At 45.7% G+C, this 143084-nt stretch overlaps 4 protein-coding genes and 1 long non-coding RNA gene across 7 annotated transcripts; 4 read left to right on the forward strand and 1 right to left on the reverse strand.

The window, feature by feature from the left end:
- The first annotated feature begins 11570 nt into the window (after positions 1 to 11570).
- LOC115634901 (cell surface glycoprotein CD200 receptor 1-A-like) lies at positions 11571 to 19619 on the forward strand. The gene is made up of 6 exons (XM_030532908.1): positions 11571 to 11801; positions 13475 to 13789; positions 15650 to 15889; positions 16923 to 17025; positions 18068 to 18119; positions 19522 to 19619. The coding sequence occupies exons 1-5, from the start codon at positions 11714 to 11716 to the stop codon at positions 18078 to 18080; spliced, it is 759 nt and encodes a 252-aa protein (XP_030388768.1). The 5' UTR covers positions 11571 to 11713; the 3' UTR covers positions 18081 to 18119; positions 19522 to 19619.
- A 16379-nt stretch (positions 19620 to 35998) lies between these two features.
- Positions 35999 to 40691, forward strand: TAF13 (TATA-box binding protein associated factor 13). 2 transcript variants are annotated; one of them, XM_030532932.1, is made up of 4 exons: positions 35999 to 36081; positions 37555 to 37603; positions 38627 to 38724; positions 39946 to 40691. In XM_030532932.1, exons 1-4 carry the CDS (start codon positions 36055 to 36057, stop codon positions 40114 to 40116), a joined length of 345 nt encoding a protein of 114 aa, XP_030388792.1. In that variant the 5' UTR covers positions 35999 to 36054; the 3' UTR covers positions 40117 to 40691. The 2 variants fall into 2 exon arrangements, with proteins under 2 accessions (XP_030388792.1, XP_030388783.1); XM_030532923.1 differs by having other exon boundaries at positions 36013 to 36081; positions 37555 to 37633.
- A 985-nt stretch (positions 40692 to 41676) lies between these two features.
- NEPRO (nucleolus and neural progenitor protein) lies at positions 41677 to 55495 on the reverse strand. Of its 2 annotated transcripts, none has more exons than XM_030532885.1 (9): positions 55388 to 55495; positions 54351 to 54505; positions 53349 to 53425; positions 48749 to 48880; positions 48315 to 48392; positions 46312 to 46667; positions 45536 to 45597; positions 44831 to 45060; positions 41677 to 44131 (listed from the first exon to the last, which is right to left on the reverse strand). In XM_030532885.1, the coding sequence occupies exons 1-9, from the start codon at positions 55485 to 55487 to the stop codon at positions 43711 to 43713; spliced, it is 1611 nt and encodes a 536-aa protein (XP_030388745.1). In that variant the 5' UTR covers positions 55488 to 55495; the 3' UTR covers positions 41677 to 43710. The 2 variants fall into 2 exon arrangements, with proteins under 2 accessions (XP_030388745.1, XP_030388755.1); XM_030532895.1 differs by lacking the exon at positions 55388 to 55495 and adding an exon at positions 55208 to 55282.
- LOC115634914 lies at positions 51401 to 55123 on the forward strand. Its single transcript, XR_003996471.1, has 3 exons — positions 51401 to 52403; positions 53080 to 53082; positions 55112 to 55123. It is a non-coding gene; the product is annotated as an uncharacterized LOC115634914 (long non-coding RNA).
- A 2125-nt stretch (positions 55496 to 57620) lies between the features above and the next one.
- LOC115644366 (protein spire homolog 1-like) lies at positions 57621 to 80865 on the forward strand. Its single transcript, XM_030548600.1, has 16 exons — positions 57621 to 57876; positions 60294 to 60325; positions 61199 to 61363; positions 62985 to 63110; positions 63417 to 63485; positions 67227 to 67394; positions 69859 to 69927; positions 70477 to 70606; positions 71028 to 71167; positions 72763 to 72835; positions 73431 to 73579; positions 76216 to 76344; positions 77527 to 77591; positions 78443 to 78470; positions 79046 to 79188; positions 80647 to 80865. Exons 1-16 carry the CDS (start codon positions 57621 to 57623, stop codon positions 80831 to 80833), a joined length of 1929 nt encoding a protein of 642 aa, XP_030404460.1. The 3' UTR covers positions 80834 to 80865.
- The last annotated feature ends 62219 nt before the right edge of the window (positions 80866 to 143084 follow it).

Here is a 143084-nt window from a genome sequence, read left to right on the forward strand (position 1 = left end):
ATTCAGGAGGTTTTATTATGCACTATTGTGGGTTAGTGCACAGCCATGTCATCATTATAAAGGTTCAACTAGCCAATCAGAACATGGTTTTGGACCACCAGTGTTTCCAGCCAGACTTCCAATAATAAGGATAAGGCTGATCCTACAGTTTATCCATTTCAAACCAGTGAATGAGAAACAAGCTAGAGGTAGGCCTGTACTGAGTTTTTGGTACAACACAGATGTACCTGCACCAGTGTAAGTCTCTAGTACAAATGCACTGCCCCAGTGCAAAATGTGATTTGGACCAGCAGGCTTTCTTAGGTTTCAGATTAAAAACTCCAATACAGATAAAGGTCATAGTTAAGGCTATGAGTCTTTCACGGATTCCATGACTTTCTGGGACATACGTGAATTCTGCAGCTGCAGTGGCTGCTACTGCTGACCCCAGGGCTGCCTGAGCTTATTGGTCACAAGGCCATCCACTTCTAAAGGCCCCTCCTCCAGCCTAGAGGGAGGGACCACTGGACCCGGGTTCCAAATGAGTACTTGGGATAACTAATGAAAAACAGGGTCAGGAGTGATGGTCAGAGGTTCAAAATGAGGAATCCAGATGGGGACACCGAACAGAGGACCACAGACAGCGCCCACTGATCCTCAAAAGTGTCCAGCAAGCTAGTGGACCCTACCCAGTGAAACTCTGCCCAGAAGTGTGAGACTAGGGAGGACCAGAAATAGGCCTCACAGTCACAGAGCACCCCCTGGTCCAGCATCCTCCTCCTGGTGTTATAGATGGTGACCTTGGCCAGGGCCAGGAGGAGGTTGATGAGGAGGTCTCATGACTTTGTGGGGCCCCGGATAGGGTATGAAAATGAACAGGTGTAGGGAAAAGTGCAGCCAGAACCTCAGCAAGAGATTCTGGAGGAGCTGGAATAGGGCCTTCAACCTGGCGCATTCAGGGTAGGCGTGCGTCAGACTCTCCCTCATGCTGCAGAAGGGGCAGGCCTTGAGAATGGGGGTGAACCGCACCACATACACGCCTGTGCTCACGGCTCTGTGAAGGAGCCGCCAACTGATGTCCCCAGTGGGCCATGGGACCAAGGGGAATAGAGGCTGGCCCACCAGGTCTCCTCACCAGGGTGTTGGAGTGGGACACGAGAGTGAGGAAATGCACCATGTGGTGCACGAGTGTGTACAGTTGATCCCTAGGTGCAGTTCAAAAGTTGACAGGGCTGCCTGAGCAGCTGGGGCAGCCCTGGGGCCAGCCCCACTGGCCGCTGCTCCGGCAGCCCCCGGCAATTGATCCTCGGCACTGCCCTGGAGCAGCAGTGGTGCCCCAGGCTGCCTCTGCCTGGAGAAGCAGCAGCAGGGCCCTGGTCCGCCTTCTGGGCTGGACCAGTGGTGGCGGGGCCACGGGCTGCCCCCTACCTGGAGCAGCAGCGCCAGAGCCACACTTCTTTCTAAGTGGCGGCAATGGGGACCCGAGCCTCCCCCTGCCCAGAGTGGCATCAGGAAGGACCCAGGCTGTCCCCTGCCCAGAGCAGTAGCAGTGGTGCCTCGAGCCACCCCACCTCCCTCCAAGCAGCAGCAGTGGTGCCCAGGCTGCCCACACCCAGGAGCAGCAGCAGGGCCCTAGGCCCCCACCCCCTCCCCAGGAACAGCAGCTACCACTGCCCCCAGCACCTAAGATTTAGTTAGGAGTATTTTTAGTAAAAGTTACAGACTTGTCACTGGCCATGATTTTTGCTTATTGGCTGTGACCTGCCCCTGACTTTAACTAAAAATACCCGTGCCTAAATCCTAGCCTTAGTCATAGTTAACAACCCCGTAATAAAGGAAACTGGAATTACTTGCTCTGATCACTAGGTGGCAATAAAGGGGCAGTCAGTTAAAGAGCGTTTTTTAGAAACACTCACTATAAACTACAGACAAAAACTATGTTAAAAGAACATTACATTTGCAAAGTTAACCACTCACACGTAAAGAAATACCAGCTGTGCACTGCTTGTGCAACCTTACTTTGCATATGCGCTTACCTGGTGCATATGCATTATGATACAGTCTTTAATTATCATTATTTTGTCTGTCTCAGAGTATTATACTGACCCCATCACTGCAGTAACTGAGCACCTTCCATGTAAAATCAATAGGAGTAGCAAAGCCCCTCACTGACTTCATACATTCTCTGGTGCTTCTGGGATCATAACTCTGCTGGGCCAGATTTTTCAGAGTATTTACTGTTATATATTCAGGCTCTGCTCCCACTGACTGCACTTGCAGCTGTGATTGCCCAGTGCTCTGCAAATTAGACCCCAGACTCTCATGTCAGGCACACAGAAAATGAGGAACACACAATTAGTGACCACCTGTGGAAAGTTCAGTTTCAGTGACTTGCCCAGCATCACATAGGATGCCTGTGGCAGAGGCAAAGATAGAATCTGGGTCTCCAGGGCAGTGTTCATCTGCTTTAACCATGAGATCCTTTTTCTCTTGCTGCAAACCTCTACTTCATTGGGTACACACCTTCCAATTTTTGCAACAAATGAGGCAAGGTTCCTTCAGGCAACAGTCTCCTGTACTACACAGCCCTGATTCTTCCCCAAAGCAAGTCCATGCTGTGCACTGAATGAAGCAGGGGTTCTGTATGAAAAAAATAGTATGTGACCATGCAATTAAAGACATGATCATAATGTATATGCACAAGGGGGCCAAATTAAGGTTGCATAGACAACCTTCATTCTGGCATTCCTGCCTCTTCTCCATCTCTGGCTCCTTGATCCAGTCCCATTTTCCTTGCCTGCCCTGTTCCAGTCTCCACTCTTCAGGCTTCTCATCCCAGTCCCAGTCTCCTTGCTCATCTAGGCCTAGTTTCTCCCTCTGGCAATGGTGCCAGTTAGGCAGGGGTTGGGTCTAGGATCTGGCCAGTTCCTGTGTCTGATTTCTAGTATCAGGCACTGGTGCTCCTCAATCTCTCCAATTCTCTGTCTATGGTTCAAAATATCTAAGGGTATGTCTACATCTAAAATTTTGCAGCGCTGGTTGTTACAGCTGTATTAGTACAACTGTATAGGGCCAGCGCTGCAGAGTGGCCACACTTACAGCAACCAGCGCTGCAAGTGGTGTTAGATGTGGCCACACTGCAGCGCTGTTGGGCGGCTTCAAGGGGGGTTCGGGGAACGCGAGAGCAAACCGGGGAAGGAGACCAGCTTCGCCGCGGTTTGCTCTCGCGTTCCCCGAACCCCCCTGCAAACCGCAGGGAAGGAGACCTGCTTGCTCGGGGGTTTGGGGAACGCGAGAGCAAACCGCAGGGAAGGAGACCTGCTTGCTCGGGGGTTCGGGGAACGCGAGAGCAAACCGCAGGGAAGGAGACCTGCTTGCACGGAGGTTCGGGGAACGCGAGAGCAAACCGGGGAAGGAGACCAGCTTTGCCGCAGTTTGCTCTCACGTTCCCCGAACCCCTCTGCAAACCGCAGGGAAGGAGACCTGCTTGCATGGGGGTTCGGGGAACGCGAGAGCAAACCGGGAAAGGAGACCAGCTTCGCCGCGGTTTGCTCTCACGTTCCCCGAACCCCCCTGCAAACCGCAGGGAAGGAGACCTGCTTGCTCGGGGGTTCAGGGAACGCGAGAGCAAACCGCGGGGAAGGAGACCTGCTTGCACGGGGGTTCGGGGAACGCGAGAGCAAACAGGGAAAGGAGACCAGCTTCGCCGCGGTTTGCTCTCGCGTTCCCCGAACCCCCCTGCAAACCGGGGAAGGAGACCTGCTTGATTATCAGACGCTTCCTCAGGTATGCTGGGATACCTGCTTATTCCACGGAGGTCAAGAAAAGCGCTGGTATGTGTCTACACTTGATTACCAGCGCTGGATCACCAGCGCTGGATCCTCTACACCCGAGACAAAACGGGAGTACAGCCAGCGCTGCAAACAGGGAGTTGCAGCGCTGGTGATGCCCTGCAGATGTGTACACCTCCTAAGTTGCAGCGCTGTAACCCCCTCACCAGCGCTGCAACTTTGTGATGTAGACAAGCCCTTAGTCTCCTGTGGGCTGTAATACCTTGGTTTAATTTTGGTGCAGGGTTTAGTGTGCAAGGGCTCGGTGGTGTGGGTGGCCCGTGACATGCAGGTCAGACTAAATGATCTGGCGTCCCCTTCTTGCCTTGAATTCTGTGACTCCATAACCTTGATTTTACGCCACTTACCCTCATCTAATCCTCTGAGCTCCTAGTCCCTGTGTGGTTCTGTGAACAGATCCTCTCTGCTTCCTGGATCCCCGGTGAGTCATAAATAAGTAACTGGGTTGGGCTGTTCATCTGCAATGGGCACTGGAATAGAAAATAAATGGAGTTAGAAACCATTGTGATGCCTCATACAACCCTGAAACACCAGGGAAGTAGATAAAAATAACAATTTCCGTTCACTTGTGAATTCCAGCAATTACTAGGCAGCCCAGTTCCTTTCTGTATAAGATAATCAGGACATAGAGTTGGAGCTCATAGTTAGAATTCTCACACAACAGCAGTAAAAGGAGAGGGGTGTGGGTGCAAGATAATGAGACGATCGGGTGTAAAGGAGCTGGGGTGTCCTCGCAAATTGAGTGACACAAATTACTTACTTTATAGAAAAACAGAATCTCAGAAAATCTCTCTCTGCTGAGAATCCCAGCAAAGGAAATTGTTCAAACATTAGAGGCAAGGCTAATGTGTTCGCACTGGAGTTCTTTCCACAGATGATATTGGAAGGCCTGCTCTGTAGCTGCAGAGGCTTTGTTAGCTATATTGAATGTAGAGGAAAAAATAGCTTTGACCAATATCTTAATTACTAGAGCGGCTGTCTGGGGAACACGTCTATGGGAAGTTTTGACCTGCAGTCCCAGGGTAGTAGTCTGCATTGAACCACACAGTGGGGGAGGAGGGGAGTTTTCTGTTGCTCTTTCTGCCTTACTTGGCTGTTTTGTTATCAACATTATTCCTTGCTAGCTGCCTGTGTCATGTTTTGCAGAGTCACTCTACCAATTTAGATGGGCGAACCAACGTTGAGTCCCTGGCTGCTGCCACTTTGGGAAGATTCATCCTGGGATCTGACCTTTGCAGCTCAGCCCATCTCCTAATACAGATGTACAAATTCTGTTTGTGAAAAGTCTGTTAAAAGCAAGCTCCTAACCACAGACAATTTAAGCTGAAGTTTCATTCAGGCCTGGTCCACACTATGCAGTTAAATCGATTTTAACAGCGTTAAATCGATTTAACGCTGTACCCGTCCACACTACAATGCACTGTATATCGATTTAAAGGGCTCTTTAAATTGATTTCTGTACTCCTCCCTGACGAGAGGAGTAACGCTAATATCGATATTAACATATCGATTTAGGGTTAGTGTAGCCGCAAATCGAAGTTATTGGCCTCCGGGCGGTATCTCACAGTGCACCACTGGCTGCTCTGGACAGGAATCTGAACTCTAATGCACTGGCCAGGTATACAGGAAAAGCCCTGCGAACTTTTGAATTTCATTTCCTGTTTGGCCAGCGTGGAGCTCTCATCAGCACAGGTAACAATGCAGTCTCCTGAGAATAGAAAAAGAGCACCAGCATGGACTGCACGAGAGGTACTGGATCTGATCGCTATATGGGGAGAGGATTCAGTGCTAACAGAACTCCGTTCCAAAAGACGAAATGAAAAAATATTTGAAAAAATTTCCAAGGCTATGATGGGAAAAGGCCACACCAGGGACTCAGTGCAGTGCAGAGTGAAAGTGAAGGAGCTCAGACAAGCCTACCAGAAAACCAAAGCAGCAAAGGGAAGATCAGGGTCAGGGCCAAAAACATGCCACTTCTACTCTGAGCTGCATGCAATTTTAGGGGGCTGTGCCACCACTACCCCCCCCCTTGTCCGTGGATTCCAAGGTGGGGGTTATAATCTCAATCATGGATGAGGATTCAGCGGAGGGGGAAAATGAGGAGGAGGAAGAAGAGGAAGAGCTTGCAGAGAGCACACAGCACTCCATTCTCCCCAACAGCCAGGAGCTTTTTGTGACCCAGACGGAATTACCCTCCCAGCCCTCCCAAGCCACTAGCCCAGACAGTGAAGCCATGGAAGTGACCTCTGGTGAGTGTACCTTTGTAAATATAAAACATGGTTTAAAAGCAAGTGTTTTTTAATGATTGATTTGCCATGAGGGCTTGGCATGCATTAGCAGGCAGTAGAGTTACTGGAAAAGTTTGTTAATATGTCTGGGGATGGAGCGGAAATCCTCCAGGGACATCTCCATGAAGCGCTCCTGGAGGTACTCCAAAAGCCTTTGCAGAAGGTTTCTGGGCAAGGCAGCCTTGTTCCGTCCACCATGGTAGGACACTTTGCCATGCCATGCATGTAGCAAGTAATCGTGTATCATTGCATGACAAAGCCTAGCTGTGTATGGTCCTGGTGATTGCAGGCATTCAAGAAACATCCGTTCTTTATCTTGCTCTGTTATCCTCAGCAGAGTGATATCGTTCATGGTAACCTGGCTGAAATTAAGGAATTTAAGTAAGGGGACAGAGAGATGGGGAAGGGGAGGAAGGATAGCGCTGAGCTTTTTAGCGTTTGGCCAGTAGGAATCTTCCCAGCTACCAGCCACGTGGTGGGAGTGGGGGGGAGGAGAAAGGGGGGCCATTAGCAGTGATCTTCCATGATACCAGCCATGCGGTGGGGGGAGAGGTGAAGCAATTCTAGAGAATTGGTTTAGGGAAGGGGAGGGGTTGGCATCTGCTGCTCCTTGTTAACAGGAAAGAAGCAGCAAAGGTAGAAGCTATGCCTTACCATGACAGCATGCAAGCTGAATTGTGATGCCCGGACCTGTGTCTGTGTTGATGTGTAACACCAGAGCCGCAGGCACTCAATACTAAAAGAATCCAAATGCAACCTTGTAGTGAAATCATATGTGCTATGTAAGGTGAATAGCATTGTTCACTGTGAAGAGTATAACCATTGTTCTGTAAAATGTATCTTTCATAATCCTTCTCTCACTATTTTCCCCCACTCATGCAGCTGCACATTTTTCAAGCCTCCCTGCTCCATCCCAAAGGCTAGCTCAGATAAGGCGGAGGAAGAAGAGGACACGAGATGAAATGTTCTCAGAAATCATGGAAGTAACCTGCAATGAAAGAGCTCATCTGAGGGAGTGGAAGGACGTGGTAGCAAAGTACAGGAAAGAGGCCAGTGAACGTGAGGACAGGAGGGACAAATGTGAGGATAGGAGGGACGAACGTGAGGATAGGAGAGACGCTCGAGATGAGAGGTGTAGGCAGGAAGATCAGCAGTGGCGGGATGCAACGCTGGAGCTGCTGCATGATCAAACTGACATCCTCCGACATCTAGTGGATCTTCAGGAGGATCAGCGGGGTCACAGAGTGCCGCTGCAGCCCATGTTTAACCACCCTCAGTACTCACCATGTTCCATGTCTTCCTCACCAAGACGTGTAAGAACGCGTGGGGGAAGGCTTTGTGCAGCAGCCCACTCCACCCCCGTGGACAGTCCAACCAAAAGGCTGTCATTACATTGAAATGTGCTTAATGGCCATTTCCTTCCCTCCTATCCTCCTCCTAAACCACTCCTGGGATACCTTGTTATTTCTCTGCCTCTTTTTATAATTACATGCTTTTTAAACGAAGGGAGAGGGTGGGTTGCTTACAGGGAATGACTTTTAATAAAGAATACATGCTTTTTAAACGATAGTGATTTTATTTCCATAAGCAAGCTGTAATCGAAGGGGGAGGGTGGGTTGCTTACAGGAGGAGTCAATAAAGGGGGGGAGGTTCATGAAGGGGAAACAAACACAGCAGTCACACCATACCCTGGCCCGTGATGAAACTCGTTTTCAAGGCTTCTTTGATGCGCACCGCTTCCTGGTGAGCTCTTCTAATGGCCCTGGTGTCTGGCTGCGCGTAATCAGCAGCTAGGTGATTTGTCTCAGCCTCCCACCCCACCAGAAAGGTCTCCCCCTTACTTTCACAGAGATTGTGGAGCACACAGCAAGCAGCAGTAACAAAGGGGACATTGGTTTGGCTGAGGTCTGAGTGGGTGAATAACGTTCGCCAGCAGGCTTTTAAACGGCCAAATGCACATTCTACCACCATCCTGCACTTGCTCAGCCTGTAGTTGAACAGCTCCTGACCACTGTCCAGGCTGCCTGTGTATGGCTTCATGAGCCATGGCATCAAGGGGTAGGCTGGGTCACCCAGGATAACTATAGGCATTTCAACATCCCCAACTGTTATTTTCTGGTCCGGGAAGTAAGTCCCTTGCTGCAGCCGTTTAAACAGAACAGTGCTTCTGAAGACGCAAGCATCATGAACCTTTCCTGGCCATCCCACGTGGATATTGGTGAAACGTCCCTTGTGATCCACCACTGCTTGCAGCACCATTGAAAAGTACCCCTTGCGGTTTATGTACTGGGTGCCCTGGTGCTCCGGTGCCAAGATAGGGATATGGGTTCCATCTATAGCCCCCCCTCCCCAGTTAGGGAATCCCATTGCAGCAAAGCCATCCACTATGACCTGCACGTTTCCCAGAGTCACAACCTTTCGTAGCAGCAGCTTAATGATTGCTTTGGCTACTTGCAACACAGCAGCCCCCACAGTAGATTTTCCCACTCCAAATTGATTCCTGACTGACCGGTAGCTGTCTGGCGTTGCAAGCTTCCAGAGGGCTATTGCCACTTGCTTCTCCACTGTGTGGGCTGCTCTCATCTTGGTATTATGGCATTTCAGGGCAGGAGAAAGCAAGTTACAAAGTTCAAAGAAAGTGCTCTTACGCATGCGAAAGTTTCGCAGCCACTGCGAATCATCCCACACCTGCAAACTATGCTGTCCCACCAGTCTGTGCTTGTTTCCCGGGCCCAAAATTGGCGTTCAATGGGTAGAACCTCCCCCATTACCAGCAGGAGCTCCAAAGCGCGGGGGCCCGCGGTTAGGGAGAAATCAGTGTCCATGTCCTCATCACTCTCGTCGCCGCGCTGCCATAGCTACCTCCTCCTCGCCTGCCTTTGCAGTTTATGGTTCACCATAGACTGCACGAGAATGCGCCAGGTGTTTACAACGTCCATGATTGCGCTATTGATCTGAGCAGGGTCCATGCTTGCTGTGCTATGGCGTTTGCTTTCAGTTCACCCAGGAAAAAAGGGGCGAAATGGTTGTCTGCTGCTTTCAGGAAGGGAGGGGTGAGGCTGTACCCAGAACCACCGCGACAATGATTTTAGCCCCATCAGGCACTGGGATATCAACCCAGAATTCCAAGGGGCAGGGGAGGCTGCGGGAACTGTGGGATAGCTATGGAATAGATACCCACAGTGCAACATTCCGGAAATAGACGCTAGCCTCGGACTATGGACGCACACCACCAAATTAATGTGCCTAGTGTGGACGCGTGCAATCGACTTTATAATATCTGTTTTATAAAACCGGTTTAAGTTAATTCGAAATTACCCTGTAGTGTAGACGTACCCTCAGTGGGGAAGGCAGGGGGAGGACAGATGCCTTACTGAGATGGTTTGTCTGTAAAGCGACTTTTTGAGAGGAGAAACTGCAGTTGCAGCTGCTGATACACACAATGGAGGAGGGAATGAAGATTTTGTTCAAAACCATGGTCGGTATTTATAGTGTTTCTGGACATGAATTCAGTTGCTATTTGCAGGGCTTAACTGACAAGAATCAAACTGTAGTCAAGGGAAAAAATTCAGAAAAGCAATCCAAAAATAGATCCTCTTGCCTCAGCAAAATGCAGCTCAGGGTATTTCCAGGACTTCAGCAGCATCTCATACCAGGCAAAAATTTCAACATAGTCATCTCAGACAGCAGCTGCAACACAGGGTGAAACACAGGACTGGGAAGCAAGAATTCCAGCTCTGTCACCAACTCCTTTTGTAGCCTTGGGCCAGTCTCACCCTCTGTGTTTCAGTGTCCCCATTTGTAAAGCAGGACGTAACAATCCCTCACTTCTCGGACACCCTCTTGCAGCAGCTTTGTTCCCAGGTTGTAGGAGTACCCGGCCCTCCAGGTAGGCCCCCTCTTTTGTCCCACCCCTTTTGAGGTTTCACTGTCTGTAACAATGTTCTTCACCACCATCAATACTTAAATAGTGACCCCCTCCAAATTCTCCCCCCCATGAAGATTTACTTTCTCCTCAGACTCTCACCAGAGTGGTGCCAAACAAGCGCTCCCACCGCTTACTCTCAGTCCCACTGGTTTGAGAACTCCTTCTTCCTTCCAGATTCCCTTTTACCTCTGACCTCTTAGCAAGTCAGTGACCCCTGGGATTTCTTTCCCTCATGTTCTTACTCCCTTCCCTAGCTTGCTCCCAAGCTACTTCCAGGCTCCAGCAGCTTGTTCTCTTTCTCCATTCTGGATCTGCTCTATAGGAGAGGATGCAGAGCCTTCTTACCACCACATCTTCCCACCAAATTTGTACCCAGTCACTTGGGGCTTCAGTCCCAGACTTGGGGGTTCATCCCCAGTCTGGGACTGAAGCCTTCTCACAGTTCTCTTCCCCAAGCCCTGGATTCCTGCCCAACCCTCTCTTCTCTAGGTATGTTCCAGTACAAGCTATCAAAAAGTTTTCTCTTGAGAGATTCCCCATTCTCATTTTTAATAGCACCAAAGACAATCCCCATCCTCTTAATCTGGTCCAGCAAGGGAACACCTTTCCTTAAAGGGGACAGCCACCCTGCGACATGGGGATAATAGACTTCTTTACCTCAATTCGATCCTATCTACATAGCACTTTAAAGATATAAAGCATTAAATGTTACTACTCTGATCATCAATATTTGATCATAAATTCTGACTGGTGCAAGAAAACAGCCAAACTCACATAGATACCAGAATTTCATAGAATATCAGGGTTAGAAGGGGACCACAGGAGGTCATCTAGTCCAACCTCCTGCTCAGAGCTGGACTAATCACCAGACAGATTTTTGCCCTGATCCCAGAATGGCCCTCTTAACCATTGAACTCACAACCCTGGGTTTAGCAGGCCAATGCTCAAACCACTGAGCTAGTTGTACCATCTTGTCTTTTTCCTTTCCCTAACTCCTATCCTACGCTTCCTGCAGTGGTCTCAGTGTTGCCAACACTGAGTCTCATGCTGTTTGTAGTTTTTCTTAAAGCCCCAGCTCCTGGAATCATGGGATTGTGTGAGATCTCAGCTTTAATCTAAAAAAAGTAAGTTTCTAGCTCTCATGGCTGTTTCAGAGAAAAGGTTGAATACGTGAATCCTAAAGACTCAAAGAGCAGAAAACAAATAAAAAGAACTCTACATGAATTATTTTTAAAATCTCATGATTTGAAGGTAAATCTCATAATGTTGGGGAGTTAATTCATGATTTTTGAGTGCTTTGGTTTGGCAACACTATGTTCTCTACATATGCTTCATTTTTACTCCATTCCGAGCTCTGCTGTGGAGTTTATCTTCACACATCAGCACTGCGAGGAGAGCCAATGAATGGAAGGTGCAGCTGCTCAATCTGTTTCCTCAATGTTCGCTTTGGCTTTCAGCGCAGGAAGCCTAGTGCTATAAAAAGGCACCTCCATGTACAAGGAGCTAATCAGTCAGGAGCAGGCAGAGTTGGGGTGGAGGAGAGGTGGGTAAGTGGAAGAGGGAACAGAGACATGGGCTAACAAGGATACACTGTCACAGAGAGAAACCCCCCAAGTCTGCAGCTGGGCTTACAACAGGATGGATGGAGCAAGTGAGCTGTGTGAGTGATGAAAGCAAAAGCTGACATGAATTGTGTTGGGAAGACTTTTTGTGCCTTCGTTCTGCTCACTGTCACTGTGGCCATGGTACCAATGGGTAAGTTGGACTTCTCTTTGGGACCAAGCAGCTGCTATGGATAGAGGCAAGGGGAATGTGCTAGGATATTTCCTTCACTTAAATGCTGGACCTATCAGTGCTGCTTTCATTAAATGACACAGTTGATTATGTACTGTTACTGGCATCTTAGACCTGCTCTTCATCCACTACATCGGCCTCCCATATTTAAGCCCTCCTGCAGATGTCCTGACTTTTTCTTTAAAACGGGCAAATTGTCCCATATTTTTTGTCTCTACACCCCCCTGTCCTCCATCAGTAGTGGTGGGTCCTGCTGCTGGCCAGATCCCTGCTTGCCAGCTGCCAACCCACCAGCAGTGAGTGGGGGGTCCACTGGCTGACTATGGGAGTGGGTGTGCAAGGCTGGCAATGGGGCAAAGCTGCAGCAAGCGGGGCCAGCAGCTCCCCAAGCTGGTCTGTCAGCGCAGTCCTCACTGTGTGCAGGCTCTCGCCAGCAGGGCCCCCGCCCCCGTCTCTTTTCTGGCCAGCACTGGCTGCACGCTGCAGTAACTCTAAAAGGAGATGCGGGGAGGGGAGTTCCCTGTTTGTTCTCAGAATCGCAGCACAAATTTGCTCAGCTTAGCAGTCATAGGATTTTTCTAACTACCCAGCTCCACAAATTTCACCTGGGATCTGAAAATGCAGCTGAATTATTTGTTCCTCTTCCTCCACCATTGATAGTAAAGACTATTTCACTGGAACTTAACTGTCAATGCTCGGTGAGGCAGAATAGACCCAGCTTGCTCTCCGGTGTCTGTATGGGCTTTGCAGGCCTAACAGGAGTAGAAACTAATTCTTGTCAGAGAAGTGAGCAGATATATATCAAATACAAACATTCAAATTTGGTTCTCAATAACATCAATGTAAATCTGGCATAACGCCACTAAAATCAAAGCACCTAATTCAGATTTACTCCACTGTAGCAGGGCAGAATTTAGCCTCGGGCAGGTAAAGGAAGAAAGATATGTTGACTAGAAACTATTTTCAAAGTTGGACTGTTTTTCCAGGATAACTGCATCCACACCTTAAGGCTTACACTAGCACAGCTATAATGGTAAAAAATAATCACACCACTGTCTGACATAGCTACCTCAATGTAAGTTTTATTTGTAGACCAATCCTTAGCATACAGCTCCTGCAAGGATTTTATGATTCTGCTGAGTTCCAGGATGGTAGCTTCACTCCCATTCTGGATGGAGCAGCAGGAAGTGGCTCAGAAATGTCTAACTGCTAATGTTACTCCTCCCTATCATTCATTTTCCTCACATTGCTGCCAAAGCAAGAAGGAAAAAAAAAGGAAGTTACCCCAGGAGCTCCTCCAGTATGGCTGTGCCTGCATCTCAGTCAGCTCCACTCCGCAATAATGTCTGTATACTGAAACTCGTCAGTGATTGCAGTAGGTAAGAGGTTTTGTGGAGTACGGGAGCAGAGAGGTTAATCCTATGGACTGGTGGCAAAACCAAATGTCAGGTTATCGGTCACCGTTTAAAGCTATGGATACAAGGAGATGGGTCTAGTATCTGCAGAGGTGGGATCTCACTTTGGAATGTTATATAATACTAGAGATGTTACCCCCAGTGAAACAGGGCTCTAACGCTATGACGACATTCTGGGCGACCTTTTGAAGTGTCCTTCTCTTCCCACATCTTTTCTAGAAAACATCAGAGTGTCTAAAATAGCTGGTTCCAGCGTTAATCTGACCTGTGGTGTCATTTCAAGGGGGGATCTGGTAGTAGTGACATGGAAGATAAGACCAAGGACTGGAAATCACTGCGCACTGGCATACAGAACTGATCAGAACAAGACAGACAGAACAAACTGCAGTGAGAGAATGGATTGGAAATCTAGCCCTGAAACTGATAGTGCGCTTCAGATACGGCAAGTGACACTCACGGATGAGGGATGTTATATCTGTGAAGCGGTAACTAGTGCTGAAAATTTGCGTCGTACCTACACTCTGACTGTATTAGGTAAGTAACAGTTGCTGATGTTCTTAATTGTCTACACGATCAGATTCATGCCTGACACATAAACCTCTCCTCCTCTTAGAATGCTGAGAATAAAGGCTCAGAGAATCCAAAAACTAAGGAGTTCAGGGTGTCTGCTGGGTTAATCCCCTTATGTGAATTCATTCTGGCCTCTCCTCGCATCCAGCTTCTTTACATTCTGGTCCTGTTTTCCCTCCACAAACCTTTCTCCTGGTTTCTATGGCTGGACAGGTTGGCCATGAGCTATTTTTCTACATGATGTTAACATCAATCTTTGGCTATTTGGTAGAGGGGCTTCCGTACAAACACCCCCAGCCCAAGCCATCCCCCAATGAAACTGCTTTTCAAAGGTTAATTTGGGCCCAGATCCTGAAAAGTATTTAGACTCTCAACTTCCACCGATTTCAATGACTGTTAGGAGTCTGAATACCTTTGAGGATCTGGCCCTTAGTGTTTGTGAGAAATTCCAGCATGACAGTTCTGGAGACTGAAATCCTCTCTCCACAGAACATGTATAGCAAACAAGTCAATGCCCCTTAAACCCTACTTAGTGAGGCCACTTTTAGGAATAACGATGGTTCAGTCCCCCCGTGTTCAATTGTTCTTTGGTTTCTCTTCTGAGACTAGATGCCCATTGGTGAGTCTGATAGCACCAGGACTGAGGTCAGCTCAGTTCACCTACAGCGGATAGTAATGACTTTCAATTACTGCAAACCTGATCTGGTTTAGAACTGATGAGCTATGAGTAAAAGGCTAATGGAGCCTATTACCAACCCCCTGGGACATCCAGTTCTTCCTATGCTACCCCTGTAACATTTCTGCCTCAAGCATAAAGAGGCTATTTGCTAGGAACATCATTAGTGCATTATCTTGTGCATAGCAAAGAAGGATGACTGTGGTGACCCATCTGACACGAGGGCAGTAACTAGATCAGAATACCGAAAGTTGCCCAGATAATTTTGGGAAGATTACATTAAATGATATAACCATAAGAATTTACTACTGCAAAATCAGCTAAAACAGAGGGGAAGAGAGAGACAAAGATACACCAAGGATAAGAAATATACACATACCCCTGTGTTAACTAGTACTGGAGATCAGCAGCAGATGACACAAAATGTAGATCAGGATCCAGAGCTGAACTTTGTGGATATGGAGTTTTGGATTCAGGCCCATTGCTACACACCATCCCTGAGAAAAGTGAATGAGTGGGTGAGATTGTTAAGAGTCATGACAATGAGACAATGCAGGGGAATGTGGGTGATAGACGAGTTCTTGGTTCCAGCCATTCACTTTGTGGGGTGGAGCTGGGAAGCTTGGCCAATCAAAACAGTTGAAGGAAAGGGCCTACGGAATGCACCTTTGCTTATTGTGGCTCCCGGCCTTCCTCCTCTCTGCTGTTTTCCCTAGTTCCCACTTCAGCCCTCAATATTATCTGGTTCTGACGTGATACAGGTTCTTTTCTTAGTTTTTATTCTAACTCGACAGCAGAGCATGTATGAGAGCTTATATGTCTCAAACTGAACCAGGATAAATTGCCATGTGAGGAGAGGGTACTTCATTTCCCCAAAGCCGTGTCTTGGGGTATTATCTATAGTAGTCCAAATGGTACACCGAAGGTTTCCACTCACCCTCTCATCCAAGGGATACCCCTATTTCAAGAGCTGTAAGGACTCCGCATTATCTATTTTGTCATAGCAGGTGTTTGCTATTTATTGCAATACTGTCTTCAATCCCATTCTCCTCTTTCTGCGATGTTCTTCTTGTATAGGAATGATGAAAGTTACCATCCCATGTGCTGCAAACTAACTTCAACTCTTTCCCCTTTCTCCTGTCCTGCAGTCTCTCCTGAAGTGACCTTGACCTGTTACAGTAATGGGACTGCTGTGTGCAAGGCAGCTGCAGGGAAACCAGCTGCACAGATCTCTTGGGACCCAAATGGAGATCCCAGGACTGAGCTTGAAAATCACACAGATGGGATAGTGACTGTGCTCAGTATATACAGCCCCAGAGAGACCAGTATAACCTGCCTGGTGTCTCATCCGGCTTGGAACACAAGCCAATCCAAGGAATGCCCATCAGGTAACAGAACACATCTCTTCTCTCTATTTAGTTTTCATTCATAGCTGATAAACTATGTGCTCCTCTGTTCACCAGCTCCAACAAATATTAGTGAGACGGGAGAGAGTGTGGCAGGTACCTTGTGAATTCAGCTGACCATTCCAGGTTGCTTCAGAAAATATCAAGAGAGGGAAATCTATAAAGGCTGTAGAAATACTCTCTACAATTTAAGACTGAAGTGGGCCCTTTTTCTTATCTCCTTTCTATACAAATGTCTAACCTATGGGACTGGGTCAGTTAGGGGACTGTTCAATGGCTATGGAGCCTTTCACAGTGACATCACCAGGGCACATTTGGCCCAGCTTGATAAAGACCAAGAGTCAGTGACTTATGTGATATCATGACTTGGGCCATGAAGACTCAACTATCCTACTCCCTCTCTGGAGGTGCTCCCTCTGGGTCAGGATTGTGGTACTTTATTGGGTGTGGGAAGGCATTGATGGGACCTGAGTCACATTTGTCAGTTGCTTGTATGGACAAGATGTTCAACTGAAAGAGAAGCATAAACAAAATTTTTTGGGGATGCAAATACAAATCCTGCCACCAGGATTGTGAAAGGAAGAGGGGAGGAGAGCACATTCTAGAAAGAGCACCTGAACAGTTAATGTCCGTTATCTGGACTATTTTATTTATTTTCCTTGCTCTTTTGCTCTGAAGTCATATAGGAGATAGCCTGAATGGTGAGATATGAAGAGTCCTTCAGAGCATCATGATCTAGTAGTTATAGTGCATGATTGGCCATTAGGAGATATGGTTCCATTTCCAGATTGAAATCTCCAGGCATGACCTTGGACAAGCTATTTAACCTCTTTGCCTCAGTTTCCCCTTCTGTCAAGTGAGGATACTATTTATTTTACAGGCAGGCTATGAGGTATAATTAATGTTTAAAGCACCTTGTGAGCCTCAGGTGGACACAATAAAGGAATTGATCAGTGAGGAAATAACTGAAATGGTGATTCTCCCTATTTAGAAAATCATGATTCTCTCTTATTAGACAATGGAAACATGTTTCTTCGACATTTCTCCATCTGTGCTGGTCTCCTGGGCATCTTCTTCATTCTGGTTTTCGTTTTCTTTTGTAAGCTCCACTGTGGCAGGTATGTATGATATGTCACTAAGGAATCAGTTTGTCTAGAGTTGAGAGGAAACTTAAGGTGTTATTTGATATCAGATCAGATGACATCCAAGCAGCTCTGATTCTGTCACATTCACACTGGATGTGGCATGATGTGGCACAAAGAGGCACAATGTATCTAAGTGAATGATACACTGGTGGACGAGGTGGCAATGGGACACAAGATGCCATCTCCTGACTCCAGGGAAGCTTCTTGTCAGTACGGAGAGCTGGCAAAGTTGTTCTCTACATACTACAGAATCTCTCAATTTGCTTCTTTGAGCCAGCTCCTTGGGGGATCAGTTTCCCTACCAAACAGATGTCACCCAGTTCTGGAGGACGGAGCACGACTGTCCTGTCAGAAGGTTAATAAAGCTGAATCAAGCAGCAGAATCTTTATTCGTTTGTTGCGGGAGGGACGCTGCTGGCTGGAGCTGCACTTCAGTTCCATCAGACCTTGCTTAAATGAGTCAGAGGGATGCAGTTCCAGGGTAAAGCAGCAGGGAGCATTGTATTTAAATATACACAATTTGTAACTGGGACGTTCTTTCCTGGTGTTGGTGGTATTCCAGGAGAACCCCTCACTCAGCTCCTCTCCCCCCTAGTCCAAGCTCCAACTGCTTAGCCTCATGTCCTCCTCCTCCTCCCTCAGAAGGGGATTAGTTCATGTAGAGTAAAGCTTACTCAGGGCAAAGCTCTGATCCCTCCAGAGGACCTTGTCTCCGCTATTCTGCTCCCCCAATGGGCTTGGGGCTCCCACAGGCAGGAGTAAAGATTTCACAAATGTAGTCAGGAGATCAAAACATCAGAGTCAAGAGCCACCCAGTGAAGGATCTAAGAGATGACATTTAGCCTCCTTCTTGATGACTTGAGGAAGAAGGGGTTCATTAGTTGTGGATTACAGACTCTCTCAATAGCAGGGTCCTCGTGCTCCAAGATGTGTGGTCTTAGTGGCCCAGCCTAACACTGAAGGTAGAATTTGTTATACTTTTTTCTGTCCTTTTTTCCTCTTTTCCCCTCAACAGAATTTGTTATTAACCCAAAATCCCTGAGACTGCTCCCACACACAACGTGCAGGTAAGGAAGATGATGTAAGTCAGATGTCATTAAATCCGAGATGTGCTGCCAAAGTAACTGGGAACAGTTTTATATATTAAGGGAAGCTGTCATATTTTGGCTATCCCTGCTTTTTGCAGGTGCAATTGTTCCACAAACTGTTGCTTGACAAAAGCAGGACAGAGTCCATCTGCACTCCGAATACCAAGATTCGGACTTGTAACATGTGCCTGTAGTGCACTGCCACAGTCAAGACTCAAACTCAAAAAGCAGCAGCTCTGACAATTCCCCCTGATCATGCCAGGAAGAGCTGTGCTGAGTATAACTGTGATATAGCTAGTGGCTGGGGGAGGGGGTTGTTTTGAAATTTTTTCTTATTGCTCTAAATGAGAAGTAACTTTGTTTTTTAATTTACAAAAGGAAAGCTGTCATGTAACAAAATGAACTGTGAATCTGAAAAAGGCAAAAAATTCTAAATGGCCAGATCTGTAATTTACATCCCTTTAAGGCGCCGTTATGGCTAGAGCAGTGTCAAGAGTCCTTAGCGAAACTGAGAGTCAGACCCACACTTTAACAATAGTTAGCTCTGATGTGATCAAATCATGTTACAGTAGAGGTGAGCTGACTAAGGACAGGAGAGGTTAGACAGGTCAGTGCTTAGAGTGCTAGCCATGGGGTCTAGTGAACTGATATCAATTCCTTTGTCTACCACACACTTCCTGTGGTGACTTTGAGCAAGTCACTTAGGCCCAGAATTGTAAAGGTATTGAGGCATTTCTGCCCTCAGCGGTGCAACATCTAACTGATTGAGGAGCCCAAGTCTCATTTTCAAAAGGCATTCGGGCATTTAGGAGCCTATATACGATTGATTGTTTTTGCTGCCACATCAGGAAATACTCATTAGCACAGATTGGAACTTAATCTTATTTTGCAGCTTTAGCCTGGTTTATTATTATTTATTACTGGTTTGCAATAGAACCTCTAGGCACCAACTGAGATCAGGGCCCCAATTTGCTCAGTATTGTACAAAGACATAGTGAGAGGCTGTCCCCAAAGATCTTATAGTCCAAATAGGTAAGAGAGACAGAGCATTGATGAGAAAACAGAGGTGAAGTAAACGTCTCCAGTTCACTCAGCAGGTCAGTAACAGAACCAGGCATCGATCCCAGTTTTGAGCCCCACTCCATTGTGCTAGGCACTAGACCATGCTGCCCTTGATAGCTCTATCTGTAAGGCAGACCTGCCATCAACTGTTTCCATAGCATCAGCCTGTGATCATTCAGATATCCGCGGAGCCCTGCGTTTCTGACATTTAGGGGAGGGGAAACATGTTGCTCTGTTCAGACTTTCAGAGTCTGGAAAGAACTTTATTTCCAAACGAATCCAGTCCTGGTGCTCACAGTTATGGCCTTTGATTTACTAGGATAGTAATGAGCAGCAGGAATTTGAGCCCTACGCCAGCTATTTGCAGAAGGAAAATGTGATCTACAACACAGTGTATGAAGTAACAGTGAGTGAAGACCTCCAACTAGGGCTCCAGTCAGCAACATGAGAATCCACCTGGGCCCAACTCACCACCTGTGTTAAGAAGGGGAACAGGTTGCAAGGAAGATTAATGATACTTGATTCCTTCCAGAAGAGGATCTCCATCATCAAACACTTTCCTCATGGGATTCTGGGAAGCAAGGATCTGCATAGCCACTGGGTGCCTCCAAACATATCTGCTTGCTGATCAATTCCTCTCATTTCCTCTTTCCCTTTTTGTCTCCCCATCTCCCCATCCTGGGAACTGAGTAGCACTGTGAAGGACGGAGTGACCTGCTGCCACTGGTTTCACCATGGACAGCTCTTGTGCTCACAGGTCCCCACCGGCTGTCCTGACTTTAGCAATCCAAAAATCTGACATTCGCTTTTAGGCATTAGTTCTGGGCCCCTTTGGGAGGGGGAGCAGAGTGAAACAGCCACTGACCAACTGCAAGTCTACTGTAATAGTAAGGGCATTGGTTCAATAGAGGATAAATCAGCTGGGATGGGAGATAGATTTTAATCAACAGAGTATCTTCTTATCCATCCAATCCTGAGAAGCAGCACTATCTGTTGAGGAGGTCCATTGGATAGGAAGATGATTCACAGACATGCTGAATAACTGGTCACATCTCCCATTGAACACAAAATGTTTTCTATAGTTTGTACTTACAAGTCATTCTCAGGAGTTTTCCGCTAGTGGAATCTCCTCCTTCAGGGAGCACAGGCATTAACATACTCCATTACTCGGTTTCTAACAGTGGCCAATGCCAAATGTTTCAGGAAAAGAAGCAAAACATCGATAATGCGTCTACTGAGATTGTGCAATAATGGACCAAGCCAGGGTAATTTCTTCCTGTCCTCAGCTGGTACTTGGTTTGTCTTGAAACATAAGGCTTGCTGGCCCTTGTAATATTTATTTTAGCTAATGTTAATTGCAGAGGGTGGTTTCAATTATATGCTGAGACCTGACCTTGAATCTTATTAAGCTATTTTGTCTAAATATAATTGCAATACAAGGTTAATTTACTTCATATAAGAGGAGTTTATCCTTATGGACAGAGATAAAAAGGACAAGGCAGTTGTCCTGTCTACCAGTGTTTCTTAACCTTATTGGGTGGGTGAGCCCTTATTTGATGTCAAAAAATGTCATGACCTCTTTACTGTACTATAAATGTAAGTAAAAAATGTATTAATGCTAAGCCTGTATGATCTGTTTGTGTGTACTTATTGAGAAGTTGACAGAGGTCACCTGACCTTGAAGGGTAGGGGTGTGCAGGCCAGGGATGGGGATAGAGGGGGAGGAGGAGGAAGAGGAGGAAAGAGAGAAGATTTTCTTTGCTTTGGACTGTAATACAATTTTCAACCATTTGTGATCCCCCGATAGCCTTTTGTGACCCTCCTGGTTGAGAGAAACATGGCTCTCTATTGGTCTCCTTTCCAAGCTGCTGTAAACAGCCCTAGACTCAAACCTTTCCTCCTGTGGAAGAGCTACCCCACTCCTCAATCTCCTAAACACACCTGTTGTACTTCTCCATTTCTGATATGTCCTTTTTGCATGGAGGTGACCAGAGCTGGACACTGAATTCACAGTGAGGGAGTATCTTGGACTTGGAATTTCCCAGGAACCTAAAGGAGTTTAGCACCCAACTCCCAATGGATTGGGACATGGCCACCAAACTCCTCTAGGCTTCATTGAAAGTCCAAGTCATCATGGAAGTGATGCTGTCATAATGATCTGTTGCTGTCTTAATATAGCCAGAGATTCATTCTCTTTTTGCCCGCCACTGGGTGTTGAGCCGTCACCCTCACTGCATTGTCAACAAGAGCAATTTTTTCCCCTTGTTGTCCAGCAGTGTATAGCAGATTGCTTCTTTCAATGTAAACTACCTTGCATGTGTCTATATTGGATTCCACCTGCAAGCCTGTTGCCAAGTTACCTAGTTTTATTAGGCCTTTCTGGAATTATTCATACACCTTCATGTTCTTGACTACATCAATTTAATTTTTTCCAGACCCAGTCTCTTGCTGCTATTAAACAGACTGGTTTTTCTCACAGAGTATTGCAGACTGTTTTTTCTCACATATCTCAGAAGGTAAACAACTAATTGAAAAAGTGACTGATTGAACAGATGTTCTTTGCGTCAGCACTTCTGATGGCTCAACAGTATCTGCAATATCTAAATTTTCAGTTAAAAAACAAACACTAAATCAAATGACATTATTCTTGCCCTTCTCATATATCCCACAGATTGCTCTCCCATCAAATCTAGTATTCCACCCGAAGGTAAAGTCGACGGGAGAGCATCTCCTGTCAACCCAGCATGGTGTAGACACTGCAGTAAGTTGACCTAAGCTACGTCGACTCCAGCTACGTTATTGACATAGCTGGAATTGTGTAACTTATGTCGACTTAACCCCGTAGTGTAGACCTGCCCTAAGAGTTATGTTTACCCAGGAAGGAAAGAGAAGTAACTCTATATGATATGTTCTGTTATAACTAGAGAGATTGAATGTTAAGTACTCACATAAACAGCCCATGCAATCTAGACTAAGAATGATTCACAGAAAGTATTTGGCAAAGAATTTTGAATGGTGAATTAATTTAAGACAAACCTTTACTTCCAAGGCCCTTCATGGCCTATTTCTCATTTGCTATTGAGAGGTCAACTCTTGCCTCCACTTGGCCCATGATGCCAGTCTCCATCATCAGAGCCAGTGCCAGGATATTTTGCAACATAGGCAAAACTTCCACCTTGCGTCCACCTCCCCCGTCAGCATCACTTATTAAAAACTTGCAAAAATGAATACTATATAATGTGGCATTGTTCATTAGAATATATACACGTTTGGTTTGAAAATGTATTAATTTAATTATAGACTCAGACTCTAGGACTGGAAGGGACCTCGAGAGGTCATCGAGTCCAGTCCCCTGCCCTCATGGCAGGACCAAATACTGTCTAGACCATCCCTAATAGACATTTATCTAACCTACTCTTAAATATCTCCAGAGATGGAGATTCCACAACTTCCCTAGGCAATCTATTCCAGTGTTTAACTACCCTGACAGTTAGGAACTTTTTCCTAATGTCCAACCTAAATCTCCCTTGCTGCAGTTTAAGCCCATTGCTTCTTGTTCTATCATTGGAGGCTAAGGTGAACAAGTTTTCTCCCTCCTCCTGATGACACCCTTTTAGATACCTGAAAACTGCTATCATGTCCCCTCTCAGTCTTCTCTTTTCCAAACTAAACAAACCCAATTCCTTCAGCCTTCCTTCATAGGTCATGTTCTCAAGACCTTTAATCATTCTTGTTGCTCTTCTCTGGACCCTCTCCAATTTCTCCACATCTTTCTTGAAATGCGGTGAAATTATGTAGTCTACATATTTAATGAAAATAAATGAATAACCTGACAGAGCTGACATTGTTATTGTTTTCACTTTGCACAACATAGCATGGATCTTAAAATAAACCACAATACATTGTCACAGAGTTACATGTTATAATTTAGAATTTATTTTTCCACGGGGAAGGGAAGCACACTGGGTTCAGTAAGTGGGGGTTCGGGTTTGGCTGGGGAGGGGAAGGGAAGCAGACCAGATTCAGTCAGTGATGGTTTGAGTTTGGCCTGGAGGAGAAGGAAGCAGACTGGGTTTGGGCCAGTGGGGGACTGGGTTTGTCTGGGGAGCAGAAGGGAAGCAGACCAAGTCTGGTGGGATTGGGTTAGGTGGGGAAGGGAAGTAGACCAGGTTCGGTCAGTGGGGATTCAGGTTTGGCTGGGGAGGGAAAGAGAAGCAGACTAGGTTTGGGTGTGGAGGGGGGTGGCGGGCAGGGTAGGATTCAAAGAGCCGTAAGGTGAACTGGGCACTCTCCTCTCCAGTCCCTTGCATGCAGCAGCAGCGGGCCAAGTGCACTTGCAACAGGGCAATGGGAGAATGTAGCCTGCTTTGCCTTCACGAGTCCATCCTGCGCCCGGGCTGGGGAGTTGAATGCTGGGCTCTCACTCCAGCAGGTGGGCATGGGGGAGGCAGGACTGTGAAGGCAGAGAGTGCATGACAGTCACGCCAAAGCAGGGTCAGGAGGGTAGAAAGCTGGGGCGCAGGAAGGTGGGTTAAAGGGGCTTAGCCACCCCTCTATGCAAGAGAGCCTGCAGAGCTACCAGCTGCGGCCTCCCTCCCTTCTCTCCCCAGGGAGCAGAGCCTCTGCCCTGGAAAACCTGCAGCCCACTCTCTGAGGAGCATGCCACGTGCCAACCGGCCCTGCTTGCACGACACTGACAGCACAGCTCAGCCCCAGCTGGGGGGTCTTAAATTTCCCGCTGCAAGCTGCTCCACTCTCCTTCTGTCTGCTGCTGTGCAATCTACGAGACAGAGGAGCTAGTACTGTAATAATGTACCTACTAACACAGCAATCTGTACAATTATCGATTCACAATCAAAGGACTTCCCTGGTTTTCTAAATGGCAGGAGACAGGAGTCGGGGAGCAATTCACTGGGAGCATGGTTCTCATCACGTCCTCCTCCCTATAGTCTGCGATCTAATCAAAGGACTTCTCTGGCTTTCTAAATGGCAGGAGTTGGAGGGCAATTCATTGGGGGTGTGGTTCTTATCTACGCACCCCTACAGTCTGCGATCTGCAGCCTGCAGCTTGATTGCTATCTGGTCCTATTTTTAAGCAACGCTTTTTCGGGTGCACCCTAGGCAGCTGCCTAGTTTGCCTAGTGCTTTCACCGGCCCTGTCCATCATCCACTTGTTAAATTTTCAAACAAGAACCTTCCTGCGTTCTCTCCTGCTGCCCCTCACACTTGGGAGAAACTACCCATAAACATCTGCAAAACGAACTCATTATCCTCCTTCAAAGCCACCCTGAAAAGTCCCTTTTGCCTTGATGCCTATTAAAAACTTGACAACAGTGAGGCAGCTGGTATGCAGAGATAACTGCCTATCATCCTGACCAGTATTGTCTCATTTTCCTGTCATGCCCCCTCTGTCGGACCATAGCCATCTGTTATCTTGTCTTATACTGAGATTATAGGCTCTTTGGGGAAGGGATAGTCTTTTTGTTCTGTGTTTGTACAGCATCTAGCGCACTGGGTCCTGATCTGTTCCTAGGGCTCTTTGGCACCACAGTAATACAAATAAATAATAATAAGATTCTCACACATAATTCACAAACAGAACAAGAGGTTAACTTTGTCGAGTACGTTATTCAGTACAACTTATTCCATTTGCTCCAGTAGAGAATGGCCTTTCTGAACCTGATCTCCCTTGCCTAAAAGGTTCCTTGCTATCCAATGAAAATAAACACTGCTGCACTACAAACTGAGACTCCGCAGTGGCCTCTGTCTAGCATGCATTGTGCATGGATCCAAGATCATTTCATACACTTTGGAAAGCTATGTTTTTCAGACACAAAAAGCAATGTTCAGCCAGAATGACTGAGCAGGGCAACTCATTCCATAGCACCTTGCTGATGCCAACAAGGTGTCCCATCTGCCTGTGAAGAGTTTATCCCTCTTGTTCTGTGTATCAGTCACACTCTCCCCACTTTGTATTCTCACTGACTTCCTGGTCACCGTGGAGCTCATATCATCTTAAATGCCCAGGCAGCTGAGAGACATGAGCCTACAAGGGAAGACCAGCAGGGAAGGGGAAAGAACCAGTTCAAGTGCCCACAATAAACTTCTAGGTCTTCTGTGAGCAGAAAAGGTGCACCAGATACTGAGCTGATGCGGAAAAAGTGGCTGAACCTCAAGATCCAGAAGTCTGGAGCTGTGCCCAAAGTCAGCCCAGAAAAGGAAGGAGAAGATGTGTGCCTAGTCCTCCCAGTGTGTGTATATAAACCCCGGTGCCTGATTATAAGCAGGTTAGTCCCAGCAGTGCAAGTAGGGCATACCACCAGCAAGATATTTATAGCTGGTACGGTGTACCAGAACAACATGTCGGCACCTCCTTTCTCTGGCGCAGCTGTACTGCACCACCCCCAGCCCTTCCACGCAGGGTCTCATCCATCTGTACAGCAGCCTCACCAGAGGACAGGGCTGGACTGAGGATGGTACAGCCACCTGGTGGTCCCACATTCTGCTCCTTTCCCTGCTGCGGTTCCTGGGAGAGACTGTTGCTGTACATTTACAGACAGAGGAGACCCTGCGTGGAAGGACTGGAGCAGTAGAGCCGTGTCGGAGGAGCTGCGGGCATGGGACTATCCAGCAGTCCCACATTCTGCTCCTTTCGCCAGCGCAGTGGGAGGAGGACAGAGCCCCCCTCCATGGATCACGGGGAGGGGAGGGGATGAGGAGAGCATTGGGACCCTGGGATGTAAGAAATGGATTCCACTTGCAGCACTGGTACAGGCAGAACTAGAAACCAGAACGGCCTCCAGGGAAACCAGGGAAGATCCCATTTGAAACTTCAGAGGATTCAAATGTACAAAAAGTTTCAGAAAAAGTGTAAGCCCCCTCTTCCCATCACTCCTCTCAAAAAACCTTTAGCCCTCTTTATAAACCAGAAAGAAGCAGAAAGAAGAATATGAGCACAATTTTAAAAAGAAAATCCTTTGCAGGTCTCCTTTAAGAGTATGTTTTCTTTTGTAATTTGGCTTTAACTTTAAAATGAAAATACTACAGTCTACACTTATATAGCGGGTTTCATCCTGAAGGATTCCAAATGAAAATACTAGAGTCTTACACTTATACTACAATGCAGTCATCTCTGAGGCTGAATACAGCAGCTGTACAAAACTGCTCAGCAATTCAACCGTTTTATGACAGAAAGTGAAGACGTGAGGGAAACGTAACCTCTATTAAACAACAGCACTTCCTGCAGCACACTGGGTTTTCTTTCAAGGTCTCCCATCCAAATGCTGATCAGGTCCAGCCCTGCGTTAGTATGGAAGATGAGCTCACATGCTGATGCTAATGAGGTAAATGAGGCTGAGCTGCTAACTTTCCCAAGGTTGAAAGTCTACAAGCACTGCCACGTGTATGCAATGAGCATGGAAAGGCTCTTCAAAACAGAAATAAAAGCAACATACTGACCAGGGAATTCTGTTGTAGGGAGTCAGTATTTGCTACATCAAAGCCCTGGTCTACACTATGCGTTTAAACCGATTTTAGCAGTGTTAAACCAATTTAACGCTGTACCCGTCCACACTACGAGGCCTTTATATCGATATAAAGGGCTCTTTAAACCGATTTCTGTACTGCTTCCCGACGAGAGGAGTAGCGCTAAAATCGGTATTACCATATTGGATTAGGGTTAGTGTGGCCGCAAATTGACGGTATTGGCCTCCGGGCGGTATCGCACAGTGCACCACTGTGAGCGCTCTGGACAGCAATCTGAACTCGGATGCAGTGGCCAGGTAAACAGGAAAAGCCCCGCGAAATTTTGATTTTCATTTCCTGTTTGCCCAGCGTGGAGCTCTGATCAGCATGGGTGGCAATGCAGTCCCAAATCCAAAAAGAGATCCAGCATGGACCGTACGGGAGATACTGGATCTGATCGCTGTATGGGGAAACAAATCTGTTCTATCAGAGCTCCGTTACAGAAGACGAAATGCCAAAGCGTTTGAAAAAAAAAATCTCCAGGCTACACAGTGCTGTGTGACAAGTGTAATGGGAAGCCAGAGACTGAAATGGACGCTCAGGGAGGGAGGGAGGGGGTACTGAGGACTCCAGCTATCCCACAGTCCCCAGCAGTCTCTGAAAATATTTGCATTCTTGGCTGAGCTCCCAATGCCTGTAGATTCAAACACATTGTCCGGCGTGGTTCAGGGAATAGATCAATTTACTCCCCCTCTCCTCCACATGTGAAAGAAAAGGGAAAGAAATCGTTTCTTGACTTCTTTCAATGTCACCCTATGTCTACTGAATGCTGCTGGTAGACGCGATGCTGCAGCAGTGAAAAGCAGTATCCGCTCCTCTCCCCTACCCGGTGGCAGACGGTGCAGTAGGACTGGTAACCGTCCTTCTTATCAACCCGTGAGTGCTCCTGGCTGGCTTCAGGTGAGGCTGGCCGGGGGCGCCTGGTTGAAAATAGGAATGATTCTCAGTCATTGCCAGTAGATGGGACAGAACGGCTGGTAACCGTCCTCATCATAGAAACTGGGGGCTGAGCTCCATCAGCCCCCTCCCTTTCCTGTGTAAAGAAAAGATTCTGTCCTGCCTGGACTGTCACAGCAGCGGCATGCTGAGTTCCTCTCCCCTGCACCGCTTAATGTCCTGCCTGGACTGTCATAGCACCGGGAGGCTGCCTCTCCCTCATTTTATCTCACTAACAAGTCACTATTTGTTATTCCTGCATTCTTTATAACTTCATGATGCAAATGGGGGGGACACTGCCATGGTAGCCCAGGAAGGTTGGGGGAGGAGGGAAGCAACGGGTGGGGTTGTTGCAGAGGCATCCCCTGTGAATGGCATGTAGCTCATCATTTCTGCGGGATCTGACACGGAGCAGCTGTGCTCTCTGATATACTGGTTCTCTAGTACACTTGCCCCATATTCTAGGCAGGACTGACTCTATTTTTAGAAACCATAAAGGAGGGATTGACTCGGGGAGTCATTCCCAGTTTTGCCATTGCACCCCCGGCCGATCTCAACCAGGGGCACCCATGATAGCAGCAGACAGCACAGGAGGACAGATAACCGTCATCTCATTGCCAATTTACACCAGCAGCAGACGGTACAGAACAACTGATAACCGTCTCTGCTATCATGCAAAAGCAAATGAATGCTGCTGTGTAGCGCTGGAGTATCGCCTCTGTCCGCGGCGTCCAGTACACATATGGTGACTATAAAAAAAAAAAAAAAAAAGCTGAACAGGCTCCATGGTTGCTGTGCTATGGCGTCTGCCAGGGCAATCCAGGGAAAAAGGGGCGCGAAATGATTGTCTGCCGTTGCTTTCCCGGAGGAAGGAATAACTGACGACATTTACCCAGAACTACCCGCGACAATGATTTTTGCCCCATCAGCCACTGGGCTCTCAACCCAGAATTCTAAGGGGCGGGGGAGACTGCGGGAACTATGGGATAGCTACAGAATAGCTACCCACAGTGCAACGCTCCGCAAATCGACACTAGCCTCGGACCATGGATGCACACCACCGAATTAATGTGCTTAGTGTGGCCGCGTGCACTCGACTTTATACAATCTGATTTATAAAACCGGTTTATGTAAAATCGGAATAATCCCGTAGTGTAGACGTACCCAAAGTCTTCAATTATTTGGCTCCAGTTACAGCAAAATATTATTTTGCCTTATAAAATCTTCATTGTGTACCTTGGAATGGGAAAACCACAAGATCACGTACAGATCTTCTATTTGAGGAGGAGATAGAGCTAATATCTTGGCTTAAGAAGCTGCAATAAAGAAGATGAACTGGAATAGGAAGAGTTTTTAAAGAGCAATCCAGAAAGAAATCTCTTCCCCCTTTGCCCCCTTCCCTCCCCACAAAAAATAAATTAAATTTTTTTTTAAAATCAAGAAATGGACACCAGCCATATTGGGGCTGAAGGGAAGAGAGAACATTTGCAACATTTTCCATTGTCGCTTTTCAATTTACAATCAGATTCTATTGGCTTCAGTCATCCCATTAAGGGTGCAAATCTCAAATCACATACAGTACAGTGCTTAATTTCTTTTAATGGTAGAGGATCGTATTCCCCTGTATCATGGCAAGGGATTAAAATAAACCATGCCAGGTAAGAGGTGAATGTGAAACCAGATGTTGGTGGCAAACTCTTTTTTTTTTTCCTTCAGATTTCCATCCAAAACATTCCTACTTTGGTAGTCCAGCCAGAGGACTTTGAAATCATAGTAAATATGCTGTTCAGTTCTGACCTCTGCAGGACAGTAGAACAAATGTAAGACTTGCTAATAGCAGCTGTTCTTAGGAAAATTGTTTTGCCTTTTGGGTTGTCATCAGCCCCTAGATGGGCTGTGCAAATAGATTCCGTCTGGGAGCTTTTGCTATTATTTTGCTGATATCTGCTTTTTAATTATGTGAAATTTTGTTGTGGGGGAACAAGGTGATCTGGGGTTTTGATGATCTTCCTTTCAGCAGACTGAAGGTATGGCTCAAAGGGACTGGTAACAGGAGACAGTGCTCTTCACCCTAACCGTGTGCCTTAAAGGCACCCATCAATTGGAACTGATTGATGGTTGCTGGTTATTTTATTATTATTTTTAATCATGTTTATTATGGTAATGCTTAGGGACCATCCCAGAATGAGGCCCTACTGTGCTAACAATCTAAATAGACACGACAGACACAAGGGAGGAGGGAGAAGTAGAACATAATTACCATTTGATGGCAGCTTGGTGGCTATGCAAAGCTAGAGGGATTTTAGCCTGTGTATGAAAACCTGGGAAAGCCAAGGCACCTTGTGCCTTAAGAATCTGCCAGCCTGTTTACCACTCAGGGTGAGAATTTGCTAGTGTGTTAAGATCAGTTTGCGGGTTTTGTTTATTTACGAAGGTAATCTGCTTTGATCTATTTGCTATCATTTATAACTGGGTGGCCAACCTGTGGATCCAGAGTTCAGAAGTTAATATGCAGCTCCTTGTACAGGAACCTACTCTGGGGCTAGAGCTACAGGTGCCAACTTTCTAATGTGCCGGGGGGGTGCTCACTGCTCAGCCTCTGGCTCTGTCACAGGCCCTGTCCTCACTCCATCCCTTCCCACCCCCTCCCCTGAGCCTGCCATGCCCTCACTTCTCTCCTAACCCCAGAGCCTCCTGCATGACACAAAACAGCTGATTGGGAGATGAGGGGAGGAAGGGGGAGGCACTGATTGGCGCGGCTGCTGATGGGTGGGGGGCTCTGGGAGTGGAGCTGGTGTGCTGATGTGAAGGCTGCTGATATATTACTGTGGCTCTTTGGAAATGTTCTTTGGTAAATTCTGGCTCCTTCTCAGGCTCAGGTTGGCCACCCCTGACTTATAATCTATCTTTTGTAGTTAATAAACTTGTATTTTTTTTCATCTAACGCCAGTGTGTGGAAATTATAACTTGGAGCAGAAAGTTGTTGCATCTCTCTCTCCACATTAAGGGAGGAGCAAATTTTATGATCTTACGCTGTACAGTGGCTCCCTGTGCAGCACAAGACGGTATAATTTTGGGTTTACACTCCAGAGGGGGTACGTACCTTAGCAACTGGGAAGTGCCTTAACTGAGCCTTCCCATGCAGAGTTGATTTCAGCATCTGTGTGTGAAACTGCAGCTGGGTGTGTCCCTATCTGTGTGTATGCTGGTGACAGAGCAAGCTTGGAGAGCTTGGCAACTTATCACAACCCCACATTTTGAAAGGGAGCCCAGGCAAGAGGGTCAGGCAGGCTCAGTGATACCCCAGTTCCAAGTGGCACCCAAGGGGCTTGGAGTGTGGGGGGGAGAAGAGGGGGAAACCTGTCACAAGTACAACCTATCTGGAATCACTGAGAAATGACAAAACCCTCTGTGTCATTTAACAGGTATATCACCAATTCTGGAAGAAATCCACAGTGGGATTAGTCAGGCATAGGTACATTGAAAAGAGAACTCAAGTAGCTTAGATGCAAGGCATTGATTGTGTGAAAAAGCAAATCTACTCTTCAGAATATTTCCCTGCAATATCAGAAACCTAAACATCACAGCATTACGCTAGTGCATGAGAACCAGAAAGTAAAATAGAGCCATCTAGTTTCACTGTCTATGGCAAAAGATAGAACAGAAGTGGTGAAAGTAAGTTATTTCAGCTTTCATAGTTTTGGCGTTACCAGTAATAAAGATATGCTTTAGTCCAACAAATTATTGAGCTCAATACAGGAGTAGCTGGGTGAAATTTTATCACCTGTGTTACACAGGAAGTTGAACTAGATAACCTAATGCTCACTTCTGGCCTTAAAAACGAAGTATCTAACTCTGAAGTCATACAGGGAAACAAATGTTTTAAGCTATGATATTTAGCCTGAAGATGCCCTTGTACCAGCTTCAAGCATTTTCCAGTGTCTCTTGAACACTGCAGCCTAGCAATAGCTAAAACCTACAACAGCAAATGGAGTCAATTCAAATGCTTAAAAGGGGAAGAAAATGTTGAGGTTGAAATACTAGATGACAGCAGGATACCCCTAAGGGAACAAAGTAAAAAACAACCAGAGGCTGAGCAGAGTCAGACAGTCATGGAGTCTGAGAGTTGCAGTGACCTGGTGGCAATGCCTTAATTGAAAGGAATTGGCACCTTGTATACCAACATGGCACCTGGGTTCCATTGCAGGGTTTGACATGAGAACCACTGTCTTGTTCAGACACCAGAGCCTAGATTCAACAGTGGGGACCTTCAAAAAAAGATAAAGTGTTACCATTTTTTTGTTGTTTTCAGAATGTTTTTATCCAAATCTTTATCTTGATTCTGTCCCTTTGAGCATAAGGGTGCCCACTTTATACAATCTCTGATCAGCTCTGGTACATACCCAAGTTCTTTAAAGATTTTTGGGATCTCCTCTTCAATTTTAGAATCAGGAAGTTCATAAGAAGGGCACAAAAAGACATATATAAAAGCAAAAATCCTGAAAAAGTTCTTAGTAGATGGAGTTTGGAGAGATTTCATATAGCCATTCTCCACAAGAAACTAAGAAAGGCAGAAGACACAAAGATTAATACAGACTAGTAATCAGATATTGACCAAGGTGAGGTCAACCTCAGCATTTATCTTGAGGAACATTACATTTTCTTTTCTCCTAAAAGAAATCAATACATACATTGATCAATACATTTTGAATGTGTTTTAAACTGAAAATACCAAGAATCTCTCTCATTACAGCCACACATTTTGGGAAGAATCCAACATTCAGATGGGGGAGATAGAGAGGCTCAGAAAAAATATATTCATGTCGGAGGAGCGAGTGAACAAACTGAGATTTGTATATGCTCTCTGTTAAGTCTACAACAATGATAATTGTAGCATTGTTGTCCTCAGAAGGTAAACTCCTCATTGAAAAAGTGACTGATTCAACAGAAGTTCTTTGTGCCAGCACTTCTGATGGCTCAACAATATCTGCAATATCTCAATTTTCAGTTAAAAAGCAAACACTAAATCATATGGCATTATTCTTGCCCTTCTAGGTGCTAGCCTTCCAAATGTGACCCAATCCCATGCTGCTTTACTAAGCTGCAGGAGAGAGATGCAAACTGGCCCTATTCATCTCTACAGTGTTTATTCTCAGGTCTAATTATAGCAATTTTAATATCAACTGTTCATTTTAGCTGAAAAACTCAGCTATTTTGGGATTGCAGGCATAACCTCATTAGAGCACCACCACTTTCCTCCCCAATCTGAAACCTGCTTATCACATGGTTTTTCCACCCAATCACAAGCTATCCCAGTTTTATCTTCTGTGTATCACATGTACAATCCTAATGCTACAAAAGAACCAATCTATTCCCAAAGATGACAGCATCCCATGTTTGCATTTAGAATACAACATCATTATGAGTAAATGCAGCAGACACTGATGGCACAGTGGGTGGGAACCCAGGTACACCTCGCAGAGCTGTTGGATGCACTGCTGGATGTAAGCCTTGTCATGAAGTGGCCTGGGATCCTTTAACTTTTCTGTACCAGCAAAAAAGCCCCATGGAGTCTTTCGCAACACTCCAGAACCACTTGTCCTGAAACCAAACAGAGAAGTTTAAACTGTTTTGGATCACGTGCTGTGTGCTTTTACATTTACAGAACACCCAGAATCACACTGGATAGGATATCAAAGTGTACAAGAACTATAAAATCCTCATGCTTCAAAGCATAAACCAACCATCCAATGAATGCAGTTAAGAAAAAAATGCCCCACAGGCAGGTTATTCCACAGCTGTCCATTACAGGGATTCATACATATTCCTCTGGAGCATCTCAGACCTGCTACAGTGATCTCATACAGGATAGCAATCTTCCTATGCACTTACATGATTCTCATTAACATAGCATTTGTGCACAATTCCTATGTGCCTACTCTCTAATCGACTGAAAAAATCTAATTAAAAAAAAGAGCCTTTGAAGAAAGAAAACAAATGTTTTAGGTCTTCTTTATACGTCAAAACAGCAAAAAAGGATAGTGTTCTGTTAAGTCAAGTCACTGTGGTGTTCTTGTTTCCATGAACCTGCCTACACAAGTGGAATTTACAGGAGGTACTACCAGTGCCACTCATTTGAAATGATGTTAGCTTTAGGCCAGGTCTACACTACAAATTTACATCAGTATCACTAAGACACTCAGAGGTGTTATTAGATGTGAACTAGACATCCAGGTGCCCTTTATCATAACAGTGAATCTCTTCACACCAAGGCCACAACAAATAACCACAACCCCCCTCCTCTCAGTTACATCTGCATAAGTGTGCTTAGAGACCAGCAGGACGTACGTTGCTTCAGGTGTATGTGGACCAGCTCTGCTTGCGCCCTGAACTCTAATGGGCAGCAGGCCAGCTATTGCTACCACTGGGAGATGAGCTCCATTTCATCTTGTTTAAGCTGCAAGACAAAGGACTGTCAGCCAAAAAATGCACAAAAGGAAAACTGGAAATATTGATTTTGCAGGCCAGACAGAACAGTTATTGGAAACCCAGCCAGAGCATGAAGCCAGGCCATAAATTGGGGGGGGGGGAGCAGCTCAGAAGGGACTAAAAATGTCCCCCATATTAATGGGTCTCAGACAAGACTCTTTTCTTAGTTTGGCTCATGAGAATGACTTCCCTGACTGGGCCCAGTTTTGCTTTAATTTGTTTAAATATTTTATGGAGTCCCTGACACAGAAACATGGTCCATTACATCCACCTACTGCCCCTTTAAATCAAGCCCCAAAACATCTCACATCCCTTGGCCCTTTACTCTAATAAAAGCAGAATTCATGTGTAAAAGTTCTAACAGGGTTGTAGGGGACCATTCCTAAAGCCAGATCCCCCGCTCCCCCAGTCACGTGGCAGAGAAGAAAAGTTCCTCTGGTCCCCTCTACTCCTCAGCAGGTGCCTGCTTCCCTTCTACCACCAAGCTTACAGCAAAGCACACAAGTCACAGCATTCCTTCCCCAGAGAAGCATACACCTGGTCAGTGGTTCCCAAACTGAGGTTTGTGAAATGTTACAGGGGGTTCTCTGGAAAAAATTCCCTAATGGCAGATAGAGCTGTTCCTAGGGACCCTGGGCAGCACATGGCCAGCAGCCCAGAGACCCTGGACTTCCAAGATCTAAGCAGATCAAAGCAAACATCTCTATCACACTGAGATTTAAACATAAGACTCCTTATAAGAAATGGAAAGGGAGGTGGAGTTTTTTGCTGTTTTAAAAATGAAATAGGCAGTTAGTATTATTTTTAAAATTATTATGAAGAACAAGTTTAAGCTTTGTTGTAATGTGCGTTGTTCACCTAGACTGCTCAAGACCTGAATGCTTGTGTAGGAGGAACTCTTTGAGTTGGCTTCTTAAATAGCTTCATGCTGTTTCACATCTGTTACTCCTTGATGAAATATAGGTGCCTTGTTTTATAACAGGCTTATTCAAAGTGATACAAGCTATAAAAGTGAGATCTTGGAAGAGTATTGCCATTTTCATAATGTAATACAAATACTGTAAGGATAAATAATAAATAGTGTGTAATAAGCATGTCATAACAAATTTTATGTTTCCAAGATCACTGCTTTGATAATTTATACTCAGGTAAAGGAGAAAACCCCTGGCAATATTCACTTTTAGGAGGCTCACAGGACTTGACATTTTAGGGAAAGGTCACAGGTTGTTAACGTTTGGGAACCACTGACCTGGGCAGGTAGCCCCAAGCCCCCTAGCACAGGATGGGCTAGGAGCCAGCTCGCACTGCAAGCCCTTCATGCAGTCGAGAGGCAGAGTTAAGTCTCCATATCCCCCTCCCCTGCCCTTAAAGAGAGCAGAAGCAAAGCTCCAAGGACCGGCTGTCTAGCCCGTGCCCCAGCCGAAGGGCTGCTCCGGGGGAGCCCCTGAGCGGGGCGGGTCCCTCCCTAGAGCTGCTGGTGCCCATGGCAGAATGTGTGCGCGCGTGTGCCTGTCCCCTCCAGCCTCTGGGCACCACGCACTCCTGGGGCACCAGCGCGGCGACCAGGGCTCGGGGGCAGGCGAGGTGGAACAGGGCGGGGCTGCTGAACACAGCCGGGCAGCAGGGCGCTGGCTCCTTCTTCCTCCCCGCATGGGGCGCGGGGGGGGGAAGGGGGGGTCAGCCTGGGCTCGCCGCGCGGTTCCTTCCCCGCCCGCCTCAGGCAAGAACAGCAGCGACACCTGAGAGGGGGGCGGGTCTAGCCAGAGCGGGTAGCGCGAGGGAAGGGGCGGAGCATGTGAAGCAGCGGGGGCGGGGCTGGACCAGGTGCCGTACAACAAGATGGCGCCGCCCGCAGCCTAAGCGGGACTGGGAGAGGAAGCGGAAGTGAGGTGCTGCGGTGACTATGGCGGACGAGGAGGAGGACCCGCCGGTGGGTGAAGCTGCTCGGCCTGGGGGACCCGGTGCCGGGAAGTGGGGAAATGGTCCGGCCTGAGAGCCGCCGAGGAGCTGAACCAGCCCCGCCCCCTTTAGCCGCCGCGCCCGAGCTGCAGGGGAGTCACAGGCGGGGCCGGGCTTTCCTGGGGTGCCAGTGGGAGACCGGCTCCCGCTGCCGCCGCGTCTGGCGGGGACCCAGAGAGACCGTCTGCAGGAGCGCCGGGAGCATTTTAACCCGGGGCCTTTTCCTGCTGCTTCGCTTGTACCGGCCGGTCCCTGCCGCCACCCAGCTCATTACCCCCCCCCCCAAACACACAATGTGACTAATCGCTGGCTTAGCAGGTCACCTCCATTGCCCTGCCCAGGGAGGGCTTCTGAGCAGGGAGCTGGAACAATATGTACTGGGGGGGGAGGGGGTGTTGAGAGACATTGAACCAAACTGTAAACCCTGGATAGGATGGGAACCACTTCAAGCCTGGGGTGTGCGGCACCCCTAGTTCTAGCACCTCCGCTAGGGAAGGTTTATGGTCCTGTTTCAGCTTTTGACATAGTCTGTTTTCTGCCACGAACTAGAAGCTCCTTTCCAGGCTAACTGTTGTGAGCACAAAGATTGAGAGTGAAGGTGGCTGAGGTAAATCGGTATTGCTAACTCCAGATGTTCAAAAATCATGGGTTAGGCTTACCAAAAAGCATGAGATTATGTAAAAATACTAGGTTTGGTGTTCTTTTTATTTGCCTTTTGCTTTTTTGAACCTTTAAGATGCACTGGGATCACATTTTGAAGTTTTCTCCATAGCCACAAGAGCTAGAAACTTTATTTTTTCTTTAGGAATGAAGGCTGAAATTATCACACATCCATTTGACTCCAGGAGCTGGCGTTTAAGGAAAACAATCCTCATGAGAGTCATGACACAATTATGAGTTGGCAACACTGGTTCTTGGACCAGCTTCTCTTGGTGAAAGAGACAAGCTTTTGAGTTTCACAGAGCTTTTCTTCTGCAGCACGGGAGATTTAGGTTGGACATTAGGAAAAAGTTCCTAACTGTCAGGGTAGTTAAACACTGGAATAGATTGCCTAGGGAAGTTGTGGAATCTCCATCTCTGGAGATATTTAAGAGTAGGTTAGATAGATGTCTTTTAGGGATGGTCTAGACAGTGTTTGGTCCTGCCATGAGGGCAGGGGACTGGACTCAATGACCTCTCGAGGTCCCTTCCAGTCCTAGAGTCTATGAGTCTATGAGGTCTTAAGTACAAATAGTTCACATGCTCAAATGGAATTCATAATTACAGACATATTCCCCACACTGTAACACTGGGGTGGCTCGGGGCTCTGTGGGTGTGGAGTAGCTTGGGAGACCCTTGTGGGGGGGGGGGGGGTGGAGGGAAGGGGCTTGGGCTGTGTGACCACCTGGGCCTGTCTGCTATGTTGCTGTGTCTGATTTCCTCTCTGTTGTCTGCCTCACCCTAGTTTGAAGAGGACACTGAGGAAGCCGGAGGAGGCCCAGATGGTGGGCAGGGTAAGAGGAAGAGGCTGTTCTCCAAAGAGTGTGAGTCAACATGTATCTGTCTGTCTGTCTGGGTCTGTAAGTACCCCCACCCTAGGCTCTCTGAGAACTGCATTTGTGACATACCAGGGCATCCTTTTTTCCTCTGGGGATTATAGTCCATTCAGTGAGGATGTAGCTGTAAATCAAAATAAGCCAGGCAAGGTGACAATCCTCAGGATCTCTGTGGGAGTCTTGTTATGTAACTTGTAATACATCTCAGTGTAACTGTGAAGAAGGCAACAGGCTGTACTGCTGCCTAATTAAAGATTCACAATTTGGATTGTGTAGTCCCAGCATCCGTAGCATACCACAGGGAATAGGATCCCTCAACATGTTCACTTTGGAGACAGGTACCTAATGTTAAGTCCTGGTGACTGATCTAGGATGCTGAAAAGCATTGTCAGCTGAAAAATGAAGCCCTTTGAACCTCTTCAGAAATCATTTTCATCACTGTTATAGGAACTGTTCTTGGGAAGCATAGGAACAGCCACCCTAGATAACACCCAGGTCCATCTAATCCAGTATCCTGATCCTAGAGCTTGCTGTCAAGCATAGTTCTGGTAGTACTACATGTACTGTATGTATTTCAAATGATTGTTACTAATATAGTTTCTGTTGACAACCCATTGTTATTAGGGATGTAAAAGGTTAACCAGTTAGCCGGTAAGCATTAAGCTTACCCGTTAACCAACCTTAACCATTGGGCCGGGCCCAGAGAGCCGTAGCAGCAACCTCAGTTAACCAGTTAAACCATATAATTTAAATTGTTTAACCAGTTAACTTTTTAAACCGATATTTACATCCTTAATTGTTATCTACCTATATAGTCCCATCCACATGGCATCTGCATGCCATTCTTACCACAGTTCTATCATGTTTGGCTTGCACAGACTTGTAGGCTTGAGTTTGAGGAACTTAGTGTATGTGCTAAGTGTGCTGCATAGCTGTAACAAGGGAGCTCTTTCAGTCATACCATGTTTTCTGTTTCCCCAGTAAGATGTATGATGTATGGGTTTGGAGATGACCAGAATCCCTACACAGAGTCAGTGGATATTCTTGAAGACCTGGTGATAGAGTTCATCACAGAGATGGTAGGTTCTATTAAGAAATCTGCTAAATTTGTTTCTGGACTCTAATGGCTAGAGAGAGCAATCTATTTAAAAACAAATAACTGTTAGTTGGACAGCGGTCAGAAAAGCCCTTTCTAAAAAAAATGATCAGTGGAAGGGAATGGGTTAGTTTTCTAAAGACTCTAAAAGTAGGCTTCTTTTTATTTTTCCTTAAGATCTAAAATTAAAAAAAAAACTTACAGAAGTTTCAGCTATTAATAAAGGTCTTGAACTATTCCAGTAACTGAATGATTAAACATCTGATTTGCATCCCAGCAGTCACTAACCCTTCATCCTTCCAAGGTTGATGATCTCTTGCATTCAACAGTGGGTGTATAGCATTTTTAGATGATACTTTTAAAGGAGGAAGAAAAATACCCTGCATGCTCTGTGTGGAGATTGGATCCCATTTCTGTTGTTAGAGAAGATTTGCCTTGTTGCTTTTAGCCAGGGATTCATGAACTCCATTTTTTAACAGAGCTCTGTGTTTCCTCTTCCTGGGGTACAGGAGTCTTATATACTGTACTACCTAATTTCTTCTCACTAACTGCAACTCCCAGTGCTCATCTCTGTACATCATTTTGCAGGTTAGGCCTGTCCTCCGGTGCACTAGCTACTACTCTGATTTTGATGTCATCAGCAAGTTAGACGACAGTTCACTATATACACACGCACACAACACTCAATGAAGGCACAAACCATCAGTGCAGGGTGCAGACATAGGCTTAGCTTGTGAATTTTATATATTAGGTTTGTGACTTTTTTCATGACAAAGCACCTTAAAATGAAGCGCTTATATGTGAGTTGCCAGGAAATAAGATTTCCAGATTTTATTTGTTTGAGTTTTGGAGTGGGGTGCATATTGACTGGCACGATAGATCCTGGTCCATGAACCTTGTTCATAGCTGCTGTGGTATTGCAAATAGTAAATAACTGGTAGGAAACATTGCTGCTTAAAAGACTGGTTTTTACTAGTGTGAAAGGTAGTTCATGGACCACTTAGGCTCTCCTGACCATAGTTTTTCTAGGATGGTGGCTTTCAATCTCTGAAACTATTGGTTTCCTCTTCAAAAGTGCAAAGCCCAGCTTGTTAGAACTAAAGTGCCAGAGTACCATCTAAAAATAGTGTGTAAAGGTAACTTAAAAGGCAAAGAGGAGCATAAATTTCAGTGAAATCATTTACTACTATTTTTTTTTTAACAGACACACAAGGCAATGTCAATTGGACGGCAGGGTCGTGTACAGGTTGAGGATATTGTATTTTTGATCCGCAAGGACCCACGGAAGTTTGCTAGAGTAAAAGACCTGTTGACTATGAATGAAGAACTGAAACGAGCCAGGAAGGCTTTTGATGAAGCAAACTATGGATCTTGATGCTTTTGTATTGTGCAAAGATGGTAAACATTATGGCTACATGTTATCCCTATACATTTTTTGAGTATTTTTTTTCAGTACTGAGAAATTAACCCCTACTGGTTTGGTTTTGTGGTGTGTGGTTTGTTTTTTTTGATGGATCTCTGTGCTGGAGTGTGTAAAGCTGCATTTACTGGTTAGAATTGCCAGACAAGCCTGTAAATGTATCTTAATGTTTTGTATATTCTTATAATGCTCTTTTATGCTATTTTAAGAAAAGGCGGGGAGTTCAAACTAGAAGTGCTCTAGAAGTTCGTGCTTGTTTGTAGCAACTCTGGTTTTGAGCTATGGCAGCCTGTCATGTACCAGATGACTTGAAAGCTAAATGTGCACAGTTTCTCATTAGATTCAGATACCCTTCATCTGATCCACCTTAAGTGGATTTCAAAGGAATAATTGAAAAGTTAGTGCCTGAATATCACTGTGTTTGGAGAGGTTTATACAGTGTAGTTAGCCCAGATATTGAAACTCTTGCTTTTCTCTGTCTTCTCTTTATAAGGGGGTATTTATGAACAATAAAATGTTTCAACAGTTCATTCACTTCTCTTGCTTTGAGTCTGTGGTGATAAATATTTTCAGGCATGTGAGAATATTTCCACATAAGGAACAAGAATTTATTTGCACTAAAATGCTGCGTGTCCTGGAGTCTTAGGCCCACAATGGGGTCTTAATCTTATATATAATTTTTTTCATATAAATAGCATCAGTCTTTAGACTTACTGTAATGTGCCTTAATTTGAATACTTATACAGCACCACACCCAGTGGTGTTAAAATAAATATACAGTGTGTCTATGCTGAAGTGTTTACAGAGAAGTGAGGTAGGATACTTAAAGGTAGCCCAGAGGATGGAAGATCAAAGGTACCCCATCTTATATCTTCTTTCTTGTGGGCACTATTGTAAAGATTGGTTTGAAGAAGGCATGGCACTTAGATTTTTTGTATTATAGTGCTTAGCAGCACCAGTTGTGGACCAGCAGCCCATTGTAGGTGCTGTATAATAGGAGAGTATATTCCATACGCCCAACATTCTTCTAAGTGAAAACACATCACTGGGGCATTGTGATAAAGGCAAAATTTCAGTGGCATCATGGGAACTGCTGTACCAGGTAACCTCCTCTGTTTACACTGCTGTGATGCCTACAGGAAACTAACCAGAGAAAGTAATTAAACACAATGTAGAACTTGAAATGAGATTGCATCCTCCCCCCTCCTCTGGTGCTTAAGGTCTGGTCCTAGGAACACACATGTAACTAGAAACAGTAGTCCCATTGAATTCAATAACACTACTCCTGTACAGCAGTGCTACAGAAAGACCATAAACTAAAATTCTTCTCAGCATGGACCATGGCTTTATATATTTGTACATACACACATGCAAAATTTAGAGCTCCGGGGTAATAATGAAGTTAAATATTTCATAACTGATTCGTGCTATTCTTGCACCTTCCTCTGAAGCAGCTAGTGCTGGTCCCTGATAGAGAGAGGCTGCTAGACTAGACAAACCACAGGTCAGCTCATGTATTCTCCATCCTTATTTTCAGTTACTTGTCTCTCTCCCAGAAAATAGCTTGCTGGGCTTAAAGCTGCTTCTGGCTAGGCCAAGTCCAGCAGTGTTATAGAATGTTTTACTGAAAAGCTTCTTTGTACCTGTATTTGGCACTGTAATAACTCCAAGGAAGTGAGTTAGTGTCCTCTGATGGATGAAGGCAGAACATTTTTTTAAATCTTGTAATGCTACAGCTAGATTACTTCAGTGCATTATAGTTGGCTGCTACCCTTAAAGTAGCCTCAGCTACATGGTGTGCAAGCTGAAGCATCAGTTCACCTCTTCCCCCCAGTCTGAGCTGTTTTATGCACATGATCAGCACTTCAGATAGGCAAATATCTTTCAGAACTGGGATTATCACTTATTCTAGATTGTGCCTCCAGCCCTGACCACTAGACTTACTGTGTGGATCACTCCTCTAAGTGGGGCTTAAACTTCACAGCACCAGCAGGAATCCATGTTCACTACATGATCTAGATTTCAAATCTGGCCAAGCACTAGAATTTGGATAGCTTAAAGCAGCGGCTGTCAACCTTTCCAGACTGCTGTACCCCTTTCAGGAGTTTGATTTGCCATGAGTACCCCCAAGTTTCACCTCACTTAAACTGCTTGCTTACAAAATCAGAAAAAAAATATGAGTGTCATAGCACACAGACTGAAAAACTGTATTTTCTCATAAAAATAAACAAATATTGTGCTTACATTTCAGTGTATAATATACAGAGCAGTATAAAGTTCTGCATAAAATTTTAGTTTGGACAGACACTGCTAGTGCTTTTTATGCAGCCTGTTAAAAACTAAGCAGATATCTAGATGAGGTGATGTACCATCCAGAAGACCTGTATACACCAAGGGGTACACATACCCCTGGTTGAGAACCATTGGCTGAAGGCAACACTGTAGTACCTAGCTTGTGCGCTCCCATACACTTCAGGCATCAGAATGACAAGACTGCTGTCCAGGCTCTAGGATCATGACAATACAAAGACATTTTGGCTTCTGTATGAGCAGCAACTATTAAAGGGGTGACTGAATGTGTACGTATATAGTCTTGGCTTGTTTGAAGAAACACAAATACATAGAAAGTATTTTAAATCTTCACTCAGGGCAAGGCAGGTGTTCCTTTGATAGCCAGAAGCAGGTGGCCCAGCTCTTTCCACATGCTAGAGGAGTATTGTCCTCTAGTTGGTTTCTAACATGGTGTTTTATACTACATTTTGTGATTGCAGCACTTATACCACAGGTCTCATCATCATGCAGTAGGACTAGAGCCCTTGTACTTTTCCTGATGAAGAGATAAAAAATGCCCAAATAAATCACTGTTCCCTTAGCAAAGCCCTCTCACCCATGACAATTTATTGAACTGTCCATTTGAGATATCTCCTCTAAAATAACATTTTACAAAGAAACATTTAGTAGGACTACCATCTTCCCTGTAGTGCAGCCTCAGTAGCCCCCCCGTTATTGTGGGGAAATGAAATATGTGGATTACAGAGACTAACACTTTAACAATGTTTCTAATAGCTTCCTTTAGGAGACTCTAACCCATCTTCTAAAGGCAGTTATAAAAAGCTAGACTGGAGTTCTACAGCAGTGGTCCCCAAACTTTTCACAGTTGTGCCCTGCCTTAGACCTCTCTGTGCACCCCTCCCCCCATTGGCCAGGAGCAGGGCTGTAGCTCCCAGGGTGAGTGGAGAGAGAGACATGGGTAAGGGGGCCGCAGCTGGATGCAGGTCTCCAGCCAGGGTTGGGAACAGAGCTATAGCCAGGAGCTGAGGTTTGGGGTGGGGCCAAGACTAGGGCTGGGACAGGTGCAGAGTCAAGGCTGCACATGGGGCCAGAGCAGAGGGATTGGAGCGAGGTTGGGTGGGGCTCCTTCCCCACTCCCCATGGAGGCTGACTTGGGCCCCACTGTGCCCCCCCCAATGTTCCTCCATGCCCACCCTTGGGGGGGTGCCCCACAGTTTGGGGACCTCTGTGCTACAGTGACTCATCACCACACCAGTGTTATACACCCATTGCTGCAAAAATGTCATCAATATCATCGTTCTCACTAGTCCCTTTCACTGTAGGCCCAGGGTTTCTTTCCAATGCCACAGGTTCAGAGGTCCCCACTTTGTCTTGTTCTCCAACATGCCTGGTAGCGCTACAGTCTCCTGCTTTTCTTAGGTGAAGTGAATGCTCACACTGCTGAGAAGGTAAGAGGGACACAGCACTAGGCATACTCTCTTCAAAAAGGCTGGAAGTGTTTTGTTGAACAAACTCTGGAGTCTTCTTTGAGACTGATTTTGACCTTCTGGACAGTTTGATCTTCCTTTGCTGCCAGGAACTTGCTCTGCGGTACTGCTTTGGACAATGTTCCTTTCGCAAGCCAGAGAGAAGGTATTTGCAGATAGATGCTTTAACACAGCCCAGTTTTTTCTGTAAGCTTTAAGGTGAAAGGGAAAAAAAAACAAAGCAATTCTTCAGTGAGAGGGAAAAAGACAAAATGGTTTCTGCTCTGGCAAAATTCAACCCTCAGCTTTGGGAGACTTGGACATGTCCTTTCTTCCCTCACAACCCAGACATATAGAAGCATCTTGAGAATCATAAGCCCAGGCTTGCAAAAAAAAAAAAAATCACCATCCCAGGTAGAAAGAGTATTCGCCCACCCTTAAATCTTACTGCAGTGTAGAAAGTATTCACTCACTCATTTAAAAAAGCCTCGCTCCAAAGGAGTGAACAGGATGATGCGTTCATAGAGTAATACACCTCCCCTCAAATGTATTTCTAGATCTGTGAACATTCCAAAGGCTTTTCTACACAGGAACTTGCAGCTGTTTCATTAAATTGGTTTAATTAAGCAACTGCACACTGGTGGACTCTTACTTTGGTTTAAGAATAGCTTATTTCTGTCATCTTAAACCTGTTCCTAATTGATTTAAGATGAGCCAAAAACCCCACTCATTCCAGAACAACAGCGTCCACACAAGGTAATGTAGCTATGCTAGTACAAAAGTTTTAATTTAACGCTTTGGCAATATCAACATAACTTTCCTACATAGGTAAGACCTAAATAGTTAGATATATTAAAGAACTGCAAAGTGTTGTCCCTGAAAACCCCAAATCCTTGTTAAATTACACCTGCCTGCAGCCTTGAGCCTCCACATGCTGCAGCCGTTTGCTTTTCAAAAGTTTTGTTCCCAGAAAGAAAGCTTCTGACTTGAGCTTTTTGCTTTTGCAGCAGACAATGGCTGTTTTGAGTGCTTCAGACAGTTCTCCGAAAGAGCAGGCTTCTCTAAACCGCAACACAAGGGATTTGGCATGCTGAGATCTCACTGCTTTTGCTTCAGAAAGTGTTAGCCTGAAGTCTACATCCTGAAATAAAGATGAAGGAAGAAATTAGTGTTTTAAAAAAAATCAGTGTCCTACTGATCCTCAACAAGAGATAAGCTCAGATGCTTAGTGTTAAAGAAACGTCATCATTTACTGCACCGGGAGGCAGTGGTCTGGTTGTTAAGAGGAAGAACTGTAGTTTTCATGAACTTAAGTCCCAGTTCCCATCTCTAGCACCAACCGTGAAATGGAGACTGATACCCACATTTGTAAAGCACTCAGATCCGCAAGCAAAAGACAAAATTACATTGTCTACACACAGCCTCTATGCCAGTTTGAGGACCTAAGATAAGGTAAGCCAGGGAAAGAGCCCTGGAAGCCACTAGCTTCAAAGTACCAGGGACAGGCAGCACAAAGGGGAGAGAATATTTTCCATCACAAACACACAGAAAAAGCTTTTGGAGCCCTGATGTCCTCTTTAAAAGATAAAATGTGTGATAATTTTAGCCATACAAACCTCTTGGACTCTGAGTTTCCGTTGCCTACATAAGGTCTTGATGTCAAATCCCAACTCCTTCCCTGGGGGGAGAGAGAAAGAAAAGACTGTCATTTAAAAATGGGAAGAGTTAGTTCATTTTGGTAAGAGTTGTTTCCGTAACTGCACAGTTTCACCCCAGTTCAGCCGTTCAGTCTGCTGCACAGCCATACAGGAGACATCAGGTCATAAGCTGCTTACTAACAACTGGCTCACACCAGGGCTCAGCATTGCCAGTTGGCAATGCAAAGAGGGGCGAGTGGTTAAAGAACAGAACTAGGAATCAGAAGATCTAGGTTCTGCTATATGGGGACTTGGCCAGTTTACTTAGCTTCACTGTCCCCTTATTTATAAAATGGGGAGGAGGAATGAAAAGAATGAGCTGCTGAGAGGCTTACATTGTTCATTTTGTACTGTACCGCACCATGGAAGTGGAAAGCATTACTTAACACTCTTCCCCACCCCACCCCAAGTCTTCACACACTTCCAGAAAAACAGTAACAAAACTGCAAAGCTTTACATTTCAGAAGATGACGTGAAAGACAAGGGTAGGCCAAAGCACACCTTCTTACCACTCTTCTGTTAGAGATCCCAGCATGTACCTGGCCCAGAGAAGCTAAAGATGAAGCATTTAATGCTGGGACCTGTGGTATCCCTGAGCCACAGGATTTACTCCATTTTATGCAGGTAGAACCTAAGGATTAGGGGCACGTTGCTAACATGGCCCTCCCCACCAACGTTACATCAGAACTCTTTACCTCGGTTAGCTCTCTTCACCAGAACCGGCTTTCCAATATCGATGGGGTGCTGGATGTTGGTCATCTTCTTGCTGCACCTTGTGGGAGCTGCTGGGCCTCTCTCTTTACTGCACCTGGATGCTACTGCAGGCCCTGCAAACAGCTTGTTCAGCCATCCAGTTGCCTTTTTTGTTGCAAGTACTTTAGGTCTTTTCTTAATCTCCAAATAAAGGGGTCCCAGAAACTCAGTGATTTCAGAAGGGAAGGTAAACCCCTTAATATAAGGCATCTGCTGGGTCCTGGACACCTCCTGTAGCAACCCAGACAACACCCCATATAAAGAAATGAGGCTTTGTAATACACACCTATAGAGAATCCTGGGAAGATAAACACATGGGCATGAGCCAGCTGCAGACACAAGCTGTTTAACTTGAACTCACTAAGCAAGTACACTAATCCCGTAACTGCCTCTTCCTCCCCTTTTCTCCTAAAGTCCCTTCCCTCCCCTGCCCCCCACACTTCCGGGTCCTGACTTCATGCTTGCCAACCACCTACCCTTGCATGTGTTTCAGAACTGGTTCTTCCCTAAAAATAGCCTAACCTCCCAATGTAAATGGCTTCCTCAATGCTGGTTTCTGGCCTAAGGGAGGGTTACCAGTTTTGGTTGGATCTATTCCTAGAGGTTTCATCATGATATAATCTTTAATTGAAGATTCATCTTTAACTCCTGGAGACTCCAGAACAATCCTGGAGGGTTGGCAACCCTACGCACGGAGCAACAGGACAAGACTTGCTCCACTCTTAAGTTTCCATCCAATACCCATCCTCCAGAAACCTCTTTTCTTCCCTAGCACTATATCTAGTGGATCTTCCATAAACCCTGAGAATTAGCAGGTTCCCAAGTAACATCCAGCCAAGCCCATTTAATGGGAATTCTTTCATGCACCAAACCATTTTGCATCAATTCAATGCAGTTGGGCCTACTTATTTGATATTATACACTTTTCAATGGAAACTGGAAAAAAATGTCCTGTTCCAAACAGCACTTGTACAATGTATTATATATGGAGCTATGCCATGCAAGAGGGTCTACATTTTTTCAGTCTAGTTGCCCACTTTGTGCACAAAGCAATGATGTGAAGAGACTGGAACAATGATTTCACTGAAAGAATCAGGAGCATTGAGGACAGACTTCATTCTATCCATTTCATTTTCAGCATGAGGCAGGTCAGACTGGTTACTGGAAAATCCCAGATGCTAAAAAATGTTGTGGCAATTTGACACTGTATCTATAGGGTGAAATGAACTTGTCTGAAGAAAATATATGCTTTGCAGTTTATGTAAAGTGCAGGTTCTGTTAGCAGTTGTGGAAACACCTTGAAGGAAGGGAGATAATTGGAAAAACTGGACCTGGAAGGTAACTGACAAGATAGGAGGAAAAGTCCTTAAAGAAGACACCCAAGTTACCAAGAGTGGTTCAAACTAGTTCAATCAAAAAGACATTTTCAGTCACGTAGAGTCTGATAACAAAAGGTATAACAGGCTGAGGGTTCACTCTGAGTACCTGCCCTGTGCAGCTGGAACCAGTCAACATGGGTTTGAGCACCCCAGGCCTAGTCCTGTTGTAAGTATCCGATTCATACTTATAATTGCATCTTACTATATAGGTGTGGTTATTGCTTAGACATTTAAGACACATTTGGAGCAGCTGTATAAATATAATTTGGCCTTTGGATTTAATAGAGAATTTTATGTTTAAATTAGTGTAATGGTAATACTCTGTATTAATAATAATAATGAATAATTCCAACCACCCTGACTGTGGTATAGTTAATGTTAGAGAAATTTGCTAAGTGCCAAGAACACACACTTCACATCTACTACAGCATCCTACAGGATATCCAGTAAGAGAACACTCACTAACCAGAAAGGCCAGAGTACACCATCTGCTGGTGAAAGTACCCAAGGAAAAGACAGACAGACAGACAAAAAACAGTAAAGATTAGTTTTCAAAATGTACAAACCATAATCTGCTCAACAATCCTGAAACCACAGTGTTCAAGAGGATGTATTCTTCCAAACACAGATGCTTAACAGACAGGCTGGAAATTAAGCTGCTTAAGGTTAGACAACAACATAACAATGTACAACAGAACGCAGTGAGCAAAGAGACTTTCCTTAAAAAAAAAAAAAAAACCTCAAGGAGCAATATCCTTGGCAACTGTTTAGGCTAGGGATACCCAAACACTGGGTTTCTCGGGGCTGCAATGGCAAACCTAACACCACAAATAGATGCATGCAACTTGAAGCTGCTTTAATAGATTAAAAAAATTGCTTGGCTGAGTCCAGCAGCAATTACAAGCCTACAGTAGATCCAGTTTTGTTCTCGTCATGAAGCTGAATGGGGGAGGGCGGCAAGTGATATTTAAGAAAATCATTCTGTAGAGAAAAAGGATACACAAATGCTTTGCAGCAACACTCCAGTAAGCGCAGCAAGAGCTTGCAGCCTCCCAAGATCTTCACCGCCACCACTTCCGTCACAGGCTGGCTGGGAACTAAGCACTTCCCTGCATTTTCAGATTTACTTTTCCTACATTATCAGAAAGGTAAGGAGATAGTGATTACGCTTAGCATTTGTATTTCCTTCTGAAGTTTTTAGCAGCTTGGAGGTAATGCTTACTGAGGCCTGGTGTACATTACAAAGTTAGGCGCCTTTGTGCACATGTCTATTCTCAAATCCATCTCCCACCTATGTAAGCACCTTGTTATGGCAACGCAGTAACACCCCCTCCCCAAGTGGCATTGGGCCATGGTCGCTGTACCAAGCAAGGTTGATGCAGCACAAGTGCAGACACTGCATTACTTATGTTAATCCTAACAGTCTTCCAGCAACTGTCCCACAATGCCTGACACCGACCATTCTGGTCACAATTATGAACTCCACTGCCTAGGGATCACAGAGAGTGGAAGGCCCCCTCCCCTTTAAAGCCTCCTGATTGCCCCAGTTGGTAAGTGCACCTAGCAGCTCCCCATTGTTGTGTGCAACTGCTCAGCTGGACATGACGGCTACACACTCCAGACATGCGCCAGCTCAGATTACATAGGAGATTTTAGATCTCCTGGGCTTGTAGGGAGAAGAGGCTGTGCAGATACAGCTACAGACTAGCTGTAGAAAAATGGACATCTATGAGCAGATTGCATGGGGGATGCAGAAGGGGTACAACATGGACAAGCAGCAGTGCCACATGAAAGCGAAGGAACTACATCAGGCATATCAGATGGTCATAAAGGCCAATAGTCAATCTGGTGCTGAACTGCAGACATGCCACCTTTACGAAGAACTGCATGCCATACTTGGCGGAGACCCCATCACCACAATGGATACCTCCAAGAAGCCCGAGCCACAGGCCCCTGGCATGATCAGCAAGGATGATAGGAAGTGGAAGAGAAGTAGGATGAGGGACAAGTGACCAAGGGTCCAGCTTTGCTGAGCATCAGGACCTGTTTAAGACTCCACTGCAGTTCAGGCAGTTGAGCATGGGAAAGTCTGATGCAGAGGAGGGAACCTCAGGTATGTGTAACTGTATTTCCCATTACATTGATGTACTGACAGTGCCCCCAGCTTAACAGGACACAGCTACTGACTTTTCATTAGTTTACTCATACTAGAAGAGGCAGCAGAAGAATGAAGAGAGGTAGCGAAGTTATCTGCTTTTCATTGCTCTGTAAAGTTAGGCAAAGGGGTGAAGGGAGGCACAAAGAGCAATTTGTTTATGTACACAGGGATGGCCCTGGAATCCTCCTGAAAGATCTCAAGGAACTTTCATGGAGATACTCTGCAATCCTCTCCCACAGGTTTCTAGGGATGGCAGCCTTATTTCTTCCTCCGTGGTAGGACACTTTCTCACACCACTCAGTGATAACTTTGGCAGGCACTATTGCAGTATACAGGTAGCAGCATACAGGCCTGGGCAGCTTCAGGACACTAGCAGCAGCTGTGCTCTCTGTGCCTTTGTTACCCTGAGAAGTGAGATTTTCAGCTAAAATCACCACCCCCTGTGGGAAATGGTCCCAGTATTCAGTGCTGTTGCCCTTTACTCACAGTGTCATGCAAATGAGCAATTCCCTCACCCCTGGCAGGCCACCCTCACTATAGCTGGTGCTGGGAGTGGCACCCTGCACAAGCATGCCGAAGCAGATGTGTCAATGAGAGTGTCTTGTTTAATTGTTTAGGAGAGCAAAGGATGGGAGTGCTGAACGTCAACTTTCACTTTCCATTGTGACTATCCTGACAATGGAACCTCTATGTGTTTTGTGCTGCTGCCTTGAGGAGTTCCTGTTCCACATCCACTGAATGCCTGAGTCAGATAAGGAGGAGAAAGAAGAGGACTTGGGGTGACATGTTCAATGAAATCCTGCAAGCCAGTGCTGCAACAAACCATGAGCCCAGGGCTTGGAGGGTGGACACTGAAGACAGCCTGGAGAAGGAAAGAGTAGACAGGACAAAGGCCCAGGAGTCCCAGCAGGAAAAAGAGAGAGAGATGCAGGACGTAATAGGGTTTCTATGGCAACACACACAGATTGCTGCAGACTCTTCTGGACATACAGGCTCAACAGTCACGGGCTTGTCTCCCTTTGCAATCCATGGGGAACTCCATTGCAGCACTTCCTTACACTTCCCCCCCCACACACACACACACATTCCACATGGCATCTTGGGCCACATTCCTATCATTCCACCTCAGAGGATATTAAGGACAACCAGAGCATCAAATACAGCAGCTGTGGCTTTCACAGGTCACTGTATGTGTAGGTAAAATGGCCATGCATGTTCTTTCCTGGCTATTAGCCAGGATGGGTAAGGAATGGTGTCCCTAGCCTCTGTTTGTCAGAGGGTGGAGATGGATGGCAGGAGAGAGATCACTTGATCACTGCCTGTTAGGTTCACTCCCTCTGGGGCACCTGGCATTGGCCACTGTCAGTAGACAGGATACTGGGCTAGATGGACCTTTGGTCTGACCCGGTACGGCCATTCTTATGTTTCCCCTAGTTAAGGTCTGTTTCATTAGTTTTTAATGTATTTGCTTTTAAATTGCAGATTTTTCTTTGCACTTTTTGTTAATGAATAAAATTCTATTATTTGGAAAATAATTCATCTTTATCAGATCACAACATATGCTGAAGAGTGTCTAGCAGTTCTGAAAGCACCCATTTGTTTCCTGTACAGTGTAACCTACAGTTAGATCAGTGACCTACACTGTAATGATCATAAATGTACAGCAAGCAGCACAAAATTAACAGTTGCACTGGCAGTGTGATATTCATAGATGTACACCAACCACCACACAATTCCTAACAGACCCCAAACAGCAGGGCCAGAGAGAGCACAGTCCCCCACAACACATTCCTGTAACTTACTGTAGATGTGCCCTATCAAAGCCTCCCTGAGCCATACAGCTTCACATTGAGCAATTTTAACAGCCTTTGTGTCTGGCTGTTCAAACTCAGCAGACAGCCACTCCACCCCACACCACTCGCAAACTTGCCCTCTTTGCTTCACAGATATTATGCAGGTCACAGCAGATGCTTGTAACCGCTGGGATGGTTTTTTCCACTGAGATCCAATCTTGTACGTGAGCAATACCAGCATCCCTTCAATCTACCAAAAGCACATTCAACTGTCTTTCTGCCTCTTACTGAGCGGATACTTGCATCTCTCTTTGCTGCTGCTGATGTGACCGGTGTACAGCTTCGTAAGCCAGAGGAGTAATATGTAGGCTGGATCCCAGGATCACTACTGGCATTTTAACATCACCAATGGTAATCCACCGGTCAGGAAAGAAAGTGCCTGCTCATGGCTTTCTGAACAGTCCTGTGTTCTTAAAGATGTGAGTGTCATGCACCTTCCGTGACCAGGCAACTGATGTTGGTGAAGCATCCCTGGTGATCCACCAATGCTTGCATAACCTCTGAAAAGCAGCCCTTTCTGTGGCAAGGTGCTCTAGTGCCAAAATAGGGAGATGCATTCTGTCTATTGCTCCACTGCAGTTCAGGAATCCCACTGACGCAAATCCATCCACTATGCCCTGCATGTTGCTGAGAGTCACAGTCCTGTGTAGCATGAGATGATTAATGACCCTGCATGCTTGCATGACAATAGCCCACTGGCTGGTGGCAATTCAGCCTTGCAAGTTTCCACAGTGCTTCTCCACTGTAAGTGCAGCTCTCATCCCTGTGCTGGAACGATGGGACGAGCTCAGCACATGGATCCAAAAAGGTGGCCTTTCACATCCAAAAGTTCTGCAGCCACTGCTCATCATCCCAAACTTGCATTTCGATGAGATCCCAACAGTCAGTACTCCTTTCTCAGGCCCAGAAGTGGCTCTTCACCATCTGCAGCTGCTCTGTGAATGACACTAGCAAGAACCAATTCAAGGTTGTTATGTCCCACAGCAGTCTGTCATCCAATAAATTATCATGTTCCTCACTGATTTGGTTCTTCATATGGCTCTGCAAATACTGAAGGATCTTGTGTCTGTCCTGTGCCTGCAACACTTATGACAATAGCGCAGAGCTGTGCAGGCTCCATGCTTCTGTCAGAGACAGGGGACAGTGAAGATGGCTGTACAGTTTCATGTTTGTTTGTTTTTTTAAGACAAGAAAATTATGGGATATAGATGACATTTTGTGATGGAGATAGTTGCACACTGAAAAGTTGAGCCCTTGCTCCCAGGCACGCCTGCATAACTCATTTCTGCCCCACCATGCATTGTCAAAACTTCCCAAGAGACAGTGAGCTTGACAGTGGCAGGTTGCACACTGGGATACTTACCATGGTGCACTGCACTGTGCATCAACACAAACACTCCTGATAAGTTTTATGCAAAGAGCCGATGCTAGGAACCACGTATGCACATGCACAAGCAATATACTATCTATGGCAGCTTTATGCCAACATAACTTGTGTCATCCAAACTTTGTAGTGTAGACATGGCCTAAGACAATGAATCATGTAGCAAGATAACGGGTGATAAGATATTCAGTTTCAAGCAACTTACTTGGGACACAATTCCGTCAGATCTTGAATGGAGCCCATCAAGTTCATCTGATTTAAACGCTTTAAGCATTGTTCTACCTGAAAAGAGAACAAACACCTTGGGTAGATATTTTCAGAAAAACAAGTTTTTTAGCCTAAGAGTCATCTGTTAAATAAGACAACATCTCCCCTTCTTGGTTTGCCAGGGGCAGCAGGTGGACCTTCTGGGTCTCATACATTGGTACATTCAAATATCTGAATAATGATCGTGGGATCTCTCTCTGAGATTATTGTGACAGGAATTTACACTGAGGCAGAGATTGTTGATTAATGCTAACTCTAGGCTCCATCTTGCTATTTTGAGGATTCAATTAAGTTTTCAAAAATAAAAATGCAAATGACTTCAGGAGGAGGCAGTGTGTCAAGTGAATAGATAGAAAGTCAGAAAGCCTGGGTTGTAATCTCAATTGTGCTACAGCAATGAGCAGCATACTTATTATATTTAGATAGAATACACCAATTTTTTTTAAACTGATGATATTCAGCAAATATATTCAGCTTCACTTTTTAAAGCTGCTTTGAAAAAAACAGTTCCTTCCCAAGAAGAGTTTGTAGAAGTTGTATTTCACAGGCAATTTGTGGATTATTTTCCCCCACCCATTATAAATTAAACACAAATATTTGTATTTCTATTATTCATGAATTGTAAGAAGCATCTAATTACATTTATTAGGGTCTTAACTTGAACAGAAAGGGTCTATATTGTTCTTACGGAAATAAGTGGCAGAATTCTCATTGATTACAAAGGAGCAAGACTTGGTTCAAAAACCAGTGGAACTTACAATGTCTTAAAGCCAAGCAAAGAGTGTTATGAAACTACCAAAACCCACACTTTTGGGATGAAAACAAGCCTGCCAAATTTCTTCCCCAAAAGAAATTTTGAGAAAAGTGCAGTGGACTTATAACTGAGATTTAGAAGGCTCATTTCAACCATAATTATTTCATGAAGTTTCTTCTTGCTGACCTGTTTCAGAGACAAATAGGTTTTATGGTGAGCCATTCTGTTGTGGAAACCATAAAGGATCGCATGTAAAACTTTTCCTTCTGCATCCACAGCTTTACTCTTCAGCAACATGCTGACCTTGTAACATTCTTTAACAACAGCTGGAAGGCATCTCACTGAGGAAAAAATGAAGATATTAATTATTTATTCCATACAAGATAAATCATATTATCCTATAAATTATAACAACCCATGTCCCGAAGCACATGGACCAAAGAAATATACTTGATAAAAGCTAGGAACTACCCATCTTGGTTTCATATACATTTGAACAAATACCAGTTTGTTACTCTTGCCTGCAATACATTCAGTACAGTCCTTACTTATGATATATAACACATGGGAGTTTCATTATAACAGAATTTTTAAGTCATTTACTTCTCCCCACTTTTTGTGTTTTCCATTTCACTTAGCTTGGACAGTGCAACTCAACTAGTTTAGGCGGCATCACTAGAGCTAGTCCAATAAATTTGGATTTGTGTTCCTAAAACTGCAAGGAAATAGAAATAAAACTGCCAAGTAGTGAGTTGAGAGAGTGCGGTGTTTTTTAAAAAAATCATGATCACGTCTAGCAGTTTTAGTCCCAGAGATCTAACGGTTTGTGGTTTAAATACAGAACAAAACCTGACTAGATCAGACCCTTTAAAAAAACATTCCCAGATCCTTGACAATCCCAGTCTCACACACGCTTCATGCGGTATGCGACAGGCCGTGTTTCAGAGTCACAGATGATCTGAGAGTCAGGCACTGCTGCCTCAAGTCTGCAGACGGCAAGGGCAAGAGCTAATGGCCCTGCACGTAGAGGGATCATCACGTACCCTGCAGAGCCTGCCCGGTGAGTTCTCCCAGCCTCCCGCTGCAGCCCCCGCCGACTCCAGAATCCTCCCCGTGCAGCCCCACGCGCGCCCCTGCCAGCTCCCCGCACGGTCCCAGCGGGCGGTGGTAGCTGCTGGGGCTTCCCAGTGCCCCCTCCCCAGCGCTGCCCTTTGCTCGGCTACCTGCCGGGTGTTGGGCCGGCAGGGCCACCGTAGCGCTGCTCGCAGGCCGCGGCACGCGCCACCGGTTCCACGCCGCCTCCCCCTGCACAGGCGCCGCCATCTTGCCAGAGTGAGAAGCGGGCGGGACTCGCAGAGTGAAGATGGGGGCGGAGCTACACGAGCAGGAGGCGGGGCTTGGCGGAACCAAACCAGTGCGGGGGGTGTAGAGACGGGGAAGCGGAACCAAATGGTCTGGGCGGAGGAAGGTGCTTGGGCAGCGCAGACTCCCCTGGGCGGGGCCTGGCGCGAGCTCCCCCCCTCCCGGGCTCCTGGGGCGGGGCTGAGGCTCGTGGCGCGTGTGCCGGGCGCTGCTAGGGTCCGGAGCGCGCCCCGCCGCTCGGGTTGTGCCTCCGGCCCCAGCTCCTGGAGGCGGGCGGCGGGCGGAGGCGCGGAGCTGGCCCCCAGGCAGGAAGAGTCTCGCCCGCCTGGCTGCAAAGTCCAGCCTGAGAGCGAGACCCCGGGGTAGCCTTGAGGCTACAAAGGTGAAGAACCCACCCGGCCTTAGTTAGTTGTTATGATGAGCTCATGATTTGTAAGCCAGTCTCATGATTTTTCAGGGGCCTGTACTTCGTGAGCTTTGAATGTCTAGGGCTGGCTGTGCTGCTGCAGCCGCTGAGCTCACCCCAAGGTGCATCCACGTGGCAGGGATCTTGGGCAGTGTGGCCAGTGACCTGCCTTTCAGGGAATCGTGCCTGTCCCAAGACAGGTCACTGCCATTCCCATCACAAGTGAAAGCGGCACCAGACGTTGCCTGAACAACAGAGGCAAAACTTGTGGACATATAATCACTATGACTGCTGCAATGATCAGCGCCCCCCACAATATACCTTTCAAGAGCTGGGGGGGGGGTCCTACTGGTGTCTATCAGCATATTGTGGCAGGCATCCAGTGAACTAAATGCCCCAACAACTATGTGGGTAAAATGAGATGATCACTACACTGAACTCACACAGGGAAATGATAAAAGACAAAAACACCACATGATCTGTCCACAGGCATCCAGCCACTCTTCACCAAAGTGAGGCAAAACCTGGGGGCCCTGTCTCATCGCTAAAGAGGTGGGGGTGGGGGGCTGGAATAAACTATACTGGCAAAGGCACAGATTTTCCAAAGTAAGCTGGGTCCATACTAGGAGTGTTTTTCAGTATAGCTATACCATTAAAGCACTGCTAGTGTAAGCATCTGGCCTCACTGTTAGGTAATCAGGAAGCATCAATGCTGAACAAAAGGAAAATCCTTCTTCCACCTCCAGCTAGAAACTATCCCTTCCTCCCAATGAGGATCTGGTCAGAGTGATCCATGTATCCATTACCTCCAAATTGGGTAATTGCAACTCACTGTTTCTGGGGCTGAAGGTGGATAAAATGCAAAAGCTCCAGCTTATACAGAATGTGGTTGCTTGGTTGCCCCATGGGACAGGCCTCTGAGAAAACACCACCCTCCTTGCTGTCCACTGATCCAGAGGTCTTTCAGCATCATTAATTACCAGGTGCCTCCTTCCCACTAAGTATGTATATTGCATAGTACAGTGGTCCCCAAACTTTTCCATGGGGCAGGTGCCAGACAACTAGCCGCCAAGGATCGTGGCTGCCAGACAAGCAGATGCTGAAATGCCGCCGTGAAGCGGCAATGTCAAGAGGCATCGCTGCTGAAATGCTGCTGAAATTCGGCGTGATGTCAGCGGTAGAACTTCTTGACATTGCCACTTCTTGGCGGCATTTCGGCGGCTGCTTGTCCGGCAGCCAGTAGGCGGGTGCATATGGATGCCCCGGTGGGTGCCAGGGCACCCATGGGCACCATGTTGAGGACCCCGGGTACAGTAGATTATTACCACCCCCACTGATGATGATTTTGTATTTTTTCATGCTTAATCTAATTTGTTGAGCCCATGAGCCACATTTGTTCTAATTACAAACCTGTTGAAATCAATGGAGTTATGCCAGACATTAATTTTTTCATGCTTCTAATCTGTCAAGGTCCCTTTTAATTTTTTCTCAGTCTTCATTCACTGGTGCTTGTATAAATAGAGAGCAGATGTTGAAAGTAATGGTGTCCCTTTAAGGTGCTGTAGCCTAAAGTTGCTCTGAATGGTCCCACCTGAAGATGAGACAAGGCAGAATGGATAAAAGACTGGTAGACGCACCTATGGCTGTCTGAGGAGTGGATGTAGAACAGCTTAGCTGAAACCAAGCACATGGGGAATGGTGAAAGTAAAAAACTGGATTATTCAAGCTGTGAATGGAGGAATGTCACTAAGGTTTCTTTGGGAGAGTTTCTGAGATGTTTTGACCAGCCAATAAGTGAGGAGCAGGCCTGGGCCCTTTGCTTTCAGTGTTGCCATAAAATGAAGCAGTTGGCTCAAGGCCCCTACCCTGTGGTGATTAAAGGTCTGGGAAGCATCCTTATCCATTCTGATGGTGCTGTTTCCTTCATGGTGTATCCTAAGTCTGGTAAGAACAAAGGCACCGGTGGATTGGGCTCTTAGACAAAAGTCTTCTCTTTCTGATAATGCTATGGGTTTCTTTACTGTGCCTATGAGAATGTACAGCCATGTGATTCTGTCTCTGAAATGCTTTCCATAGTGAATCCCATGAATCATGCTACAAATAAAAAATTAACTTGTGGTATTGCCTGATATTTCTTTGAACCCAATGTCTGTGCTCCTAATGTGAAGAGCTATATTCTCCAAGCCAGTTAGTCTCTACAGAGAATAGAGAAGAAAGGGATACTAAGTGGGTGTCTAACTGTAGTATTTCTAATAGTTAGAGTATCTGACTAGGAGTCAACGTTTCTGGGTTCTAGTTCTGCATCTGCTGCTCTTTGCCTTCCTCTCCCCCCCTCATTATCTGTTGAATCACTTGGTTTGGGGAATAATTTGGATAAATACCTGAGATAAGGGACTCTAGTTCCTGGAAATTGATTGTCTTCACCTATGTGGGTGCACACACGCACAAATTATTTGTGTTTTAAACTGAAGCTTTGGTGACTTGAGAACTGCTTAATCATATTGATGTACTCCCTAGCCTGCTTGCTTTCTGCTGCTAAACTTTCTCTGGAAGTAGCAGTTGTACTGGTATGTGACTGTCAGCTGTGGGTGGTGAGAGAAGAGGGACAAGTGGCTGATGAAGACTTAGTTCATTTTGTGGCAGTATTTGGAGCAAAGATGAATCCCACGCCTATATTTCTTTTTGCTGACACCTCTAGGGATTCTGTGTCTGTTGCTAGCTCGTCCACCTGGAGAGGAAAGATGGACAATAAATATACCTTCCTTTACCAGAGGTCAAACATTGGTGCAAAGACAGAGCTATATTTAGGCATGTTCTCTTCCCAGCATACCACCACACACGCTACTGAGTACAGAAGGAAAGGAGAATTATTCTTTCTCTGGGTTAACAAACATCCACTAGTAGATCATCGCCACCATGCCTCGCTCAAGATGGAAGATGTACCAGACATCTTCTCTAGTGACCTCAGATAGTCCTATTTGGTTTATCTCCTCTGGAAAGGGGAGGATTGCTGTGATCCAAGGCTTCTGGAGGTCTCCACCATGACACTGCACCTCATATTCTTCATAGTGATATTATTATGATTACGATGCATTTTATGCAAGATTAGTCATGTGAGATGTCATTGGAAAAATTATGATTTGCTGAACATGATTATCCTATTGGTACGCATTATCACTTTTGTATCTGAAGTTATGAATGTTGACTGTGTATCTGTATTTCAAATGTAGTTACACCTGGGTGATGCCCTCTAGGCAAGATGCTTTTAGTTTAGATAGCTGACTGGGAAAGGTCTATTCAGGATAATGAGCCATTAGGGAAAACAATAGGCCTTAAGAGAAGCTTATCTCCCACCTAATGAGCCTTCCTGAGAACGCTCCAGACAGCTTCTAAGTAATGGCTGCTATGACTCCACAAGCTCATTACACCAGGTCACAAGTTTCTGGACTTCATCTTGGGATGTCATTGTTTTTCCACAAACTGAGTTTGGGGCCAAAGGGTTCCCATCATATGCTAAAGCTATATAGGGAAGGGAGTGACCTCATGAGTGTTTTTTCATTCCTCAATAAGAACACTCCTGAAAACACCTGAGGAACAAAGACTGAACTGGGGGAAGTGCTAGACACAGGCTAAAGGGATTTCTAGCCTGTGTATGAAAACCTGGGGATTCTAAGCTGCAAAGCATTGTTAAGGCACAAGCTAAAATCTGCAGTGTGCTTGTATCATCTGTCAGGGTGACAAGATTTGAATTCATCTATCTTTCTAGTATGTTAAGATTAGATTGTTTTTGTTTATTTACTGGGTAATCTGCCTTGATCTGTTTGCTATCACTTATAAGCATTTTAAAATGTATCTTTTGTAGTTAATAAACTTGGTTTTGCTTTATCTAAACCAGTGAGTTGGAGTGAAGTGCTTGGAAATCTTAGCTCAGAAAGGCTGTTGCGTTTCCTCTCCACATTGAGGGGCAGGTGAACTGGATAATTTCATACTGGCTGGGGTTTGGACCAGGACAGTACCACTCTAGGGTGTTAAGATGGAAAGCTGGGAATTATTTTGGCTGTAGCCTTTCTATTGTTGCTTCATGCTGTGGCTGGTCAGAGAGCCTGCATGTAACTGCAGCTGGGTGTGTCCCTACCTGGGTGAATGCTGTGGAAGTGCAGGACTGGGAGTGGTCTGCTGCTTGTTACAGCATCGCAGTGAGAGGGACCCCAGGCTGGTGGGTCAGAGGCTCAGTGGCACCCCAGTCACATCCACCACCAGCAAAAAAACAAATGCTGCCTCTAATTACCCTCTCTAGTATGGACTTAAGTCTGTAGGGATTGGTAAACTGTTTGATCTTTTTTCACTTGTTTCCCTTTCAGATGTTAACAAGACTCCTCAACTGGAGGAGCAGGTAAGACTCTGGAGGTCAGATGACATTTAAGAGCCTGTGATTTTGAGTCTGGCAAATGCACAGATATAAGCCTGCATTGGTAAAAGGACTAGCTAAAGCAGGGGTTCTCAAACTGGGATTTTGGACTCTTCAGGGGGTCATGAGATTATTGCATGGGGGGGGTCAGAAGCTGTCCGCCTCCACCCCAAACCCTGCTTTGCATCCAACATTTAAATTAATAACCCTTTTTTATATATTTAAGGGAGGGGGTGGCACTCAGAGACTTGCTATGTGAAAGGGATCGCCAGTACAAAAGTTTGAGAACTACCAAGCTAAAGGAATCTCGGCAGTCTTGCTCTTCAGAGACGCAGCAGGTTCATAAGATTCCATGGTCATCTAATATTCATGGCACTCCTGCTGTCCCAGTGGCTTGCCTAGGGTGTCTCCTGCATGGGAGTGGAAGTTGAGGTGAAGTTCCAGGGCTAAATTAAAAAATGACGCAAATCGACTGGGCATAAGATAGACACTGAAGGGGTGGGGGAAGTTGAGTTGTGGCAGGAAGTGCTGTCAACAGTGGCTAACAGAGAAAGCAGGCTGTTCTCCCTGCTGCCACAGTTCACTTAAACAATGTTATCTAGCCATATTTGGGTTTACAACTGAATTAGGCCCCAGTCTCTTATCCCCAGTTGATCCAGAAGCATCTCAGTAGCTGCTTGAATGACCGGGGTAGGATTATGTTGTGTGTCCAAAGAGGCAGATGGCCTTGAATGTGGGGAAGGGTGCTGGCATGATTGGGAGGGGTAGAAATCTTGGGATTCCATTTGGGAACTTTATCTCCACAATACCAAATTACTTCTACATTAATCTGAAAGACCATTTCTTTGGCATCTGTAGCTGACAGAGCATCTGGGAATGGTGATCTATAAAGCCCTGGATTGGGGGATTGACAACCATCTGGAGCGAGAGCTGAGTGAACCACTGGAAAAGCTGATCTCCCTCCTCCTGAAATTAGACACTGAGGCAACAAAACCAGCCATCACTTTCCAGGATGTCCTCAAGGTTTTTCCCCCTTCTTATTTTGACTATACAACCATGTCAATTTTTCTAATGTATCTGCACTTACCACACTACCTGACTGCTCCAGTGCATTCTGGGAAAATCTGGTCTTTGCCCCACCAGTGTATGTGAGTTGGTGCACTCCGAAAGATCCTACTGCACAGTGATGGGAGGAAGGAAGAAGGGACAAACTAATTTCACAGGCATTGGTCAGGCTATGCACACATGGCCCACTGCTTGCAGGAAACCCCATGCCAGCCTAGGCCACTGTCAAGGATCCCACACAGGTGGCACAGTTACTAATTGTAGTGAGGATGAGAAAACACACCATGCGTTAGGTCTTAACAACTTACAAACTCAATTAATATCTGTAGCACGGCTAGGCCCTTAATCTCCAGTTCTCTCCTCTGTGTCTGTCTCCTGTGCAAGTACCTGCCTTGAACTTAAGCTCATAGAAACATGCCTGCAGGCAGCACGTTTGTGGTTCCCACTCTTCCCCCTCTCCCCCCCCGCCTGATTTTCCTAGTCACCTACAGAGATTCAGCATATTTGGATAGGGTCCAGATAAGCCCCAGGTAGTAAAAAGGAAGTTATAGACACATCAGTAAGAAAGCATGATGTTAATGCACCTGTCCTGCCTTCAGGAGAGACTTCTGCAGATAAAAGGAGAATCGGTGCTTGCAGCATTCTGTCTGTTCTTGGCCTGGCAGCTGAATGTAAGTGCAGGCAGTTAGGAGAGACTAGTGCACAGTCAAGCAACCTTTCCCATATCCCAAGGGATAATGGGACCTTCTACTCAAAAGCAGCACTGAAGCTAAAGGAAAGGCTTCATCTAATCCTAATAGCTATCCTCTTTTTTCAGGCCTCTGGTCTCCAGCGGGCAAGACTCTTATGATATAGCTTTGCAAACTCACCTCTAGGCTAGACTAACCTTTTTACTAGAAGCCCTCCCCATATGGGCAGGTATTTTTGTATCTGTAGAACTTAAGCAGTGTGCAGGCACTAAGAAAAGCTTTATCCAAAGCAGCACATGCTTTCTGGTCAGTACTCTCGCTTCAATGTGCTGTCCAGACACTGAGCCTCTCAACCCCTCTTCCATTTTACACATGGGGAAACAGGCACATAGAAACATGATTTGGCCAAGCCTTACAGCAGGTTCCTGAAAGAGTTGGGATTTGAGTTCTAATGATTCCTACTTTGTGCCTAGTCCATTAGACTGTTCTCAATGATGTTTTCTTGTTCCAATCTCTGGTCAAATGACTGGTGTGCTCAATGCACAAAGCAGCCAAAAATTCAGTCGGACAGGGTTATTTTTAGATTTAAGAAAAACAGAATAAAAACAAGTCTTCATGAGCGTACACAGTGGTTTTCTCTAACATGCTGTCTCTGCCATGTCTCAGAAAAAGGCAGCGTCACCTCTCTAGTCCTCTTCCCTTTGCCCTCCTAGCAGAAGGGAAGCTCTTCTGAGCTATAACATGCAAGGGACACCTGGAAAGGTGATCCTAATCTCAGAACCTGAGTAAACTGAGAGAGGCAACCTGCCCCCCATCCCCAAATCCTTTATTTCAAGGAGAACTTTCTTTCCAACCATCAGTGCTGAGTATATGGCTGCATTTCCTTTCAGATCTGTGAGGAGCATTTGCCCAGGCCCTCTGAGGCTGCCAGCTATTACAGAACAGTCTGCAGGGTTCTCTTTGCTGAGTATGAAGATCTTCAGAAACTAATGCTCACCCTACAGAACTCCAAAGAGGTATTTTGGGACCATAATTAAGCTGCTGTCTTTCTTTCCTCCTACCTCACACACTTAATTCCAGGCTAATCCTCTTGCCTTTCCCCAAGCAGAAGGTTATTTAGCTAAAGTTCTATTCCCTGCATGTGAAAGGGGTGGGCTTTCTCCCAAGAGCCAGAATACATTAACCTTGTGTATTTGTCTTCCACATTGTTTTTTCAACTGTTGAAGTAGGCGGTACTGTGACTGGGGCTGGGTAGACAGGAATGGTCTAGGAATGACTAGAACAGTACAGGCTAGTGATCAGCTCACATATTCATTTGACAGAGTCTAAGAAGAATGGATGTGGAGGACTTGCTGGAAAATGACACTCAGATGGAGAAGGATAATTACTGGGTAAGAGTTCAGAATTCTTGGTTTTTGCTTTTATACTCTCTGTGAGGCCTTCCAGTGACTTCCCAGCTTAAAACAAATAGAGAAACATAACTAGTTAAAATCCTCTAAATACCAAGTGACATGTTATGCTAAATTCTAGTTCTCTGTGGGAATTGCTATCTGCCTCGAGCAGTTCTCTTCTCTTTGGTCTCGTCTACACTGCCAACTTTGGGGAGATCTCCTACTGTAGCACTGGTGCTAACAATGTTGGATGTGCTACTGTAGATCAGCCAGTGACATTCTAGTCACCAGGAGTCCTGTGGCACCTTATAGACTAACAGACGTATTGGAGCATAAGCTTTCGTGGGCGAATACCCACTTCAAAAGCTTATGCTCCAATACGTCTGTTAGTCTATAAGGTGCCACAGGACTCTTCGTTGCTTTTTACAGATCCAGACTAACACGACTACCCCTCTGATTCTAGTCACCATGTCACGTAGACCTGCTGTGAGCAGATTTAGATGTCAAGCTAGCTAAAGGCCATTGGCTTCAACTGTTAGCACTTGTGCAGCTCCATCAGACCTAATGCAATGGTGGGAGATTCCCAGAAACGGGTCAGTATAGATATAGCTTCCATGTTCTGTTTTTGTTTTTTTCCCCACCACCTTCTCTCGTCTTATCCCTCTAGTTGTTGGACTTCAAGATTCCTGGGGCAGGGACAATGACTTGTTCTGTTCTGTCCAGGGCCAGTGAATTCAGTGCTCAAAAGTAAACAGCTCTTCTGATTGGAGCCTTGCCAAGGTAAACCAAAGCACTGGAGTCTAAGACAGAAACAGCAACTCCCAAGAGGCCTGCTCCTACTCCCTTTGTCTAAATAGTGTTCACTTTGAAACATAACAAACCATTCATATGAAAATGTTTGACATTTGTGTTTAGGCATATTTTCAGTTTTGTCATGTATTAAAATAAACTAGCAAGCTAACTCGCACTCCCCAGACCACTAAATCAATCTCGCGTAGCTTATTCAGGGAAGACCTGAGTAAATGCATGGGCTTTGCAGTGTGGCCTGAAAGCCCAAGAGATTCCGCTTCACTTGCTTTTGAAATAGCACTTTTCTTAATTAAGAGCCCCATTGCCAATCCTCTGCCTCTAGTCCCCCAGATTCAAGCCCCCCAAGAGCCAGCTGCTTGCACCATCATGGCAGGTAGCCAAGGCCCAAATTGAGCAAGGCTCCATAGATTGATTGTCAACCCCTTGAATGGCATCTGGTACCTAAAGCAGTCTATGGAGCACAGGATTATACACTTAATATGCTGAACATCACTGTTTGGCAGACCCCTTCTCAGGCACATCTGGTGCAGTGCTGTGCTGTCCTAGCTACAACCATATGTTGGAGTATCTAAGGCACCAGTCACCTTGATCTCAATGCTTAGATGCCTCTTCGGAGTATAACTGTTGCACCAGCCTTTAAGTGTGCACTCCCCTGCCAAATGACTTAAGTGGGTGTAGCATGTGCATAGCTCCACATCCCTTTGCATTAATGAGGCTAATGCTGTTAGCTCTTCCTCTGCTTGGGTAACCCTGACTCCAACTGTGCCTGGGACATGTGTGCAGGTTGATAGAACAACATTCTCTGTCATCTGACATCAGGGTAGCCCCATGCAGGGTCTGGAGGGAACAAAAGTCTGGGTAACCACTTTAAGGTCCATGGCTGAGAAGGTTCAACCTTAGCTAAATGCACATGAAGGCTAGCAAGGGAAACTGCGCTAGAACCAGTATCTGGGTACTGCACTTAGTCTTCCTAGGAATAAGGCTGCAAGTTTTGGATGTGAAAAGAATGGAACGTTCTCTCGGATAGTTGGCTAATGAACTACTTAATACTGTCCCATAAAGTAAGGTGAGGTGCTGTTACAACCAGAAAAGGACTCTGGTGCTGATTGCAGTAATTACAATACTCTTTTCTGTAATACTTAGGCCTTGTCTACACAACAAAGTTGCAGCGCTGGTGAGGGAGTTATAGCGCTGCAACTGAGGAGGTATACACATCTGCAGGGCATCACCAGCGCTGCAACTCCCTGTTTGCGGCGCTGGCCATACACCCGTTGAAACTCGGGTGTAGAGGATCCAGCGCTGGTGATCCAGCGCTGGTCATCAGGTGTAAACACTCACCAGCGTTTTTCTTGACCTCCGTGGAATAAACAGGTATCCCAGCATACCAGAGGAAGCCTCTCTGGTAATCAAGCAGGTCTCCTTCCCTGCAGTTTGCAGGGGGGTTCGGGGAACGCGACAGCACACCGCGGGGAAGCAGGTCTCCTTCCCCGCGGTTTGCTCTCGCGTTCCCCTAACCCCCGTGCAAGCAGATCTCCTTCCCCGTGGCTTGCAGGGGGGTTCGGGGAACGCGACAGCACACAGCTGGGAAGGAGACCTGCTTGCAGGGGGGTTCAGGGAACGCGAGAACAAACCGCGGGGAAGGAGACCTGCTTCCCCGCGGTTTGCTCTCGCGTTCCCCTAACCCCCCTTGAAGCCGCCCAACAGCGCTGCAGTGTGGCCACATCTAACACCACTTGCAGCGCTGGTTGCTGTAAGTGTGACCACTCTGCAGCGCTGGCCCTATACAGCTGTACTAATACAGCTGTAACAACCAGCGCTGCAAAATTGTAGATGTAGACATACCCTTTGTCTTGTTTGTGAAGGCAGTTCAGCTTAAGCAGTCATACAGCTGCTTGTGTCAGTCTCTTTTACTATTAGCCAGTTTGCCTGCAGTCCTTCCTTGGGCATCCTTGAATTTAAAAAGGTAGCTCAATTTTCTGCTACTCCAGAAGTACAATCATTCTGGAAAGACTGTCTCAATATGGCTCTCCTTTACTTCAGTTGGCTGCAACATTACTCCCTTTCTGTAGTGTAGACAGGACCTTATGTGTAGCTAGGTTAAAACCATGGACAGTCCAGGTTCTTGACTATCAGGGCATGTGACTAAACATCCCTCTCATCTGTGCTGCTTGAGGGCTGCAGCTTAGTTATGGCTCTTGTCATGTCTTCTAAATATCCTGCAGTTAATAGTGATCAAGACCTGATATTGCAGATTTGGGTCGGGGGAAAGGCCTTGGGAAGGCAAATGTGGGAAACTTAAGGTTTTTTGTTTTTTTTTAAAGGCAGTCCTAAATCAAAAATACTGTAGTAAAGGGCGCACACACAACCTACTTGTTTGGTCTTGTTCTGTTCACCTCTAAGATCAAGAGAAGGAAAGAGTTTAGGTAATGTTGTTAAGCTGTTGATTTAACACATGGATCTGAACTGGATCATTTTTTTGTGTTAATGGGATGATCTTGCAGGCCCAAGCACCAACCTAAAAGCAGGTGCCTTGAAGACTGAGATAAAGAACAGAATGGATACGTATTGTAGTTGTCAGTCTGGATCCCATAGTTTGTGTTTAATTTGTATTATTTCAGTCTTCTGAGTGCCCCAAAGAAAGAGGGGTAAGAAGGATTATGAAGGCTGCATTTTATATTGTAGGCCACCTTTAATGACTTAATATCTTGCCTAGTATCCCATCCAAAGACCTCTGTGTGCCTTCTTCCCCCCTCCCCCCGGGTCTAAGCACTGAATTTCTGTCTGAATTTCTAAGCAGGTTTAAATGAGACTCTCTCAGATATTTGTGCAGATACAAATGGTTTGTAATGGCTAGTTGAGCCCCTTACTGAATGAGAATACCACCTCAGATTCCAGAGACCTTTTTAACTGGCTCATGTTGCCCTGTAGCAGGCTAGCTTGTGGCACGATGTCATCAGGGAACTGCAGAATGGAGTGAGGCTGCGCAAGGTCATGGAACAACCCCAACCTAGTGTTCTTCCCAGGGAATATGCCCGCTCTCCCTATGAGCTCTTGGCAGAGGACATCCGACGCAAGAGGTACACCCTCCGCAAGGTGAAGGTGAGCAATTGTTCTCAACATGCTTAGTTTGGCATCTGCTGCTCTAGCTACCTGGCAACTGACATCAGTTTGATTAAACCCAACCTGTGTCCTCAGTCTCTTTCCCTCAGAGTAACTTTCAGGCTCCAAGGGTGGGTGAGAACTCATGAGCTCCACTAGAGCATATAATGGCCACCATATTCACCCACCAACTCGCTTCACTTCCAGAAACTAAATTTAGCGCTATGTAAAGCATTCTAGGCTGCCTTGTCTGAAGCCACTTCATTAAACTGTCTCTTACTAGAGGTCTGCCTCAAGCCCTTAGGCAGCACTCACTGACTTGAATGGGGGATTGGGCAAAATAAGTAAAGCTGATCAAGTTCCCAGCAAGTCCTGTTGTGCTGACCGAAGTGTTAGTGGGCTCCAATGCTGCTGATGGCTAATGTGCCCTGAGATGATGACTGAGTTCCTCTAAAGGACTGCCGCATCACCACTTGGTTTTAAAAGCTGGCATGAAGTTGTGCGGTGTTGCGATGTCTTGCAAGCAGACTCTGGCACGAAAGGAGAAACAATTTGGCAATAAGAACTTATAGTTACAAAATAAAAATCTTGCCTACCACACTAAATGCCAGCTCTTCAGCTTCTTATTGTATGCTCTCCTAAAGTGAGGGGGAATGACATACCTGGTTCAGCCAGGGCTGATGAGCTTCACTTTGAAAATCCTCCCCTCAGCTATCAAACACCAGCTCCTGGACTGTAGTGGTGTCCTTCCAACTGGGCTGAGAAACTGTACTTGGATCCTGAGTCTGAACCCAGCTAGTGCTGCATACACCATTTGCAAGGTGCTCAGATACTCTGATCCGGGGAGGGCACAGAAATACTTTAGAGTGGACTATATAACACCAACAGACCCCTGGGTCATGAGCAGGTGGGATTAAACCTGGGACCTCTGGACCTTAGTGCATGAGCCTCCACCACATGAGCTAAAAGCCAACTGCCTGTTAGCTAAGGCTGTAGAGCAGCAGACTCATTTTCTCTCTCTCTATGTGGTCTCAGTGCCACTGGATGGGACAGAACACCACACCCAGCAGGTTACATGTACATAGAGGAATAGTGACAGATAGGAGGTGGCACATCACTAGCTGTTACACATTATGAGGTATAAATTGCAGGTGCACTCAAAACCATAACCTAAGGCAGCAGAATGAACTGGGTCTTCAGCTGTGCTCCATGGATCATTGGTGTTACAAATATGTCACAAAAGCATTTGTCAAGCAGTTGTAAGTGTACCTCCTACTAGCTACAGTGCAGTCCTTGATCAAAACAGCCACAGGAAACCATGCGTGAGTCGTCAAAATTCAAATAAGCCCCTCTGCACCTTCAGTGCTGCTTTGCATCCGTCTTTGTCAAACCAGGGTCAAGTCTGCAAGCACAAATGAGAGGAACAGGCAACACAAGAGGATAAATGGCAAACTGACCTGGAGGCACTCTGCTAGTATCTAGTATCTTCCCCTCACTGCCTGCATTCCCCAGTGTTCTAAAGCCCCACTCCTTAGGAAAGCAAACAGCACAGGCACAAAATAGGGCTATTCAACAAATGCAGCTGTACCCGATATACTAAATGGAGTCTGATTTCATTTTCTCACAAATACTGTCCTCTTGTGACAGCCCAATCTATGCTTTGGGCAGGGGGGGGGGTCATAGAAGAGGTGCCCATGTGATAGAATCTTAGTGTTCTCCAATGAGAATCTGAGAAACAAACTTGTATGTGCCTGCTAGCTACTTCTGTTGCAGTTAACCTGTTTAAGAGCTTCTCAGTTAAACTACAAGGGGGTGCTATTCTTAAGGTGACCAGAGAGCAAATGTGAAAAATTGGGATGGGGTGGGGGTTAATAGGAGCCTACATAAGAAAAAGAAACAAAAATCAGGACTGTCCCTATAAAATTGGGACATCTGGTCACCCTAGCTATTCTTGCTTTAATGGGAGGGGAAGTTCTGCTAAGCTCTGCTGCATGAATTCCCCTCTCTGTGACACCATGGTCTGGATATGCTGTAATTTTGGAGTCATGCATTATGAGGCTTCTTAGAGTCTTGAAGCTCTTTATGCTGCTTCTATCCAGGATCATTTCATGGGCTGCAGGAATTTTGTAAGACTTAGGTATGTGCATAAGTGCTGCCCAGCTCCCGGTATATGGCCATGTGCTATTTCTTCACAGGTTTTTCTCCTTGCAAAAACATCTTTCAATCCTATTGCCCTTTCTACCCTTCACTCCCAAGAAAGCAAATGTCTTCTAATAGGACTCTTGTTTAATCTCTTGCCTAAAAAGATTGACTTGAGTTAGACACACACTTGTGAAATGTCATGAGTGGCTATGTAAGGTCGTGAAACTGTATTTCCTAGTTCATTCTCCATTTCTGGGGAAGGCAATTTTTTCTTGAAAACTAACTTTTCGTCATTTCATAAGTGTCCTTTTCACCCTTTCAGATCAACAGTGAGCAAAACTGCAAGAGCTCTGAAGGCAACACAGTCACTTCACAGCTCCCTTTAAAGCCAGTAAGTGACTTGTTTAGTTGTGATGGCATGAACAGAAAGATCTCTGAACTGGCTGAAGCAATACTGACCTATCCCATTCTCAAGTCCGGCAAGATAGCTGGAATGTTAGAACATCCCCTTTTCATATATAGGCCAAATTAAAAGGCACCCTGTGTTACAGGGGACAGAAAGATGACTAGACTCTTTGCCCTTTTCTCTCCATGTCATTTCTAACTAATGCAACTGCTTCTCCTTTTCCTTTTTGCCTCTTAAAATGTTTCTGAACAATCCTGGTCAAGCTATGGTTCATTTACTATAGCTTCTAATTTGAGTTGGTCCATGGAAACGTTCTCCATTGATTAACAAAACTCTGTTTTGTTCCTATAGATTGGAATTTGTGTGTAAAGTGCACAGGTTACAAATGGTGAGAGTACTGGGGCTACAGGATTTTTGGCTGGGTGTGGAGACTGACTTGTGAAATAGTGCACTTCTCAAAAGGGGCATGTCTATTGCTCTGGGGATCTGGATTTTAGCCAGTGGCTTTTCATAGCTCTGTATTCCATGTTGCAGGCCTCGGAGAGGAAGCTAAAAGAGAACTCCCCCAAAGTGCCCAGTCTGCACGACCTGCTCATGATGGAAATAAAACAGCCACAGAAGCTTCGGCCATCTTCCACAGAGAGAAATGGGAGCAGGCACAAAGGTACTTACTGGTACTGCTGGACATCCACTAGTAGTAGGCATATTTGTGGTGTATGCGTTGGTCATGGATCAAGTAAGGGACGCTAAGGAGCTCGGATCAATTTTCACAGGCACCAGCATTGCTACTTTTCGGACATAGAATTGTAGGACTGGAAGGGATCTTGAGGTCATCTAGTCCAGTCCCCTGCAGCTCTGGCTTATGTCACCTGCTAGGGCCCACTTGCCTGGGCTGGAGTCTCTCACCTGTTACAAGAAAGATGGGGTAAAAGGTTCAACTCCTGGGAGGCCAGAAGGATGCAAAGGGTTGCTGAGCCATCACCGCCTCTGGGAGGTCCAGTGTGAGACTTACGGAATGTGTCATCAGTGTCTTGCATCTACAGCTCACTTACATTGCAGTTCTTGGTTTTGTTTTGTTTTTTCAGATACCTTTGTGATTCCAGTGTTTTCCTTGAATTCCCCATGTGGCAATGGCTTATCTGTCCAAAATGCCAGTACAGGACTTACAATTCACAAAGTCCAAAAACAGATGCTGATCCCTGACTTGCTGGTCCCAGAATTTCAGGTAAGTCCTTTTAAACAAAATCTTGCTATAGAGGCTGAAATGGCCCAAATATTTGATTTTGAAATATACAGGCACCCTGGAACTTCAAGTTCAAATCCCAGCATGGGCAACTTGGCCCTTCACTCTTCCAGGGTGAATAAATTGGAGTACCAATCAGTTCATTTGAGTCCTATCTACCCTCTGGAAATCCAAGCCCGGTGTAAAAATGTGATCATTTATGTAGTGTAGATGGAGCCTTTAACACTGAGGTTCTTATTGCTCTCAATGCACATCCTATGACTCTTCTCATAAGAGTTGGGATCTGTGAAGCCAATGTTAGCCAAAATGTCTTCTGTTCCCCTTCCCTTTATCACTGCTCTTCATGCCAGAGGTGTTTGCATTTCATGTGTTATGAGATATAGTGGAGATAAATTACTCACTGCAAATTAATAATTCAACCTTCTCTGCTTGTGGAATACCTGAGCAAATGACAGTTTACTTCAATAAATTAGGATTATTTTTTTAAGATTATGATTATTCTAAGAGTTCACCATGAACAGTTCTGAGTACTTGGTGTCTGAAATTCAAGCTGTATTTAGTCAGTCACATGTCTGTTTCTGTTCCCTAATGCAGTCACTTTTCTTCTTCTTCTGGCACAAATACTCCTGCACACAAACTGGAAGTTTATTTCCTATATGCACTTTTGTCAGTGAAATGCTTTTCTCTGACTTAAGCAATTGCAAATGTGAATGAATATTTGTAGAAAATCTTTAGCTGTATTTGCACAGCTCCAGTGTATAGTTGGTAGGAACTTTGTCATCAGAATGATCACATGTCTCGTATAGCTCCATTGATTCTGAGTCATATTGGTGTATCTCTAGTGGTAAGGCTTGTACAAATGCTCTTGGCTAGCAGGATTACAGCAGCACAAGCTAACAGTTCAGGATTTTAAAACAAAATCCAGTTATTGAGGTTTCCTGTACTCTAAGGACCTCTTCTCAAGCAGTTTCTATTGTAGGGTCTTGAACTTCCACTAGTTTAATTTAGAGAGATGCCAAAGCATTGGTACCTGGAATCATCTGGGGATTAGGCTATGTTAACCACAGAATCTCCTGAGTTGCTTTCATGAGTTTCTGCATGCAAACTGGAGCCAGGAAAAATTTAGCTTCCTACATGGGCCCAAAGCTGTAGGAGGAGAGTCTAGATTCAAGGGCTGTATTTGAACTTCTTCCATCCATGAAACTTTTAAGGGAGGCTGGAGTTGAAGTTAGGATTTGGGTCCCATCTCTATTTTTAAAAAAATTTTACTGGGTCAAATTCATCCATGATGTAACTCCAGTGACATTTGACTCATTATTGCTCTTATTAATCTGGAGCATGGCGTGTGAATTGAGGTGAACAAACCAGATAATTTTACCACTACTTCTGCTTACCTTACCACTGCCAGATGGCTGGCTCTCATAAGAGCCCCTGTTGCCTCATTCACCGTCAATGAGGAGCATATCTGCTCTTCTCAGGGGCTCTTGGTTATGCCGAGGTGAACTTCCCACCCAGCCCTACCTCCCTGATGTGGTGGCTTATACCCACTGTAAGAATCTCCCATCTGTGATCCACAGGAAGCAGACGGGGCATTGAAATACAATTTGGGAGTCATCTCACACAGATCTGTACTGACATCCAGCAGCACAGGTCAGTATGCTCTTTCCTGCCTTACTTTCCCTTCTCACAACATGGCTTAAATACTTGAATCAATGGGTCCTCCACATTCTTATGAGCCCAGTCCATCTTCTGCTTCCTCCTGCTTTTGAAGGCACTTGTCTTTTAGAGCCATCTGATGTGAGGAACATGTAACATGGAGTTTCTGGCATGGAGAGTGACCTTTCAAATCAGTTCCTGGCTATGAAACTTCTTGAATCTGTTAAGTTTCTAAATAGTGACAATTCTTGAGGCCTGAAACTGGAAGCACGAAGATGTATGTTATGGTAGCAAACATTCAGTGAGGCTTTGCTGCTTTAGAATGTGTGAACGAAAGGAATAAGTTAATCATTGGTTTAAAGTAGGACCCACATATAAACAAAACATCACGGTTGCTTGCTTACATTTCTCATCAGAATAGACCCAAGTACTTGGTGCTTCTGTGATCTTTGGTAAGGGAAGGAAGGAAAAGAGGGTCTTTAGAACAGGCTTCACTGCCATGTTCCACTCATCTCAAGAATTTCTGAAGTTACCACATCACATTTACACTTTAACACCTTGTTGTCCATTCCTATGTTTCCATTTCCAGATTGCTCTGCAGACTGCACATTTACCCCCAAGAGCATGCCCGTGCGAGGAGACTGCAAAACAAGCAGCTTTCTGAATCTAAATCAGCGACAGCCTTTCTGCCGAGGGAGGTCCAAGTCTTTAAGGAGTGCCCTTCAAATCAAGGAAGATGTAAGTCCTGCATGGGCCTGCAACTCCACTCCCAGTGATGCCACAAGCTGGTAATGAGTTGGCCTGGCTACTGTCCCAAGGGTTGCAGCTTGATGTTGGGATAGAAATGAGCTCTAAAATGGAATGTGGGGTGGGGGAATTGGACTTCCCCAACTTTCGTAACTTCAACTCTTAATAAAGCTGGCCAAAGTGTTTTTAGTACCTTTTTCAACAAAAAATTACAGTGTCATAATGAAATGTTTAGATTTTTTTAATCTGTTTTTGGTTCCAAATGACTGTTTGTTTAAAACACTTAAATAGCCTAAATCAATCCAAGTTTAAAAATATTCTAAATAAAAACAAAACATTTTGTTTGACCCAAACTTTTTTTTGGATTTTAGAATTGATAGCAAGCGCAAAAAATCCATTTCTCACACAACTCTGCTCTTCAGTACCTGCTTCTCTGCTAGTTGTTAGCACAGCTGGTGCTGTACTTCTACCGTGGCTCTTCTGAGTATGTGATTGGGTAATTATCCCTTGATGAGTAACATTTAAAATAAATGGTATCTGGCTACAGTTCTAGAGCTCCTGAAAAAAGTTAAAAATGCACCTGAAAGTGCATGTTCAGCAGAAACTAGCATAATGCACATTCTGCTAACCGATTCTGACGACATCGGTTAACAAGCCTGCTGTGCAGTGCTCCTAACTGAACTTCAGGAATAAAGAATTTCAAAAGCATTTTTAGGACAACCAAGCCATGATTGACAACAGGTGTCGCACAGTTTCCACTTCTTCTTTCTACTCCACCCCTATCAGTGATGAGAGGTGGGTAGAAAAACCAGCATAACTGCCGGTCTAATGGTGTGCAACAGTAAGTGTACTGGCTACTCAGTTCTGTTAGAGATCTAGTGCTCTGTCCTTGTTTCCCCCCACCCACCCACCCACCCAGTTAAGGCCTAACACCAGTAGTAAAGCCACTGGTGCAAAGGTCAGCTGTACAGTGGCAGCTGTAGTCTCAGATCTGGTGTTAACAGAAATGTGACATCTTTACCAGCTCAGAATAACCTTCATACACAGTGGTGAATGGTCTGGTGCTCAACTCCTGTCTGCTAATAGCGTAGCCTCTGTGCTTAAATTCAGGTACAGACTTTTCTAAGAGCGTTAAATGCAGTAAGGTCCTGTTTACTGTAGCTGCCAAGCCTAGAACACTGGAAACAGGAGGGATGGTGAGAATTTGTCCAACATGGCTTATTTTGCTAGTGTATGTGTGACCTAAGGCATATGATGAAAGCTGGATATCAAAACCCCGTGTAAACTAAACAATGGGCTGCTTCTTGAAAGCATGCTCAATGTAGTTGTTCAGATGGGGAAATAACCTGGTCCCAAGAACTCAAGTTTTTATGTTAAGTGTGGATTTCTTTAGCAGCCATCTTTAAATAAATAAATAACCCTCTGTACTGACTAGCAGGGTGTACGTAGCTTGACTCTTGAGCCCTGATCTACTTAGGTACTGCTACAGTAACTTCTAGGTGTCTAGAAAAATCACAGGAACAACAATGCAGTCCATAAAGTTAGGAGCCTACATACATATACAATGAATGGAGAGAGGCGCCTTAGAAAGTGATCCACAAAGCTAGCATGCTAGACAGGGGGACACCTAAGCTAGCCAATGAGAGATGCCAATGGTGTTGTGTGTAGAGCCCCACCCATCTCTGAGATAGGCTCCTCCCTGCAGTCTGGACTTAAAAGCCTCTCTGCTTGTGATCCACAAACTGGAAACATCACTCCTGGAGTCAGGCAGTTTAGGCTTATAAATCACTTAATTCATTCTTGCAAGAAGTGCTTGGCTCACTCAACACAAAACTTGTTGGTGGGGAGGAGGGTGGTGGTGCCCACTTTATAGCTTTTTGTCTTCTGTAAGCTGGATTTTGAATAGGACCTGACCTGCTAGGCTGCCACTGACATGTCTACAGGATCCAGCCCTGCATGCGAGTTAGCTGGAGGAGCACCATCTTCCCCTGTTCCTGGAGTGCTCTGGGAGTTAGGCATCTGGATACCTAGTGGGAGGCAGCAGTGAGGTCTGTGGTCTGCAGTGGAGCCTAAAACTGGGACTTCAGTGTCTAAGTACCTTTGTGGCTCTGGTCCTCTGTGCTGAATTGTGTACCACGCCTTTAAATGTGATCCCTTCACTGCTGCAGTAAGAGCTGCTGTTTTGCCTTGTCTGCTGCAGAAGGGGCTATGCCACACTTGTGTCAGGGAGGTCTTTTGGACTTAGCCTCCTAGTACAAGAAGGCTGTTCATTGTATGGGGAGCAGAGAATATAACTGGGGCCTGGAGCTGTCTTTCATGGCTGGTTTTCTAAACTTTTTCAGAACATGACTCACCTTCCAGATGGGAGCCAGGTGCTTCCCTTGCCATCCTTCACTCCCTTCAGACTCTGGCACAGCTGTATTGGGACTCAGGAGGGTGCTTTGCCAGGCTGCCCTCTATTGTCTCAGAACTGAGCTTGAGAGAAGATGCTTGAGATGACTTGGGCAGTTGCTGTACTATAGACTGATCAGTCACATGGGGCTGGAATTCAATTTGGGTTTAGAATCCTAGTCAAACAACTGGGCTTTTTCTTTGGTCTCTAACTCTTACCTGTCCTTTTTGCCTAGGACTACCCCTCTCCTACAAGGTGGCCATCACCAACCATTGCTGAACTGATTGGAACCAGATATGCTGTGATGTCTGAAATGGAGGGATCCCGCCAAAGAGATGGTTGTGCAATATCTTCACAAGCCAGGGTATTTACTATTCCCCTTTGATGTACTGCCCTTTCTTTCTGAAGAGTCTCCTAGCTTCACTCCTCTTCATGCACTCATGTCCTTCCATTCCTGGGAATAACAAGTGCCTGATAGGCAAATGGGTTCCAAGTGGTTTCACTTAACCCTATAATACATTGATCTTCAGGAGTCCTGTCCAAGTCCACATGGAAGCTTTAGACACTGCACAGTGTTAAATTTCTAAGCAAGTTTAATTTGCACACTGAGCCTAGACTCTAGCTAGTATTCCAGTACTCCATGCTCTTGCCCAGTAGATCCTTGCTCCCAAAATGGGAAAGAACTGTCATAGATGGTCCACAAGAACCAAATGGGTTTAAGATGCAATACTTAGCTAGGGTTCTGACCTTACTAAAAGCTCTAAGCAAATGCAAACTCAAGACTTTTAGCTGAAGGGCATTCAGATACTTGGACTATGAGACCAAAGTGTTTTTTTTCTGAGCAAAAGGAGCTTCTTCTAACATAGTTGTTCACTTCCACTGTCCAACTCTGGCACCTTTCACCCTGAATACTTCTTTTTTCCCACTTCTGTCTGAATCCCCAACACTGCTTGTGTACACCCTGCCGCCTTTCTGCCTCTTCTGCAATAGTCCTCCATGATCACCTCCCTTTCCAGACTATTGAAACTTTCCTCTTTGACCTCCTCAAGTTCTGGTTCTCCAGGCTGAGACCTGTGGCAATACCACTTCTCACCATGTGTGCTTTTTAAAAAAATAGACTCCAAACTGTTCCCTAGCTTCTCCTATGGCTCATCATTCACTTCAAGATCCAAATTTGCCCTGACACTTTAATCTCCCTGGAAATAATAGTCTGTCTCAATGTCTCTTTTCCCTATCCCCACCTTGCTTTCTTCATTGGATGCCTATGCTCTTCCACACAATCTAGCCATTGTCAAGAGTAGCTCTTACTGTCTGAATCAAATCTTGTCATCAACACTCAGGTTTCAAATCTTCTCTGAAAACCTCTTTGCCTATGGCTCTTAATTCTTATGTCTCTGCCCTCCTGTATTTGAACCCTGTTACTGTAGGTAGATCTAAAGCCTTCAGGACACTGAATAATATGGAATATGCTATGCTGTACTGGCAACATCTACTGCTTGCTAAGAGGTGCTTCCCATTGGCATTCATAGGTAACTCTTATCTGCAGGTCTGTTTCCATTGCCATAAGCAGATGGTCTTTCTGTGGCCTTACAGGTGTCATCTCTGTAGCAGGTAAGCTGGTGGAGAAGGACTTTATGGGGCAGAAGAAAGGATCATGAAAACTATTCTAAAGCGTCCAATTGCAACAGTCAATGGAGCAAGTTGTTTAATCCTTTAATTTTGCCTGAATAGTTGAGCTCTATTGTAACTATTTTCTCAAAGTTGTGGGTGAAGGGAAGACTGTCACCTTTGTAGTGTCTTATTTTATTCTTAAAATTCATGAAAGATAATGAAATTCTTACTCTTCAAGAACCATGCTTGTTCCCCTATGCTTGAGACTGCAAAGGTGGAATCTGATCATCCCCAAAGTCCTGGGGCAGAGGTTGGCTTGGTTCTAGACCAGGCTCCTAGGCAAATGCTCCAAGTCAGGATTTTATGGATGAACATTGAAATTATCTGTGAATGCTTCAGTGACTTGGAGCGGGTAGAGACCCCTCTGCTTGCTCATAAACTGTAAGATTTGTTCGTGGGGCAGAAACAAATCTGGGGCCTGTTATAGACTTAGTCACTTTAACTGTATTTGAGGCTGAAGTAGTTTAACTGTTAACAGCAGTGATCAAACAGCCTGTGATTTGGTGACCCAATCACATAGCACTAGTACTGAATTATGAATATTGAGTATGTGTGGCAAACAGTGAGCTGTTCCATAGGCTGGAACTTTTTCACACATCCCTCATTTAAACTAATACATATTAGTCTGCCGTTCATTGGTAATTTGTGAACAAAGTTCTGACTGTGAAGCCAGGTGAATAAGTCATAATTGCAAATGATGCCTTTGAGCTTATTTGGAAGACATATCTTTGCCTGCAGTATTGGGATCTCCAGAACTCCATTCAAATAATAACAGTTTTTTTTCCCCTTAGTGTCATCTGCTGTGATTGCTGCATCAAGGTAAGTCCTTTACTCTGTACAGTAGTCTGATTAATTTGTCTTGACCCTACCAACCATGTCTTAACTAGTCATAAAAATATTTCCTCTGTCCCACTGACTCTTCCAATTTACCTTAAACCCCTCTCTCCTTGTTGCCTCAAAGAAGATGGAAGAAGCTGTCTCAAGATTCCAAATCAGTAACGAAATATGTACACTCCCAGAAGTGTGGACAGTTGCATAGCCTAGTCAATAAGGGGCCAGATGGAAAACTTATTTTCTGGCTTCTCTTTGAAGCCTGGCCATTAACTTGCTGTGTTATTAAGCAAGTTGCTTCACTTTGTTCCTCCTTTTACTCCTGTGACAATGGAGATGATGATGCCTATCCATCTTTGTGAAGTGCTTGGAGATCTCTGGGTGAAGTACTTATTACAATGAACTTCCTGACCCTGGTACAACTAAAATCTCTCACCTTGACTAGTAGATTAACATATCAACTAGTCTTGCATTTGGCAAACTTGCTCTGAGCCATGCCAGCTTTCTAAAACAGAGAATTTGTTCTGTTTGTTAACTTACGTTTCATGGCATTCTGGTTCTAGATGTCTATGCCCTTCAGACCATGTGTGCATCTTCCACTTAACTTAATAAAAGCACTGAGACTCTCCAAGGAGGAGGACTCAGCTACCCAAGACCAGAAATCCTCACAATTGTTGTTTGAAGTAGAACATTGGGATTGTTCTAGGTAAGTGTGGGGTGTGGTGGTGGTGGTGGTGTTTTTGTTGTTGTGGTTTTTGTTGTTGTGGTTGTTTAATGTGAGACTTGCTTTCTATAGTCTTTCACTTTCTGGATGTCTCAGAGTTCCTTTCAAGGGAATGCATTGCTTCTGTGAAGTGGGACCTGTGTAGGCAAATACAATGACTGGTTATAGACATTAGTACCTTTGGCCAATGGCATGTTACACTGACTGTTGGCTTGCCCATTATCCTGGTTTATTAATGACACTCTTGAAAAGATGCCATTGGATCTCAGGTTCCAAACAGAGATGGGTATACTGTATTTTAGCATCTCACCTGAAAGACTTCCATATACGATATCTGTATCTTTCTCCAGCTTAATGCTATTGCAGAAAAATTCACCCAATAATCCCTGTCTGGTGTCTGGTTTATTCCCTGAGACATTAAAGCTGGACTTCAAGGTCCAATATCTCTTGTATATCGCCACAACTTAGATGCAAACTGGGACTCATGTTCATAGGCAGTAACTTTAAGTGACACAGAGGAATCCTCCCTCTTGTAAACTAATAGCATCTTGTGCATAGGCTACAGTATCTGAGTGCATCACAGAATACATAAAATAACAAGCAGTATCTTGGTTCTCTACCCTTTTCTTCCAGTGTGTTAACTTTTTTAGTCCTCCTTATTGTGGGAAAGCTATTTCAAAAAGAGAGAATATACAACTTGTCCTGAATGTGTTTGTCTGGATATTGTTGGCTCTTGTTATAAGGCGTACCCCATAGTTATGGGCTGGTGGCTGGGTGGGGTGCAGGAGATCGGAAGACAGCTTTCTTGGGACTCTTCCTTCTAGTCTGGAGTTGCATTGTCCATTATGAGAGCAGTATTAGGAAACTCTTGGATCTGAAAGGTCTCTTTGGGGCAGACGAGACCTGTCCATTGCCGCGTTTGGTTTTGACCTAATTTTCAATGTAGGTCAGTACAGTGTTCAGAGCACAGAGATGATAGCCGTTAGCATTGCTTAACAGGTGGGTAGTTGCATTCAGAACCAGTTGGAGCTCTGCCAAGGTAGCTGCTCTCATTGCAAGGAATGGTACGTCAGTGATCAAGGCTGGAGGTGACAAACACATCACTAGGGCCAGACCATTTATCAGAAGATTCTGACCCTTTCATGACCAGCCACAGCTGTAAAGAACACATTAGTAGCTGTGGGGATCTATTAGCAATGACCTCTAGGATGCAGACCATCTTGATCATTGAAGGTCATGTTTCTCCCCTTCCCCAATGAAGATGAGCTGGTGCTTGCTTGTTCCAGTCCTGTCATACACCGAAAGGAGTAGAAGGTCCTCAGCACTATCCAGGACTGTGCTCTGGATGAAGTGCTAAGTGGGCATTGGATCAGATGGGGGAAGGGGTTGGCAGAGCACTCCACCTATTTAACTGAAGCCTGGATTCATTGTCACTTTCAGAGTACCACTGGTGTTTGAACCCCATTGCCTAGCACAGCCTCTTGCCTCTCAGAGAGAGACCATGATGGACTGGCCTTCTATGGACATCTGTACCACATGTGAGCAATACCTGTTGCATGTCCTCTCCAGCCAGCAGCAATGCATCCCTCCCAGGAAAAGATCCAGGTCATGGACTGAACTGAAATGACTTTCTCTCTCTCTCCAAATGTGTCTCCTGTCCTATTGATTCCTTTACATTTTTGTGTTTTTTGCACCTGAAGTAAGAGTGCAAAAATAAGCTTTATGTATATATTAACATAAAGGCCTGAATAAAAGACCCCCTGCTGGATACTCTTGGCTAGCCCGAAGACACAGCTGTTGTTTACTTATAGTGAAATAGTGTAAAACGTGGCTCTTGGCAATCCGCTTTTAATTATTTTTTATAAATTAAATAATAAATATTGAAGCACTGTCATGCCTCTAGCATTCCATCCTTCACCGCACTTGCTGTCACCCATAAAGACAATGAAAATCTAATAGTCACTGCCAAAGGGCAATCCCCACCATCTAAATAGTGAAATGGCACAGTAAGTGGGTGGGAGTGCTCACCCCAAACCTCTGTTGCTTAGCAGAGGGAAAATGGGGCTTCCTATCACATGATCACAGCACCAAACCCCTCATGCTCACTCTGCCCTCACCTCTTTCCCCTGGTGATTGGCTCATTTAACATCACCAGAAATTAACTGCAGATATAGAACAGGGTTCTAACCACGGCCAGCAGACAGATTGGTAAGCAAGTCTCTTTGGTGCTTCCAGCTCTTCTGGAGGCTGTCAGTACTGTGCCAGCAGAGCTGCTCCCTCCTAGCTCTCAGTAACTGGCAACCTTTCATCACCACCTGCAGTACTTGCCCTCAGCCTGGTACTTTGCTTTTATTCTGGACTTGAACTTTTTCAACTGTTCTGAATTGAACCATGTTGATTCTTAAGTGGAAAAATAAAGAATGTTTTGGTAAACTCTGTGGAGGGGAAGAGGGTCTGCTGGCATACTTGAATTTTAGAATCCACTTCAATCCTCTCTGTCCCCTTAAGACCTACCTTTGAACTACATTTGTTTCTACATGTGATTTCTCCTCCCTCAGCATGGGGGAGGAGGGGAGGTGTAAGCATTTGACATGCTAGGTAGCTTCTTTCACCAGGAATATTAACAGGCTTGTGGTGACATTAAGTTCCAGACATTAGTTCATCCAGAATTAAAGGTAAATGGCTGGTTCTAGACTAGAGCCACTGTAGCAGAGGGAAGACAAGATGACATCTGAGCATGCTGCGAAACTCAGATCTGGCTTTGAAGAGTTTGCAAATTCAAATCAAAGGATTGTAAAGTGTCAGCTGGACGGAGGCAGCTCAGGCTAGCAGAGCTATTCACAACACAAGCTGAGCCTACTAGGCTGTGTGCCTGCCACAGTGGAGGTAAAGAACTTCCTATACAAACACTCCAGAACACTTCAAACACACAACTCATTAGAGTTGTCCTAAGGCTCCTGTCACTAATGGTTCAGCTGGAAACTAGCTTAGTTTACATGAGAGATAAGCTAGGGCCTACTTCAGTTGTAGAGGACAAAAGTTTACCACACAATCCTACTGAACCAGTGCTAGAGTAGAACAGGGGAAAGACAAAATCTTCTCTTCATTCTTCCTGAAACCTTGGGTTACATTAGCCTGTGAGTGGACCATTACAGTAAGCTCTCTGCCCTTACAGAAGAAGTGAACCTACCCACCTCAGACTACAGGTGACAGAGACTGGCCCATGCCAGTCATGGAATTTCTGTGTCATGACTACCATCTACACAGCCCTACAGCCTTTAGATCAACACAAGTACAGTAACTCCTTCCTTAAAGTCATCCTGGTTAACGTTTCATTGGGAACATGCTCATTTGAAGTTGTGCAATGCTCCCTTCTAATGTTTGGTAGCCACCTGTTTTGTTGACTGCTAGCAGGAAGAACAGCCTGTTGCAGCTAGCTGGTGGGGGCTTGGAACCACAGCGGACCATCAGCTCCCCGCTCCCCTAAGTTCCCTGTGCAGCAGCTGCCCAGCAGGCTAGCAATTGCAGCTGTCCCTCCCCTGACTGCTATGTGCTGCTCCTGTCCTTGGCCTTGGAGCTTGTCCCTGAGACTCCTGCTTGCTGTGTAGGGGGAGGGGAGGAAGAGGAGGACTAATGTCAGAGTGTCCCCTTCCCCCCTGCACCCAGCTTACCCCATCTTCTATAGAGCGGGGGGGACATACAACAGGGCTCAGGACAGAAGGAGCTTGCAGCAGCTGTGGTCTCAGCAAGCTGATCTAATTGACAAGGCAGTGTAGTTTAAAGGGGCAATGCGCATCTCTCCCACACACAGGGTGTGTGTATGTGTGTCTGTGATGCTGTCTCCCCTCCCTCCATTCCTGCTGCCTTGTAGAATGTGAGAGTTAACCCTTGAGGGCTCAGCTGAGTGCTAGTTCATCATTTAGCAGGAAGGCATTCCCTGGGAAATATCCCACCCTCTGACTTCACCACCTCAGCCAATCTTCACAATCATCATCACAGTGTACCAGTATTAAATTGTTTAAAACTTACACTGTGTGTGTGTAATGTCTTCTGTCTGGTGAAAAAAATTCCCAGGAACCTAACCCCCTCATTTACATTAATTATTATGGGGAATATTTCAGGAACATAACTACAGTCTTGAGTGGGGACTTACTGTGGTCAATCATGAATGAAGTGTGCTCAGGTGGGTACAAGAGGCTGGAACTAGAAAGCTGTGACAGACAAAATATCCCACCAACAAAACTTATTATACTGCAGAGAAGTCCACCATAAGAGATAGAAATGCCTTTGCTAGGGATTGCTCAAAGAGAGACTTGGCAAATTGATGGAACAAGTTGCTGGAGTGAATGATGCTGCCCTGAGAGGGAAGGTCTAGAAGGCGGGGATATATAGCAATATGTATATTAGTTCTTTTCCATCTTTAGCTGATCCAGCCTGTTCCACTAATTTCCCAGCCACAGACACTTTTCATAAGTAGGGAGATGTGAGTAAACCAAAGCATCTTTGCCTTTATCTTGTAGTTCAAACAGGGTGAGTGAGGAGGGAACCATGATGAGCTAAAGACATTTCTTAGCTAACACCTATCTCAATACCTGTGCTGCTAGTGGTAAGACACTTGTCACTTTGTTATGCTAGAGCAGGCTCAAGTGACTGACCTTAGCTTGGGAAGTAGCTTTACGAATTCATCCTCCACCAGTATGTCTTTGTTCTCCTCGTTAAGAAGCAGGACGCCCATGAATAGTAAAACCGAACTATGTGCTTGGACTTCCAGCAGAGGGCAGCAAAAGGCTGTAATTTATAGTAGCCATCATTTTCTGAACTCTGCAATCTTCTTTCAATTCAGTTGCACCAGTGCAAGAATGGCATAGCTCTCTGTGAGGCCAGGAGTTACATCAGTAGAATCATCCAAATGAAGGAGAATCCTTTGGTCACAGGGATCTGTCCAATCTAATGTGGAGTCACATGGTGGTTTTAGTCCCTGGTGGGACAGCATCATATAACCACAACTCTTGATTTCTTGGTGTCCCCAATGGGATCACATGAGTATGGGGCTTTCTTGCTGGAGGTAGATGACAGAGCATGGCCGCATGGCCTTCTGGTCTCACAGGGAATGAAATCAGCTGTGTATTTTACTATGAATATGTAGACCTGAAGAAGAGCTCTGTGGAGCTCAAAAGCTAATCTCTCTCACCAATAGAAATTAGGCCAATAAAAGATATTACCTCACCTCACCTTGTCTCCCTTACTATGAATGGAATATCTCAAGGCAGGTTAAGAAGTTTTCTTCCATGAGATATTTCAAGGAACCAAAATGACAATTTCTTCTTTTCTTCACTAGCTGGCTACCTGCAGGGACTCTGCCATGTGCTTTAACTGAGTACTCCATAACCATTTACCAGCATGAGGAATCATCATAGACTTTTCAGGCTGTGTTAAGAAACAGCAGCAGCTCCTTTCTTTTGCTAGAGACTTAACCGAACACAATACTTTTGTGTGAATTTCACCCTCTGGCTCTTAGATCCTGCTTAGCAGAGCAAGGGTATATTTCCTTGGCAGGGGAGCATGTTTTGTAGATATCTTCCTTTCTCATACTTGTAGGTCTGAACAGTTTCAAGAAGCCAAAGAACTTGAGAGTTGGGAGAAGTCCTCTGACACCATGTATATGTTATGGAAGATCTTCTCCTCTGCCCTGCTGACTTTCCCAGGAATGGTCTCAGCTGAGGTACTGTAATTCTGACCTGAAGGCACTCCCTATATTCCTGTGCATCTACGGGGACCAGGAAAGGCACCAGCTTTTTTGCTGCCCTTGGCGGCGGAAGGTCTGGCCACCATGGTCACTGCCCCCCAAATGTTAGCGCCCTAGGCGACCACCTAGGTCACCTAATGGGTTGCCCCATCCCTGACGGGGACTCACTAATCCAGGTGACAAACAGACTTCTAGATGGAAGCCTCTGCTATATTGTTCCATGCTGTGAGCCAAAATCAGCAGGTCCAGATAACCTGCATCCAAGAGTTTTAAAAGAGCTGGCTGAGGAGCAACCTCGACCATTAATGTTGATTTTCAATAAATCTTGGCACACTAGAGAAGTTTCAGAAGACTGGAGGAAAACTACTGTTGTGCCAATATTTTAAAAGGGTGAATGGGATGATCTGGGTAATTTTAGGCCTTCAGTCTGACATCAATCCCAGGCAAGATAATGGAACAGCTGATACAGCACTCCATTAATAAAGAATGAAAGGAGGGTAATATAATCAATGCCAATAAACAGGGGGTTATGGAAAATAGATCCTGTCAAAATAACGTGATACCTTTTTAAATGAGATTACAAGTTTGGTTAATAAAGGTAATAGTGTAGACATAATATGCTTAAACTTCTGTGAGGTGGTTGACTTGGTACCACACGATATTTTGACTAAAAAACTAGAACCATAAAAATTAACATGGCACATATTAAATGGATTAAAAAATGGCTAAGTGAAAGGTCTCATAATGTAATTTTAAATGGGGAAGCATCACTCAGAGGGTGTGTTTCTAGTGAGGTCCTGCAGGGGTCAGTTCTTGACCATATGCTATTGAACATTTTTATCAGTGATCTGGAAGAGAACATAAAATCATCACTGATAAAGTTTCCAGACAACACAAAGACTGGGGAAAGTGGTAAATAATGAAAAAGTCAGGCCACTGATACAGAGTGATCTGGATCTCTTGGCAAGCTGGGTGCAAGCAAACAATGTTTTAATACAGCTACATCTAAATGCATACATCTAAGAACAAAGAATTTAGGCCATACTTACAGGACGAGAGCCTTTATCCTGGGAATCAGTGACTGAAAGAGATTTGAGAGATGTGCTGGATAATCAAGTGAACATGAGCTCACACTGCGACACTGTGGCCAAGAGAGCTAATGCAATTTTGAGTTTGCATAAACAGGGGAATCTTGTGTAGGACTAGAGGTTATTTTACCTCTGTATTTGGCCCTGGAACAACTGCTGCTAGAATACTGTGTCCAGTTCTGGTGTCCACAATTCAAGGATGTTAATAAATTGGTGAAGGTTCAGAGAATAGCCATGAGAATAATTAAAGGATTAGAACACATGCCTTAAGGTGATAGACTCAAGGAGCTGAAATTATTTAGCTTAACAAAGGAAAGGTTAAGGGGTGACTTTATTACTGTCCATAAGTACCTATGTGGGGAACAAATATTTAATCATGGGCTCCTCAATCCAGCAGAGAAAGGTGTAACAGGATCCAATGGCTGGAATTTGTAGCTAGACAAATTCAGACTGGAAACAAAGTGTACATCTTTAACAGTGAGGGTAATTAACCATTGGAACAAATTACCAAGTTTTGTGGTGGATTCTCCATCACTGGTAATTTTAGGATTGATGTTTTATTAAAATATATGCTATAAGTAAAAAGGAATTATTTTGGGAGATTTCTGTGGGCCCTCTCTTACAGGTCAAACTGATAATCACAGTGTTTCCCTTGATCACTGTGCCAATCTCAGGAATATGCATAGGCGTGTGCATGGCCCACGGACCGAATCCGGCCTCTCAGGGCTTAGGATCCTGCCTGCAAGATTTGCTCCCCATGGTGCCACAGGCAGGGCCGGCGCTACCAATTAGGCAGCCTAGGCAGTCGTCTAGGGCACCAGAATAATTGGTGGGCGCCGTTTTGCCGGAGGGGGCAGCAGGCGGCTCCGGTGGAGCTGACGCAGTGGTGCCTGCGGAGGGTCCGCTGGTCCGCGGCTCCGGTGGAGCTGCTGCAGTCATGCCTGCGGAGGGTCCAGTACTCCGCGGCTCCAGTGGAGCTGCCACAGTCATGCCTGCGGATGGTCGGTTGCTTGCGTGGCTCCGGTGGACCACCTGCAGGCACCACTTTGGCAGCTCCACCGGAGCCGCGGAGCACCAGACCCTCCACAGGCACCACTGCGGCAGCTCCACTGGAGCCGCGGGACCAGCGCGCGGGGCGGCGAAATTGCCGGCCACCTAGGGCGCTCAAACCCCTAGCGCCGGTCCTGGCCACAGGCCCCGCACCACTCCTCTGCCCCAATTCCTTGTCCTGAGCTCCTTCCTGCACACCGCACGCCCTCCCACACCTCACACCCCAACCTTTATGATGTTCGTCTTTAAAAAATAAATAAATAAAATTCCCTGGGTGCACATCCTAAGGAAATGTGCTGTGCACGCCTATGGGAATATAGGGTGTTATATGGCTTGTGGGGGAGTGAGGGGGCAGGGGGCCTGGCCTGCCCCTGAATCCTGGGGCTGGCACTTCCTGCACACTGAGTCTGTGGGGCGCAGCTGGCTCTGGGGGAGGGCACAGGGAGGGCTGCAGGAATCCACATGGCAGCTCTCCACTGGGCCCAAGGCCACCTGGTGCCTCTCTGCCTAAACTGGTGGGTGGGGCTGGTGAGAGGCAGGAGGCAGAAATGGACATGAAGGGGGAGGGGGCAAAATTCCAGGGCAGGGCAGAAGACTGAGGCCAGGTACTGGTCCACAGAGCACCCTCGCGATGTGCACTTAGTGCGGATGCAGCTTATATCTGCTGTGAACTCCCTCATGTGAAATAAGCTGGCCGGTTAAAACTGCGCTTTTTTGCTGCTATAACTGTGCCTATACGAGGGGCTCCTGCCAGCCTGGCTAAGTAGGTCAGAGATCGCACCCCTGACCAACGTGGGGATGCTGGCAGGAGTCTGTTATGTCAATCTGGCCTGAGTGACCCCGAGCCGTGATTGTGCATGCTGGGCTGTCAGACTGGCCCCTTTTGCAGTGTTAAGCTCACACTTAATGTAAACTACGCTGAAATATATGGTAGGGGGTGGCTAATTGTTAGGATGATAGATACCGGCCCATTGTGAGTGTCTGGAGTCTTGCACCCCAGCATTAGGAAGCATTTGGATCCAGGACTTGTGTCTTGCCAGAGTTCGGATCTGGACTGCCACCAACCTAGAGGTCATGAAAATTTGGGATTATACAGAGACCCAAAGCAATTGGGCCCAACTCTCCTGCCTCTCACCAGTGAATCGGTGGGGTGTTGTGGGGGGTCAGGAGTGAGACTGCAGTGTGTCTGCCCAACCTCAGGAGGAGCAGAGAGTCTCATGGAGTCAGCAGCCTCTTCTCACAATTGCTATCTTAGTTATCAGGCAGCAAGATGCCTAGACGTGAAACCTGGTGTCCCAGTGAGGCTGCATTTAAAGCCATGGCTGGCTTCACTCCAAGGCCTCTTAGGCACCATAACATGATAGCACCAGTTGGGAGCAACTCCCTGGAAAGATCTGCTATTCGACATGACCCATGAGCCCTGGAGGTTTTTCGCCTTCCTCTGCAGCGTGGGGCATGGATCACTTGCTGGATGAGTCTCTGCACCTTGAGGTCTTTAAACCACGATTTGAGGACTTCAATAACCCAGATATAGGTTAGGGGTTTGTTACAGGAGTGGGTGGGTGAGGTTCTGTGGCCTGCATTGTGCAGGAGGTCAGACTAGATGATCATAATGGTCCCTTCTGACCTTGAGTCTATGAGTCTCTGATATATAATAAAACACTGACTGGATGCAATGGGAGCCCTATAGCTGAACATCACTAATGAGCTTGTGACTTTGTTTGCATCTATTTTATTTTACCTATATAAATGGGATATTTTCAGAGCTGCACCCATTTTAGAAACAATCCCTTAAATTTACAGTCCAAAACTATTTCTATATTGGTCACTTTGCACTTAGATGTAGGTCACTGAAGTGGGATGTATCACTTGTTTGTTAGAACCACTACACAGTAGTTTAGGACAGGAATTTTAGAACAACTCTTCAACTAAAACTAAAATGAAGTTATACTTTGGGCTTGTCTATCCGGTGCGGCAATGAGGACTATGAGGGACTGATTTCTAAAGCGCATTAATTGGCCTGTGTAGACTTTGCTGGTGCACACGAAAAGTTCCCTAGTATACTTTAATGTAGTACTATTTGAAACAGTACTATGTTAAAGTGCACTGGGGAACTTTTAGTGCATACCAGCAGGGTCTACACAGATCAATTAGTGTGCAGCACATCAGTGCTTTTTAGAAATCATAGAGTCACAGAACTGGAAGGGAACTTGGGAGGTCATCTAGTCCAGTTCCCTGCACTCATGGCAGGACTGAAGTTAGGTCTACACTGTGGTGGGGGAGTCGACCTAAGATATGCAACTTCAGCTACACGAATAGCATAGCTGAAGTCAGTGTATCTTAGGTCAATTTACCTGGCAGTGAGGACAGCGGCGAGTCAACAGCTGCCGCTCCCCCGTCGACTCCGCTTCCGCCTCTCGGCACGGTGGAGTTCCAGAGTCAACGGCAAAGTGATCAGGGATCGATTTTATCGCGTCTACACTAGATGTGATAAATCTATCCCCAATAGATTGATCACTACCCGCCATTCCGGTGGGTAGTGTAGACATACCCTAAGTATTATCTAGACCATCCCTGACACGTATTTGTCTAACCTGCTCTTAAAATTCTCCAATAGAGACTCCACAACCTCCCTAGGCAATTTATTCCATTACTTAACCACCTAACAGGAAGTTTATCCTAATGTCCAACCTAAACCTCCCTTGCTGCAGTTTAAGCCCATTGCTTCTTGTCCTATCCTCAAAGGTTAAGGAGAACATTTTTTTCCCTTCCTCCATGTAACAGCCTAGTAGTCTGCATTGCCATACAGTGTAGACAAGCCCTTAGACACAATGCAGATATTATAGTCTGCTGGTAACACTGCTGTTGGTTGAGACTAGCTCACTGCTTAACAACTGATTTTTTCAAAGAGCTGTAAAATCCACGTTTCTTGAATTGTCTTGAAATTTCTTGTATCAGAGGGGTAGCCGTGTTAGTCTGGATCTGTAAAAGCAGCAAAGCGTCCTGTGGCACCTTATAGACTAACAGATGTATTGGAGCATGAGCTTTCGTGGGTGAATGCATCTGAGGAAGTGGGTATTCACCCACGAAAGTTCATGCTCCAATACTTCTGTTAGTCTATAAGGTGCCACAGGAATCTTTGCTGCTTGAAATTTCTTGTACCTCATGGGAGTCTAGAAGAGGGCTAGCAGTCCAAATATGAGATAATCTGAACAAGGTAGTACCTTATTCTTGTATAAAGTGCCATTCAGTCCTTTGTGATTCCAAGCAGTGAGGCCCTTGTTTAACAACACTTCCAGCCACACTGGACCCCTTGGGGCACCAGTCCACCCCCACTGAGCACCAGTGGTGCTTTCTAAAAGCCTTGAGGTTTCCCATCTAGATACTGTTACTAAGCGTGCCCCCTACTTAGCTGGTTTGTTCCAGCGAGATCCAAGGCTAGCAGAGTATAGCTGCGGGCCTTTTTGGCAGGGTTATCTGTGGCGTTTTTATGATGCAATATCTGTCAAGTGTATGTGTGAAGATAAATCAAACAAACACAGCCATGGCAATTAAATCAATGTGAAATTTGAGTGGCTTCCCTCAGCTGCCACTTGGACCGAGTGTGTTAGAAACAAGACAGAGAAAAGTGGCTGGTGCGGGGAAGGAAGAGTGGAGAAGAGACTGTTTCCAGGGAAAGGAGAGAAACAGAGAGCTGCAGACGGATTTAGGGTTGTGTTGTTGAAATATTTAAGTCATGGCTGGTACAGAAAGCAGCTGTTTTGGACCTAGAGGGCATCAGAATTGGAGACTTAGACAATCTATCTTGGATGTGTCTTGCTCATCTCACAGCAGCCAGAGCGGGATGCAGGCTGGAATTCCATGGGGTCATGGGCAGAGGGAGCACAGTTCCAAGCTGAGCTGAAGTGAAGTGAGTTGGACCAGGGCAAATGGTGTGTGCTCAGTATAAAGCCATTAGGCAGATAATAACTGAGCATGGAGAGACCACCAGCTCTCTGCTCCTGCCTCCCCTTCTTCCCCCTCCCCCCTCCAAATATTCTTGAGCTGATCTCTTCTTAGACTCTTTCCCCATTCTCTAACCATCTCTCACCCCTGGAAAGGGAGGTCAGCATTGAGGTCACTGATGGGGCAGGGAGGAGAAGGTCAGGCATGAGACTGCCTGCCTGTACCAAAGCTGTCCCACATAGGAAGAGGGCATTGCAGCTTCCAAAGCCATCAATCTCCTTCTAACTTTCACTGGCTATTCACCTCTCCAAATTTTAAGTGGAAGAAAATACAGCCAAGCTCTTCAGACCCTTGTATTGTGCCCCTTGGAGCTGCATTCTTGCTCCCAAGTGGTCAGTCACCGAAGCAGAATAGCCAATATATCATTTGCAATCTCTTTATTTTTAGGTTCAAGTTGGATCAAGGTATCTGAAAGCTACAGTAATCAGGAAATGATTCCTTGGGTTCTTACAATGGGGCTGCTGTGGCCACTAAGAAAGCATTTGTCATTTCCCCCTGGCTGCATTGGGAGTCTGAGTACACTTATTTGCTTACGGCCGTGATTCATAAGCAGAGAGAATGGCCTTGCCGAGGAGACAGGACCAAACACAATTCCAAACCAACAAATCACTTTGGGTTGTAACAAAGCCTGCGGCACTTGCGCCAAATGTAAAATGGGAGTTGCATCAGTATTCCATATGCTCTTGACACGTTTTGGAACACAGAAATGTGGGGCACAGATTTGGTGAGCCAGATCCTCTGCTGGTGGAGATCAGTGTCGCTCCACTGAAGTCAATGGATCTGGCCTACTGTAGTGTGGCTTTCTGTATGTGATGTATTGCTCATTTAATTATCATGATTCAGGTATGCTAACAATTGTTAATTGGAATAAAATTAAAGAAAGATGTATGCTTTTGCTAGTAATAGAGAAAAAAAGCCATATGCTGTTTGTACCCTGTCAAGTGCAATGGAGTCCTGGTCTGTGACTGAATCCCTAGATGCTACTCAGTACAACATAGTAATTAATAAGCAGTGGATATCAGACACTGCCCATTCTGTACTGGATTGGATAGAAGGTTTATTGTCTTATTTACTTAGGGAGCAAATGACCTTTTATCATAAAAAACCGTAGGGTAACTATTGAAGAAAACTGGGTTCTAATGATGGGCTAGTTAGATTTATGTGGATGGAGACATATGACAGATTGCTTAACTGAGGCAAATAGCCACAGCTACTTTGAATGATGGAAATACACCAGTTAACACCAGCCAGAATTCAGCTCACAGTCTTCCACTACCCAGCAGAGATGCTGTAAAAGTCAAATATTCAAGGACTAGGTTTCTGTATAGTTTTTTTAATACCTTTTGCACCTATTGGCACCAATTTATTGATCCTTATAGTATTGAGACCGCCGCCTCCCCCAACGAATGCAGGGCTGCGACCAAAAACTGATAACCACAATTTCAGAGGGTTATTTAATATTCAGTATGGACATTCCCAAAAGACAAGAGCCTGTCAAACAAATGGGGTGAGGTTTTTGTTTAAGAGCCTGTTAATGGGAATCAATTGTTTGCACTACACTACAATATTGTGTAAAAAGGTTGCTATAGGGCCACACAACAAGACAGTCACAAAGAAACAAGAGGGGGTTCAGTGCTAAAAGATACACCAGCATGTTGCAATGGTGCTATTTTTTGCTAGCCCAGAATAATATTGGAGTCGTTTCCATGGCCCTGGAAGACTGGCTTGCAGGGATGCAGAGTCAGATCTGGGTTTGGCTAGAGCCCATCTGTACAAGAAATCCTTGGTGATGCTTCCCTTCGCTGCAGCCCCACACTAGTGAGGATGAAAGTTACGTTTCTAGAGGGCTGTAAAGCTAGGGGCCTAATTCACCCCAGTGTAATTCCCTTGGAATCAATAGAATTACATTGGCATGAAATTTGAGTGATACAATGAAGAATCATTTCCAAGAGATTTTTAAACCAAGTACCATCAGTCCCCTATACTGCTTACTCCTCATGGTCCCCAAGCTTTACCCTTATACATTGCTGACATCAGTCATTATTTATTATTATTATTATTATTTATTTATTTGTATTGCCATAGTGCCAAAGAGCCTTTGTCATGGGCCAGGACCCCATTATGCCAGGTGCTGCACAAACACAGAACAAAAAGATAGTCCCTGCCCCAGAGAGCTTGCAATCGAAGTGGAAGACAAGAGGCAACAGATGGGCGAAGACGGATGGGGGAGTACAAGGAAACAATGAGACAATGCCATAATGGGCAGTGATCTCTGTACTCCCGCACCCTGACTGTTCTCTAGACTTTTGCAGGAATCCTGACAAACAGGAGGTGTGATGGAGTCAACCAGTATCCTGGCAGCACCTCTTGGGGCAGGCAATCATTTGGCAAGGCCTTTTGAACAGATTCCTTAAGTCGGGCACATTTTACCCCCGCTGCCTGCCCCCCCCCCCCAGAAGCAAGGAATTCATTTTTCTTTTCCTCCTGAGATATTGCCAAGGCAGCCTAAGTCTGCAGGAAAACGGAGAGGAAAAATCATACTACAGCAGAAGTGAATGGCAGAAAATCACATCTAGTCCAAGTCTGGGTAGCAACATCTGGTTACAGCAGCCTCCATTGTTATTGGCTACCAAATCCCTTGCCAGTCTTTTAGCATCACAACACTCCATAGGCTCGCTTCTGAGCCAACAGGCCCCACTCTGTGTCAGAGCTCTCAACTCCATCCAGGAACTCGTTACTCAGTTCCCACTGAGGCACATAAATGAAGTGGCCACATTTTCAGAGGTGCTCAGCAGCTCCTGCTGTTCTCAGTGGGAACTGCTGAGTCCTGAGTACTTCTGGGAATCTGGCCCCTCAGGAATACTCCTGGCAATCTCTGAAGTCAGGATTGGATTTCCATTACCAGACTAGCCATGGAGTCCTCGAGCAGGATGTCTCCACATAATATTTCCCCAGGTGCAGTGTCTTGGGAAGTGATATAAGCTCTGTCCCTTTCCCAAAAAAATAGTCATTGTCTGCCATTGTTAATTAAAGTTTCCCCTTCACACATACACACACACCCAGGGTGGAAGTCAGTTTCCCCGTTAGCCTTCTCCTTTGATCTAAGTAGCTGTCACCCCAAAATGCATATCACTTCACTGCATACACTTTAGTCAGCATCACATTTGTTTGCGTGTTAATAGGTCCCTCCCCAGGGGCGGTTGACTGTTTTTCCCAGAAGTGTTGCCCAATAAATGAAACGTTCTCTTTTCAGTTATTTGGCACTAATCCACTCTAAATCAGCGCTGTTTCCTCCACCAGCGGTCTGTGCTCCATCACAGCTCCATTCAAAGGAAATGATTCTGTTTCAATGTATTATATTTTGGAGAGTGAATTTGTTGTCAGGAGAATGAGGGTCAATTCCACCTATGGGGTCCAGAAGTAGTTCAGGCAGGTGCTGTGCAAACGTCCTCACAAAAAGCTCTGCATCTCTCTTCTGCCTCTGCAGCTCCGTCAGTCCTGGGCTCCCTCCATCTCTGCCAATGCACCCCACTGCTGATCTGCAGCACCCCCTGCTTTTCCAGTCTTGGGCCCCCTCCCCCGCAACTCTGCCAATGCTCCTCACTCCTACACTGCAGCTCCTTGTCCTCCACTATTCCAGTCCTGGAGCTCTCCTAAGCAGAAGTTCCCGCTCAAACTAATGTGTAGTGTGGTGTTGGTGCTCTGTTTCTGTGGGCAGTGTTCCTGACATATTCTCACCTTTAAATTTGAACTCAGCAGGCTAATTCTGCCCTGTGCCTGCACAACTGCATTAAGTCTGCATTGGTGAAAGGCCATAGCATTTCCCCCAGTGCGTCATCAAATCAATGCTCCTCCTGAGTTATAGTCTAGGGATGTGGCACTGGGATACATGGTACAGACCCAACACAGGTAGGCAAGAGCCGTACTCAGGGTAGACGATGTGCAGAGAGAAAGGAGTTAGAAGGGATAAAGGCAGTCTGGCAACCACTTCAAGTTGCTACTAAGACCTTGTCTACGCTACACAGTTTTGCCTACAAAACAAGGGAGTTGTACATGCTACAAAGCTACTTTTGGTGGCAAAACTCTGCTGATTTGCGGACAAGATAAAGCCGCCTCGACGAGAGGCACAGAGCTTTTTGCTGTTTGTTTTGTCAACAGAACTAGGCTCCCCCAGTATCCCACAATGCCCGCCGTGACCACTCTGCTCACTCTTTTGATCTCGGCTGCCCTGTCGGCATGCACCTCTCCCCTTTCAAAGTGTGGGGAAATTTTGGTATTCCTCAGCCTGGAGAGCTCACAGAGCTGCTGGGAATGCTGCTCTGGGCAGTGGAGGAGGCTATAGAAGAACTTGGAGGGAATCACAGAACCATAGGCAGGCAGGCAGAGAAGGCTGCTGCGGAGGGCAGGGAGAAAGTTGTGCTGTGCAGAGCCAGGGGCTGATGTGGGAGGGGTGTCCCCCACCCACAGGATTGGTTGCTCAGGTTGCTGTCTGAACTTAGAGACAGCATGCCAACGCACTCTCCCCCACCACACACACTTCCCCAACACACAGTCTCTCTCACATATACACTCCCCACACACACAATCTCTCACACACTTCTCCAACACATACTCTGTCTCTCCCCTATACACACACACACACTCCCTGTCAAACACTCTCCCCCGTCTCCCCACCAACATATACTTCAGTTGAAAAGCACCTGGCAATCTAGTAGGATGCCTATGGAATGATGATATTGAGAAACCTGCAACATGTGACGCTGCACCTGCCCCTAAGGCATTGCAAACCCTCCCTAAAGCACCCTGCAGCCAGTTGCACAGTGGGATAGCTACCAGAGTGCTGCTGTCTGTGTCAATGCAAGAGCTGCTAGCTAGTGTGGATGTGCTCGGCGGATACAGGGAGAATATTGTGGACATGTAACAGTGGTTTAGTTAAAATGCTTTAATTAAAGTGGTGTAACTTTTGTCGACAAAACTCTGTAGTGTAGACAACACGTAAGGCTCAGGATCATTGGGGTGAAATCTTGGCCCATTGAAGTCTGTGCCAAAACTCCCAGTGACTTCCAGAGAGTAGGAGACCAGACAACAAATGTGAAAAATTGGGACAGGGACGGGGGATAATAGGAGCCTATATAAGAAAAAGACCACAAAATCTGGATTGTCCCTATAAAATCAGGACATCTAGTCACCCTACCAGAGAGCCAGGATTTCACCCCGGACCCTATTGAGATGAGGAAGGGAGAAGTAAACCCCAGAAGTAAGGGATGTGTGTGTGCTTGTGTGTGGAGGAGGTTGGGGGGGGGATGGGGAAACCCTGCAGCTCATGGGGAATGGTCAAATCAATCAGTCAAAAATGAATGAATTTGTTCAAGAATTTTTTCTTTAGTTTTCTTAATAAACAAGTTAATAAAGATGGGGACTGGAATTTTGCTTTCATCTTTTCCTGGCCTCCTACTATGTCAGTAAGCTCATTAAATCCTATTTATACTGATCAATCTTAGATTCATGCTTACGTTATGGCTGAAAAAAGGGGGGGTGAAAATCTCCATCCAGAAAATGGTTGGCAGGGGATGAAAAAGAATACGCCTTGGAAAAAGAACACTGTCACTCACATTGACATGGACACGAACACACACACTCGGAGCTTCTACTGGCCAAGCAATCAGCCCACTCCATAGAGTTAAGGTCCAAGTCTGGAACATGGGAAACTGTGACAGCAGAAACAGCTCAGCAGATGTAAATTTGTTACAACAGCAGCAGTAGCAGTAGCAAAGGGAAAAAAAAAATCCCTTGGAGCCTATGTCTGATTTGACTGCAATGACCTCTCATTCCTCAAGTAAAGCCCTTTCTTTCCCCAGATTTCCATGTATGGCTGGCATTCCACGATTAGGGAGGCGTCGATAAATCAGTGACAGACAACCATGTGAGGACTTTAGCCTTCCCTGAAAGCTGGAATCATGCTGCGGAAAGTTCAGATTCAAGTGTTCCCTCTTCATTCCAAGCGACAGATGAGGAGGCTGGAGTTTGGGAAGGGCGACTGGGTGGTGATGGGGGGAATTGTGCTGGCCAGGCAAATGAGGGGTGAGTATAGCGTTGGGAGAGCTGAGGACGGTAAGATAGCAGAGTACTGAGTGAGCCAAGAACTTGGGTGGTACTAGACATTAGGATTATTCATGATAGAGAAATGTTAGCATTGCACAGTGCTTTGCAACTGGTCGGCATGTGATAGAAACAATGGGAGTCCTGCCCTACAGAGCTTAAATTCTGAAGGCATATGGGACAAGCAGACAGACACAGTCTGTGCATACGCAGAAGGCAGCATGGTCGAATGGACTGGGCACTAGGTTCTATTCCTAGGTCTGCTGCTGCCCTGATGTGTGACCTCAGGCAAATCACTTCACCTCTCTTTTCCCTCTCACCTTTCCTTGGTCCTGTCTATTTAAACTGTAAGCTCTTCAGGCCAGGAGTCGTCTTGTAGCATGTGCGTGTACAGTGCCTACAACAACATGGGCCCTGATCTCCCCTGGGGCATTCAGGGCCTACTGTAACACAAATAACCATAAGAAGAGAGCACAAGGGGCAGGTGAAAATACTTCGCATGCCCCAAGAATTTGGGAGGGAAGTGGTGCTGGGGTGGGCCAAGGATTAGAGAGACTGACAAGGTTGTGTAGGTGCTAATATTACACAGCCACTTTCCCCTCTAAGTCACTCTTTCGAACCCAGACCAGATTAGTGGGGATCAGAGCTGAGCCCTTATCCAAACAAAGAAGTCTCCAGAAATTCAGGCATGGGAGCTCAGGGAAGATGCTGCATCCCCTTAAATGGTATAGCAGCTGGTATGTTCTCCTCACACCCTGGAGGGTGTTGTGTTGTCCTGAGGCACAAGACAACCTGGGGTTCCCTTGAGGCTGATGTAGCTGGGCAGCACCCCCAAAGCAGGGCAGTGACTAACAGCCACCATGTAGCCCTAAACTGAGCAAAGTGCTGGAAAATGTACTGTGTGGGATGACTCTGCATTAAGCAGAGGGCTGGACTGAGAGGCCTGATGGAGCTGCCTTGTCTCTGATTTTTAGAGGCCGGTAACCATCAGCGGAGTGGGACAGGTTATCCCTGGTGTAACTCCACTGAGACCAGTGAGGTGAGGTGATGCTGGGGTGAATTTGGCCCAGCAAGTTTGCAACTGATCATGCAGCCCCTGGAAAGCACCTAGCATGAGGCATTGGGGTCTGTGACAAGGGATCTTTCCTTGGCTGAGGCAGGAACAGGGCCAGACTAGCACTCTGGGCTTTTCTCCGAGGTGCCTCTGTGTCTGGGGCCCTGGGGGCGGGAGCTGGGATAGGGGTTAGCGGATTTTTTCCACACTGTTTCTCCAAGATCCCTGACAGAGCCCATCAGGACAGCCTTTTATCAGCATTGCACGCTTTAGTGAATCTGTCATGACTCACGCACAATGTGCTCCACGCCGGATTAATCCAGCCAGCTTTCATGCTCAGGATGTGGCAACGGGAAGGGGGGAAAGAGAGAGAGAGAGAGAGAGAGAGGAGCAGAGATGGATGCACAGACTGACAAGAGCTGGAGAGATCGGAAGCCCAAACCCCATTGCTTTTCAAAGACAGGATCTCAATTTTAGGGTGATCTGAAGGGGCAAAGAAAGAACAAGCCTAGGTCAATGAGAGAGAGGGGTAAAGAACAACAGATATGTATACTGCCATTTAGTCAGGACCGGCGCTAGGGGTTTGAGCGCCCTAGATGGACGGCAATTTCGCCGCCCCACGTTCAGGTCCTGCGGCTCCGCTGGAGCTGCCACAGTGGTGCCTGCGGGCGGTCCACCGGAGCCGCCCAAGCAGCCGACTGTCCGCAAGCACGACTGCGGCAGCTCCACCGGACCTGCGGAGCACCGGACCCTCCACAGGCACCACTGTGGCAGCTATACCGGAGCCACCTGCCGCCCCCTCCGGCAAAATGCCGCCCACTAATTATTCTGGCGCCCTTGGCGATTGCCTAGGCTGCCTAAATGGTAGCGCCGGCCCTGCATTTAGTTGCAGATACTTGTTGCTTTCATTATTTATTCATCCCAGGATGCATTGAGCCATCTCCAGTGGCACTGCCCAAGTTTATTTCCATTGCTACTCCATTACTTTTATATCACCCCCAGGTGAGTTTGAGTCTCAGGGATAGGTAATTTTTCCCAGAGGCCTCCAGGCTGTAGGAAGGCCATTCCTTATGCTAAACCCCTCAAGTGGGTCAGAATTCTCTCTCTCTCTCTCTCTCTCTCTCTCTCTCACACACACACAAATGCACAAACACACACACACTCTCTCCTTCCCAATTCCTCCCCCATCCCAATTTCTGATAATTCTATGTTTTGTTTCCACTAACATGAGCTGGATATGAAAGAGTATCTTACAGGAGAAATGGCCTGCATTTTGTTACCCTCTGCACAACTTAAATTCTTAGCCCACCCAACACGATCTTCTTCTCCAAATCATTGGCTCACACAACACCAACCACATTCCCCAAATCCTGGGGTCACTTAGCATTAAAAAACTTTGGAGAACCCACCTATTCCCAAATCACAGCAGCTTCAGTAACCCCGCCTCACTCTGTGTCTGCTTTCCCAGCAATTATTTCAATAAACTGCTCTGCAGGTGTCAAGTTGAAAAGTCAAGGAGCGATTTTGTGTCTGCGAATTCTAAGAGCCTAGATTTATTAAACTGAGACTCAGCATTGTGGTAAAGACCTAGCAGCTTTCTCAAATGCATGCAGGCCAGCTGTAGCTGACATGGACCTGGCTATGAACTTTTCAGAGTGCTCTGTCCTTGCATTACTGTCCAGAAAAACTTGAGTGGATTAAATCAAGAATCAGTTTGGTATCTTCCAAAATCCCAATTTGGAATCTAGATTGGATCTCACCAGGATCTTGCATCGTTATTGCAGTAAAGGATACCACAGAGCACTGTTCACCCTCACTAAAAGATCTGACCTAAAGGATATGTAGGGCCAAATTTTCAAACATGGGTGTACAAAAATCAACAGATCAACAGAGCCAGACGTGTACCCAGAAGCCTCCTACTGCAAGACAAACCCAAGAGAGAAACCAACAGGACTCCACTGGCCATCACATACAGCCCCCAGCTAAAACCCCTCCAACGCATCATCAAGGATCTACAACCCATCCTGGACAATGATCCCACACTTTCACAGGCCTTGGGTGGCAGGCCAGTCCTTGCCCACAGACAACCTGCCAACCTGAAACATATTCTCACCAGTAACTGCACACCACACCATAATAACTCTAGCTCAGGAACCAATCCATGCAACAAACCTCGATGCCAACTCTGCCCACATATCTACACCAGCGACACCATCACAGGACCTAAGCAGATCAGCCACACCATCACTGGTTCATTCACCTGCACATCCACCAATGTAATATACGCCATCATATGCCAGCAATGCCCCTCTGCTATGTACATCGGCCAAACTGGACAGTCTCTACGGAAAAGGATAAATGGACACAAATCAGACATTAGGAATGGCAATATACAAAAACCTGTAGGAGAGCACTTCAACCTCCCTGGCCACACTATAGCAGACCTTAAGGTGGCCATCCTGCAGCAAAAAAACTTCACGACCAGACTTCAAAGAGAAACTGCTGAGCTTCAGTTCATCTGCAAATTTGACACCATCAGCTCAGGATTGAACAAAGACTGTGAATGGCTGGCCAACTACAAAACCAGTTTGTCCTCCCTTGGTTTTCACACCTCAGCTGCTAGAACAGGGCCTCATCCTCCCTGATTGAACTGACCTCGTTATCTCTAGCTTGCTTGCTAGCACACATATATATACCTGCCCCTGGATATTTCCATTACATGCATCTGACGAAGTGGGTATTCACCCACGAAAGCTCATGCTCCAAAACGTCTGTTAGTCTATAAGGTGCCACAGGATTCTTTGCTGCTTTTACAGATCCAGACTAACACGGCTACCCCTCTGATACTTGACAAAAATGCTTATGCACTTTTAGCACATTTATGTTCGGAATGAAACTTCCTTCATGCACATGCACCGCTTGAGCAGATACCTCTGGGGATTTAGGTGTCCAAGAGGGATATGGTTGAAAAACTGGCCCACTGATTGCTGCTAACTCTTAGTGCTTCCGTTTTACCCCTTGACCTACTGTAATTTCAGAGAGACCCATTTGTAGTGCTCAGAATTGCATAACTGCAATTTTTGTAAATTAGATGGCTTCAGAAATGTCCAGGATGCTAGTCCTCACTGAAGTTCACGACACGTTTAAATTTTTAGAGTGAATACCAAGGGCCGCCCGGGGGGGGTGTGTGCAAATGGGGCAATTTGCCCTATGCCCCGGGCCCTGCAGGGGCCTTGTGAACCCTGGCCCGGCGGCGGTTTGGGTCTTCAGCAGCATTTCCGTGGCGGGGGGCCCAAGTGCTGCCCAAGACACAGAGCGACTGAAGGGCCCCCTGCCTCCAAAATACTGCCGAAGACCCAAACCGTCTCCAGGTGAGTACAAGTGCCGCAGCTCCCCCGCTTTGCCCCAGGTCTCCTGAATCCTCTAGGCAGCACTGCGAATACATCTCCAATGTCCCTCATTTTGAGGGATGTCATTCATTTTAGTCCCAAGTTATGTGTGTTCCACACCAATCTGAGGTTTCCTTACTTTTATTGTCAAAAATTATTTGTATCAGCAATAAAGAACCATGATCTTATACCTTTAGAAAGAATTATTTACGGAAGGAATTCCATGGGATTTCAAGTTCCCTATATGGGTAATTTCTGCATAAGCCTCATTTTGGGTCTTTGTCAAACATTGTGTCCCATGTCTGAGCCTTAGCAGGTCAAGAGGTGTAAAGAAAAGCTATGTTTGATTTTGCATGTTGATGGGGAAATGCACCTTTACGTGGTTTAGCTTCCTAATAGGAAATCTGAGGGAGGGCAATGTGTGTGCTGTCATGCAGAGGCCATGGAGAACATTGTGGCTGAATAAAGAAGTTCTCTTTGGGATTACTGAATGATTACTGAACTCTACACAGTCCTTTGAGGAGTGGAAGCCACATCACAATTGACATGAATAGTCACCCTAGTCAGTAATCTCAACAGAAATGGACAATGGAGATTGAACTACCTTCTCACCTCTAAAGACAGATCCTTCCAGGGCAGGGTTGATGCATGTGGTGTATTGAAAGCTGTATTAAAATTGTCAGTTCTCACTTTAAATGCTCAGGGATGTTTCCTGGTCCTGTTTGTAGGCTAGGGGGCTCTGTCAGAAAGTATGTGGTCTGGGCCTAACAGAGTGAGTCTGCAGTAAGTTGAGGTGAGTTGTGCTTCTCTGCTTTAGGGAGCAGCCTGCTTTGTCTCACTCTGTTTCTGGTGTGTTATTGTTCCAAATTTTTAAGAAATAAAGTAGTGTTACATTGCAACCTTCCAACAAGAGATTTTATGTTTTTAATCTGCCTCCGATGTGTGTATGCCAGTGAACATGATAATGCACATCGTCAGGGGTCAGCATGAGGGAAGCTTACACTGATGCTGCCCATGCTGTATATGATCTGGGATAAAGAGAGTCCTGAAAGGGCCTGGACAATTGCTGAGCACCTGCAACTCCAAATGAGTAACTATCAATATTTAACCTCAACAGAAAATTTCAGACTTCAGGGCTGTCAATCCAGCACTTTTCACCTGGCCCCGTTACTTTAAATTGACACAAATGTAAATGAGATCAGAGGGTGGGATTCTCCACTGCCTGGCACCTTGTGTAGTGATTTACACCAGTGCCAAATGGATATGAAATGCTACCATTCCTTTTTAAACTTTGCATTTATACAGGACCAGACCCCAGATAGTATAAACCAGCTGTTTAAGTGGAGTTTTACTGAACTACACCAGCAGAGGATCTGGCCCAACATTTTTTCTGCTAAAACAGCTGTGGCATTCAAGATAGAGAAAAACCACAATGCCGTGCAACCATATTAAGATGAGAAAACCCTATGCACCTTTCTCAGACCCTCCATTTAGAGAATTGCAGTCATAGTGCTGACAGTAAGATATGTAGAATATTACCACCCAGATATTTTTCACACATGAAATCTCCATCCAAGACACTATCAGATTAATTACACCTGATCTGTGCTCACAAAACGTGAATTTTCTCTGATCTTCCTTAGGATAAGAACCATTAATAACCTCAAAGATTGATCATCATTTGCCAATAGTCCTGACTGGGTAGTTTTTTACATCTGCTTTCCCCAGGCGCAAGGCCCCTATTCTTCAGAGCACTTAAGCATGTTCATAACTTTAAGCATGTTATTAAGTCTATTCCTATTCAGCAAAGCAATTAAGAACATGCTTAAGCATGTGCTTGAGTCCCATTGAAGACAAGGACACAAGTTAAGCAGATGCTTAAATTCTTTGCTGAATTAAGGCTTAAATGACTATGTAACTCACTGTGGGATGTGTGGGTGACAGCTCCTGAGCCACTGAGGATATGAGTTGTTTCAGCCCCACCTACAGAGGCTTGGCTCTTCAGTACAGGCAGTAGCAGCTCAGGCTTTTAGATCTGGAGGTCCAAGATGGTGGCTGTCACAACTGTGCAAAGTAGTGGAGAATCAGGTCCAGTTACTCCATAATTACTCCCGTGTACATGAGATCATACTCTGTTTCAGGGAACTGTGGATTTACACCAATGGCAAGGAGATCAGAATTTGGCTCCTTACCTAATAGCTAGCAGAACAGGGAACCATTGCAGTCAGAGAATCACAGTCAATGGTGCTATTCTATAATAAAAATAGGAGATATACCAATCTCCTAGAGCTGGAAGGGACCTTGAAAGGTCATTGAGTCCAGTCCCCTGCCTTAACTAGCCTGACCAAGTACTGATTTTTGCCCCAGATCCCTCAGTGGCCCCCTTAAGGATTGAACTCACAGTCCTGGGTTTAGCAGGCTAATGCTCAAACCACTGAGCTATCCTTCCCCCCACAACTGTGTTGTGTTTTGTTTTGTTTTGTTTTGTTTTGTGAGGTCTCAACTGAAGCTCAGTTTACACCAGCTAAGAACCTAAGGTGGGGTTTTTTGTTTTTTTGCAATCTGTGCCACATTTCATAAGGGACAGAAAGATGGTTCTACAGTCCTTGTGTAGTCTAGAAATGAAAACAATCTCCGTTTAGCTTTAATGCAGCCTATTAACTAAGCCGCCGCCTTGCTCTCTGTCTCACTGCACTTTGCCCAGCTGGGTCGCCCCGGGCGTTCCAATGATTCCCTTTCGTTTGATTCCCCAAGTGCTCAGGAGGGCCTTTTCATTTCCTCACCCCATCAGCATTGTGCCACTCGGCTCTGAAGCATGAGTCGCTGCCACTACTACCTCTCCTTGGCACATGGAAAGGGGCCTAGGTATTAAAAAATCTCTTAGTTGCATATTCCAACCCCCCTCCAGAGTGAAAGGAAATAAATATGGGGGGGAGATGCAATAATAACAGTGCCCACTTGTTAACTAAAAAAAATAGAGCCAGGAGGGAGGAGATGGAGAATGGCAACAGCAGGAGCTGCTGGGGGGGTCTCTCTCCACAACAGCCATCAATTATACAGCCTGGTTTTTGTTGTGTTTTGTTCTGTGAGGTCTGAACTGAAGCTCAGCTGATGAGGGCAAGTTGTGTGTGTGGAGAGGGGGAGGGGAAGAAGAGATTTTGCCCAATCCAGTGATTCTGAATGAAGGTTTGAGGCTAAATGGAGGGGCCTGAGGCAGTGCAGGCCTGAGAAAGGATTCCTTGGAACTGTGCAGGGGACAGGGGGAATGGTAGGGGGATAGGAGGCTGGGGGGAAGGGAGGAGAATTGTACAATAATGGGAAAGGGGAGGCCAGGCTGTGGAGCTCTCATTTCTAACAATGATTCCCATGTGGTTCTCTTTATCTCAGCCATTCAGGAGTCAATAGAAGGAGCTTTTTTATTTCAACGCTAAGTATGCAATGCCCCCCACCCCCTAAGTATGCAACGTTTCTCCCCTCCTGCCATAAATAAAAGAGAGCGAAGGAGATTCTTAATGACATTAAAAAAAAAACAGCTTGAAAAAACGGGAAGAGCAGTTCAGTCAACAAGTGTTTTCTTTGCTCCGACTTGCCCTAGATTCAGTATGATCGGGTGGAATTGAACATAAGGTTGGCAGAGTTATTCCACCCCAGCCCCCTTTCACATACCAGATCTTGATTCTTCCTGGCTGCCCTCCCCCTGCCCACAGTCTTAACCACAACACTCCTCACCCATCTCCCCTCCTACACCCACTTTAGACACAAGCCTACTTCCGCTGGGGCCTGATCCTCTCCCACGCAGGGCCGACAAGAGTGGGGGGAAGCTGGTACAAATTACCGGGGCCAGTGGTCTGGAAGGGGGTCCAGGGTCTGGCTTCCCCGGCTTCATTGGCCCTGTTTAGCTGGTCCACCCTTGCTGGAGGGGCCCAAATTTTTTTTTTTACTGGGGCCCAAACCCACTCTTGGCAGCCCTGCCCCAGTCTTGCACCTGTGGCACCAGTTACATCTGTGGAAGCATTAGCCAAGCAGAATCCTCCCCTTAGTCAACCCTGGCAGTGACAATGTGCACTCCCTTTGCCAGCTGGAAATGACTCCAGGTGCACAGAACTGGGGCCTCTGGCTTGGATGGCGTTCCTGCTGATTTACATTGAGATAAGTAACAGAGAAATCAGATCCAACAGGCCCAAAAACACAATGACCCTCTCCATTATTACCTGGCTTTTGCGGAGGGGTCATGGCTATTTTTTTCTGGTGGGTCTTTCTGCAAATACTGTCCATTGTGAGGTGGGAACTATTTGGAAACTGTGGAATTTTAACTTATATTAAAGGTCCCCAGAGCATGGGCTGGGTGCTTATTCAGTGCTTTTAAATTGAAATGGAAGGGGTTGGTCAGACCCTGGGCTGGGTCTGCACTGATTTATGCCAGCTGAGAAGCTGGGCTTGTGCATGCGTATACATATACCCATAGAGGTTAAGCCAGAAGGGACCATTGTGATCAGCCAATCTGGCCTCTTGCATTACAAGCCCGAGAGCCTCACCTGGGAATTTCTGCAACAAGCCTGTAACTTTTATTTGAACTACAGCAAATCTTTTTTGAAAGGCAGCCAGTCTTAATTTAAAGACTGCTAGCGATGGAGAATCCAACACAAGTTTTGTGGGTGGTTAATTACCCTTGCTATTGAAAATGTGTGCCTTGTTTTTACTTGAATTTGTCTAGCTGCAGCTTCCAACTGTTGGCTCTCGTAATGCCTTTTCCTGCTAAATTAAATAGCTGTTTACTAGCAGAAATCTCTTTCCCACGTAGGTCCTTGTAGACTATGATCATGTCATCTATTAACCATTTCTTGGATAGATTGAGCTTCCTGAGTTGTTGTTGCTGTTTTCCAGACCTCGGGTCATTCTTGTAGCTCATTTCTGAACCCTTTTCCATATACAATATATATTGTAACACATGGACCTGTAAGCATGCAGTGCACCTGCAATATACCCACTCCAGGGAGCTGTGTCTGCAGTTATGAACTAGATACCACAATGCACTGGTAGAGCAACAGTTGGAGGGAATACCATGTGCGGACATGCTGAACTGCTTCCTACTGACTAGGATGATAAATATGGCTACACTGAGCCATGTGAGGAGCAAATGGTGCTAGAAAAACTTAATTCCAATGTTTAACCATGCAACTGCCCAGCCCTCTAGCAAAGATGGACCTACAAAGAGGAGACATTATTAGAGATGGAAAAGTCCAACAATTTAACAGAAAATGGTACCCCTGCTGTAGAAATCTATAGGACAGTTCCAAAAAAAACTGCCAGAAGGATCTCAACCCCTATTACATTCTATAGGTTGGTTGAAAGTAAATTCTGTAGAACGCTATTGGTCTCATCCTTATTAAACCCTATGCAGGGGGAACTGCAGGATTTAGTTCATATTTCAAACCCTTCACTCCTAGCTGAACTTCTGGGGATTTCAGTTAGATGATTTCAGTTCAGGTCCCTTTCTTGCTCCTATTGGTCTAATTCCCCTCAAACTTACTTTGCCATAAACCAGGAGTAATTCCATTGAATTGAAAGGAGTTAGAATGTTATAAACCTGGAGTGAATAAGATCATACGCAAGCCCTGTGTTTAATTGCAGCCATCCAGGGCAAATCAGAGATGTCTTGTGTGATGGATAGATAATAAGGGATAAAGTAACAACAAAAGTGCAGGGACCAGTTATGTTTAAACACAATGTATTTATCTAAGGCACTTATATGGTCCGCATCACCATAGTAACTGACAATCTTTGGCATATTTATCCTCACAATACTTCTGTGAGGCATGGCAGTGCTATTACCTGCATTGTACAGGTGTGGAACTGAAGCACAGAAAGGCTAAGCGACATGCCCCAGATCACACAGAAAACCTGTGGCTGGGCAGAAACTTGAATCCAAGCCTCTCAAAGTTCTAGGGTAGTGCCCTAACCAATAAACAATCCTTCTTCTGCTACCCGGATCAGTCAAAAACACGGTGCAGCCCAAGGCAGCCTTCGCCACAGACTGAGTAGAAAGCTCCCTGCATGAAGGGGCACCACACCAGTATTAGGACTGTCATGGTCACCCACCAACAGTCCAGTCTGTGAACCCTCTTCTCTGACTGCAGATCTTCTACCCTCCTGCCCCAGCCCCTGATGCCCACACCCTAAGCAGAAAGATGAATCCCCCTTCTGAAGGAGGAAATCACACACGGGTGGGTCATTGAGCGGGGGAAAGGACAGGAGAAGGCAGTGGTGGGTGCATGACTTCTAATGCCATCTTCACCCAGTGCAGCCAGGAACAGCTTTGAGACCACTCCAAATTACTCTGGCAGGACAGGAGATATGAAGCATTGGGTTCTTTTGGAGCATCAGGGCCCAGACTGGTGGATCCTTCCCACTGCGCCTTAATTTACCATCACAAAAGCAATGAATGCAGATGGCACCAAGGCCTAGATCTTCAAATATATTGAGGCCCCTAGCTCCCATGGAAATCAATGGAATTTCAAGGCCTGTACCCCTTTGCAAATCTACTTTCAGGAGACACCAAATCTTTCTCCCAACATAGCACTTGATATTAAAGGGGACAGAAATGGGGAAAAAGAAATGTTCTCTGACAGGCTAAGTCCTCCTACTCCAGCCCCCAGTTTTTAGGACAGTATGATAGTGATATCCTGGCATTACAAACTCACAATGGACTACAGTCCCATTTCACACTACATGTTACATGCTAATGGTGCTCACACATTGGGGTTGCTGCTGTGGGAAGATTATGCCTTCACCCTCTCTTGAGCCACTAGTGTACTATTCCCTGGCTGTGTCTGCAGCAGACAATCCCAGGCAGTGAGCTACTCGCCTCACTCCCAGAAGCAGTGAGCAGGGGCCTGTGACCCTGTCAGCGATACATTTATAATCAGTGATAAACATCTCTCACACTATCCTGTTTTCAGGCAGCTCTGTACTAGGGGCTTGATGGGGCCTGGAGTAGGGGGAGGGAAGAGGGAGGTGGCTTCTGGTCAGGCCTGCTGAAAAGGAGTTAATTAAAGTGGCCATTTTGCCTTTTCATGCCCTGACATTCCTGTCAACTTTTCTTCAGCAGTTCGGAAACCATGTGACCAGAGTGGCCTCCCCTAGCATTTGCCGACCAGCTCTCCTCCTTGGCTGGTTCCTCACCATCCCCCGTCGTCATCCTCCTCCTCCTCCTCCTGCTGTCCCAACATGTTTCCATTATTTATGAGATGCCTGTTAGGAAAGAGATCTTGCAGTTCAGTCTTTCTTCTACACTCTTTAGCCTCTCCTGGTTCATATCAGTCCATGGCTCAGACACGGAGATGAGTTTAGCCCTGTGATAACAAGCATAGATTTCCTCCAGTTTCTTGTTCCTGAGACAGGTCATTTTCAGAGAGGTTTTCAAAGTGCGTTAGTTGTGTATTGTTATTTGAAATGAGCACTGGGGAAAGATTCTGGATGAGCAGCCCTGGAGACCTAAGTTGTCTGGGTTTAACCACAAAATAAGTACTGTAAGGGCAACACTCGTGCAAGGCAGTGCCATGTCCTGGAGGGGGGAAGAGTAATTCAAGTCTATAGCCTCTTTTGTGAGGCTGTCAACAAGGTAGCCAATTATTGGTGGCAGTTTTTCTGCTATGGATACCTGTCCACCAGGAAATGGACCTGCTCAACTCATTCACATGGACCACCAAAAAATAGACAACTGCCAATTACTTCCTCCCTCACATAGACTTGGAAAGTCCCTAACCCATTACTGAGCCTGAACCCGGTCTCTGGAGCATTTTGTTGTTAAGAGAAGCAAAACAAACTTCCATACTATGATGTTTACTCACTTCAATGCTGTTATATGGGTATCATGTGGTTATTTAATCCTTTTAATAAGCCCTATAATTAAACGGTGGAAAAACAAGCCATCGGCTCTGCCAGTGACACACTATAGTTTGCTGATTGGAGTCCCTTCTCCAGGGCTGCACTCACCAGGCATGAACAGCCTGAATATTACCATAACTAGGGTTTGAACTTGTATCCTTGTGGTCCATACGCAGTGGCTTTGCATAGTCAGTCAAAAAGCAAACCACCCTCTTGCCAAGCCAATAGAAGCTGTGCTAAGGCTAGCTCAGATGGAAGTTGTTCTTTAGCCATCTTATTCCCACGGTGGCCTAGGAAAGTTGTTAGCCCCTCTTGGGAAGCAAGAGTCCTGGGAGGCCAGGACTCTGAAAAAGATTTGAAAGTTGTGCTCGATAATAAGCTGAGCTCTTAGTGTAATGCTGTGGCCAAAAAAGCTATTGCCATCCATGGTTGCATAAACAAGAGAATCGCGAGTAGGACTAGAACAGTTATCCTATCTTTGTATTTGGCACTGGTATGACCACTGCTGGAATAGAGCAGCCAACTCTGGTATCCACAATTCAAGAAGGATGTTAATAAATTGGAGAGGTTCAGAGAACAGCCACGAGAATGATTAAAGGATTAGAAAACATGCTTTGTAGTGATAGACTCAAAGAGCTCAATTTATTTCTCTTAATGAAAAAAAGGTTAAGCGAGGAATTTGATCAAAGTTTATATGTACCTACCTGGGGAACAAATGTTTGACAGTGGGCTCCTCAATCTATCAGAGAAAAGTATTACACAATCCAATGGCTATAAATTGCAGTTGGAAAAATTCCGACTGGAAATAAGGCATTCATTTTTGACGGTGAGGGTAACTAACCATTAGATCAATTTACTAAGGTTGTGGGTGATTCTTAATCACCAACAATTTTAAAATCAAGATTAGATGTTTTTCTACAAGATCTGCTTGAAGAATTATTTTGGGGGAATCCTGTGCCTATGTTATAAGATGATCACAAGTGGTCCCTTCTGCCTCCGTATCTATGCATCTTGTGAGTATAAATAATTAGACCTGTTCTTGTGATCTCTAGATATTTGTGTTTGACACACCCTCCCCTTCACCCACACACTTGATATCAATAGCATAAAAATAATTGCTCACAGCCAAACTAAGCCATACACAACTCCCCAGGAGTCTGGTTTTGTTATAAACAACACATTCAGGCCAGGTTTGTCCAAACATTCACTGATGTTCATGATCTTTTCAGTTGAACCTAGGCCATTCTGAGTAAATCAAGGACACTTTATATTTCATCCATGCTACATGTGGGCCCAGGGGGTATTGTCACATTCTGATTTTGTCTAAGGTTCAGGGTTCAGTTTGGAGACCATATCAGGAAATGGGTCGGTAGCTTATTTTAATGGTACTGAAATCTCTGTTGTTGAAGGATTTCATCCCTTAGAATGGCAGAAATCTCATGAGATCAGCTGCTTGTGCAAGCTGCCTCCAGTGTGGGCTGCACCTCAGGCTTTCAGCTACATCCCAGACCAAAAACCAGCCTCACCTGGGTTTGGGTCTGTCCAGGAACTAAAACTGTTGGGGAGGATTCAGGACCAGGGATTTTAATCTGACAGTTTGTTTGCCTTCAAAATGGGAAATGGTTCAGACTGAAGATGCTGGTTTTGAGCCAGCTCTGATTGAAGTCAGATGAAACTCATTGGCTTAAATTGAATTATGCTGTCAGTTTGAAGCACCGGGGAGGGAAAGTGAAGCCACATGGGCCAAAATCAAAAAATATGTTTGTACTTAGCCCAGGTAAAGGGAGGTGAAGTAACTTGTAAAGGCCACACTGAAGGTCAGTGGTAGAGATTAGAACCCCCCAAATCCTCTTCTTTACTCACAATACCATCTGTCAACACTAGTTTGTATTGGCTAGACCCTCAGCTGATGTAAACTGGGTTAGCTTCAAAGCAGTCACAGAACTTCATGGATTTTTGCCAGTTTAGGATCTGGTTCAATGTTTGTAAAATGCATTATGGAAGAGTGAAGTGTTACTTTAAAATCAAACCAGTTAGGATGATACATGCAAGGGACCAGGCTGGAAGCAAGTTAGCTCCATTTCTAAATGTCAGTGCTACAGGTGACACAACTGGGGCTTACATGATACACACCCATTTTTCCCCTTCTCTGAGAATGCCATGAGTGTGTTTGGGAGCCAAATGCTGAGGGTCAGAGAGTGGGGACACTTTCTCCCTCAAATGATATCTCATTTCTGCAGCATGTCTAGAGAAACCCCCAAACAGTTAAATCCTAAACGTCTTCCTTGAAACTTTGCTGTGCAAACATTTCCAGTGAGATTATTGGAGCAACCTGTCCTCCTAGACCTTTGTTGTGCTGGATTTCCAGGGTTGAGGGAGTTGCACTCACATAGGAGGGCAACAGAAATGGGCAAGAAGCTGGTTCTGCTGAGTGAGACCCACACTTTGATACAGAATAAAGTTAACCTTCCTATCTGTCAGATCCTTCTGAAGGGGGGTGGGAAGGGTTGGAGGAGAGGAGTGAGATGTTACACACTCAGGGAGCTGAAGCCAAGGGATTTGTAACAGGAGGCCCTTTGGGGCTGCTGAGAGAAACACGCAAGGATTTTGAAGACCCCCTTATTTCAGGAGATCAACTTTCTTGGAGCATCCTGAACCGAGCGTTCTCACCATCCAGCACAATATACACAAGCACACATCATGTGTGTGCGTGCAGATAGAGTGGATGGGGGGCAGAGGCGGCAGTCAGAAAGCCTTGCTGAGAAAGGTATTTTTCATTGTGGGGGGTGGAGAGAAAAAAAGGGCAGGCCCCTCGCTCCCTACTGAGCCCATTTCTCCTGCTTTGCTGGAGCTGTCAGGCATGAATCCCAGTAGCATTCCGTAACTAATTGACAGTAATGGGGGCCATTGGGAGTCTAAGAATATATGGCATTACCCATCATGCACTGGAGCAAGGAGGAGGGGGGCTGCACAGGGGCAGCTGTGGGGGGAAATAAAGAATGTCTTTTAAACTTTTTTTTTGGCTGTTTTGTTATGGAGGTGTGGGGATGCCAGAGAGGGGTTGAGTGGAAAAGTGATTGTGGAAAAACTTTTATTTATCTGAAGTGAAAAAAGCTGTAAATGGAGGTGAAGTCTTGTTTTTTCCACAGTGTCCCAGGGCTTTGGGGGTTGCTGCTACAAGGAAAGAGTGGATGGAATTTCAATTTAAACCCAGTGAAATCTAGGAACAAGCTCTCTGTTTTGCATCCCCTCCTGGATTTATAGCAGATTGTAATATACGACCTGCTGGCACGGCTGTTGAGTTGCCGTTTCTAGAAACAACCCTCCCTGTGTTTTCTGGGCTTAAGGAATCAGCATGGAAAATCTCCCTCTCCACATGTAATTTGGGATCTCTGGCTCCATATGTTTATTTCCCCACTCCAAAAATTAAATACATATTTGGGTAAGGGGGGGCAGATTTTCCTCTCTCTTGCAACCCTGCTTGTGTGGAGCTGCGCTAGCATCACAGATGGAATTTTGATTTGACTCTCATAAAACTTTTTTCAATTAACAGAAGTCAACCTTGCTGAGATGATTTGTTTATAAAAGAGTCTGAACGTTTTTTGCTATTTTCCAAATGGAAAGAAATGGAGATCCGTTACATTTCTCAGGTACCCATCACCATAGTATCCGGGGAACAGCGAGAGAACTGAGATGCTGACATGCTTTGAAAAACTTTGATACTGCAGCAGCTAGGACAAGATCCCAGCCTCTGCAATGGCCCCCATCATGCGTGCTGCTCCAGTGGTGCAAAGTGACTCAAAAGCTGCCCTAGGGCACCCCCTTCACATTGCCTAGCTTAGGGGTATGGCTGGGGAGCCTAGAAGCTGCTCTAACTAGTGAAGGGTTTGGCTCCCCCCTCCAGCCCCAGCATTCCAGGGGATGTGAAGATTTTAAAGTGGCATGTCAGTTTACAGACTCAGAAGAGACCATTGTGATCACCTAGGCACACCTCCTGTAAAACACATTTCACTCCGCTATCCATGCATTGAGCCCAGTAACTTGTGTTTGACTGAAGCATATCTTCTATAGCCATCTTTTGTCCCCTCACATGTCTGAGTTGTGTGCAAAGCACAGTTCAGCCAGGCATGAGCGCTGGGCCTCTACTGTTTAGAAAAATATTTACTTTCCATTTTGAATTTTACATTGCCTAAATAAGTGGTGTTTCTACAAAAGACCTGCCATATGTGATATTAAAGTAATAAGCTCTTCAGAACAAGGATCATCTCTCACTCTCAGTGTATACGGTGCCCTGTGCAGTGGGGCCTCAATCTTGGTGTGACCGCCTAAGACCTACCATAAGACAAATAAGGAATAATAATGTACCATCAAGATCAAAGACATCAATTTAAAAAATTTCCTCAGCAGCTCAGGTTATTAAAACTGGGGAAAGAAAGGGTTAAAAAAATAGACCAGCCTGTCTCCTGTGCCAAGATACACTTGGTGGAGAAGACTGTGTGGATGGGGTGGGAGGTGGAGCCAAGCATATCTTGGCACTTGGCTAATTACAACTCCCTGATTCCCAGGCTGCCCTGGCCTCAATCTTGGCGTAAATTAGAGTTGCTCCCACTTACAACACTTGACTGTGGTCCCTCAGGAGTCGGACACCAGCTGAGAATTGTTATAGGGGAGCAGAGCTCCACTCCTCCCTCTCTGTCTTCCAGCCCCATCATGCTCTCTACATGGGCTGGGGGAGCAGCTGGTGTTGGAGCCAGCACCATCACCATTCGCCAACTGAGAGTTGCTCTCCTCCCTACTTTGAGGGCTTAACTGGGACTTCAGTGGTGTGTGCGTAGGTATTTTGATGTCTCTCTTTCTGGGGATGAATTCCCTCCTGCTACACAGATATTTTCTTACACTATTTTGTTTCACTCTCTAACAATTGAACAGATCCTGTACAATGACAGAAATAGGGCATGGTCACAGACCAAGTTATACCCCCATAAACCACAATAGGGGGAGTTAGAGACAGCGAGTGGTGCAAGCCTTGGGTGCATTGTCAGACAATAGGGCAAATGCTGAGGGCCTTTAACCACCCATAAAGTGGTCCAATAGCTAACTAATGCCCATCCTGACTGACAAGTAGCTTATTAGAGTGTGGTAGATTTTTTTTTTTTAACATTTAAAAATACTGGAAGAAAGGAGTGCATTATGCAGCAGCTCCTTCTGCTACAAAAAATAGTTTCTAGTAGAAGGATTAAAAAAAAAGCCAGGAATGGGAACTCTGAAATATACTTATCTGTGAATATTTTTCTAAATGTTTCTCTGTTACTGTTCTCTGAACTCTCTGGTTCCATTCTTCATCCCCCAGATGCCCAGCTGCAGTTTCAGCAGCAGTTTGTGACCCAAGTGTCATTTTTGTCTCAATATGTGTTATGAAAACTACATTTGGCACATCAAACAATGCTCACATTTGGGCCTATCCAGTTCCCATCCAAGTCAATAGAAAGTTTTCCATTAACTTCAGTGGAAACTGAATCAGTCTTTATAGCAAACAAAAGTTTTTAAATGACTGCAGAGCTACAAACTATCTCCACCTGGTGTCCTTTGTCTTACACTCCGTTTGTAAGCTCTTTAGGGCAGGGACCATCTGTCTGTTCTGTGTTTGTACAGGACCTAGCACAATGGGGTCCATGACAGAAGCTCTTAAGCACTGTGGTAATATGGAAGCAGTTCGTTGTTATAATTATTTGTAAGGACATATGGAGTAATGAAACTGCATTTATTTTCTGCATTATGCCTTTATTTTCTTTGTACTGTAACTTTAATTTGCAGCCCCAACTGCCATTTTATTCTCAGAGTTGCTGCTGGTTGGTGTGGTGGAGACACACACCCTGTGCTCTCTAATGGAGACATCAGTTCCATTCTCTTTCTTTCTTGCTATTGTTCTTCTTTCATCTACAATAAAAATCATTCAGATTTAAATGATGTGTATGAAAAAATGGAAGAGACATTATAAAACTGTTCCCTTTCCTTCTCTTGATTGTCCCATTCCCCATCCCTACATTTCCTGTTCCCTCTACCCACCTCTTCTCCTCTTCAAGCTGCCCCTTTGTCTCCACTATTAACTTCTTTCTCCACTCATTTAACAACCAGGATGTAGGAACCTTCCTATATTGCTCAAGATAAGGTTCCAGCTATACACTTTTAGAGGTTGGCATCTGTAATGTTTCTTACAGTGGAGAAGAGACAGGGCTGGCCCATATTGAATACAAAGGGGATTCTTTACTGAGGCTGCTGGACACAGACAGACTCTGTGGTTCTCTCTAGCCCTCCAGCTCCAAGACTGACTGACACAGCTCATGCTGCCTCATGTCACCTCATAGACTCTCCCTAGCTCTGGGCTGGATTTATTAGTCATGGATGGGACTACTGACTATGTTACAGTGCACGGCGGTATCATCAGCTAAGAAGTCCAACTGGTCAAATAGAACAAGCTGTTGGACAATCAGTGTCTACAGCCAAACTTTAATGTGTCATCTCTGGGCTACATTGTGCTCTTAAGGCACCCCTCCCTGCCCCCAGGAGAAGCTCCTGGAGACACCATACACTAGGCAGGCATCGTACTCCTGCAGCACACAGGGAGCATAGCCACCACCACACTAACCTCTGACAGGATGTAGTGAACATTCCCCACCAGGGACCTACTTCAATGGCCAGTGTGGAGGGAGGGGGAATAGCTCTGAACTTTCAGCCAGCTTCCTAGCAGCCCAGCCCCAGTGAACAATAGGCTTGAATGAGATCTAAAACAGTGTTTCTCAACTTGTGGGTTGCATGGCAGTTCCTGTAGCTCCTGTCCTGCAGGGCTGGCTGAGCTCACCTCCCTGCTCCAGGCACCCCAGCCTCTGGGATCCCAGCACCACTCAGCTTTGGCCCAGCCATCATGAAGATGGAAGCCCACGTAGGCCAAATTTGAGTGAGTAGCACTGCAACCCCATGAACCAGCTCACAACTCCACTCACACAAATTTGGACCAGTTAGGGGAAGGGGGCTAAATCTGAGTGGCACTGCAGCCCTAGAGGTTGCAACACCCAGAGTGGAGAGTCCAGCCCAGCCAGCCCCATAGCACAGGAGCTGCAGGAGCCACCACTGTGGTGTGAGTGCCAGGCAGGACCCAACCCCGCCCCGCGTGGCAGGGCCTGACCGAAACCACCTCAGGGCCTCCAACCCCAGACTATTTACTGGGTCATGACAGGCCATAAACATTTACAAATGGGACCTGAGCCCAAAATGGTTGAGAACCACTGATCAAGAGCCTTTGCTGTTTGGAATGAGTTTGAGTTAGGAGTAGTGGTCAGCATTTTTAGACAGCAGCCTGAGTAGATGCCATGTGTTTGCTTCCTTAACGTCCGCATCAAACAGTGTCTGTTTGCTCAAGCTCTTAAATGGGAAGGGACTTTTCCAGGGATCACACAGCATGGTTACATATCCTTCGGTAGACTAGACCTTATAGTCAAGGTGAGCACTGCTCTGCAGCACCACCTCCCAGCATTCCCCCCTGCAAGCTGGCGGAGGAGGTCCAGCTATGACACAATAGTATTTAATCAAGTGAGAGTTTTATTTGTGATCCCATATTACAACAGAACATAGGTATTTAAACAGAGTGAGAACTCTGCATCAGGTTATAGGCTGCCTTCCACTGGATTTGCAATTTTGAATCCACAAGCCTCCCTCTGAGTCCCACTCAGTTTTGGTAGCATTGCCTGTATTCCTTCTGAGGGACTGCTGGCTAGGTCTTCGGTCCTCACCATTATCACTCTTCCCTGAGCACCTAAGTGAGATCTGAGCTATGAGTTAACTTCTGCTTTGCTGGAAAGCAAATAGGGATTTGGGACCTTGTCACAACACACTCCCACACCCACTGAAACTTTAAATTTATCCCTGAGCAATGGCTGATATGACTGTAAAGCTCATGGTATAAGTATCAGAGGGGTAGCCATGTTAGTCTGGATCTGTAAAAAGCGACAAAGAGTCCTGAGTATTTTGTGAGTATTCACCCACCAAAGCTTATGCTCCAATACGTCTGCTAGTCTGTAAGGTGCCACAGGACTCTTTGTCACTCATGGTATAAGTAACTCATGCCGTGATAGCCCAGATGTATAAGTGGAGTGAACATTAATGGATTCACAAGGAGCTGCAGCAGAAGAGAGAGCAGCTGGTTCCTTAGGAGCATAACCTTTCTGAGCAGACCTGCCCTTTGAGCAGTGCCAAACAATAAGCAAGGCTGGGCTTGGTGAGGGTCTGTATGAAAGAGTGAAGTCGCTAGCCATTGGGCAGAAGGCAGGCCAATCTCAGGGTCTTTTAGTCCCATGTGCACCTTCTTTAGGCATCTGGATTGTGAGTTCAATCCTTGAGGGGGCCATTTAGGGATCTGGGGTAAAAAACTCTGGAGATTAGTCCTGCTTTGAGCAGGGGGTTGGACTAGATGACCTCCTGAGGTCCCTTCCAACCCTGATATTCTATGATTCTATTCTGAACCTCAGTTCAGAATTACTCTTAGGAGAATACTAAATCAGTGCAAAGCTGCATGATTAAAAATCATGTCAACCTAGATGGAGCCAAAGCAAAGTCTGGAGCCAAACACACCTGAACTTTGGGAGAGTTCAGCTCTGGCTTCAGGCTCACACTTTGCAGCTCTCATTCGAAAGGCTTGTGAGCCTTAAATTACTTTGAGATGAGCCTGGTGTGGGTAATGGATTTATAATGAAATCCTAACCCAGGGGAGTTTCATAGGGCTTGGGGTCTGTAATGGAAGTGTCTCACCTGGCTCTGGTAAAAAAAATCACCTCCCTCTGTCTGAGAAGCTTTAATTCTCTTGAATGTTTGACAACTGTCTAGAAGGAGGGAGTGAGTAAAGGGAACTAGAATGGGGATCAGCTTACCTACCTGCTGTCCTTGACTTTGCTACTGAACCCCGGTATGACCTTAGACTAGTCACATTACCTCTCTTTACAGTCATTTTCCTATCTGTATAAATCTGAATAACAAAGAGAGGAGTCGATGAAAAGAATGGGATAATGAGAATATCCAGGGTTAGAACAGTAATTAAAGAAAATTGGCAGGGACATAAAACCACATGCTTCAGGGTTCAAGCCTACCTTTACCTATTGGGGGTCAGGAGGAAACTTTCTCTGGAGCACGTTGTCCTATAACTCTATAACTGCCTACTGCAGAGGTGGGCAAACTTTTTGGCCCGAGGACCACATCTGGGTATGGAAATTGTACGGCGACCCATAAATGCTCACAAAATTGGGGGTTGGGATGTGAGAGGAGGTGAGGGCTATGGCTTGGGGTGCAGGGTCTGGGGTGGGGCCAGAAATGAGACATTCAGGGTGTGGGAGGGGGCTCCAGGCTGGGGCAGAGGGGTTAGGTGTGCAGGGGAGGGCTCCAGCTAGAGGTGTGGGCTCTGTGGTGGGGCTGGGGATGTTGAGTTTGGGGTGCAGGACGTGCTCCGGACTGGGACCAAGGGGTTTGGAGGGTAGAAGGTGGATCAGGGTAGGGGGTTGGGTTGTGGGAGGGGGTCAGGGGTGCAGGCTCTGGGCAGCACTTACCTCAAGCAGGTCCCAGAAGCAGCGGCATGTTCCCCCTCCAGCTTCTATGCAGATGCACAGTCAGGTGGCTCTCTGCACTGCCCTGTCTGCAGGCGCCACCCCTGCAGTTCCCATTGACCGTGGTTTCCAGCCAATGGGAGTTGCGGGGTCAGCACTTGGGGTGGGGGCAGTGTGCAGAGCCCCCTGGCTGCCCCAATGCATAGGAACCAGAGAGGGGACATGCAGCTGCTTCTGGGAACTGTGTGGAATGGGGCAAGCCCCAGACCCCGCTCCCCAGCAGGCCGGATTAAAACATCTTGAGGGCCAGATGTGACCCCCGGGTCATAGTTCGCCCACCCCTGGCCTACTGGAAGGTTTTTTTTTTACCTTCCTCTGAAGCAGCTGATGCTGGTCACTGACAGGGAAAGAACTAGATGGACCATGGCTCTGAGTTGGTTTTGTTAATTCTTATATTGCTATAGTTGCCCACCTTTGTGGGTATGGATGCTGTGCTATGTATGGATGAAAGACACCATGCAGGTGGTGGTATTAGAGACTGGCAGACAGAAAGCACTGTAGAAGGGCAAAGTCAAGTCCCCATCCTGCAAAGGCTCACAATGGGACTACTCCAAAGGCATAAAGTTAAGTGTGTGCTTATGCCTCTGCAGGATTGAGGTCTACCATTGTTATTGCACTCAGCACAGGCTTAAGAACGGGCTCTCCTTCCCCACCAATAAGGGCATCAGGTTTGAGAACCCTTCCACTCCCATATGTCTGTAGGGCAGCCAAATTGCTAGTTTCCTGGCAGTCGGACTGCACCTTCCCATCCACCTCTCTCGGGCCTTCACACTGGGCTGCATCCCAGAGTGGGAAGTGGTGGTCGCCAGGGTGGGGAGGGGAAGCAACTTTTTAAATAAAAAATGATATGCGATGAATAGATTGGCTAATCCCGGGAAACCTTGAGAATATAGAGTAGCATCTGTGGGGCCTCCCTTTTTTCTTTTCTTTTTTTAATTTTCTTTTCTTTAATTTCGCTGCAGCACATATAATCAATTATGGCTTGAATCGGGGATAAGGGGAGGGGAAGCACTTCAATTCATAAATCAATTTTATACGGTCATCCGTCAGGTTGTGAATGCAAATACCTCTGTCGGTTTAGGTTATTCAGAATTAATTGACTCCCACCGGGCTGGGCTGCAGCTGGAGAGACGCTTTCTCACAAAGTCTACTCGGACTCAGCATGGGGGCGGGCGGGATGGGGGGGCTGGCTTCCTCCTCCCTCCTCCACCTCCTCCTCAGCTTTCCCTCTCTAGGCGTATTATACTATTGAAGGTCAGGGGAGCAGTGAGTGTGTGTGTGCAAGGCAGAGATGCTTGAGGAGAGAAAGGGATATGCAGAGATTAAAGTCACAAACCCCCTCTTCAGCCCTGGCCTGAACAGAGACTTTTATGTGATTAGAAATGCTTTGCTTTCAAGGGTTTGCTTTTAAGTCTAGAGCTTCCCTTGAGCTTCTCAAATAAGAAAACAAACAGCAATGTCAAAGCCCCTGTGCTCGGAATTTGAGCTAGAATCGTGTCATTAAAAAGCCACTTTGCTACTGAGACTTTGGTATCTGGGTCACGGTCTCAAAGCCAGCCTGGGTCAGGAGTGATTGAAAGTCATTAGCCTCCAGTGGCTGTTTTGGTGGCCTAGTGGAAATGAGCTGGGTGGGGTTCAATCCACCCTGGGGACACAGCACAAAAACTGCCCCCTGATTTCTCACTCATTGGACTATCTCTCTGGTGGTTGCGGTGGAGAGGCCAAGGACTGGTTAGGTCCTGGAGACTGAATTACCCTCTCATCTCTGGAGACAGTCCATCTAGGTTATTGTGAAAACACACGAGCAGAACAATGCCGGGAAGCTGGATCTGTGCTGTACCTGTTTTATGGATAAACAAAGGACTTCAGTATCCCTGGCTGTCAGTCTGGCACTTTTTGGCTGCACTGATTCCTTGGCCTCTTTCTCAATGGCTCTCCGCTTAGCGTCCCCCTAAGGATTCCCTGTGGCCTTGTGACCTGCTCCTCCATCCCTGTTTTTCATTCTTTGCCCAATGTAATTAGTTGATGTTCTGAGATCTGAGTCTCCTCCCCACACCTGAGGGGCGGACCTTGTGCTGTCCTGGTGAGCTCTGCCAAAAACCCAGAAATCAAATAGGTTGGTTCATTTCTGAGGGGGAGGCTATTGTTCAGCTCTTTTGAGGGCTTAGACCATGTTACAGAAATCAAATACACCAGTATCTTTGGGAGACAACTCAGGGCTGAGTAGGGGGGAAGGTTATTTTTCTTGGAGAGGTTCAGCCAAACCCAGGGCAGAGTCCTGACCTGCATGTAGGTGAATGGGCACAGAGGGGGACTTGTAATACACACTCACCAGTGAGTAATACTTGCACAAATAGCCATAGCTAGCTCTGATACAGCACTTTTCATCAGTAGAGTTCAAAGTGCTGTACAATGGAGCGGGGATAGGGAAACTGAGGCACAGAATGGGAAAGTGACTTGTCCAAGGTCACCCAGCAACACAGTGGCAGAGCTGGGAATAGTACCTATGTCTCCTGAGTCCCAATGCAGTGCTTTATCCGCTATAGCGCATTGCTCTGATCATTGGAGACCTGATTTACAGCTCAACCTGTCTTAGAAAGTAAGGTACAAGGCATATCCATGTCCACTGTTGCACAATGGACTAGGTACATCAGGTCCCAGACAACATTGGAGGTATGGATGACCAATCCATATGGTCCTATGACAACAATAGTGTTGGAATGCTGAAAGCCCCCAGGACTCTGGGGCAGTAACAATAGCAGGAGAGGAAGCCTGGTTACAATTCTAGCACCCCACCAGGCTGAAGGCTGTGAAGGAAGATGAAAGGGAACTGTCTGTAGCAATGCAATTCAGTTGGGAGGCGGAAAACTGTTTTGCAGCTTTTATAGTAAGGCAGAGTGCAGAGCTTGGCAAGAGCAAGGGAAAGGCAGAACAAGCCAGGCAACCTCCTCTATATTCTTTTTACATTTCAAGTGAGTTTGTTGCATGAGTGTTCACTAGAGGGCTTGTCTACATGGGGACAGTCAGGAATATTAATCCAAATTAACTAAAGGATTGAATTTGAAATGGATTATTTAAACCACATTAAACCCCTGTGTAGATGCTAAAAGCAACAAAGAGTCCTGTGACACCTTATAGACTAACAAATGTATTGGAGCATAAGCTTTCGTGGGTGAATACCCACTTCGTCAGACATATGTAATGGAAATTTCCAAAGGCAGGTATAAATATGCAGGCCTACATGCTATTATTCAGAATTAAAGCAGCCTTAATGTGGTTTAGTTTAATTCACTATGGAAGTAAATTAAGCTAAACCAAATTAAGGCCGCTGTAATTCTGAGGTCTGGTCTACACTTAAAATTTAGATCTACATAGCTACGTCATGAAGGGAGGTGAAAAATTCATCCCCTCTAGTCATTGTAACTATGCTGAGCTAAAGGCCATTGTAGATGCATTTCTGTTGACAGAAGAATGCTTTTCTCGATCTAGGTACTGTCTCTCAGGCAGGGGATCATGCACAGTGACAGAAAAACCCCTTCCATCTCTTTAGAAAGCATCTACTACACTCTGGTGCTACAGTGGTACTGCTAGAGTGCTGTAGCTGTGCTGCTGTAGTGCCATAGTGCAAACAAGCCCCAAGTGAGGGTGTTCACACAGGGGTTTAATGCAGTTTAACTAATCCACTTCAAATTGATACCTTTAGTTAATTTGGATTAATTTGGATTTCCCTGTGTAGACTAGACCAGAGCAACCCAGGTGCTGAGTCTCCCACACAGCTTTTGACCTACAAAACTCTTTGTTATCCCACACATATCTCTGCCAATGCCCTGGCTGCTTCAGTCACCCTCCATTCCAGTCCTGGGTTGCCCACACAGCTCTGCCAATGCCCCTGTCTCCTGATCTGCTGCCCTCACTGCTACTCCAGTCCTGGGCTCCCTGCACAGCTCTGCCAATTCCCCTCCAGGCCTGGGTCTTTCCAGTCATGCTAAATGGCAGCAGTTTGACACTATGGACAAAAGTATACTCAGTCAATAAGGATGAAAATCACAAACTCATCTTATTTGTCATGTGAAACAAATTTGTGACACCATCTCCAGAAGTGACAGATTGGTTCATTAACACGAGCATCACTTCTTTCTTCATTCTTTGACTGAGAAATCTAGGAGAGCAAAGAGAATAGTATTAGTGTCTGACTCACTTCTTGCTATGCGTTGAACAGTGGCCTGTTATGAAGAGCAGACCTGGCCTGGGTACAAATTAGAGTTACATTTATAGATCAGGTTGTTAATGTGATACATTGGATTTGACACTGCAATCTCACACCAGCTCATCTGACAGATCTATTGCATGCTACAATGCTATGATTGCTGTATAGTCATCAGTGATTCCTACCTCACCCTGCCAGCCTCTCATTTTACCAGCTCTCCCTTCCAGACTTTTGATTGTCTGAAGATGCCCAGGAATTTAGGCATCTGATTCTTTTTTGTGGAAGGCCACATGATCAAATTCCCATGCAAAGTGTCATAATGTTATGCTTGGGGTTAGAAAAGTGACTGAGTAATTATGGCTCCTTCCTTCTCCACAGTTCTGCTCTCTGTGTGTCTTTGAGCCTCACCTGCTCCCTTGACTGACAGTAACCAGGTTTTATTCCTGTTAGCCAGACAACTGCAAGATAGTGAGTTGGATTCTATTCTTTCCCTACAACCTGTAAGCAAAACTCTCAGCTGAGCTCTGATGGCAGGATCTTTATAATGGGTGACAGAGTGAGAGCCAGGATGTGCCCAGCTGAATAGCCAGATCCCAGGTAGAGTGTGTGGCACTGGAAGCTAGTAAAAAACATTTCTGGATTTCTAAAACTTAAGCACCTTTGATACAGAATCAGTGAGAGTGAATACATTTTGGATCATGTTGGCAGTGATTTTTCAGAGTCTATGTGCTTCTGTTTGCTCAACAGTCAGAACAGAGTCCCTCTAGATCCTTCTTATCATTATGCGTGTATTTAAAGTCAAATATTAAATGACCAAAATCCAGAGGACCTGATTCTCTTCTCTGCAGGATACTAGAACCTCCGTGAGAGAATCAGGCCCCAGAACATCAGCCATAGGTCAACATTTCATAGACCAGAGCCAGTGCTTTAACAGCTGGGATTGTTGGGAGTTGTGAGCCCCTTGTTTTACTACATAGCCCCTTTCATAGAGGCCTGGGGAAAGGAGGGAAAAACTTTACACCCGTGGTGCGACTTCTGAAGAATTTACAATCATCTTTCCTAGAGACACTAAAGATTTTATAGCCTTGGTACCCAAGGTTACAATGCCCTGTGGAACCCAGAGCTGAGTCATGCCTGGGACCCTTCTACTCACTGGCAGCTGGAAGACAGCCTGTAGCTGCACATGGGGGAATTATATTTTGGCAAGAGAGGGGAGTGAGGCAGTTGAAAGAAAAGGAAAAACAGAGGCAGTGGAGGGGAGAGAAAGAGGGAGAACAAAAGAATGCAGGATGAGAGAGCAGTGGAAAGAAAAGCAAGGGGAAGAAGTAAGAGAGGAGAGTGGAAAGAAAGGGGGAGGAGGAAGGCTGAAGGAGTGGGGGAAGAGAGATAAAAGAAGCAGCAGAGAGAGAGGGAAGGGAAAGAAGAGGAAGGAAGAAATGACGGGGAGGAAGAGGTATAGGGAATGAAGGAATGAAATGGGAGAAAGAGAAAGGGAGGTCAGAAGAGAGAAAGGAAGAGAAAGAGAGTGGGAGGAGAGAAAAGGCTTGGGGTGATATGGCAGCTGGGGCAAGTATATCAGGAGAGCTCAGAAACTTTCCAAATACATCTAGAAAATGAGGTTTTGCACTGACCTTCTGAAATGGATCCCAAATTATTTTGCAAATAAACTCTGAAAGCCAGTAACCCAGGGTTAGGGTTCATCTCATACCCACACACCCAGGCACACATCCCCACACACAAACACACCCACACATACACCCTCATAGATTCTAAGATGTTGTGATCATCTAGTCTCACCTCCTGCATAACACAGGCCATAGAACTTCTCCAAAGTAATTCCTAGAGCAGATCTTTTAGACAAACATCCAGTCTTGATTTGAAAATTGTGTCAGTGATGGAGAATCCATCATGACCCTTGGTGAGTTATTCCAATGGTTAATTACACTCATTGTCAAAAATGTTCACCTTATTATCAGTCTGAATTTATCTAGCTTCACGTTCCAGCCTTTGGATCCTGTTATACCTTTTTCTGCTAGATTGAGCAGCCCATTATTAAAATTTGTTCCCTATGTAAATACTTTTCTTCTTAGCATATGCGCAATGTGCCTCAGGTGGCTTGACTAGGATTCAGCACCAAATTTGGTTCGCTGGTTGGATCATTAGCTTCCCAGGCCTGGGCTGGCTACTGACTGGGAGCATGACGTGAATGTTGATCCAGGCCCCCCATGTAGGTAATTATAGACTGTAATAAAATCACCCCTTAACCTTCTCTCTGTTAAACTAAAAAGATTGAGTTTTTTGAGTCTCTCATTATAAGGCATGTTTTCTAAATCTTAAATCATTCTCACGGCTCTTCTCTGAACTCTCTCCAATTTATCAACATCATCCTTGAATTGTGGGCTCCAGCGCTGGATATACTATTCCAGCAGTGGTCTCACCAGTGCCAAATATAAAGGTAAAATAACCTTTCTACTCTTACTCAAGATTCCCCTGTTTATACATCCCAGGATCGCATTAACTCTTTTGGCCATAGCATCACACTTGGAGCTCATGTTCAGCTGATTATCCCACCACAACCCCAAAATCTTTTTCAGTGTCACTGCTTCCCAGGATAGACTCCCCCATCCTGTAAGTATGGCCTGCATTCTTTGTTTCTAGGTGGATAAATTTCATTTAGCCTTATGAAAATACATGATATTTGCTTGTGCACACTTTTCAAGGGATCTTGATTGCTCTGAATCAATTATTCTCTCATTATTTACCCTTCTCTTCACTTTTTGTGTCATCTGCAAACTTTTTGAATGATGATTTTATGTTTTCTTCCAGGTGATTGATAAACACAGAGCCAAGAACTGATCCATGCAGTGTCCCACTAGAAACACACTTGCTCAATGACGATGACCCATTTACAGTTACATTTTGAAACCCAACAATTAGCCCATTTTTAATCCATTTAATGTGTCATGTTAATTTTATATCATTCTAGTTTTTTAATCAAAATATTGTGTGGAGCCAAGTCAAATGCTGCACAGAAGTCTAAGTATCTTATGTCAATATTGTTATGTTGATCAAACAAACTTGTAACCTGATCCAAAAGAGATATCAAGTTAGTTTGACAGGATCTATTTTCCATAAACCCATGCTGATTTGCAGTAATTACATTACACTCTTTATTAATGGAATCCTGTGTTAGCTGCTCCATTATCTTATCCAGGATTGATGCCAGACTGAGAGGCCTATAATTATTTAGATCATCAGACAGGATCTATAGCTAAACTCATCAACTACAAGTGCATCTTTTCCTCCCACATTTGTACACCTGATATACACAAGCTCATCTATGTACACCCCTACATGCATATCCTTGGACTCCCCCACAATCAGTCTCATTCACACCTACAAATCCACTCACCACATATGCACGACCTCATACACATGCTCATAGATTCATAGATTCTAGGGCTGGAAGGGACCTCGAGAGGTCATCGAGTCCAGTCCCCTGCCCTCATGGCAGGACCAAATACTGTCTAGACTATCCTTGATAGACATTCATCTAACCTATTCTTAAATATCTCCAGGTATGGAGATTCCACAACCTCCCTAGGCAGTTTATTCCAGTGTTTAACCACCCTGACAGTTAGGAACTTTTTCCTAATGTTCAGCCTAAACCTCCCTTGCTGCAGTTTAAGCCCATTGCTTCTTGTTCTATCCTTAGAGGCTAAGACGAACAAGTTTTCTCCCTCCTCCTTATGACACTCATTTAGATACCTGAAAACTGCTATCATGTCCCCTCTCAGTCTTCTCTTTTCCAAACTCAGTTCTTTCAGCCTTCCTTCACAGGTCATATTCTCTAGACCTTTAATCATTCTTGTTGCTCTTCTTTCTGTACCCTTTCCAATTTCTCCACATCTTTCTTGAAATGTGGTGCCCAGAACTGGACACAATACTCCAGTTGAGGCCTAACCAGTGCAGCGTAGAACAGAAGAATGACTTCTCTTGTCTTGGTCACAACACACCTGTTAATGCAACCCATAATCATGTTTGCTTTTTTTGCAACAGCATCACACTGTTGACTCATATTTAGCTTGTGGTCTACTGTAACCCCTAGATCTCTCATGTCCCCTACTCAAACAGACAAGCATGCAGAAACCCACCCTGATGTCCTCATATACATGTACAACCACAAACATGAACATATACTCCCTGACCCAAGCCCTCATATACACACTGTCCCACCCCACATTCAAACACCCTCTCACATGCTTTCACATCCCATGTGTGCATACTCTCTCTCACACACACACACACACTGCAAGACCAGACATTTTTTTTAAAAAGCACAATGTATTGATTTATTCCCCAAGCCAGCCAGCCACAATCATAAAAATAAATTCCTCAAACCCAACATTAAATTCAACACATTTTTCTCTGGTAATAAAGGACAGAAACTGATTTACAACGGAGACGTTCTTGATTTTTATGGGCATTACAAGTACCCTGGAAAGGGATAGGAACTGGGGGATGTGGAGACCTGGCAAGGGTAGGACAGAGATGAAGGCACTACAGTAGTTTAATTTTCTATTAAAATCCTTCCCCACAAGCTGTGTAAACATTTACCCATTAAACAAACACTCTACAAAAGACATAGACTCTACATTGTTAATGAGACTAACCAGTTATGTTGTACTAGGAACCTCTGCAAAATACCCAGAGGAGTTAAGGTAGGGTGCAGCCTTACCTGGGGCTCTGAGTAGCACACTCCCACCAGTAGGAGATAAGGGTGTGGAACATCTTCTGGGGCAGACTCTTAATGTTGTGTTGATGGAGGTTTGATCTGGCATGACTAGGAGTTTATGGATATCTAGGGCCTGGTTCTCCTCTCACTTACACCAGTCAAATTCAGCCCTGACGGAACTCCATTGACTTCTCTGCAGTTGTACCATAGATAAATAAGACTTATAGGAACTGATTCTCAGAGACACAAACGGGTCACGTTCTGGCCATAAATGATCAATGGAGAATTACCTTTGGGAAGGGGAACTCTTCATTGGCATGAAGATGGCAGAGGCAGCTTCTGCACCAGCTACTCTCCCAGGCGAATGTTGGGGGACAAAGCAGCTATGGTGGGGCACCACCAATTCTCCACTGGCTTAAATCCATAGGGCCACCATACCAGTGGCAGTACTCACATCAGGGATAGACTGATAGATTTAGGAAGTTATACCTGCCTTATTGATGATCTTTCCCCTGCCCCACTCCTGCACCCAGCTTCAGTTGAGATACTCCTGATCAAGTGAGAGGCAAATAGGGCCCCTGAGCTTTAGAATGACTCAAGTTTTCAAAAGAAAATCAGGGAGACCTTTGCAAGGTTTAAGAGAGGAACGAGAGTTGTGCTGTGTGTGTTTGGGGAGGAAAGAGGAATAAGAAAAGGGGTAGAGAGGACTGTGTGAGTGTGTATTTTGGGGGTAGTAGTCCTGCAGCAGAGCAGCTCAAAGTAAGAAAGCACAAGCTGCAGGCACAGCTGCAAGGGTGACCAGATAGCAAGTATAAAAAATCGGGATGAGGGTGGGGGGTAATAGGTGCCTATATAAGAAAAAGCCCCCAAAATCAGGACTGTCCCTATAAAATTGGGACATCTGGTCACCCTAACAGCTGCCCATTAAGAAATGGTTGGGAACGGCTCAGAACACTGACATTGTTGCTTTCAGACCTGCCGGAGAAACATTTCCTCTGGCATGTAATTCAACCCCCGCACTTGCTTTCCAACTTTTAGTGAACACCGCTGCCTTTTGAAGGCTTAACCTGGAGCGTGATTATTGTCAGTGCTTTTCAGGTGCTTAAGAAATGGTTTGTTTTTTTCATTTTGTACTGGGTACTTCAGCTTCCCAAGATAATAACCAAGGAGCACGTGCGGATAGGGAACAAACTAATATAAAACAGATGAGCAAATTAAAAAAAAAATTGACCAGACTTTTCGGAACAAGCAATGAGACTCAGAAAGAAAGGGAAAGGTTGGGTTTATTTTGATCTGAGATTTGAGGCTTGTTCTTATGTAATCACAGAGTTATAATACTTAGAGGCAGCACAGATAAAGGCAATCTACTGTACTATGAACCCAGCCCAACCAACGCATGTTTCCTGTAGTCTAATGGTCTCCAGTGTTTTGGCCTATCTGTGATGGGGTTTATACCACTTACATAGACTGTAGCTCTATCCTACCTACAACCTACCTATCTGGTTGTAACCTCAGGAACCAACCTAAACAATTTAACCTAAACAATTTCTCTCCCTCATTGGGGTTTACACCACTCAAAGACTGACTGCAAAAAGTGGTTTGCTCCATCTCTAACTCAGAGATTTTCAAAGATTTTCAGAGCTGTTGAGTCCATCCACAATCACAGTTAGAGAGAAACCTGAATCTAAACCCTAGATCCAAATACCTCCAAATGTTGAGTGTGTTGATGTATGTATACTTGTGATATCTTTGAACCGGAGCCTACCTAAGTCAGAGGACACGTCTAGGCTACAAAATGAAGTTGATCTAAGTTATATCAACATACAGCCACTGCAGTAATTGAATTGGCTTTACATAGCCACACTACTCTCCTTGTGTCAGCTGTGTGCATCCTCACTAGGAGCGCTTGCACCTATTTAACTGCCAGCCTGGGCATTGTGGGATGGTTTCTGAAAGGCAGCAACAATTGATGTAAACAACACAATGCCTACACTGACACTGCGTTGACCTAATGACATTGACTGAAGTGCTACGCCTCTCGCAGAGGTAGAGTTCTTAAATCAGTGTAGTGGGAGAGTTGTACCTGTGGAAGCTACATTTTAGTGTAGACACTTACAGAGTTAGGTCATCATAAGCTGCCTTATGTCGACCTACCTCTGCAATGTAAACCAGGCCCAAGCTACGTCCAAATCTAAGCCTGATGAGTCATTCCTGAGCCAGAGACTGTGATGAGTCATCAGAGGCAATTTCCAACAGGTCTTGTGATAGGCGCCATTCCAGTCTACCAGGGTTCAGCCGATCCACAGGTCAGGTGATTTTCAATTCTTCATGGACATGTTTAAGCACCTGAACCATATCCACAAAGAACTGAAAACCTACGTTGAATCAGCCAAGGATTACAAATGATATTCTGACTTCCATCAGCAGGACAACCCTCATATCGCGATTGGGGATAAGGTATGGCCTTGATGTAATACCTGGGCACTGCCAACCACCCCTCAAGAAAGCTGGATAGGTTGACCGGATGTCCCGATTTTACAGGGACAGTCCTGATATTTGGAGCTTTTTTTATATGGGCTTCTATTACCCCCCACCCCCAACCCAATTTTTCACACTTGCTATCTGGTCACCCTAAAGCTGGACTATCAATATCTTGGCCCATTCTGGGTCAGCCAACAGATGAACCCAGTAGCCTTCAAACTCCAACTACCCAATATGATGAAGGTGCACCAGTGTTCCATGTTTTTCTGCTGAAAAAGTACATCAACAACTTCTTTCCCAGATGAATTCAGCCACCTCCTCCCCTAATCGTGGTCTAGATGCAGGAAGAATACCTGATGAGGCAGATTTTGGATTTCAGGGTTTTCCAAGGGAAGCTCAGGCACCTCATTGATTGGAAGGGCTATGGTCCAACTGATAGCTCATGGGAGCCAGCTGACAACCTACATGCACCCAAGCTACTTCAGAAATTCCATCAGTCATACCCCAACAAACCAGGCCTGAAGATGTCTGGTAGGCATCATTTGGAGGGGGAGGGGCATGGAGTGATGTGGTATCTCTGTGTCTGAGCCTGCCTAAACCTGATGAGTCATTCATGAACCAGAAGGTGTGCTGAGTCATCAGAGGCAATTAGCTGCAGGTCTTATGATAGGCACAATATGCAACGAGGGTTCAGCCAATCCACAGGAGAAGACCTCGCCCCCACATGCAAGTGATCCCCAAGGCAGGTGTATAGGCTCCTAAAGGAAGCAGTCTCTCCAGTCTGCTCAATGTCACTGAGGACGCAGGCCGGGAACACAACCTTGGCCAGTCATTTCAACTCATTGCTCCTGCTCTAGCTCTGCCTGTTTCCAAGCAAGCCATTCCCTGCTCCAGTCTGCATCTGTTCCTTCCTCTGCCGGCCTCTTGGCCATTCTGACAATATTAAGAATTGCCCCTCACTGTGGAGAAAAGACAGGACTGGGCTGTCATGAACACAAAGGGGATTCTTTATTGAGACTGTCTGGACACCAACAGACCCTGTGGTTTCCTTTAACTAGCACAGTCACCGCACAGGATTTCCCTAAATCCTGGCCTGGACATAGCAGCCATGGAATAGTTTGCTGACTGCATTGCAGAACCCCAGCCTTGATATGGATCTAAATTTTGTGACTGGCATCTTTCATTATCATGGGTTGAACCAAAAAGGGGATGCCAAACACAGCCAGACTTTCAGCAGTTTGAAAATCAGCTGAAACTCTTGCAGCTTGGGCCCATACCATTATACTCTGCTATGGAGGTGACTGTGACGAACTAGGAAAGTCCCCATGGCAGTTCCAGAGCATCGCCCATCCAGAGCATCGCCCGGTGACTCCGTGACAACTGGTGGTAGCGGTGGGATGCTCTGGAACTGCCATGGGGACTTTCCTAGTTCGTCACAGTGACACTTTGCTTCTCTGAGCTGTGCCATATTTCTTATTTTCTTGCCTACTCAATTTAGTAACCACACGTTTTACTTGAGTGTGACATCAACTTTAAAACTGAAGGACATTCCACTAGTTTGAATGCGGTGCCCACAATCATTTTACACTGCGTCACACCAGCTCTGTCATATCAAGCCAGGGCAAGAGGAGAGGGAAACTGACTCTTAGGCTAAGGCTTTCTAGGTTATCTATGTAATTCGCACACAAAAAAACGTTGTGCCAGTCGAGTTCAAACTGCAGGTGCTCAGCACTGATCGGAGCTCCTCAAGCCATAAAAGGAAATGAGAATTACACTGAATAAAATTTTTCCATTGAAATTTCAAAAAACTTGTCACCAGCTTTAGGCAAAATATCTAGTGATTAGTGCAGGGAAGTGGGTGTCAGGACTTCTGGGTTCTACTCCTCATTCTGCCACTGACACACTGTAGGTCCAATTGTGAACCCTTTACTTTCACTGGTGAGCAATTACTTACATGAGTAGCCCCAATGAAACCACCAGGTCTACTCATGTTAGCAACTACTCATCAGTGGACATAAGGAGTTGGCAATCTGGCTCTATGCAATTTTAGGCAAGTCACTTAGGCCAGCAGTTTCAAAGCCATATGCCTGAAGTTAGACACCTGACTCTGTATTTAGTTAAACACATGACCTGATTTTCAGGGGTCCTAAGCATTCCCAGCTCCCATTGCCTTCTAGAGGACGGGAAGGTGCTCAGTGCTTCACTAGATGGGGCCGGCACCTTCATGCTAGATGTTAGTCTTCTCCCTAATTTTGAGGAGAGGGGTGGAAACCATTTGATCTCTTAATTGCCCCGAGGCAAGATCCAAACCCAGAAATGTTTCCCAGACAGGGTGAAGCAGGGAGCTGATGGCATTTCTGGGATGAGATCAGAGAACGCTGATTTATGAAGCAAGGGGAAAGCAAAGTGCTTTTATGGGTAAAATGTTCTCTGCTTATTTCCTTTCTGTTGGACTGCGTTCCTCCCACGCTTCTGGCTTAGAGCTAGCTCCCTACAACCTTGAGTAAGCATTTCAGCATGTGCTAATTTAACTGAACAAGGATTCTGGCAGACACTTGGGAATAACATCCCCCAATATTAGTAGGCGGCTACAGTCTAGTAAACCCTGGGGCACTCTGCTTCCTCTGTGTTCAGGAAGATAAGGCCCTCCATTCAACCTTGCATTATGTACCTTCACCATGGAGCCATAAAGTTCCAGGATCTCAGCAGAAGGTCAAGGCTGTCAGTAAAGTGGGGGTGTAGTGCACCCCAGAATAGGGTGACCAGAGAGCAACTGTGAAAAAATGGGCACCTATATAAGAAAAAGTCCCCCAAAACTGGACTGTCCCTTTAAAAACAGGACATCTGGTAACCCTGTCTCAGAACCTACTTCAAACTCCTCCTTCCCCTTGGGCCCACGCTGCAAAGCTGGGAGCCAGAACTGAACTCTCCTAAAGTTGAGGGACTTTTAATTCAAGCTCAACTCTAATTAGAATAGCTAATAAAATCAATGCAGGAGAGAAATTCACTGGTGTACCTGTGCAGTTGACTTGTCCTTCTCCAGAGGGGCTCTAGGTTTAGGTCAGCACACTTACGGGTCCAGTTGAACTCAGCGTGGGAACCTGGAAAGAAGTGTGGGTAACGTGAGAGACTGCAGTGAACATTTTAGAACCTCTGGTGAGAACCTGAGCTGAGTGCAGGGCTTTATATGCAGGGAAGGGACTTCCAGTACAGTTGACTCATGGGATGGCCAAGGCTGCGGTACAAATTTCAAAGTGGTCATTAAAGGTGGACATGGGCACCCAGAGATGGAGCTGGGAGGTCCCACTACAAAAGGGCATCTGCAGCGTTTGCGGTTCCCATCCCTCCACACAAGTACTCTCAACTGGACAGGTGCAGGCACAGCCATTGTCTTGATTGCTTGGAGCTGGGGCAGTTGGAATAATGCTGGTACCTCTCATGAAATGTGAGGAACGCCTTTATGCGTTTTATGAGCACCACATGGTGACAACGGTATATTTCTCTATGACTGAGGGGTCTATGTGCATGGAGACACACTCAGGTACATGCACATCAATCTGTGCTCATAAAGAAGCAGACCCAGAGATGCCCACTGACATACACAGAGTCATAGAGGCAAAAGCATAGGGAGATACACTGACGCACACAAACAGCCAGACGCAAACACACCTTCACAAAATAAAATCAGCCAAGAAGCTGGAATCAATTACTCCCCAGTGAAATCACATGGAGCAAGAAGCTGAATATTTAAATGAAGAGAGTATCCTGGACTTAGGGAACAAACTGCGGTAGGTTTATGGGGAGGACAGAAAGGAGGGGAGAGAGAAAGCTTTGTGAATCCAGCCAGTTTTCTCTCCTTTCTCTTTTAAACTCCACTGAGTCAGGAGTGCTCATTAAGGATGGCTCTCATTTCCCTAATTAGACTGCCCTGCTCTCTTTGCAGGGCTCCAGACCTCCGCAGTTCAGCAATAACATGAAACTTGTTATTTTACAACCCAGGCAGGGGAGGAAGAGATGGCTTTGTGATGTGCTCCATGGAAGGAAGCAAGCTCAGGGAAATCTGGGAACCTGTGTGTGTGAGTATGGGGGGAGATGTCTCCGTTAATGAGAACCTTTCCACTCTCTCCTCCTTCCCCCATCCCTGTGTGCTCCAGTCCCTAATGCACATGCACCAGGAGTTACACTAAAAAGAAAGATAAATTATGTTCTCTTTTCTCCAGGCTGTTCTTCAAAGCCAAGGTGTTTGGTTGTTTTTTTTTAATCAATGAGGGTTGGGGTTTTTAAAACAACCTTTGGGCAAAGGTGCCTCAGGCAGGGCTGGAGCTGATCCAGTCCTGACGCTGAAGAAGGATTTGGTGGCAGTGTTGGTGGGATATAGGAGGCGTTGACTGTTGGACTGGATAGGCACCAGCCCATACGGGATGATGTCCTGTTGAGCAGGCCATGCATCCAGTTTTAAACCAAACAGTCTTCCTTTTGGGTGGTTTGTCCCCCCGATCTGGAAGTGGTTTTGTCTGGTGTCAGACAGGGGACACTATTTTGAAGAGCATTGAATTCTGCCTCCGCTGTCATGGCCTCCAACGCACACGCTGGCAGGGGTGGGGTCACTCCAGTGGGGTAGGCCCAAGGCCTTCCCAGAAATACCAGAATGCCCTGTCTTCTGGGAACACATGAGAGGCCACCCTCATCCTGCCTCACAAACAGCCTGGTCGCTGTTTGGTTTCTGACTCTGCTCTTTCTTTCGGCCATCTTGTTAGTGTCAGTTCACACAATGCAGGGTCCCCCTGTTTGAAATAGTAACAGACATTTAACCTGGATTTCATAGTCTCAGTATCATAGCCTCTCTGCCTCAGGATTTATCTGGCCCTCACCCTTTTAGTGGCCAAGCAAATCACAGACAATAATAGACATTAGCCTCTGAATGCCTCTGTGAAGTACAGAACCACTATCCCCACTGGGCAGATGGGGAATGAGGCAGACGGAGGGTAAAGTGACTTGTTCCCTGTCACACATAGGGTTGCCAACCCTTCAGGATTGTACTGGAGTCATTATGTCATGCGATGAAACCTCCAGGAATATGTCCAACAAAAACTGGCAACCTTAATCACACAGCAGGTCTGTGGCGGGAATTGAACCCAAGTTCCAGTCCCCTGCTCCAACCTTCTTTGGGCTAGGTGCCTGACTTGTGTTGCGTGGTGCCTTTCACCAGAAGTAATCTCTACAAAGTCAATGATATTACTGACGTGCTCAAGTGCTTTGCTGGGCTGGGAACAGAGTGCTTGCAGGATAAAGCCCTTACTCATAGATTAGAATGCGTTTTGCCAAAAAATAATATATCCCCTTCATAAAGCTCTCCAGATCCACTCTACACTGAGGAGTGGGCATTAAGTCTGTTTTCATTTTCTCCAGATCAGCAATGAAACCATTTTTGCTCAATTTGTGTCCAATTTAAATAACCTGTAAAGTATTTATTAGTAATATTACAGCATTGCCTCGATAGCCTAATCATGATCAGGGCCCCGTTGTGCTAGGGCTATGAGAGACAGTCCCTGCCCTGCAGAACTTACAGCCCAATGGATATGGGCGGGAGCAAGAAAGTACCATTGGCCCCATTTTACAGTTACTGTGTCATGAAGATACTAAGTGACTTGCCCAAAGTCACACAGGAAATGGACTCAGAGCTCCTGAATCCCTGTCTAGTGCCTTTAGAGCAAGGCGTCCTTAATTGTTCTCACTGTGCACACATGCTCAAACACAGCAACACACTCATCTATATGCATACACAGTCCAGTGATACACATTCAGTCCATTCCAGCATACAGACACACACATAATCTCCCCCATGCTTACACACTGTAGTCTCTCTAACACAATGTAAACTCTCTCTCTCTCTCTCTCACACACACACACACACACACACACACTCTGTTCCCCATGTTCTCTTTCACACACATAGGAAGAGGTGCAGGCAGGCAGGTGGACTGGGAATAGGCACTCTTTGAAATAAATGGCCATTTGCAGCTACTCCTAATCACACTGGTTGAATTCCACATATTAAAATAAGCAGCACATGCAGACCAGGAATTTAGGTGGTGCCTATGCAGTGCTCTTTTGCAAAAACACAGACAAAAAAAATGTCATCAACTTCTGCCCCCTTCTTGTCGTCCCATTCTGTCCCCCCAAAAGCATGCGTGTACAGCAGCATGACGGTAATTTTTAGATTTGTCTGGCTCAGATCCACTAACGGTGGCAGCTTTGGTGAGTCTGGAGAGGCAGATTTCTCTCTCAGTGTTTGGAAACATGCTGGCTGCCAATTCATTCCAAGAGAGCCTGTCTCCCCCTCTTCGCTTCCATTCTCTGGAAAGGGCAAGTAAGCCTTGAAATGGCTGGCAGGGTGAATGAATAACTTTGCCAGGAAGCAGGCAAGGTGGTGCCAACAGCAACGTGCTCACCCCGAAGCCAGAGAAAGAAAAAGAGAAAGAGAGAGACTGGAAAATTACACAAGTCTCCTCAGGGAGAGTCTGTTCATTTCCTGTTGCTGACTTTCTGGTGGGGAGATGAATATGATCAGGAATGGCACAATTCTGTAGTGGTCCTTGTATAAAGCATTCCACACAGCCATTAGTGAGTGGAGGGAAATGGGGAAGTGTGTGTGTGCGGGGAGGATTATGCATGGATTTCCCATTAATTGGTTTAGGGGCTGGTTGTTTTTATTGGGGGACAATAGCACGTACTGGTTTGGTCTGCTGCGTGGTGATTCAACAGCCGGTTTGTATCACAAGTGAAAAATGAATTTGGTGGCCTAACCCCGCTCACCTGTGAACATTTCCCAACATTACAAAATCACCAGTACTCAATTTGGAGTGATTTGATGAGTTGGCATTGTCAGATCAGAAGGGACCCAAGATTGGAATAGCCAAATTTGTTCATGGGTCAGGAGTGAAGGGAATTGGCAGAGCTAATTGTGGGGAGCCCAGGGCTGGAATACCAAGAGCTGAGAACAGGGTGAAGCCAACCTGCAATGTACTTAGCTGAGCCCCCCCACCTTATTTTCCTCAGCACTAAATTCTGACATGTGATATTAAGACCAAGAAATTCTCCATGCTCAGGAAGCTTTGTACATTGCACACAGTCTGTGACATTCAGAGTGAGCATTTATGCCATCAGAATGCGTGTGGGGTGGGGATTGAGGGATGAGTTCTTCTGAGTTGCTAGAACCCTTCTGAGGTGTGAATTCCTGGCACATGCCTCAAAAAAATGTGGGGTGAGGGGCAGTGTGCCAACAAAGAATACCCCCACCCACAGCTTCGCCAGGAGTCCAGGTCAGCGAGCCAGCAGAACCAAGCCTGGATCTTAAGTCAGCACTGCTGGAGAAGCAGTGTCATCCCAAGCTGCCCATTGTGCCAGCACTTGAGAAGCAAGGACTTCCGTGTGTTATGGGGAAGAGAGGAGAGTGCGTGTGTGTGCGTAGTGCACATGGGGGGAGGAAGAGGCCAGCTTTCCTAGTTTGGTTAAAACCCACTTCAGCCTCTTACACAACACACACAAGGTCCCATGAGCTTGGTAACAGCCTCCCTCTTGCCATTGTGTGGCTGACCTGCTTAAATAAACTGTGTTATTTTAAGCAAGGGCAGCCGAGCATTTGCTGAAGATCCTTCTTTCTCTTTCTCTCTCCCCACTCCCTCTTTCCCACTGCTTCAATTTCCCATCCCACCCCACTTTTCTTTACACAGCGGGATTAATCCATCAAACCAAATGGGGGGGAGGAGGAGGGGCAATGATACCGCACTCCAGTGAGCACTGAAGAGGCCCCCATTCATGGGTCAATAAAACCAGGGAGGACTCGGATTTAATCAGCCAAGGAGCTCTCCAGCACTGGAGACAATTAACATCAAAGAGAGAGAGAGCAAGCAAGAGAGAGAGGGAAGGCAGTTTGGAAATTCAAGTACAATTTTTTCTTTAAAAGATAGGAAAGCTAAGAATGAAGGGAGAGGTGTATGCTAGGGAAGAGGGCACTCACATGGCCCAGTGAAGGGCATAGAATAAGAACCAATAAGAGGGCTGGACAGATAGTGAGAGGGAGAGGCCCACCTGAAGGGCATGATCCCCTGAAGTTCCCCATTTATAATTGGTAGTACTGTTGCTTACATTCTATCTACACTAGAGAGGAGCCTGAATTTAAAGAGACAGACCTGAACTGGAGGAAGATTGGGGACAGATCCACAGCTAGTTTTACAGATGGGGAAACTGAGGCACAAAGCAAGGACATGACTTGCCCAAGGTCACACCATGAATTTACTGGTAAAGCTGGGAATAGAACTCAGGAGGCTTAGCGCCTTGTTTTAGCTATTAGACAAACTACCTTACTGATGCTACCATAGAGACTGAGCCTGCTATTGCTTATTACAGCATGTATCCTTACCCCCATGCAGAGTCCTGTTGGCTTGAATGGACACTGTCTGGGAGTAAGCATATGCACAAGAGTAACTTTTGCAGGATTTGACTCATAAGGATGCAATTAACCATCTGTATTATCATTATCTGAGCAGTTATAGTTTTAATTTGTTATCAACCAGTGTGCAGGTGTGCAATAGGCTGGCAGTGTGTTCCTGAAAAAAGAAGTACCTTGTTAACAAACGGTTATCCTGTTGGAGATGCTAAGTGGGCGCTGCTGACTTTATTCAAGATGACTTTGTTACCCCATTGAGATATAAGAGATGGGCTATCTACAGAAGACGTAGAATGTGGGCTAAGCAGTCATCAAGGAAGAACAACCAAGTCTGGGGAGAAGGCTTGGTCTGGATTTTGTGGATAAAGCCAAAGCCCAAGCAGGGGGTAAATTTTGACTCATGGCTGTGTTTGAAGCAGCATGCCATCTTCTTCACAAGGTGACAAACTGAAGAAGAAGAAGATGTTTTATTATTGCTGGGAAAGGGGGTTGTTGGGCACGGCTCAAGACACAAATTATCTCACATTAGCTTCATGCTTACAAAAATCCCTTCACCCTAATTGCTTCACATAACTCCACTATGCAACACTCTTTCCACCCTTCAGGAGCACCACTAAGAAATATTAGACCAGTAGTTAACTGTTTCAGCCATACTTTACTGTCCTCTGAGCTATAATGAGGGGATGGAACAAAAAATCATATCCACACTGGAGCCCACCACAGCATTCCTGCTTCTAAGACTCATGCTTTTTAGACTTCTCTTTTCTAGAGTTTGGTGCCCAAATATGCCACCCGTTCTATAGTTTTGGTCAACTACTATGAGGAAACATAGGCACCCACATATAGACTGAGGTTTTCTTTAAATTTCCCACTGCTGCAACTTCACTGATGGCAGCAAACAGTGAGAGCATTACTGTAGATAAGGTGGGATTGGTATCCCTGGCAGCCTGGCTCAGTGGGTAAGGTACCAATCTAGTAATCAAAAACTATAGGTTCTATTCCTGCCTCTACTACCACCCTTTGACCTTCAACTCTCTGCATCTACTTTCCCCTCTCACTCTTGTCTATTTATAGGGTAAACACTTCAGGGCAGAGAGTGCTCCTTATTATGTGTTTGTACACCTTGAAATCAGAAAATCTAGTAGCTCAAACACCGGAAGGCAAAAAGACTCCCAGATTTTTTAATGTTTAAGGTCTAATGATTTTTAAGCCAATCTCATGGTTTTGGGGGTACCTGGCTCATGATTTTTGAATGTTTGGGGATTGGCAAGACATCTCTTTTAAATATTTATTTCTTCCACGGGAACTAGGGGAGATGACATACAAGCACTATGGACCAAAACCAAATTTTCCAGCTGAAAAGCATAAGTTTCATCTAAAGCAGTGGTTTTCAACCTTTTTTCATTTGCAGTCCCCTAAAAAATTTCAAATGGAGGACCCATTTGGAAATCTTAGACATAGTCTGTGGACCCCAGTGGTCCATGGACCAAGGGTTGAAAACTACTGATCTAAAGAATCAAATGGAAGAAGAAAATCTCCCTAAATTTCAAGCAGTCCTAATATAGCATTACAGTTTCATAGCTACATATACTCCCCTGGTACTTTACATTTTCCTGATTTGGAGCATCTCTTCTACTGAGCTTTTTTTTTTTTTTAAACTCTAAAAGGGATAGTTGGGTCTCTGAACTTCCATACACGTGCTGTACTGACAGATTGAATTTCTGTTCTTGGGCACAGAACTCACAAAGTTTGCCTGTTTACCATGTGCAGATCTTTGTTTCCAAAGCTGTGAATTAGGAATTGACAAAGGCCGGTCCACTAAGAGAGGCAGTATCTGAGCTATGACGGCAGGTCAAAGGCACCAATGGAGGATGCCAAGTAGGGTCTGGTGAAGGCACAGGGAGAGACCAATGATTTGATGTGTGCAGGGCCTCATTGCACAGGAAGTAGAGTTGGCACAGCAGTAGGGGGAATGAGTCTATCTCCCGGATTTCAAGGTGATGGGGTTGCAAGGCCTTGGCATTGCTGGCACTAGTTAGTAGGAGCTGATTATTCTTAGGGGAGGAAGAACTAATTTAAAGCATTCTCTATTCTCCCACCCAGTTTCATCTGCCCCACTGGGCTCCCCTTCCCACTATGTAGTTTCACCAAAGGGTTACAGCCACAGAGCACTCATTTGTATGTTTGCTCAGAACTCTCCTAGGGTTTGGCAGTTACCACAGTTATGAGCACATTAGAGACAGCCTGACGGATCAGGAGGAAGTGAGGGAACATTGATTTGGGTGAATAACCATCCATGTATCAGTTACATCTAAATTACAGCTGTCTGGATTTGAGGAGGAACGGAAGGGGGGCACAGGGCAGGTCCCGGCTTTTGTCTTGTGCACTGAACTTTGGGATCCTCTTTCCTTCTGTCCACCCACTCTCTTTCCGTCACATACATCCACCCACACCCTCACCCTGTGTTTATTCTCTCTTTTGCTGTCTTATTTTGTCCCAGAAAGGCTCCTCTCCAAGAGCAGCTCCTTTAAACAGTGAGGGGAGGGAGCATCTCAGAGCTGTGAGATAAAATGCCTGGGAACACATCCCCTTCACCTTTCCTCCTCTTCACTGCACAGTCTTCCTCAGCAGGTACCTCCAGAGCAGTGGTTCTCATCCTGAGGGCTGCATGCAGCCCAATTAGCACACAGCTGCGATCCAGCTATGTATTAAAAAAAAATCCAGGTCCCAGTTGCCCAGCCCAGCATACAGTGAGGTCCGGAGTCCAGGTCTCAGCTTCCTGGCCCTATGATCAGCGATGTCTGGGATCCGACTGCCTGGTCCCACGCTCAGCAAGGCCTAGCTGCTTGGCCCTGCGCTTGGTGGGGTTCCGGGGTTTGGATGCCTGGCTGGCCAGCCTCACACTTGGCAGAGTTCAGGGTCTGGGTCCCGGCTGCCTAGCCCCATGCCCAGGGCTCTGCTCCTGGTCCCACTCTGTGGAGGGGTCTCTGCGCAGGGGGTGCTGGGCAAATGGGTTTATGGGGGGGTTAATGGGGGGTGCTGTGGTTCTCAACCTGTGGCCCACATGATTAATAAGTTGAGAACCACTGCTCCAGAGAAACCTTAGGAACAATACCCCAGCATGACCAACTCTTTGGTCTCACTCCGGCAGCTGGTTTTCATTAAATGTTCTTAAGCACTAAGAATTCTCTCTCACCCACTCGCCTAAAAGTGTTATTATGTTTCCTTTCTGTTTCCAAAGGAGGGCAAGGGGCAAACTGACATCAAGAAAGAGACCATAAGACCTGATTCTGCTGCTGCAAGCACAGCAGTCCCATCAAAGGCTGTGAGTTAGTCACAAGCTGAGTTATTTACCTGCGCACTTATATAACCCTTGAGTTACTTACCATCTTTCCATGGCATGTCCTACTGCCTAGCTGCAGCAGCTCTCCAGCTAGGCCACCAGCATTGCAGGGGACACTGTTGTCCCTCTGAGCACAATTCCTCCAAACAAAAATTGCACGTAAGTGGACCCAACATCTAATGTGGGTTGAGTTACACAGGGTTGCACACTCAGCCGTAAATAACAGAGAGCTCTGACCTGTTTATGAGAGAGGTTGGTTGCTGGCAAAGGTAGTAGGTTGGGCTTCATGGGGAAAGTGCACTGAGCCGGGAGCCATGAGGTGTCCAATTCAAATGTCACCCTTATGAGCTGTTGTTTACATTTCTGTGTAACCTTGTTATGAGAGAAGGTTTCATACTGTTGTGATGCTGACAGACCCAGTGCCAGCTCATGCCAGAGTCTCAGGAAAATTCACTTGTATATTAGTTTAGATTAAGTAATGGTTAGATGGTATAAGAATGTATTGGGTGTTTAAACGTCATGAAAACTAATGGGATGTTATTTGCATTGTTTTCACTTATCTATATCCTATTATAATGTAATGGCAAACATTTACATCGTGTATATCCCTGTAACTAAATAACTCACCAACGGGAAAGAAACCGTTAGGAATGCAAATGATGAACTTTAACAGAAAATGCTAATTTCAAAGCAAGTGG

Source organism: Gopherus evgoodei, chromosome 1, assembly GCF_007399415.2.
Source record: "Gopherus evgoodei ecotype Sinaloan lineage chromosome 1, rGopEvg1_v1.p, whole genome shotgun sequence".
Lineage (NCBI taxonomy): Eukaryota > Metazoa > Chordata > Testudines > Testudinidae > Gopherus > Gopherus evgoodei.

What these genes read in the sequence shown, in the direction of transcription:
- LOC115634901 (XM_030532908.1), top strand. Translation starts at nt 11,714, where the DNA reads ATGAAAGCAAAAGCTGACATGAATTGTGTTGGGAAGACTTTTTGTGCC. An exon ending in TGTGGCCATGGTACCAATGG is followed by an intron (nt 11,802 to 13,474) that starts GTAAGTTGGACT and finishes CATCTTTTCTAG; the next exon opens with AAAACATCAGAGTGTCTAAA. An exon ending in ATCCAAGGAATGCCCATCAG is followed by an intron (nt 15,890 to 16,922) that starts GTAACAGAACAC and finishes CTCTCTTATTAG; the next exon opens with ACAATGGAAACATGTTTCTT.
- TAF13 (XM_030532923.1), top strand. Translation starts at nt 36,055, where the DNA reads ATGGCGGACGAGGAGGAGGACCCGCCG. An exon ending in ACGAGGAGGAGGACCCGCCG is followed by an intron (nt 36,082 to 37,554) that starts GTGGGTGAAGCT and finishes GCCTCACCCTAG; the next exon opens with TTTGAAGAGGACACTGAGGA. An exon ending in GAGGCTGTTCTCCAAAGAGT is followed by an intron (nt 37,634 to 38,626) that starts GTGAGTCAACAT and finishes CTGTTTCCCCAG; the next exon opens with TAAGATGTATGATGTATGGG.
- NEPRO (XM_030532885.1), bottom strand. Translation starts at nt 55,487, where the DNA reads ATGGCGGCGCCTGTGCAGGGGGAGGCGGCGTGGAACCGGTGGCGCGTG. An exon ending in TGTTGCTGCAAAGCATTTGT is followed by an intron (nt 48,393 to 48,748) that starts GTATCCTTTTTC and finishes CTTAATTTCCAG; the next exon opens with CCTGTCTGTTAAGCATCTGT. An exon ending in GGATTGTTGAGCAGATTATG is followed by an intron (nt 46,668 to 48,314) that starts GTTTGTACATTT and finishes TTATCTTCCCAG; the next exon opens with GATTCTCTATAGGTGTGTAT.
- LOC115644366 (XM_030548600.1), top strand. Translation starts at nt 57,621, where the DNA reads ATGGGGAATGGTGAAAGTAAAAAACTGGATTATTCAAGCTGTGAATGG. An exon ending in CATGGTGTATCCTAAGTCTG is followed by an intron (nt 57,877 to 60,293) that starts GTAAGAACAAAG and finishes TTTCCCTTTCAG; the next exon opens with ATGTTAACAAGACTCCTCAA. An exon ending in TGCTGGTCCCAGAATTTCAG is followed by an intron (nt 71,168 to 72,762) that starts GTAAGTCCTTTT and finishes TGTGATCCACAG; the next exon opens with GAAGCAGACGGGGCATTGAA.